The sequence below is a fragment of the Hevea brasiliensis genome, unplaced genomic scaffold, assembly GCF_030052815.1.
Source record: "Hevea brasiliensis isolate MT/VB/25A 57/8 unplaced genomic scaffold, ASM3005281v1 Scaf43, whole genome shotgun sequence".
Lineage (NCBI taxonomy): Eukaryota > Viridiplantae > Streptophyta > Magnoliopsida > Malpighiales > Euphorbiaceae > Hevea > Hevea brasiliensis.
Genome location: NW_026614951.1, coordinates 96,443 through 240,621, shown reverse-complemented (window position 1 = coordinate 240,621; position 144,179 = coordinate 96,443). Strand labels below are relative to the sequence as shown.

Here is a 144,179-nt window from a genome sequence, read left to right as displayed (position 1 = left end):
GACTAATAAAAGTCGTTGAACGAATGCCTAGCATTGCTTGTGGAAGCTTGATGTCTATCGTAATGTGAGGAAGAAGACGCATGAAAAGCTAGAAATGTAAATTGAACTGGCATTGCGTCATTGGAGTGAAATGAGTGGATGGTTACTGCTCTTCTTGAGTAAAATTAGATAGAAATGTAAAATAAGAGTGTAAATTCCACTCAGTAGGTGATGGACCTAGCATTGCCTGATCTACATGATACTCATAGGTGACGAGTGGAGGACTTGAAGTACATTCTCCCTTGGGGGCACATTAACGAGAGCACATCTTTCAGACATACCACATCTCTTTCTCCGTCGTTATTCCTATTGTGCTTGCACACGAGAAATTTCCATTGGCGGAGGGGGAAGTTGAAAAGAATAATTTGGTGTTGTGCGATGTTCCTCATTTAATGCTCCTAACATGCTAAAAATCCTCTGATGAACAGATGGACGAGCTCGAAATGATGATTCAGGCAAATTATACACATGTTGCAATCCATCCACCTGTATGAAGGAAAAAATAATTATTCTTTTAATAAAACATCATATAATTATAATTAAAAAAAATACCAAAATAATGAGTCAGGTATTTACCGTGACTCCAATTTAAGCACCTTCAAGAGATATCCAGTGTCTTATTTGTTGCACAAACCATTGTATATATTCTAAATGCGGTCCTAATGGTCGTTGCAATGGAGCACTAATAACAATACTATTATTCCCTTCATTCCAAGCATCTATATAAGGGGCATGTCGAATCGCCCAATTATGTTCTATTTATCCTCGTAAGCCAATGGCATGCAAGGTATGATCCTAGTGTGGGTGTAAAGGAATTGGTTGGTCCATACCAAACTAGTGAAGGCAGCAATCTGCTTGATGCCATTTGACAATGTGGAAGCATATTAATGGCACCAATAACCTCCATATATGCCTCCCATTTAAGCAAAAAAGTGGCAAAATATGCTCAACCTCCCTATATGGTTTCCAACACATCTACATACAACATAAAAATATCAATGTTCAATATCATGAATGGAAAAAATGTAATTAATTATAAAAAAAATTTATTTAAATATTTATATTACTTGATGTGGTCATTGTTGATCTAGTTGAACTCGCAATGATCACAATGCATGCATCGGCGTATGTGTTGTTCTTAATGGAGTTTTTCACTTATAAAGAAAAAGTTCAATGTTATTTAATATATTTACTTTAATTTTTATGGATAAAAAAATAAATATATATAAATTGATAAAGAAGAAAATTACCGAAACCCATATGGTCTACCTGAAGTAAAAGTTTGTGGGGTACAAATTTGAGGTGCAATTATAAGGAGCCGTTCCCATGCCCAAAGTTACAAAACTATAGTACAACCTCCAACTTGAGCTGTATTTGGATTAGTAACATGACACATTTCCCTATACAACCATACTAAACATGCACCCTCCCAACTATACGTGCCTGACTCATCTAAATCCTTTAAAAGGGGTAAAAACATTAAAGGAACCAAATTTGTTGACTTCCCAGGAAAAATAAGTCCACCAATGCTCCATAGTATAAAAGCAAGGGCGTAGCACTAGATTACAAGATCAGTTGCAACTTTTGGTAAATCTAAAAAGTTTTCTACAACCACAAAAGCGACAATTGGGAGCCACGAATGGCACCTTCCCCAATAATAAACCACATTAAACATCCTTGTCATAATCTATATCTCCTGTGACTGTAGCACTATCAATAGGCAAACCAATTATAATCTCAACATCTTTTAATGTTATAGATGCTTCACCAATTGTAAGGTGGAATGAATAGGTCTCTGGTCTCCATCGCTCAATAAGAGCAGTTATAAGGGTATGATCAACCTCTAAAAACCCTATAGTAACAATTCCAAAAAACCCTGATGATCTAAGATATGGAATCAATCTTTCATCTATGTTAGTGTACATCTGACCGATTGTTGCCCATCTAGCGCATAGTTGGTGGTCATCATCCTAAAAAATTAACTAAATTGGTCAGAATAATTTATCGTTAATTTTTTAAATTATATAATTGGCATAAAATAAAAATTGTTGAAATAATAAAGGATTACTGGATTATGCCAAACAGTTTCTAAATGATGAACATGTTACATTGTTAATAATTCTTAATTAAGGGGGCTAGGTTGCATAAAATGTTATTGACGATTATGATATTCCATGATACAGCCAATAGACCTGCTTTATAAAAAAAAAATTAGAAAATAATAAACAAGGCAGTAATTCAAAGTTTAAAAGCACAATACATATTCATTTGTGATATTAACTAATATTTATGTTGTGTGCAGGAGTTGAAATGGAATGAAGAAATGGAACATGGTTACTTCCTTAATTCAACGACAATTATAGGTATTATCGACATTCTGATAGAAAGGAGTATTATGCAGGCTTATGAAGTGAATGGCCATATCATGTCAATGAGGCTAAAATATTAGTTGAGGACTTACAAGCACCAGGTGGGCCTGTTGTACACCGTCGATCAATAATATGAGGAGACGTAACATAGCAGATTATGAATCAGTGATTACATGTATCAGAAAGGAAAATAATAGAATGCTCCTACATAGATCAAGGTTTTATACCTTGAAGTTAGCATGAGAGCAAGCACTATTCATTGGAAGGGAACTAACGTCTACTGAAAAGCGCAATGTTATGTCTCACATATACCAATCTGATGATGAAATGTCTGATGAAGAATAACTTACAAGTTTCTTTATTTTACTAGCTAAACAATGAACTAGATACTTTGATATTGCATGTACTAAACATGTTTAATTCTTATCGTCTGACATTTCAATGTCTGATAAACAATCTGGTTCTCTCAATAACCAAAAATATAGTGATGCTCTATTATTATCTCCATCTGCTTGAGCTTCTCTATTAACTTTAACCATTTCCATCCTCGTAAGTCTAATCTTAATACGATTGTTTTCTTCTCTAATTTGATATAGAGCTAAATATAATTCTTCAATGTTACTAAGCGGCATGTGGATCGACTTGAAGTGCAGTGTTCGAACACCAATCGCACGGGCATCCTCTTGTAATATTAACGTTTGACATTCTCAATATTTCCATTCTTATTGCATTAATGGAATCAAATTATGGTCATTATGCCATTTGGGGTCAAGGGGATATTGAAATTCATGATCAAGTACCCAATATCAACCCATAGCTCGAAAAATAACTCCTGGTGTGTAGTGTAAGGACATGTTATATATCTACTCAATAAAGAATTTTTCTAATAAAAATTGAACAGTGTATAAACATTATTAATAATAATAAAATGAAAATCTTAATTTTTTTAATCTTACATTAATATAAAGCATTAAAAGCTAAAACTTATGATAACTATCTAGCAACAAGGTGGCAAACATGAAGGTTAAAACTTTTGGAAATCATCTTCACTATCATCCAAAAAATTGGAGATTCTTGATCCATCCTACCATTAGGGTCTAAGTACTTATCTAATGTTACAACACCATGTTGTTTACTCTTACAGCTACTTGCCATCACATATGGTCTAATGTATATCAATTATATCCTGCAACAAAAGAATATATGATTCAATAATAAATATTTTAACTAATGATAGAAGTAAGTATAATTATATCCATATAGAATTACAAAAATCCACATCAATTATTTAACAACCCAACTAGGGGGCTAATATCTAAAATCAAAGCATGGTGGATATTAGATATTATAACTAAGTTTAGGAACCACTTCTGTGTGGACACTTTGTCTTGTTGTGGCCGGGTTACTTGTATATACTACAATGCTGACTACTCCTTGGTTCTCGAAAATCCATTTCATTCCTGATGCAAGTTGATTTTGGCCTTCCTTTTTTCCTTTGCATTTACATATTGGGAATAATTGCTGGACCATTAAACTATGCTCAGTATGATTCATGTGTTAATGATTGGAAAAAAAAAAGTTTAATAACATTTTAATGCTTCTTCCAATGTGTAGCATTATTCAACAAATTGCCAAAATCAATGTGCATATGTAGGCATGCAGCAATAGCATGTGTGCATGGCATTTTCGTCCCTTGAAATTTTCCACACTCACATTCTTTCATTACAAGATTGACAATTTGAGTATTATTACCTTTCCTTTGAACTAGATTGTATCTTGTCAAAATTGAACAAATGCTTATAAGACTATCAAATTTTGTCACTCTATGTCCATTTGCTTTCATCGCACGTGCCCTCATTTCATTGACACAAGATGGCATATATATTATCCCTTGATAGTTCTTTTTCATAAAATACCCTTCTTTCATCAAAATACTTAACTAGTCTAGCGAATGTGTGTTGAGCGATACATGTTATAGCCATTTGTCTTACACCTTTCATGTCACACCTTATCCCTCCGGAAGGCATAACATGATCTCGTAGTATACTTAATAAATTACCGAACCTCTCCTACCGATAACCCATTAAATACACTACAAGGGATTTTAAACAAATTTTTATTCCCTTTTTAAAGTGGTGAGCAATTTTAACAGGTATTAAAACCCTTTGATAGAAGTTAAAACAGATATTAAATATTTAACCAATTTAAAGTTTTTGCAAATTTTATAAAAATTTTGGCAAAGTGCCGTCTATAATTGGAAAAAACCAATTCTTCAAAACCTGTGAAAACACTTCCAATAAATTTTCAATCTCAACCCCAACTCCAATATAGTTCAATACAACTCAAATCAATTTTACAATCTCAATCAACTCATTATTTGACAATTACAAAAAGAAACTAATATAATTCATTAAATAAGAATAACATTTTTACAGTATAAAGATTTATACAGATAAAAAATAAATTTCTAAAATTATTTATACAACTGCTCATGTAAAAAGTACATTCATACAGTTACATACACATCAAAAATAAATTTACAAGGGTATAATCTATATACCCGGTGAAGATCCAAAATACTGGTCACTTCAACTCACAAGCAGCCTACTTCGCTACTTTATCTACCTCTTTACCCGCAATAAAATCGCTATCATTGAACCAAAGACTCAGTGGTACATAACATAAAGAAAAATGATAATTTGAACAACAAATAAATCACAATTAAATCAATTGAGGTGTTGATTCATAAAATCATGCTCAATTTCAAAAGGCAGAAAATTTCTTAAAGAAATCAAATTTCATTTCACAATTCACCAATTAATGATTTTAACAAATCACACAGCTTTATCATGACACCAATGTTCAGTTCATCCCAATAGCCTAAGGCTAATGAGGAATACCATAGCTAGCTAGCAAAATATATGAGTACTCATTCTATTCGTCCTCAACTGGCACACACCTCAACATTTCAGCCAGAGAGGGAATTAAAAATCAATTCATTCCACTAGACAAGCTAGTGAGGAATTCAATCACATAATCATAATTGTTGTGGTTTCAAACTACTTTATAATTTCCAAGTATCAAAGCATTCATCAATCTTGCATATAAATAAATTTCTCAACATTAAATCAAATTAAAATATCAATCAAAATTCAAAAAGAATTTAGTTATTATGCACAAACCTTGTATGAGTCACCTCTAGGCCTTGGCTCACTCTTCTTTATCGTCTTTCCCAGTCTCTTTTTCAACTGAAATACATAATTTATAGTGTTTCTGTGACACCCCTTACCCGTGTACAGTATACCCGAGTAAGTAATGCCACACGGTGTACTGGCACACTCTAATATTCCTCAATTCATTTATATCATGCTTTTGAAGTTAGTTTATGAAATATGATTTATTTTAACCATTTATCAAAAGCATTATTCATTTGAGGTTCCGAAGATTTTAAAGAAAATCCGTGAGTACTGCTAAAAATGGAGAAAGCAGTTCTTGAACTGTTAAAAACACTTCCAATATTTGTATTTCATCATCTCAAACTCCAATATCCAAAATCTCAACAATATTTCTCAATTTCAATTCTCAATAATCTTTTCATTTCTCAAACATCCATTTCTCATATACAAGCGATAAATACATGCTCAAATTTTTGCATTCATAGTCATAACTTTCATTATTTACATGAACATCAAAATATATTACATGAGTTCAAATACATATGAGAAAGTAAAAATCTGCTACAAAATATCAAAATGACAAAATGACACCTAGTGCCTACCAATGCTGCAGTAGTGAGGTGACACGGACAATGTGCGAGATCTACGGGATGAACTCACCCGATCTGCGGTCTATTGGGCTCACGATCGGGATCTCCAGTACCTACAGCGTGGCAAAACAGCGCTAAGCAATAATGCTTAGTGGTGCAATAATATAATAGAAGAAAATAGCAAGAAAATGAATGTGTATAGAATGTGTATGCTTTCTTTGTTTGTTATTGGTATATCCATTATTTCGTTAACGTCGTTCACTTTTATTCATTTGGTTGCCCCAAGTAACCTACACTAGATGACTGGACTGGATAACGGGTAAACTGGCACTGGGTACCTAGTACCTCTGGCCGTCACACCATCGGTCACATATGCATCTCCCGGTGTGCAATGAGCGGCTAACAATGTAAATAATATCGAGCACAAGGCCAAGTCTCAATATAAAGTCAGAATGGCTAAAAGCCATGAAATCACGGAATGGCATATTGCCATGTGCAGTACTGCTAACTGAACCCTATTGGCATGCCAAACTATCCAAACCAATCTTGTTAGGTATACTAGGGCATTTGAAACTTTTAAATTCTTCAATTTGTGAATTTCAAATTTTTGGTGTCACTATTCATCATTGATCAACAAAAATGTTGACTTTTAGAATAAAAATGTGTACATTGACTTTGGCACTCCCAACATACCACATTTGGTGTTTAAAACTTGTTGGCATTAAGTGTTAATACCATTTCAAAGTGTAACTCAACACAAGCAGAATTTTCAGTTTTGGTGAGTCAACTTCACTGTTCCATTGGACACTGTTACTATGGGAATTTGAAGAAATGTAAAACATAAAAGTTGTTCCTTATTTTGTCTAGTTGAATTTCCTTTTTTGAATCACTCCATTTGGAGTTTTGTAGCTCCAGATATGACCCAAAAACCTAGGCTGGCCGGATTTGCATTCTGCAGAAAATACCATATCTACAGTAGCATGAATAGTGAATGCCATAGCCATTTGGGTTAGGTTCTGACCATAATTTGGGGTAGGTTCCTTCATGAAAGTTGTTTTTCTATGTCTTAACTTGTTTCTGTAAAAATTTCAGGTCAATTGACCAAATTTACAGTGAGTTATGGCCAAATGAACAGTTACTGTTCATTTGGTCAATTCTGCAGAACCAGCTGCAGGGTATCCGGATTGGGGCCAAGTTTTGGTCCTCTTGCTTTGGTCTTTTGGGCATGGTTTCTTCAGCAAAAATGTGCCATTATAAGCCTAGTTTCATGTCCAATTGGCCAAACTTCAATTGGACTAACACAGCCCAAGTTATGGCAGTGCAAAGGGACTGAATTTTCAGTCCCTATGCTCTTGTCTAGGGCAGTTTATACCTTGACTTTGCCATACCATTTTTCAGTTCTAATTATGGTCAACATACCTAAAATGGTCACTAATTGACCATTAAAATGTGCTCTAATAATTTCCTAAGCCAAATCAATTTTTCACTCCCCAAAACCCTAATTTAAATTCATAATTTATGCCATTTACCTTAGCTAGCTACTAAGGCATTACTCATATGTTTATAACTTCAAATATGGTTTCTAATTCACTTCAAGCTCATCAAAAACATTCCTACATATTCTTTTACTAGGGCAGCCGAAATTCAAGTGTTCATACACATAGGTTTTTTGTTCATTTAAACTACAAATCTTACTAAGTTCAAGTCCAAAATCATGGAAATAAAGAGTTTAATGGGTATAAGTGCACTAACCTCAAGTGGCAGAATTTTCCAAGCCCTTAAACCTCACTTTCTTTCTCCTTCTTGGCTGCCAAAAGGTCATGCAAGGTGCTAGGATGAATTTTAATGAAAGTGACTTAGGGTTTTGAGGTAAAGCTTGAGAGTTTCTTAAGCTTGAATGAAGAGAAGAAATGGGGTTCTCCTTGGCTATGGTGCGGCTGGTTTTGGGGAAGAAGGAGCTGCTCACGTTTTTAATTCCTTTAGTCTTTATTTGTCCCTTTTATTACTTAATTAATTGGTTGTTTTATTATGATTGGAGAAGGCTTTTTAAATGACATCATAATAGGTCATATTTGGCATTTTATTTCATTTTTCTTTTCTTTCTTCTACTACTCATTTCCAATTTAATTTCTAGCAATATTTCTTCATATTTTATGTCATATTAATTATTTACTCAACTGGACAAGTCGGCCAAAAATCACCTCTGAAGGCGAAATGACCAAAATGCCCTCCGTTTGGCTTAACGGGTCAAAATTGTCTGTACCGATTGAAAATTTTTTTTAAGTATTTTCTTGGCATTCTAATGCCATGGGAACCTCAATAACCCTTCTCTGGAGTCCCAAAATTATTTTATAATTTTTCCCACAGTATAGGGCTCCTCGTTGCGAGAACCGCAACTTACCTCTGGTTACCCATCGCTTGGGCACCGGCTCGTTTGACTTGGTTGTATTTTATTTCTAAAATTTTTACTAAATTTTTCTTATTAATATTTGAGTTAATTATGGTCCCTCACTTAAATTTAATTATTTTTCCGGACGTTCTAGCTGTCCGGACTGACACCGGTCACCGGAACAGTAGAATGTACGGAATGATTACCGGGAGGGTGTTACAGTTTCAATATCATATCTCACAATTAATCCAACAATTAATGTCATGCATATTTAATTGTACTCCTAAATTTGCTTAAAATAGAATTCTTTGAATTTTGCATTTTGGGGTTACTATGCATTATACTATTCAAGTCAAAATGTTGATCCTAAATACACTCACATCCCAAATTTTGGGTGTCAAAATTGTTGGTATATGTTGCCATTGCAATTTCTAAACTCCCTAAGAGAAATTGTAAATTTTCAGTTTTGAGTCACCGTACTCTACTGTTCCATTGGTCTGATTAAAGTAAAAATTTGGCCAACTTTCCTTCATCAAAATTGTTCCTTATTGTCTTGGCTTTAATTTCCTTTTTGAATTACTCCATTTGGAGTTTCGTAGCTCAAGTTATGTTAATTTCAAGGCAGCTGGCCGAATTGGTTTTAACCCAGAATTCTGGTTCTAGCAGTTTTGATTTGCTGACTGTAGCTCACTTTTTGGATGGGTTATGGTCAGAATTTGAGTTTGTATTCTTCATAACAGTTGTAGTGCTATGTCTCAGCTTTCCATCGGTATAAAAATCAGGTCATTTGAACCTTCCTACACCAAGTTATGGCCAAATGAACAAATACTATTCATTTGGTCATTTTTGTACAGTGGCAGTGTGCCAATTTCGGGTTTGACCTAATTGTTCACTAACTTAGAGTCATTTTTAGTGCAGGGTTTCTGCATGAAAATTGTGGCATTATGTGTCTACTTTCATATCCAATTAGCCTCATACCAATTGGAGTTGCAAAATTATAGTTTTAGTCCCTGAAGTGGACCTAGGTCTGGCTGTCCAAAAGTACATCCTTACCAATCAGAATTTAAGGTTACTCCTCACCATTCCAACACACCCTAATTGGCCCCAATTGACCATTTCAAGTCTCAATTAGGTCCAATTGCATCAATTACCAAATTTCCCCAAAATTTCCCCTAATTTCAATGGTTCAAGAACCCTAATTTTCCCACTTGACTAAATTCTTGAAATTAAAGTGTTTAAACACCTTCTACACACTTATTTAAGCTTACATACATGTTTTATCTGTCACACCTTACCCCTCTATAAGGCATAACATGATCTCGTAGTATACTTAATGAATTATAAAACTTTGCATACCGATAACCCATTAAATACACTACAAGGGATTTTAAAAATCTTTTAAAGGTGGTGAGCAATTTTGACAGATATTAAAACTTTTAGTTGGAGTTTAAATACTAGGTGAAAATTTTGGTAAGTTTTATTTTGCCTCAAAATTTTTTTGAAAATTTCGACGGAGTGCCGTCTATATTTGGGGAAAACAGTTCTTCAAAAAAACTGTGAAAACACTTTCAATAAATTTTCAATCTCAACCCTAACCTCCAAATATATCTCAACATAACTCAATTTCACATTCACCATTCAAATTCAATTCATAAAAAAAATTCAAATAAAAAAAATAATTGAGCATTTCATAAATTAAAATAAAAGGTTTATATTACAACATTTTTACAAAACAAAATAATTTACAACATCACTGTACAAGTGCCCAAGACCAAATACAAAACATACATACAATCATATACATTAAAATAAAAATGTACATAGGGGTATAATTCAATTACCTGACAAAATCCGATAGCGTAGTACTTCTAGTCACAAGTAGCCTATTCTGCTGCTTTATCTGTCTCTCTACCTGCGACAGCAATGAAAAGCCATCGCTGTGTAAAAATACTTAGTGGTGCACAACATAACGAAAATACCAATTTATACCATAATAAATCATAATCTTTCCAAATGCAACAATTAAACTATTAAACAGGTACAAATCATATTTTAAAATTAAAGTCAAAGAAATTATCATAATTACATTAATTCTCACTTCATAAATCACAAAATAACTTTTGTAAAATCACACAATCATATCATGACACCAATATACATTTCATCCCAATAGCCAATGGCTAATGAGGAATGCCAAGGCTAGTTAGCACAATTATATGAGTACTCATCCAAATTCTCCCTCAACTGGCACACACCTCAACACTTCAACCAGAGAGGGAATATAAAACTATTTCTTCCCACTAGGCAAGCCAATGAGGAATTCAAACATCTGGTCATGACAACTATGGTTTCAAACTATTTTAACAATTTTCTAAACATTTAAAATGACCATCAATTCATATACAATTTAACTTCCCAAAAATTTGGGTCAATAGCACATATTTCTTTTCAATTAAATATTCAATACAATGAAAGTCAAATAAATTTTTACAATTCATTCAACACCATTTCAAAAGAAATTTCAAAGAGGAATTATTTGTTGTGCACAAACCTTTTATGAGTCACTGTTTGGCCTTCACTCACTGTTTCTTTCTCCTTCTCAGTGTCTTTTCTAACTAAAACACACGATTTCTAGTGTTTCAGTATTAAGTCACAATATTAATCCAACAAATAATTTCATGCCTACTTAATTACACCCCTAAAATTGCTTAAAATAGAATTCTTTAGACTTTGCATTTTGGGGTTACTATTCATTATACTATTCAAGTCAAAATGTTGAATTTTTCATGCTTAATAGGTATGTGAATTCCAATTACACTCACATACCACATTTTGAGTGTCAAATTGGTTGGCATTGGTTGTCATTTCAATTTCTGAGCTTCCTAAGAGAAATTTCAAATTTTCAGTTTTAGGTCACTATTTTCTACTGTTCCATTGATTTGGTTACAGTGGAAATTTGGCCAACTTTCCTTCATCAAAGTTGTTCCTTATTGTCTTAGCTTTAATTTCCTTTTTGAATCACTCTATTTGGAGTTTTTTAGCTCAAGTTATGTTAATTTCAAGATGGCTGGCCGGATTGGTTTTAACCCAGAATTCTGGATACCAATTCTGTTTTGGCAGTTTTGGTGTGCCGATTGCAACTCACTTTTCGGATAGGTTATGGTCAGAATTTGACTTTGTGTTCTTCATAACAGTTGTAGTGCTATGTCTCAGCTTTCCATCGGTATAAAATTCAGGTCATTTGGACCTTCCTACACCAAGTTATGGCCAAATGAACAAATACTTTTTATTTAGTCATTTCTGTACAGTGGTAGTGTGTATTACCCAGATTTAACCTAATTTTTCATTAACTTAAAGTCAGTTTCAGGGCACGGTTTCTGCATGAAAATTGTGAGATTATGTGTTTACTTTCATCTCCAATTTGCCTCACACCAATTAGAGTGGCATAATTACAATTGTGGTCCTTGAAGTGGACCTAGGTCTAGCTGTCCAGAATTGACTCTCACCAATCTGAATTTGATTTCAATTCTCATCACCCCAACACACTCCAGTTGGTCCCAATTGACCATTTTAAGTCTTCATTTGGCCAATTGGTCTCAATTTCAAAAACCCTTAATTTTTCCCTAAAATTTCCCTAAGCCAAGAACCTAATTTCTCTACTTAGTGCAATTGATACAATTAAAGTGTTTAAACATTATCTACACACTAAATCAAGTTTAATTACACTTTTAATTGCATCAAAATCAATCAAACCCTAATTTCCTCATATTAGCTGAAATTTATGAAGGTGTTGATGTGCATGATTTTGTTTCATTTTTCTTCAAATTCCAAGTTAACTATCTAAACATGAATTTAAAGAGGAAATCAAGTGATTCATGGCTAACCTTTTTGTTGAAATCTTGAACTCTACTTTTGTGACACCCCTTACCCGTCTACAGTATAGCCGAGCAAGTTATGCCACTCAGTGTGTCGGAACACCAATTCATGTTTCAATTTCAATTAATCCTTTTTAATTCATTTATTTATAATTTTTGATAAAACTAAATTTTTCTGCAAATTTTATAGAAAATCCGGCAGAGTGCCGGCTATAAATTGGAAAAACAGTTCTTCTGAACCTGTTAAAAACACTCCCGATAATATCATCACCTTATTCTCAATCAACCTCCAATATATTCTCAACAATTTCTCAATTCACTTCAATATCTCAAAATTTTCATTCATTTCATATCATACCAAATTCAATGAGAAACACTCATATTTATTTCTGAACACAGTTCATAGATAATTACAGCAAAAAATATGATTACATGAGTTTATAATGTACATAACAAAAGTTTACAAAATACAAAATGGCAAAATATCAAAATATCCCAGATGGCCTAATGTCCTACCAAATGCACTGCAATGTGAGGTGACTCTGAACTCTGAGTGCAGATATGATGGCTCACCCAGTATGCGGTCTGCTGGACTCCCTAGCTAAGTCTCCAGTACCTGCGCGTGGCAAAAGCGACGCGCTAAGTAATTCTGCTTAGTGGTGACAATATAAAATAAAATAAAATAAATTAAAATAAAATATGCAGAATGAATATTTACATTTCTGGGTAGACTTAGTTTCTAATATTTATTGCAGTGTTATTCGATTTAAGTTTGGTAAAATTTATTAACATTGCCCGAGTAGCCTAATTTAGTCAACTGGACTAGACAAACGGGTAAACTGGCACTGGGTAGTAAGTACCTCGGACCATCACACCATCGGTCACATTGTGTCTCCCGGTGTGCATCAGAACAGCTAATAAGCTATAATAATTATCGGGGATTAAACCCAAGTATAACAACTCAATATCATAGCCAAAGGCTATTATGTTACAGAATGGCATGGGAAGCCATGAAACACAGAATGGCATGAAGCCATACGCAGTACTGCTAACAGAACCCTAGTGGCATGCCAACCTATCCAATCCAATCACATTAGGCCTACTAGGGCATTTAGCACTTTTCATTTAAGTAATTCTTTGAAATTGTATTTTTATGATTACTATTCACTTCATTGGTCAACTAAAATGTTGACTTTTGCATTGGCAATAGGTAAATTAATTTAAATATCATCAACATACCACATTTTGCATTTTTAACTTGTTGGTATTGATTGCCAATACCATCCCTAAGCTTAATGATAATTAGACAAAAATTTCAGTTTTCATGCTTTGTCTTTACTGTTCCATTAGTCATCTTTGCAGTGGAATTTTGGAAAAGTAATCAACATGAAAGTTGTTCCTTATTTTGTCTAAATGAATTTATTTTTTTGAATCACTCCATTTGGAGTTTTGTAGCTCAAGTTATGGCCTAAATACCATACCTAGCCGGATTGGGCAGATTCCAAAATTCTGGGCAAAACTGATTCTGCCAGATTTGGTGACTCAAGTTTGGTTGGCAATTTGACTAGGTTATGATCATAATTTGGGTCAGGTTTCTTCATGAAAGTTGTTAGGCTATATGTCACCTTGTTGTTGGTAAAATTTCAAGTCAATTGGACCTTTCTACATTGAGTTATGGCCAAATGACTAAACACTGTTCATTTGGTCATTTTGCCCAGGCAGAGTGCAGGTCACCCGAATTAGGGCAAACTTTTGGTCAAGTTGGTTTGATTTTCTGGGCATGATTTCTTCATCAAAGTTGTGCCATTATGTGTCTAGTTTCATGTCCAATTGGCCAAACACCAATTGAACCTCTACAATTCAATTTATGGCTGTCCAAACAGGATGGATTCACAGCCAAACCTGCAGGTTACACAAGGCAGCCACTCCAACCTCAAATCCCACAACCCAATTCACTTTCATTTCTGGTTCAAACCAAACCAAATGGTCACTAATTGACCATTAAAACCTACTTCCATCATCACAAGATCAAAGTCTCATTTTCAACCCAAACCCTAACTCAACAATTTCAAACTCATGCATTTTCACTTTATTTCATCAATCTACTTAGCAAATACATATTGTGGGCAGCCCTAATACCCTTTTAACTTCATTAAATTCAACACCATCAAACCCTAACCATGGCTGCCAAAAATAAGGGATGGCATACCAATGTCTTTCATCAAGTTTCTTTGTCATTTAATCACCAATATAGTGCTTAAACATGAAATTGAATTGAAATTTAAGGTTTTGGTCACTAACCTCTTATGGAGTGAGATTTCTCACATGCTAGGGTTCCTCTTTTCCTTTTCTTTTTGCTCCCAAAAGACTTGCCAAGAGCTAAGAACACTTTTTTGTGTTGCTAGGTTAGGGTTTTGTTGGGTAGAAAGTGGTGGAATCAAGCTTTGAAAAGCTTGGTTTTGGTTAGCTATGGAGGAGGTGGTGACGCCAAGAAGAAGAAAGGAAAAGGTCTTCTGATTTTTTTTTCATTTTCTGCCCATTTAGCCTCTTTTAAATAAGATTATGCCATGTGTCAAGTTTTGATTGGTTGGGAGAATTTTAATGACATCATTATGATGTCCTTATTCCATTTTCTTTCAATTTCTCACCATTTCTTGTCTATTTAATTTCAATTAAATTTTTAACAACATTTATTCATATTTTATGTCATATAATTCATTTACATAAATGGACAAGTTGGTCAAAAATCATCTCTGAAGACGAAATGACCAAAATGCCCTCCGTTGGCTTATCGAGCCAAAATTGTGTGTACCGATAAAAAAATTTTTCTAAGTATTTTCTTGGCATTCTAATGCCATAAGAACCTTAATAACCCTTCTCCGGAGTCTCAATAATTATTTTATAATTTTTCCCCGGTCTAGGGTCGCTACTGGCCTTCACCGTCACTTCCCTTTCGGGTTACCCATCCTTGGTGTTTATTTCGTTTAACCTTAGTGTATTTGGTTTCTAAAATTTTTCTTTGATTTTTATGAGCATTATTTAGTTACTTAATAACTCCTCACTCTAGTCTATTTATAATTTCAAATATTCTAGCTGCCGGGACCGACATTAGTCACCGGAACAGTAGACTGTACGGACTAGCTAAAGTGAGGATGTTACAACTCTTCCCCTCTAAACAGTTCTCTCAACTGTTTGCATCAGGTAAATTTCGTCCTCGAAATTTACCTGATGCAAACAGTTGAGAGAACTGTTGCCTCATCATCTCTTCACTTTCCCAAGTTGCCTCCTCGGTGTTGTGGTGCCTCCAAAGCACTTTCACCAGTGGAATCTGCTTATTTCTCAACTCTTTTACTTCCCAAGCCAGGATCCCTATGGGTTCCTCTTCATATGTCAAATCTGGTTGTACTTCAATTTCTTCCATGGAGATGACATGTGAAGGATCTGAACGGTATCTTCTTAGCATAGACACGTGGAACACATTGTGGATCTTATCCACCTCTGGTGGTAAAGCTAGCCTGTAGGCTACTGGTCACACACGTTCAATAACTTCATATGGGCCAATGAACCTAGGGCTTAACTTACCCTTTCTTCCAAACCTCAGTATTTTCTTCCATGGTGAAACTTTAAGAAACACTTTATCACCAACTGTATATTCTATCTCTTTTCTCTTCAGGTCGGCATAAAACTTCTGTCTATCGGAGGCAATCTTCAGGTTAGCTTTAATTATTTTCACTTTTTCCTCAGTCTGTTTCACTAGGTCTGGCCCTACCAGCTTGTCTTCGCCCAATTCAGTCCAGCACACTGGAGTTCTACATTTCCTCCCATACAGTGCTTCATACGGGGCCATTTGGATGTTAGCTTGATAGCTATTGTTGTATGCGACTCGCGATGGAAGGTATCTATCCCAACTTCCTCAAACTCAATGACACAACTCCTCAAAGATATCCTCAAGGACGACATATATTTCATGTTATTATTATCATTTCAGTTCAATATTTGCATTAGTTCGATTGGTTTCAGTTGTTTACCTGGATTACTCTTTCTGATTGCCCATCCATCTGAGGATGGAAAGCTGTGCTGAAATGGAATTGTGTGCCCAAGGATTCATGCAACTTCTTCCAGAATCTTGATGTAAACCTTGGGTCTTGGTCAGATATGATAGAAAGTGGGATTCCATGCAGCCTAACTATCTCACTGATATACAATTCTGCTAGCTTCTCCAGTGAGTAGTCAGTCCTAACTGGCAGAAAATGTCGACTTTCAATCTATCCACTATCACCCACACTGCATCATGCTTCCTTTTGGTGAGAGGTAGACCACTAACAAAATCCATAGTGACCCGGTCCCATTTCCATTCAGGTATGGTTATAGGCTGTAACAAACCCGATGGAACTTGATGTTCTGCCTTAACTTGCTGACATGTTAAACACTTAGTCACATAGTCAGCTATATCCCTCTTCATACCAGGCCACCAATAATGAGGCTTCAAATCATTGTACATTTTTGTGCTCCCCGGGTGCATAGCATAAACACTAGTGTGTGCTTCTTTCAGAATATTAGTCTTCAGTTCCCCATCATCTGGTACGCGCACTCTTCCTTTGTAGTATAGACACCCATCTGCTTTCACCTCATATTCAGTTTCCTTCCCCTCAGGAATTTTAGCCATAATTGCCATTAGTTTTTCATCTACCCTCTGCCCATCTTATATCTGCCGTAGCAGGGTTGGCCTCACTTGCAACTCAACCAAAATAGCTCCATCTTGAGCTAAGGACAGATAGGCATTGAGTGATCTTAAAGTTGTGACGGACTTCCTGCTTAAAGCATCAGCAACTACATTTGCCTTCCCAGGATGATAATCAATCACACAGTCATAGTCCTTCAGGAACTCAATCCATCGCCTCTGCCTGAGGTTGAGCTCCTTTTGGGTTGGCAAGTATTTTAGGCTCTTGTGGTCCGTATAGATGTAGCATTTTTCACCATATAAGTAGTACCTCCATATCTTCAGTGCGAAGATAATTGCTGCTAACTCCAGGTCATGAGTAGGGTAATTCTGTTCACGTGGCCTTAACTACCTGGAAGCATAGGCGACCACTTTCCCCTCTTGCATCAATACACATCCTAGCCCATTATGCGAGGCATCACTATAGACCACAAAGTCTTTTCCGACCTTGGGCGTGTTAACTGCTGGTGCTTCAACATAGCCTTTAGCCTCTCAAAACTAGCTTGGCACTTGTCGCTCAGCCAAATTTCACATTCTTATGCAACAACTTGGTCATTGGAGCGGTATAAGAGAGAACCCTTCACAAATCTTACGTAATATCCAATTAGCCCCAAGAAACTTGACCTCGGTTGTATTTATAGGAGGCTTCCATTCCATCACTGCTTCTATCTTTTTGGGATCTACTCTAATCCCCTCAGCTGACACTATGTGTCCAAGAAAGGAGATCTCACTCATCCAAAAATCACAATTGGACAACTTAGCGTACAGCTTCTTTTCTTGCAGGGTTTGCAGAACAATCCTCAAATGTTCATCATGTTCTTCCCTGGTCTTGGAATACACCAGAATATCATCAATAAAGACCACTACAAACCGATCTAAGTATGGATGGAAGATACGGTTCATAAGGTCCATAAATGCTGCTGGTGCATTTGTTAACCCAAACGGCATCACTAGAAATTCATAGTGCCCATACCGGGTTCTGAATGCAGTTTTTGACAAATCTGCATCCTTTACCCTCAACTGATGATACCCTGATCTGAGATCAATTTTCGAAAATACACCAGCTCCCTTCAACTGATCAAACAGATCGTCAATTCTGGGCAATGGATATTTATTTTTTACAGTTACTTTATTCAACTACCGGTAATCAATACACAATCTCAAGGTTCCATCCTTCTTCTTCACAAATAGCACCGGAGCTCCCCATGGTGACACACTGGGGCGTATGAACCCCTTATCAAGCAACTCTTGCAACTGAATTTTCAACTCCCTCAATTTAGTGGGTACCATCCTATAAGGAGCAATAGAAATGGGTGTTGTACCTGGCATTACCTCAATAGCAAACTCGACTTCCCTTTCTGGTGGTAAACCAGGCAACTCCTCAGGAAACACATCTGGGAAGTCTCTTACTGTGGTTATATCACACAAGTTTGGCTTAGCTTGCCTAGTATCAACCACGTGTGCTAGGTAAGCTTCACAGCCTTTTCTCATCAATCTTCTTGCAACTGTGGCTGAGATAACATTGGATAGGAAATCTGTCCTTTCATCCACATCAGTGATCTCATTACCCTCAGAAGTTTTCAGAGAAATCCTCTTCAATTTGCAATCAACTATTGCCTGATGACGTGACAACCAGTCCATTCCCAAAATCACATCAAACTCGTGGAAGGGCAATTCAATTAGGTCTGCCGAGAATTCATGCCCCTGAATTCTCAACGGGCAACCTTTATACACCTTATTCACTACCACACTGTGGCCTAGTGGATTTGTGACCAGAATGTCTTGATCACTCTCCTCTCCGGAACTCCTCTCTATGGGTAGTTTGATGCAAATGTAGGAATGAGTGGATTGGATCCACCAATGCATGTCTGAAGTGTTGTAGAGGAAAACGTACCTCGATGACATCCGGCATCTTGCTCCTCTTGAGCTCGATGGCATAAGCCACGGCTGGTATTCTAGTGTCCGGCCTCTCGGTGGCTCGGATCACGAGGCCTCGGTGATGGACCAGTGCCTCGGGTTTACTGGTTTCCTACCCCTTTGTGGTGCAGAGCGGGCTGTCGGTTTGTGTTGGAGCAATGATAGTAGTCCTCTTGGACAATTCTTGATTTGATGTTCACGATTCACACCGTAAGTATGCACCGGTCACTCGCCAACACTCCTTATGCCACTTCGATAGTATTGACAAGCGTAAGATGCGGGGCTAGTCCCTAAACACCGCCCCGGAGAGCCGCCCATTGATGGTGTGGATGGCCTCTCCTAGGTGTAAAGCGTGGTGCAGGCCCCTAAGATCGACCACGACCTGTGGTGGTCTGAACTCGAGCAAGAGGACCTTTACTTTTCTTCTTTGGGAGCAGAGAATGCTGGATGACCGGACCTCTCTTCTTTGTCTTTCCCTTCTATTTTGCTCATTGATTCTAACCCTTTCCACTTTTGATGCAAAGATCCACGGTTTAGAAAAATCCGTAATCTCCATCTTTGTGATCATGACTTTGATGTTGTCAATGAGCCCTTCCTCAAATCGTCTACACCTCTACGCCTCGGTGGGACTATCTCCCTCCCATACCGCTCGGTCGACAAATTCACGCTCATACTCGACCATCGACAAGCTGTCTCTGTCTCGGTCGATAAACTCCCTTCTTCGCTCCTCTAAATACACCTTGCTAATATATTTCTTCCTGAACTCTGCAAGGAAGAATTCCCAGGTGATCCGTTCAGATTGCACCTCACTGGTTACTGTGTCCCACCACTGATATGCGTCATCTTGAAGTAGGGACATAGCACCCACCAGGTTCTGCTCAGGGGTGCAGTTTAGTTGTTTCAGTACTCTGATGGTTCTGTCCAACTAATTTTCTGCAGCCATGGGATCATCCTCCCTTTTTCCAAAGAAGTCTGACCCCATGTTTTCGTAATTTCTCCAAATGGGACTTACGTAATGGTGGAGGTTGTGGCTGTGGTTGTGGTGTGGAATTGCCCCCATCATTTGCCGATAGAACTCGGTCATTTGCTGGAATTTGGCAAACTGAGGTTGAGCAGGTGCCTCAGCTGCTGGTGGAGCAGATTCTCCCCTGCCCCCAGACTCAGCCCTTGGTGGAGCATGACTCTCCACCTCTTCATCAACTGCTCTTTGCGAAGCAGGATCCATGTCCTATTCAAAATAAGAAGACAAACAGACTGCATCAGTGTCACCTCAACATTTACAAATGCAATGCAATGGTATGTACTCTATCTAGGCCCAGAAACGCCTAAACTGAAGCTCTGATACCACTAAATGTGACACCCCTTACCCGTCTACAGTGTAGCCGAGCAAGTTATGCCACTCAGTGTATCGAAACACCAATTCATGTTTCAATTTCAATTAATCCTTTTTAATTCATTTATTTATAACTTTTGATAAAACTAAATTTTTCTGCAAATTTTATAGAAAATCCGGCAGAGTGCCGGCTATAAATTGGAAAAACAGTTCTTCTGAACCTGTTAAAAACACTCCCGATAATATCATCACCTTATTCTCAATCAACCTCCAATATATTCTCAACAATTTCTCAATTCACTTCAATATCTCAAAATTTTCATTCATTTCATATCATACCAAATTCAATGAGAAACACTCATATTTATTTCTGAACACAGTTCATAGATAATTACAGCAAAAAATATGATTACATGAGTTTATAATGTACATAACAAAAGTTTACAAAATACAAAATGGCAAAATATCAAAATATCCCAGATGGCCTAATGTCCTACCAAATGCACTGCAATGTGAGGTGACTCTGAACTCTGAGTGCAGATATGATGGCTCACCCAGTATGCGGTCTGCTGGACTCCCTAGCTAAGTCTCCAGTACCTGCGCGTGGCAAAAGCGACGCGCTAAGCAATTCTGCTTAGTGGTGACAATATAAAATAAAATAAAATAAATTAAAATAAAATATGCAGAATGAATATTTACATTTCTGGGTAGACTTAGTTTCTAATATTTATTGCAGTGTTATTCGATTTAAGTTTGGTAAAATTTATTAACATTGCCCGAGTAACCTAATTTAGTCAATCGGATCGACAAACGGGTAACCGCATCGGGTACTAAGTACCTTGGACCATCACACCATCGGTCATATTGTGTCTCCCGGTGTGCATCAGAACAGCTAATAAGCTGTAATAATTATCGGGGATTAAACCCAAGTATAACAACTCAATATCATAGCCAAAGGCTATTATGTTACAGAATGGCATGGGAAGCCATGAAACACAGAATGGCATGAAGCCATACGCAGTACTGCTAACAGAACCCTAGTGGCATGCCAACCTATCCAATCCAATCACATTAGGCCTACTAGGGCATTTAGCACTTTTCATTTAAGTAATTCCTTGAAATTGTATTTTTATGATTACTATTCACTTCATTGGTCAACTAAAATGTTGACTTTTGCATTGGCAATAGGTAAATTAATTTAAATATCATCAACATACCACATTTTGCATTTTTAACTTGTTGGTATTGATTGCCAATACCATCCCTAAGCTTAATGATAATTAGACAAAAATTTCAGTTTTCATGCTTTGTCTTTACTATTCCATTAGTCATCTTTGCAGTGGAATTTTGGAAAAGTGATCAACATGAAAGTTGTTCCTTATTTTGTCTAGATGAATTTATTTTTTTGAATAACTCCATTTGGAGTTTTGTAGCTCAAGTTATGGCCTAAATACCATAACTGGCCGGATTGGGCAGATTCCAAAATTCTGGGCAAAACTGATTCTGCCAGATTTGGTGACTCAAGTTTGGTTGGCAATTTGACTAGGTTATGGTCATAATTTGGGTCAGGTTTCTTCATGAAAGTTGTTAGTCTATATGTCACCTTGTTGCTGGTAAAATTTCAGGTCAATTGGACCTTTCTACATTGAGTTATGGCCAAATGACTAAACACTGTTCATTTAGTCATTTTGCCCAGGCAGAGTGCAGGTCACCCGAATTAGGGCAAACTTTTGGTCAAGTTGGTTTGATTTTCTGGGCATGATTTCTTCATCAAAGTTATGCCATTATGTGTCTAGTTTCATGTCCAATTGGCCAAACACCAATTGAACCTCTATAATTCAATTTATGGCTGTCCAAACAGGCTGGACTCACAGCCAAACCTGCAGGTTACACAAGGCAGCCACTCCAACCTCAAATCCCATAACCCAATTCACTTCATTTCTAGTTCAAACCAAACCAAATGGTCACTAATTGACCATTAAAACCTACTTCCATCATCACAAGATTAAAGTCTCATTTTCAACCCAAACCCTAACTCAACAATTTCAAACTCATGCATTTTCACTTTATTTCATCAATCTACTTAGCAAATACATATTGTGGGCAGCCCTAATACCCCTTTAACTTCATTAAATTCAACACCATCAAACCCTAACCATGGCTGCCAAAAATAAGGGATGGCATACCAATGTCTTTCATCAAGTTTCTTTGTCATTTAATCACCAATATAGTGCTTAAACATGAAATTGAATTGAAATTTAAGGTTTTGGTCACTAACCTCTTATGGAGTGAGATTTCTCACTTGCTAGGGTTCCTCTTTTCCTTTTCTTTTTGCTCCCAAAAGACTTTCCAAGAGCTAAGAACACTTTTTTGTGTTGCTAGGTTAGGGTTTTGTTGGGTAGAAAGTGGTGGAATCAAGCTTTGAAAAGCTTGGTTTTGGTTAGCTATGGAGGAGGTGGTGACGCCAAGAAGAAGAAAGGAGAAGGTCTTCTGATTTTTTTTTCATTTTCTGCCCATTTAGCCTCTTTTAAATAAGATTATGCCATGTGTCAAGTTTTGATTGGTTGGGAGAATTTTAATGACATCATTATGATGTCATTATTCCATTTTCTTTCAATTTCTCACCATTTCTTGTCTATTTAATTTCAATTAAATTTTTAACAACATTTATTCATATTTTATGTCATATAATTCATTTACATAAATGGACAAGTTGGTCAAAAATCATCTCTGAAGACGAAATGACCAAAATGCCCTCCGTTTGGCTTATCGAGCCAAAATTGTGTGTACCAATAGAAAACTTTTTCTAAGTATTTTCTTGGCATTCTAATGCCATAAGAACCTTAATAACCCTTCTCCGGAGCCTCAATAATTATTTTATAATTTTTCCCTCTAGTCTAGGGCTGCTAACGGCCTTCACCGTCACTTCCCTTTCGGGTTACCCATCCTTGGTGTTTCGGCTCGTTTAACCTTAGTGTATTTGGTTTCTAAAAATTTTCTTTGATTTTTATGAGCATTATTTAGTTACTTAATAACTCCTCACTCTAGTCTATTTATAATTTCAAACATTCTAGCTGCCCGGACCGACATTAGTCACCGAAACAGTAGACTGTACGGACTAGCTAAAGTGAGGATGTTACAACTTTTCTCCAAATTTTCTTCTACTTCTTGCTCTTCTTTTCTTTTCAAGATGCTAGGATAAAGTTTAAGTAAGGAATTTGGAGAATTTATGGAAATTTTTAGAGTTTTAAAAGCTTAAATTTAAGCTTTAATGGAGGACTTAGAGAGAGAATTGGGAGGGGAGAGTGGGACGACATGGGGAAGTTGAAGAAGACAAATAATAAATTTTTTTTTCTTTTGTTTATGTATATTTATCTCATATTTTGACTTAGTCAAATTATCAAATAAATGAAAATTATTTGTGACCTCATGTATGATGTCACCATGATGATGTCATAATCCTTAATTAATTTTCTTTTCTTTTTCTTTTGTTTTTTCATAACTTCTTCAATTTAATTATATATTTCAAAATTTTCAATTCTCAGATTTTATTAGACAGTTAGGTCATGATTCACCTCTAGGGGTGAATTAACCAATTTGCCCCTCGCCGGTCTGATCCGATTTGACAATAATTCAGTATTCCTTCTGGAACTCTGATATAATTATTTGACCTACTTATTAACTCTTTTCTATGATTTTCTCTTTTCAACTAGCTTCGCAATACTTCTTAGGACTGCGGTGTCACAATGTCCCATTCAAAATTAGGGTTGGAACTAATCTCTCAGTCACTTCCCGATAAGGTCACCCATCGCTGTGACTCCTGGCTCATTTAACCTTTTATATTTTGTTTTTCTTATTTATACTTGACCTTCTGGTAATTACTATTAATTTTCATTCAAGGCTTTTCTAGGTGTCTTAAACATGGTTCTAATTCTCTTAATTGTCCAGACTGACATCGGTTACCGGAACAGTAAAATACACAAACCTATGCATATAGGGGTATTACAATTCTCTCCCCCTTAAAATAAATTTCATCTCGAAATTTTACCTATCCTTAGTTTCTAAACAGTTGTGGATGCTGCCTCCTCATATCCTTTTCTCGTTCCCAAGTAGCTTCTTGGCCTAAATGATGGTTCCACAACACTTTTACTAGGGGTATCTGTTTGTTCCTCAGCTGCTTCACCTCATATGCCAGAATCTCAATAGGTTCTTCCTCATAAGTGAGGTCTAGATTTAACTCAATCTCTTCTACTAGTAGCACATGAGATGGGTCTGATCTATACCTCCTCAACATAGACACATGGAAGATATTATGTATCTTCACTAGCTCTGGAGATAATGCCACTCGATATGCCAGAGGACCCACTCTTTCCAGAACCTCATATGGTCCAATGAAACGAGGACTCGATTTCCCCTTTCTACCAAATCTCATAATTTTCTTCCAAGGGGAAACCTTGAGGAATACCTTATCACCTACTGCATATTCAATGTCTCTACTCTTTAAATCGATATAGGACTTCTGTCGGTCTAACGTAGTCTTGAGTCGATCTTTGATAAGTCTGATCTTCTCCTCTGTCTGCTGAACAATCTCTGGGCCAATCATTTTTCTTTCACCCACTTCATCCTAACATAGAGGAGTTCTACACTTTCTACCATACAAAGTTTCATATGGAGGCATCTCAATTCTCGATTGATAGCTGTTGTTATAAGCAAACTCAATCAAAGGCAAGTGTGTATCCCAACTACCTTCAAATTCAATCACACAAGCCCTTAGCATAACCTCCAATATCTGAATTACCCTCTCGGACTGGCCATCTGTCTGTGGGTGAAATATCATATGAAATTCAATCTAGTTCCTAGGGCTCTCTGAAGACTACCCCAGAATCTAGAAGTGAATCTAGGATCTCTGTCGGATACAATAGATACTGGCACTCCATGTAATCTCACAATTTCATCAATATACAGTTTAGTTAATCTCTCTAGGCTATGGTCCATCCAGACTGGCAGAAAATGAGCAGACCTGGTCAATCTATCCACTATGACCCATACTGCATCATGGCTCTTCTGTGTTCTTGGAAGTCCCATACAAATCCATAGTTATTATTTCCTATTTCCACTCAGGCACTGCCAAAGGATGTAGCAAATGTAATGGCCCGGCCCACTAGTGATATTGTCCGCTCTGGGCTAAAGCCCTCACGGTTTTAAAACACGTCACTAGGGGTTACAAACCACCAACTTATAAACCCAACATCTCTCCCGTGTTTTGCCGATGTGGGATTTGCCTAGGGTGTTACAATCCACCCCCCTTATGGGACTCAGCGTCCTCGCTGAGGTTTGCCCCACCATCGCTCAAGGTTGCACGCAGAGCGGCTCTGATACCACAAATGTAATGGCCCGGCCCACTAGTGATATTGTCCGCTCTAAGCCGAAGCCCTCACAGTTTTAAAAAGCGTCATTAGGGGTTACGAACTACCAACTTATAAACTCAGCATCTCTCCCGTGTTTTGCCAATGTGGGATTTGCCTAGGGTGTTACAGCAAACCAACTGGTACTTGATGCTCTGCCTTCACTTGCTGACAAGTTAGACATTTGGACACGTACTTAGCTATATCTCTTTTCATATCCATCCACTAATAATGTTCTTTTAACCCTCTATACATCGTAGTGCCACCAGGGTGCATAGCAAAAGGAGACTCATGTGCTTCCTTCATAATGATTTGTCTCAAGTCCACGTCATTAGGAATGCACATTCTGCCCTGATTTAGCTGTAAGCCATCATCTCTCACAGAGAATTTAGGTTTCTTGCCCTGCCGAACTTCTTCCAGTAGCTTCTGATATTTCTCATCATTCTGAGCAGCCATTCTAATATGATCAATCAACACTAGCTATATCTGCCATGCAACTAATGTCTGTCCCTCATTATCAACCTCTAAAATAGCCTGTAATGCCTTCAACTCATGTACCATGGACAAAGAAGAAATTCTTAGACTTGCCATAGTCTTACGACTTAAGGCATCAGCCACCACATTTGCTTTCTCTTGCTAGTAGTCTATTAAACAATCATAGTCTTTTATCAATTCTAACCATCTCCTTTATCTCAAATTCAACTCTTTCTGGGTGCCCAAGTACTTCAAACTCTTATGTTCTGTATAGATGTAACACTTTTCTCTATATAAGTAGTGTCTCTAGATCTTAAGAGCAAATACAATAGTAGAAAGCTCCAAGTCATGTGTAGGGTAATTTCTCTCATGTGGTTTCAGCTGCCGTGATGCATATGCAATGACATTTTGATCTTTCATCAGTACACAGCCTAACCCATTGTGAGAAGCATCATCAGAATTGTATACTTTACCCAAAGTGTAGGTAAAGTAAATCAAGCTTCACCAAACATCTCTTCAATTCATCAAAACTCTGCTGGCATTTATCCGTCCACTGAAATCTCACATCTTTTCGAAGCAGTTTGGTCAGTGGAGATGCCAATATGGAAAATCCCTTCACAAACCGATGGTAGTATCCAGCTAAACCCAGAAAACTGCGGACTTCTGTAACATTTCTGGGTGGCTTCCAATTAAGGATAGCGTCAATCTTACTAGGATCTACCTTGATACCCTCTACTGATACTATGTGCCCCAAGAAAGCAATTTCTTTCAGCCAAAATTCACACTTTGACAATTTAGCGTACAACTGTTTTTCTCTTAAAGTCTGTAGCATAATCCGCAAATGTTTATCATGCTCCTCTGCATTCCTCGAATACACTAAGATGTCATCAATGAATACCACCACAAACTGATCTAAGTATAGCCTGAAGATAGTGTTCATCAGGTCCATAAATGCAGCTGGAGCATTGGTTAACCCGAATGACAACCAGGAACTCATAATGGCCATATCGAGTTTTGAAAGCAGTTTTTGGAATACTTTGCTCTAGCACCCTCAGCTGATAATAACCTGATCTTAGTTCGATTTTGGAGAACACAGCTGCACCCTTCAATTGGTCAAACAAGTCATCAATGCGGGGTAATGGATATTTGTTCTTTATTGTCACCTTATTCAACTGCCGGTAGTCAAAACGCAAACGGAGAGTGCCATCTTTCTTCTTAACAAACAATACTGGCGCTCCCCAAGATGACACACTAGGGCGAATGAAGCCCTTGTCAAGCAACTCTTGTAACTGCACTTTCAATTCTTTTAGTTCTGCTTGTGCCATTCTATATGGTGTTATGGAGATTGGGTCCACACCAAGCATAACATCAATCTTAAACTACACTTCTCTTTTCGGAGGTAATCCTGGCAGCTCATTAGGAAACACATCCAAAAAATCACATACTATAGGGATGTCCCTCAATGCTAGACTCCCCACTTGGGTGTCTACCACATGAGCCAAGTATGCTTCACACCCATTTCTGATCATTTTTCCGCTAGTGCAAATTAAATGATGTTTGATGGCACAATCGCCTTCTCCCCATGTATTACCACATCAAGATAATCGAGGAGACCAAAAGTGACTGCTTTCGCCTACCAATCATGACGTGATGCCTGGCTAACCAATCCATGCCCAAGATGATATCATAATCTCTGAAGGGCATTTCTATCAGATCAGACAGAAAAGTATATCGTTGGATCACCAAAGGACAATCCCTATATAATTTGTTGACCTTAACCTCTTGTCCTAGTGGACTAGTTACTAGCACCTCAAAATCCATTTTCACACAAGGAACAGTAAGAGAACCAACGATGCTAGCACTAACATAGGAGTGGATAGAACCCGGATCAAATAGCATAAATACATCTTAATCAGAGATAAAGAATGTACCAGCCACAATGTCAGAAGTCTCGGCCTCTTCTCACTGTCTCATTGTGTAGACCCTAGCAGGAGCACTACCTTGTTCTGATTGATTTATCAGACTCGACTACCCGAGGTGCCGCCTACCTCCGCTTTGCCTCGCTCGCTCTGCTAGCTGGTTGTGAACCTCTAATGGTAGAACTCTGTATAGAACCTTCTACAGTAGTAGGAGGTGGCCCAACTCTACGCACTGCATGCCTTTAGTGAAATGCCTGTGGCCCCAAAGAATTAAAACAGGCTCCCGAAGCCCAGTAACATATCCCACCATGGGTTTTGCCACATGTCTCACAAGGGCAGGGAGGGTGAGAACTTTTGGTTGTCTGCTGACCAAATCGGGGGGGTCTCTGCCCTGAGAATTTTCCCCTTCCAGACTTTTTACCATGGCTTTGTCCCCTAAAGCTCTTTCTTTTTCTAGTATGGTCGCTAGAACTCTGATCCACTGACTTTCCACCTTTTTCTTTTTCATTCCTCTCTATTTTCTCTTTCACTGGTGCCCCTTCTGCTTCAATTCTTTCTAGCTCAAGTGCTTGGGAGATGAGTTCAGAGAAGTTATCATGTCGGAATCTGACCACTTGCATCCTCAAACTAGGCTTCAAACCAGTTTCGAATATTTTACATCTCTCACTACTCATAACAAGTAAGTTCCCGGCATAATGGCTTAGGCGAGAGAACTCCCTTTCATATTCCACCACTATTTTACTGCCCTGTTTCAGACTTAAAAACTCCTATAGCATCATGTCCACATAAGCATCTGGGACATATTTTTGTCTGAACTCTCTGAGGAAATTGTCTCATGTTAGTACTGGAGGTTCCACCAGACTATGGGGGATGGTTTTCCACTAATCATATGCATCCCCCTGGAGAAGTGACACTGAATACTCGAATTTGAGCTCATCAGGGCAGTGCAGCTTCTTGAAAACTCTTTCCATCCTCTCCAACCACTGCTCTGCCTCTAAAGGGTCTACTGTACCCTTAAATTCTGTAGTATCATACTTTATCAAATTATCATACTGCCTGGCTGGAGGTTATGGTTGCACTACAGGTGCCTAAATTAGAGCTTGGGTAAGCATGCTTCCAGCCATTTGTTGGAATATTGCAGCCATTTACTGGGCAAATTGAGTAGGGAACTGCAGCATTGGAGGAGCTGGTGCAACTGATCCACTCACATTTTGAAGGGCTGGGGCTTCCCCTTGTGCCTCAGCCTCTACTAATTGTTCTACAGAATGATCTCCTTCTTCCATAGTCTATCAAAGGGTATTTTATCTCCTAAACAAATAACACAAGGAGATTTCCCTCTGTTAATTCATATTTATAATGTAATACATTGTATGTATCAAATAATGACATTGAGTAGTTGTACTTAGCACGAAGAAAGTGTAAATTCACAGGTCAAAACATACTTTAAAAACTTGCTCTGATACCACTAAAACATGTCACACCTTACCCCTCTGTAAGGCATAACATGATCTCATAGTATACTTAATGAATTACCGAAATTTGCCTACCGATAACCCATAAATACACTACAAGGGATTTCAAAAATCTTTTAAAGGTGGTGAGCAATTTTGACGGGTATTAAAACTTTTAGTTGGAGTTTAAATACTAGGTGAAAATTTTGGTAACTTTTATTTTGCCTCAAATTTTTTTTGAAAAATTCAGCAGAGTGCCGTCTTTATTTGGGAAAAACAGTTCTTCAAAAAAAACTGTGAAAATACTTCAAATAAATTTTCAATATCAACCCCACCTCCAAATATATCTCAACACAACTCAATTTCACATTCACCATTCAAACTCAATTCATAAAAAAAATTCAAATAAAAAAAAATAATTGAGCATTTCATAAATTAAAATAAAAGGTTTATATTACAACATTTTTACTGAACAAAATAATTTACAACATCACTGTACAACTGCTCAAGACTAAATACAATACATACATACAGCCATATACATTAAAATAAAAATGTACGTAAGGGTATAATTTAAATACCCGATAAAATCCAACAGCGTAGTACTTCTAGTCACAAGCAGCATATTCTGCTGCTTTATCTGTCTCTCTACCTACGACAGTAATAAAAAGTCATCGCTGCGTAAAAATACTCAGTGATGCACAACATAACGAAAATACCAATTTATACCATAATAAATCACAATCTTTCCAAATGCAACTATTAAACTGTTAAACAGGTACAAATCATATTTTAAAATTAAAGTCAAAGAAATTCTCATAATTACATTAATTCTCACTTCATAAATCATAAAATAACTTTTGTAAAATCACACAGTCATATCATGACACCAATATACATTTCATCCCAATAGCCAATAGCTAATGAGAAATACCAAGGCTAGCTAACACAATTATATGAGTACTCATCCAAATTTCTCCTCTACTGGCACACACCTCAACACTTCAGCCAGAGAGGGAATACAAACTATTTTTTCCCACTAGGCAAGCTAGTGAGGAATTCAAACATCCAGTCATGACAACTGTGGTTTCAAACTATTTTAACAATTTTCTAAACATTTAAAATGACCATCAATTCATATACAATTTAACTTCCCAAAAATTTAGGTCAATAGCACATATTTCTTTTCAATTAAATATTCAATACAATGAAAGTCATAAATAATTTTTTACAATTCATTCAACACCATTTCAAAAGAAATTTCAAAGAGGAATTATATGTTGTGCACAAACCTTTTATGAGTCGAGTCTTGGCCTTGACTCACTGTTTCTTTTTCCTTCCTAGTGTCTTTTCTAACTGAAACACATAATTTCTAGTGTTTCAATATCAAGTCACAATATTAATCCAACAAATAATTTCATGCCTACTTAATTGCACCCCTAAAATTACTTAAAATAGAATTCTTTAGACTTTGCATTTCGGGGTTACTATTCATTATACTATTCAAGTCAAAATATTGACTTTTTCATGCTTAATAGGTATGTGAATTCCAATTACACCCACATACCACATTTTGAGTATCAAATTGGTTGGCATTGGTTGCCATTTCAATTTCTGAGCTTCATAAGAGAAATTTTAAATTTTCAGTTTTGGGTCACTATTTTCTACTATTCCATTGGTTTGGTTACAGTGGAAATTTGGCCAACATTCCTTTATCAAAGTTGTTCCTTATTGTCTTAGCTTTAATTCCCTTTTTGAATCACTCAATTTGGAGTTTTGTAGCTCAAGTTATGTTAATTTTAAGGTTGCTGGCCGGATTGGTTTTAACCCAGAATTCTGGGTACTAATTCTGTTCTGGCAGTTTTGGTGTGCCCATTGCAGCTCACTTTTCGGATGGGTTATAGTCAGAATTTGAGTTTATATTCTGCATAACAATTGTAGTGCTATGTCTCAGCTTTCCATCAGTGTAAAATTCAGGTCATTTGGACCTTCCTACACCAAGTTATGGCCAAATGAACAGACACTATTCATTTGGTCATTTCTGCACAATGGCAGTGTGCATTGCCCGAATTTGACCTAATTTTTCATTAACTTAAAGTCAGTTTTAGGGCATGGTTTCCGCATGAAAATTGTGGAATTAAGTGTCTACTTTCATCTCCAATTGGCCTCACACCAATTGGAGTGGCAGAATTACAATTTTGGTCCTTGAAGTGGACCTTGGTCTGGCTGTCCAGAATTGACTCTCACCAATCCAAATTTGATTTCAATTCTTATCACTCCAACACACTCCAATTGGTCCCAATTGATCATTTTGAGTCTCCATTTGGCCAATTGGTCTCAATTTCAAAACCTTTAATTCCCCAATTTCCCTAAGCCAAGAGCCCTAATTTCTCTACTTAGTGCAATTGATACAATTAAAGTGTTTAAACATTATCTACACAGTAAATCAAGTTTAATTACACTTTTAATTACATCAAAATCAATCAAACCCTAATTTCCTCATATTGGCCGAAATTCATGAAGGTGTTGATGTACATGATGTTGTTTCATTTTTCTTCAAACTCCAAGTTAACTTTACTGTCTAAACATGAATTTAAAGAGGAAATCAAGTGATTCATGGCTAACGTTTTTGTTGAAATCTTGAACTCCACTTTTCTCCTAATATTCTTCTACTTCTTGCTCTTCTCTTCTTTTCAAGATGCAAGGATAAAGTTTAAGTAAGGAATTTGAGGAATTTATGGAAATTTTTAGAGTTTTAAAAGCTTAAATTTAAGCTTTAATGGACGACTTAGAGAGAGAATTGGGAGAGGAGAGTGGGACGGCATAGGGAGGTTGAAGAAGACAAATAATAATTTTTTTTTCTTTTTTTTATGTATATTTATCTCATATTTTGACTTAGTCAAATTATCAAATAAATGAAAATTATTTGTGACCTCATGTATGATGTCACCTTGATGATGTCATAATCCTTAATTAATTTTCTTTTCTTTTTCTTTTGTTTTTTCATAACTTCTTCAATTTAATTATATATTTCAAAATTTTCAATTCTCAGATTTTATTAGACAGTTAGGTCATGATTCACCTCTAGGGGTGAATTGACTAATTTGCCCTTCGCCGGTCTGATTCGATTTGACAATAATTCAGTATTCCTTCTGGAACTCTAATATAATTATTTGACCTACTTATTAACTCTTTTCTATGATTTTCTCTTTTCCAATAGCTTCGCAATACTTCTTAGGACTACGGTGTCACAATGTTCCATTCAAAATTAGGGCTGGAACTGATCTCGCAGTCACTTCCCGATAAGGTCACCAATCGCTGTGACTCCCGGCTCATTTAATCTTTTATGTTTTGTTTTTCTTATGTAGACTTGACATTCTGGTAATTACTATTAATTTTCATTCAGGGCTTTTCTAGGTATCTTAAACATGGTTTCAATCTTCTTAATTGTTCGGACCAACACCGATCACTAGAACAGTAAAATACACAAACCTATGCATATAGGGGTGTTACATTATCAATCCAACATACATCAACTCCTACAACCCATCATGGTAGCTGAAATTCCTTAGTGGTCTAACATGCTTGATTTTGTTTCAATTCTTCAAATCCTAGTGTAATTCAACTAGTTCTTACAATTCAAACAATTAATTTGAAATTAAATTGCACTTACCTTGACTTGGCTTTTCCTTCTTCTTGTAAACTTCAATTTTTCTCTCTTCTTCCTTCTTCAATCTTCTTTTCAAGTAGCAAGGGTAAGGTTTATGTTGTCACACCTTAACCCTCTGTAAGGCATAACATAATCCCGTAGTATACTTAATGAATTACTGAACTTCGCCTACCGATAACCCATTAAATACACTACAAGGGATTTTAAAATAATTTTATCTTCTTTTGTAGGTGGTGAGCACTTTTAACAGGTCTTAAAAGCTTTTAATTGAAGTTTAAATGTTAGGTAAAAATTTTGCCAAATTTTATTTGTAACACCAGAAGTTCTAGAGTGCGTTCTCGTTTCCAGAACCGGTGTTGTCCGGACAGCTATAATGCCTAGAACTACACTTACATATTAATGAGGAGACATAAAATAATGAAATACAAGAAAAGAAAATACAAGAAAAACAAAGAAAAAATAATAGCAAAGAAATGTAACCAAGTTAAGCGAGCCGAGAATCCTAGCGATGGGTGACCGCACCGGGAAGTCACGGCGTGGACCGTTGACTAGCCCTGGACCGCGGGGAACCCTGAAAAATATTTTTAGGACTTAGATAGACACCTATTGAAGTATAAATACCATTATAAATATCAAATAAAAATTAATTAATTAGTACAAAGAATCGAAAAACGGACAAAACCTGGTGTTACCAAAAAATCGGGAATGCAACCCGAACAGGGGCATTGTGGTCATTTGACACCCTAAGTTGTATTTTGACCTAAATGTCCATTAAAAATAAATGATATTACACTTAGAAAATGTCATGAAAAATTAAATTAGTGGTACCTATTATAAATAGCAAAAATGGGAAGCTTAATGTGGAAAAATGAAATCTTATATTAAACTAATATTTAATTTTAGCTTAGTGCTCCACTCACCCATCAAAGTGGACCACTAACTCATCATCTTGGGCAGAATACACATCTTCATCTTCAACCTTAGAACCAGCAGAAATTTGTTCCCAAAAAACTCCATTGACGCATGGTTTGAAGCTCCATGCATGTGAGATTCAAGCTCCTTTCTTGGCACTTTCCTTCATTAAAGATTGTCCATACACCTTGGGCAGTAGATAGACAACAAGAAGAACAAGGTTTGGAGAGATTTTGAAGAGTTTCCAAAGTGGTAAGTTTGTGTTTTTGGGTTATGGCTTCATTAAAGTTAGTAAGAATGTTATGGGTACTTGAATTATGGAGAGATTTTTGAGGTTTGATGTTTAAAGGGAGAGGTGTATTTTTGGAAGCCATGGAAACTCCTTGAGGGCAGTTTATTTTTGCTTGTAAATGGTAGATTAAAGGGTTGATTAAATGTTTATGTGTGTAGGAATTAATTTGGGTGATGTATACTTAGTATATGTGAATGTGTACTTGAATTTGGAAGCTTGGAAATTAATGGACTGTAATGTATGAATCGGCAGTCTGGTTTGGTGAAACATAAAGATGTTATTTCATGTTTGGTTTATGGAATATTAATGTTGAATTTTGATAGTTGTTATGGCAACTTGGGTATATGTATGATGGTGTGAGGTTGGACATGTAAATGAGCTAGGTTAGGTGATTGAATTGTTGTAATTTGAGCTTGAAAAATTCTGTACTAAATGGTGCATGTTGAGTGTGATTATAAGCTGCCAAAATGACCAACAATATGTTGTGAAATGTATTTAGGTTAGGGTACAAACCAGAATTGGCATGAATGTTTAGTTTGGTAAATGTTAAAAGTGTCCTTTGATGAGTAATGAATAAAATGCAATAGGGCAGTTTATGTTATGGGCCTAGAACCTTAAGTGTGTGGCTCTAATTGGTATGAGACCAATTGGAGGTGAAACTAGGCACAAAATGTGCCAACTTTCATGAAGGAAGCTTACCAAAATTCTGCTTGTAAGGTAACTTGAAAAGTGACCAAATCTGGATTAGTGCATTTAAGGCCTGAAAATTGACCATTTGGGCAGCAGTTAGTATTTTAGCCATAACTCACTCAAAACAGGTCCAATTGACCTGAAATTTTGACCATGAATAGTTAAGACATATATCTACAAGTCTTATGAAGATACCAAAGCCCAGAAATGACCATAAGCAAGTCAAACAACTTGCACAAGTTCGGGTCCAAAAACTGGTCGAACCTAAAATGACCTAAAGTGACCAATTTTGGTACATTCTGACCAGCAATAGTAAAATGGCCATAACATGGTCTAGTAAACTCAGAATGACTTGAAATTTTGCCCCGCGTGCAATAAGACATAGATCTACAAGTTTGTAGTTTTGACCGAAACCCGAAAGCTGAGGGAACTAGGTCATCCGGCTAGGTCAAATTAGTATACTGGGATCCGACAAATTGCAATAAAACGCAATATACATGAAAATGAATTTGGTAACATGTACCAATACAAAAAGGCTATAAAATGTGACATATTGATAACATTAAAACCTAATTCACCTAGACTGCATCGAGGGTCAACATCTTAGGTTGAATAAGGAAATAATAGAATTCAATAAGTTAATTATTAAGCTTTATTCTTAGAGACAGTTTAAATGAGTACTGAAACACTTCAAATTGTGTTTCTCAGTTAGCAAAGACTTAAGGAAGGGGAAGGAAACACTGAGTCAGAGCCAAGAGACAGTTATCAGAGGTTTGTGCCCAACTAGTTTTTAACTGATTTTGTTTTGAATATTTCATATGATTAAATGACATATTTTTATTATGTATTATGTTTAACAAGCATTGGATTTAATTCAATGATTATTGAAATTGTTATAGTATGTATGACTTTAGCTTTGTGAAATGGTATTTTCACAAGTATTAAGCATTGTTATGGATTGAATAAATTATGTTTTGGAAAATTGTGATAGAACATATTTTGAATTGTGATGGTAATTTTTATGGAAAAATGCAAATTTATGATTTGAATTATGATGAGCATAAAAATTATTGGATATTGGAATTGAATTTGAATCGAATTATATTGTGATTTATGCTCACTAAAAGGATTGTGATATTGTTTTATATCTCACTATAGATGCTTGACTAGGTTATTACCCGTCTCTCTCATTTGTTGAGAAATCAATGGAGTTAGTTGTGTTTTGATTACCATGGTACGTGCACAGGCTTAGATTTTCCTCTGATTTGAGGTTACATCTAAGTTTTTTATCGTTATGGCCCTTGCGGAAGATTCATTATTGTGATGTGTACTGTGCACGATGATTCGACCTCCCCGACCATAGAGAGTTAGAATCTGATTCGACCTCCCCGCCCATAGGGAGTTAGAATCACTTCGAACATGGCCCTTTCGGATTAGTCTTGCATAGTTAGTGAGATAAAGAAAAATTTTTGAGATACAACATGATTTTTGAGATAAAGAATGATTTTTGAGATACAGCATGATTTTTGAGATAAAAAATGATTTTTGAGATACAACATGATTTTTGATATACAACATGGTTTTTGAGACAAAGAATGTTTTTGAATAGTAAAGAATTGTGATTTCAGTTATGATTTATGTATAATTGATTTTGTTGGAACTACCTTAAATGGTTAGTCATGATTTGATAAATTGAATTTCGTGATCAAAGTCATTTCATACAAATGATTTATATTATTGGCAATGAATATTTTGAGTTTTGGAATTTGATGAGTATTCAGATTTTCAAATTATTTGCTGTAAATTTTGTCAATGTATATTGTACTATGTTTTAAATTATAGTTGTGCACCACTGAGTTCACCACTCAGCGATAGCTTTGTATGCTATCGCAGGTAAGAAGAGCATAGAGCAGTGAGTAAGTTTCTTTGAAGACACGTTCAGATCAGCTCCAGGTATATCATAGGTATACCCATATACATAGGTTTTGATGTATGCATGTAATAATATGTATGTAAATTATTTGAGCAATTGTATAAAAACTCTTGTAAAATATTTTGGTATGTAATTAAATGTAAATTATTGTAAATATAAATTTGGGATTTCATTTATCTGAATAGTTTTGTAATATTAATTTTGAGTCTTGTAATCAATGAAATGTTTCTTTTATGAGGAGATTGATTTGATTATTGAGATTTGAATTATGGGTTCAAATGAAGTTATTAAAGTTGTATTTGAGAAAACATATTGGGAGTGTGTTCTTTGTAGGTTTTGAAGAACTGTTTTCTCAAAATACAACCGGCACTTTGCCGAAATTTTGAAAAAAATTTTATAACACCAGATTTTAATCAATGATTTAAATTTCATGAAAATTATTTTAAAATCTCTTGTAGTATATTTAATGGATTATCGGTAGGCGAAGTACGGTAATTCATTAGGTGTACTACGGGATCATGTTACATCTTACAGGGGAGCAGGGTGTGATATTATTTTTTCTCAAATTTTGTAAAAATTTTGGCAGAGCGCAGTCTATAATTGAGTAAAACCAAAAATTTTAAACCTATAAAAAGCACTTTCAATAATTTTTTAATCACAATCCCCCAACCTCCAATATATCAATACATTTCAAATCAACACAATTCAACTAAAATTTTCACAATTCACAATATTTCAAAACAATTAATTAAACTCATCCACATTGCATTTAAAATAATTAATTTACATTCACAAGGTTCATTTACAATCATCAAATCCAAAAATAATACTATTACAAATTTACTGTACAATTGCTCAAGACCCATTTACAAAACATACATCCAATCATATACATTAAAATAAATGTGTACAAAATGGTATAAATTAATACCCGATAAAAATCCAAAAGTGAAGTACTTTTGATTCTTAGCAGCTTACTCGGCTGCTTTACTAGTCTCTCCATCTGTGACAGCAACGAAAAGTCATCACTAAGTACAATTACTCAATGATGCATAACATAACAAAATACCAATTTATGCATATATTAAATCATGATTAGTCCAAATACAGTATTAGAATTGATAAATGATACAAAACACAATTTAGAATTTTAATCACAGAAATTTTCACTTCAGAAGCCATAAAATAATTTTTATAAAATCACACAGTCATATCATGCCATCAATATATTTTTCATCTCAATAGCCAAAGGCTTATGAGGAATACCAGTGCGAGCTAGCTCAAATCTATGGGTACCCATTCAAATTTCTTTCTCTACTGGCACACACCTCAACACTTCAGCCAGAAAGGGAATACAAAACTAATTCCTCCCACTAGTCAAGCTAGTAAGGCATTCAAACATTTGGTCATGACACTGTGGTTTCAAACTATTTTAACAATTTTCTAAACATTCAAATGCCAACTATTCACATATAATTTATTTTCTCAACATTTTGGGTGAATAACACATTTTTCCTTTCAATCACATTTTTCAGTATAAATAAAGTCACAATTTAATTTTCATAACTTATTCAACACAATTTGCAAAAGAATATTTAAAAAGAGATCATATGTAGTGTACAAACCTCTCACGAGTCGCCTCTTGGCCTTGACTCGGTGTTTTCTTTTCTTTCATAGTATCCTTTCCAACTGAAACACACAATTCACAGTGTTTTAGTATCACAACTTATAATAATTCTAATAATAAATTTTTATGTCTACTTAATTGCAACCCTAGATTTGCTTAAAATATCACTCCTTAAACTTTGTATTTTAGGGTTACTATTAATGGTACTATTCAAAGCAAAATATTGACTTTCTCATGCTTAATAGGTATTTGAATTCCAATTACACCCACATACTACATTTTGAGTAGGTAATTTGTTGGTCTTGGTTGCCATTTCAATTTCTAGGTCTCCTAAGAGAAATTTCAATTTTTCAATTTTGGTCCCTTGTTTTGCACTGTTCCATTAGTCTAGTTACTGTGGAAATTTAGTTAAGTGTTCTTCATCAAAGTTGTTCCTTATTATTTTTAGTTTATTTTCCTTTTTGAATCACTCCACTTAGAGTTTTTTAGCCCAAGATATGGCCATTTTCCTAAGGCTGGCCCGATTGGTTCAACTCAGAATTTCTGGGCACTTTATTTGTTCTGGCAGTTTTGGTGTGCTGACTGCAGCTCACTTTTTGGATGGGTTATGGTCAGAATTTGGGTTTGTGTTCTTTATAAAAGTTGTATTTCTATGTCTCATCTTTCCATCGGTATAAAATTCAGGTCATTTGGACCTTCCTACACCAAGTTACAGCTGTTTATTTGGTCATTTTTGTACAGTGGCAGTGCACACTACCCGGATTTGACCTAATTATTTACTACCTTAATGTCATTTTCTGGGCATGTTTCCACATAAAAATTGTGTCATTATGTGTCTACTTTCATATCCAATTGGCCTTATACCAATTAGGGCGGCATAATTATAGTTTTGATCCCTAAAAGGGACCTAGGTCATACTACCAAAAATGACCCTTCTCCAATCCGAATTACATTGCACTTCTAATCACTCCAACACATCTCATTTAGTCCCATTTGACCATTTTGAGTCTCCATTAGGTCCTATTACATCAATTACTAAATTTCTCATAATTTTCCCCCTAAATTTGTTGGCTCAAGAACCCTAATTTTGCAACTTATTCAATTTATGCAATTTAAGTGTCTAAACATTCTCTACACACTTAATTCAACTTAATTACACTTTTAATTGCATCAAAATCATGCAAACCCTAGTTCACTACATGTTGGCCGAAATTCCATTAGTGGTCTACATGCTTGATTTTGTTTCAATTTTTCACAATTTCTAATGTAATTCAACTACTTAATTATGAATTTAAACATAAAATTGAAAACTAACCACTAACCTCTTTTGTTTAATTTCTTCTTCTTCATATCTCCTTTCTTTCCTCTTCTTTTTATTGTCAATAATTTTACCAAGCTTCAAAAACAAGGTTTAATGAAGGAATTTATGGAATTTATGGTTAGTTTTGGGGTTTAAGAAGCTTGAGAGTAAGCTTCCATGGAGGTTTTAGTGAGAGAGATTTTGGGAGAGAGAGGGCCGGCCATATGGTGAAGAAGAAATGAAACTTTCTTTTATTTTTTTTTTTCGTTTTTATCCCTTTAATTGACTTAGTCAAATTGCATAATTAAATGGTAATTATTTATGAGGTAATGCTCAGGTCATGTAGGTGATGTCATTATTCTAATTTTCTTTTCTTTTTCTTTTTCCTTTATTTTTCCATAGCTTCTTAATTTAATTCTATATTTCAAAATTTTCATTTCTCATATTTTATTGGATAATTAGGTCATGAGTCACCTCTAGAGGTGAATTAACTAATTTGCCCCCTCTCCGGTCTGATCCGATTTGCAAATAATTCAATATTTCTTCCGGAGCCCTGACCTAATTATTTGACCTACTTATCAGCTCTTTTCTGTTATTTTTTCTTTTCTATTAGCTTCGCTATAGTCCTTAGGATCACAGTGTCACAATTTCTCGTTCAAAATTAGGGCTAAAACTAACCTCGTAGTTACTTCCCGGTAAGGTCACCCATCGCTGTGACCCCCGGCTCATTTAACTTTTTATACTTTGTTTTTCTTATTTATACCTTATCATCTGGTAATTACTATTTATTTTCATTCAAGGCTTTTCTAGGTGTCTTAAACATGATTCTATTTCTCTTAATTGCCCAAACCGACACCATTCATTGAAACAGTAAAATATACCAGGCTATGCATATAGGGGTGTTACATAAGTAAGAAATTTGAGGAATTTATGGCCAAATTAAGGGTTTTAAAAGCTTGAGTTTAAGCTTTCATGGAGGTTTTAGTGAGAGAGATTTGAGAGAGAGAGGTGACGGCCATTTAGTGAAGCAGAAGAGTGAAATTTGCTTTTTAATTTTTTGTTTTTATCCCCATTTTGACTTAGTCAATAATTAATTAATTTAATAATTAATTTTGTGTTCATGCTTATGTCATTTGGGGTGGTATCATAAATCCCATTTCATTTTCTTTTCTTTTTTTTTTTTGTTTTCTTCGTACTTCTTTAATTTAAATCTATATTTTAAATTTTAATTTCTCACATTTTATTGGACAGTTACACCATGAGTCACCTATAAGGGTGAATTAACCAATTTGCCCATCTCCGGTCTGATCTGATTTACCAATAATTCTGTGTTTCTTCTAGAACTCTAATCTAATTATTTGACCTGATTTTCAACTCTTTTCTGTGATTTTCTCTTTCCCACTAGCTTCGCAATAATTGTAACACCCCTATATGCATAGCCTGGTATATTTTACTGTTCCGGTGACCGGTGTCAGTCTGAACAATTAAGACGATTAGAACCATGTTAAGACACCTAGAAAAGCCCTAAATGAAAATAAATAGTGTTGACTAGAAGGTTCAGTAGAAATAAGAAAAAATAATGCATAAAAAGTTAAATGAGCCGATGGTCATAGCAATGGGTGACCTTACCGAGAAGTGACTACAAGGTCAGTCCTAACTCCAATTTTGAACGGGAAATTGTGACACTGTGGTCCTAAGGACTATTATGAACCTAGTGGAAAAGAGAAAATCATAGAAAAAGAGCTGATAAGTAGGTCAAATAATTAGGTCATGGCTCCGGAAGAAACGTCGAATTATCTGCAAACCGGATCAAACCGGTGAGAGGCAAATTGGTCAACTCACCCCTAGAGGTGACTCCTGACTTAGCTGTCCAATAAAATCTGAGAAATGAAAATTTTGAAGTATAGATTTAAATTGAAAAAGTATGAAGAAAATAAAGAAAAAGAAAAGGAAATTAAAATAAGAATTATAACATCACTAGTGTGATCTAAGCATGACTTAATAATTTTATATTTTCTAATTATGATAATTATGGAATAATGACATAAAATGACAAGAAAAGAAAAAAAAATTACATCTCCATTTCTTCTTCCTAGTGCTGTCTCCCACACCTCTCTCTTCTCTCCCATCTTTCTCTCACAAACCACCATTAAAGCTCATTTGGAGCTTGATTAAACACCAAACTTAACCCTAATTTCCCAACTTACTTAATTAAACCTTGCCCTTGCAACTTGAAAAGAAGATTGAAGAAGGAAAAGGAAGAAGAAATTGAAGAAATTAGAGCTTGAGAAATTGAAGAAAGAGGTTAGTAGTGAATTTCAATTTCTCTCCTTAAATTTATGCACATATAATTGAATTAACTTAGGAATTGTGTAAAAATCAAACAAAAATGTTGGGTTAAGGGACTAATGGAATTTTAGCCAACATTATAAGGGGCAGGGTTTGATGGATTTTGAGGGAATTAAAAGTGTAATTAAGCTTAATTTAGTGTTTAGATAGTTTTTATACACTTTAATTGCAAGAATTTAATCAAGTAGAAAAATTAGGGTTCTTGACCCTTAGGGTTTAGGGGGAAAATTGAGAATTTGGTAAATTGATTTACTTTGACTTAAGTGAGGTTTAAAATGGTTAAATGGTGTAATTTAGAATGTGTTGAATGGTGAGAAGTTAAGTCAAATTCGGATTGGTGAGGGGTCACTACTAGACAGCCTGACCTAGGTCCATTTCAGGGATCAAAACTGAAATTTTACCAACCCAATTGGTGTGAGGCTGATTGGGAATGAAATTAGACACATAAAGACACAATTTTCATTTGGAAACCATGCCTAGAAAATGACATTTAGATAGTGAACAATTAGGTCAAATCCGTGTAATGTGCACTACCACTGTATAAAAATAACCAAATAAACAGTGGCCATAACTTGGACTAGGCAAGTCCAAATGACCTGATTTTTGTGGCATTGGAAAGGTATGACATAACACTACAACTTTCATGAAGAACACCAACTCAAATTTTTCCCATAACCAAATAAAATTGCCACCTAAATTTAGTTTTCCAAAACTGCCAGAACCTAAACAAGCCCAGAAATTCTGGGTAACACCAATCTGGCTAGCCTTAGTAAAATGACCATACCATAGCCTAAAAAACTCCAAATAGAGTGATTCAAAAATGGAATTAAAGATAAGACAATAAGGAACAACTTTGATGAAGGACACTTAGCCAAATTTCTATAGTAACCAGACCAATGGAACAATGTAAAGCAGGGGATCAAAACTGAAAAATGGCAATTTCTCTTAGGAGAGTTAGAAATTGAAATAGCAACCAAGACCAACAAATTTTACACTAAAAATGTGGTATGTGGGTGTAATTGGAATTCACAAACCTGTTAAGCATGATAAAGTCAATATTTTGACTTGAATAGTGCCATGAATAATAACCCCGAAATGCAAATTTCAAAGAACGTTAATTTAAGCATATTAGGGCTAAAATCCAGTAGACATGAATTATTTATTAGATTTATTATAAGTTATAATACTGAAACACTGTAAATTGTGTGTTTCAGTTGAAAAAGAGACTGGAAAGGGATCTTCAAGAAAAAACTGAAATTTGGAGTAAACTAGTCAACAAAGAGGTTTGTGCACAACTAGTGTTTTTATTGGTTATGTTTCTTCATATGTCTTTTGGCTAAATAATTTCATTTCTTGTTGTATTATGTTTATCAAATATTGAATTTATCTCAACAATTATTGAAAGTGTTATGGTATAAATGAGTTTAGTTTTAGAAAATGAAATTAGTTATGATTTTATTTTGTCATGAATTGAAAAAAGTTAGCTTTGGAAAAATTTTGATTGAAACATACTTGACATGGGAATGGATAAAATTTGTTTTGAATTGTGATGAGCATAAAAATTTTTGGATATTGGAATTGACATTGAATTGAATTGTGTTGTGATTTATGCTCATAAAAAGGATAAAGAGATTCATGATATTGTTTTATATTTTACTATAGATGCTTGACTAGGTTATTAACTGTCTCTCTCATTTGTTGAGGAGACAATGGAGTTAGCTTTGTTTTGCTTTGAATACCATGGTATGTGCACATGCTTAGATTCTCCTCTTATTAGAGGTTAGATCTAAGTTTTTCATTGGCCCTTTTGGAAGTTGCATTATTGTAGTGTGTACTGTGCACAATGATTTGACCTCCCTGATCATAGGGAGTTAGAATCCCGATTCGACCTCCCTGACCATAGGGAGTTAGAATCGCCCCAAAGATGGCCCTTACGGATTAGTCTTGCATAGTTAGTGAGATAAAGAATGGGTTTTGAACAGTAAGAATTATGATTTCAAATGGGATTTATGCATAATTGATTTTATTGGAATTAAGATTTGTTTCCATAAATTACTGGAATTACTTTAAATGTTCAGTTATGATTTGATAAATTGAAATAACAAATGATTTATTTTATTGGCAATGAATATTTTGATTTTTGAAATTTTGATTGAATTTCAAGATTTCTAAATTTTTTGCTAAAATTTTGGTAAGTTATTGTATATTTTGTTTTAAATCATGGTCGTGCACCACTAAGTTCACCACTCAGTGATAGCTTTGTATGCTGTCGCAGGTGAAAGTAAAGATAGAGCAGTCGAGTGAGATTTTCAATAGCTGTGCCTTGAAGACTCATTGGGATTAACTTCGGGTATATTAAAGGTATACCCTTGTACATTAGATTTTGATATATGCATGTAATTATATGTATGTAAATTGGTAGAGCAGTTGTACAAGAACTTTTGTAATATTATTTTGGGTATATAATTAAAATGCAAATTATTGTAATATTCAAATTTATTTCTGAGTTTTGTAATCAATGTAAATAATTAAATTTTTGTATTTAGTGAATGAGAAATTATTCTTTTTTTGAAATGAGATGCTTCGAATTGCAGTTGATTTTGAGTTGAGCTTCTTGTATGAGATTGTGAGATGAAATGGATTTGTATTGGAGTTATGGTCGAGTAAAAATATTGGAATTGTGTTTCTTTTCAGGTTTTGAAGAACTGTTTTCTTAAAATACAGTCGATACTCCGCCGAAATTTTTGTAAAAATTACGGTAGTTTTAAATATCCAAAAACTTGATTTGTGACTTAATGTCAATTAAAAGTTTTAATATTTGTGAAAAAAATTTACCCACCAACTTAAAAATGTATAGAAATTGTTTTAAAATCCCTTAAAGTATATTTAATGGGTTGCTGGTAGGCGAAGTATGATAATTCATTATGTGTACTACGAGATCATGTTATGTCTTACAGAGGAGTAGGGTGTGACAATAATTCTTAGGACTGCGATGTCACAATGTCCCGCACGAATTTAGGGTTACAACTGACCTCACAGTCACTTCCTGGTATGGTCACCCATCGTTGTGACCCTCGACTCATTTAACCTTTATGCTTTATTTTTCTTATTTGTATTTAACCTTCTGGTAATCACTATTAATTTTTGTTTAGGGCTTTTCTAGATGACCTAAACATGATTCTAATCCTCTTAATTATCCAGACCAACAACAGTCACCGGAATAGCGAAATACACAGGACTATGCATGTAGGGGTGTTATAATTCTCCCCCCTTTAAATAAATTTCGTCTCAAAATTTTACCTGATTTTAGTCTCTGAATAGTTGTGGGTGTTGTCTCCTCATATCTTCCTCACGTTCCCAAGTAGCTTCCTGGCCCGAATGATGGTTCCACAGCACTTTCACTAATGGTATCTACTTGTTCCTTAGCTGTTTCACCTCATATGCCAAAATCTCAATAGGCTCTTCCTCATAAGTGAGGTCTGGATTTACCTCAATCTCTTCTACTGGTAGCACATGAGAGGGGTCTGATCGATACCTCCTCAACACAGACACATGGAAGACATTATGTATCTTCTCTAGCTCTGAAGGTAATGCCAATCGGTATGCCAAAGGACCCACTCTTTCTAGAACCTCATATGGTCCAATGAAGTGAGGACTTAGTTTCCTCTTTCTGCCGAATCTCATAATTTTCTTCTAAGGGGAAACCTTGAGGAATACCTTATCACCCACTGAGTACTCAATATCTCTCCTCTTCTGGTCAATATAGGACTTATGTTGGTCTGATGTAGCTCTTAATCTGTCTCTGATAAGTCTGATCTTTTCCTTTGTCTGCTGAACAATCTCTAGGCCAATCAGTTTTTTTTCACCCATGTCATCCCAACATAGAGGAGTTCTGCACTTCCTGCCATATAAAGCTTCATATGGACGCATGCCTATGCTTGATTGGTAGCTATTGTTGTAAGCAAACTCAATCAAAGGCAGGTGTGTGTCCCAACTACCTTCAAACTCAATTACACAAGCCCGTAGCATATCCTCCAATATCTGAATTACCCTCTTAGATTGGTCGTCTTTCTGTGGATGGAATGCCATACTGAAGTTCAATCTAGTTCCTAGGGCTTTTTACAAACTACCCCAGAATCTAAAAGTGAACCTTGGATCTCTGTCTGACACAATCGATACAGACACCCCATGAAGTCTCACAATCTCATCAAGATACAGTTTAGCCAATCTCTCTAGACTGTAGTCCATCCTCACTGGTAGAAAGTAAGCAGACTTGGTCAATCTGTCCACTATGACCCATACTGCATCATAGTTTTTTTGTGTCCTCGGAAGTCCCATTACATAATCCATTATTATTCTTTCCCATTTCCATTCAAGCACTGGCAATAGATGTAGCAACCCAGCTAGTACTTTATGTTCTGCCTTCACTTGCTGACAAGTTAGTCATTTGGAAACAAAATCAGCTATATCTCTTTTCATACCCATCCACCAGTAATGCTCCTTTAGCCCTCTGTACATCTTAGTGCCACCAGGGTGTATAGCAAAAGGAGACTTATGTGCTTCCTTCATAATAATTTATCTCAACTCAACATCATTAGGAACGCACATTCTGCCCTGATGTAACAATAAGCTGTCATCTCTCACAGAGAATTCAGGTTTCTTGCCATCCTGAACTTCATTTATCAATTTTTGATACTTCTCATCATTCTGTGCAGCCATTCTAATCTGATCAATCAATACTGGCTGTACATGCTATGCAACTACTGTCTGTCCCTCATCATTAACCTCCAAACTAGCCTGTAGTGCTTTCAACTCATGTACCATGGATAAAGGAAAAACTCTTAGGCTTGCCATAGTCTTACGACTTAAGGCATCAGCCACTACATTAGCTTTTCCTAGTTGATAGTCTATTAGACAACTATAGTCTTTAATCAGTTCTAATCATCTCCTTTGTCTCAAATTCAATTCTTTTTGGGTGCCCAAATACTTTAAGCTCTTGTGATCTATATAGATGTAACACTTCTCCCCATAAAAATAGTGTCTCCAGATCTTAAGAGCAAATACAATAGCAACAAGCTCCAAGTCATGTGTCGAGTAATTCCTCTCATGGGGTTTCAGCTGGTGTGATGCATAAGCAATGACATTTTGGTCTTGCATTAGTACACAGCCTAACCCATTGTGAGAAGCATCACTATAAACTGTATATTCTAAACCCGGTGTAGGTAAAGTTAGGACTGGAGCTTTAGTAAAACATCTCTTCAATTCATCAAAACTATGCTAACATTTATCAGTCCACTGAAATCTCACATCTTTCCAAAGCAGTTTGGTCAGTAGAGATGCCAACATAGAAAATCCCTTCACAAACCGATGTTAGTATCCAGCTAAACCCAAAAAACTACGGACTTCTATAACATTCGTTGGTGGCTTCTAATAAAGGATGGCTTTAATCTTACTGGGATCTACCTTAATACCCTCTGCTGATACTATGTGCCCCAAGAAAAAATTTTCTTTCAGCCAAAATTCATATTTCAATAATTTTGCATACAACTATTTTTCTTTTAAAGTCTGCAGCACACTTCTTAGGTGCCTATCATGCTCCTCTGCATTCCTCGAATACACTAAGATGTCATCAATGAATGCCACCACAAACTGATCTAAGTATGGCCTGAAGATAGTGTTCATCAGGTACATAAATGCAGCTTGTCACACCCTACCCCTCTGTAAGGCATAACATGATCCCGTAGTATACCTAATGAATTACCAACTTCGTCTACTGATAATCCATTAAATACACTACAAGGGATTTTAAAAACTTTTCTTACTTCTTTTACAGTGGTGAGCACTATTTACAGGTGTTAAAAACCTTTTTGAACTGAAGTGATAGAACTAACACATTTAAATTATTTGGAGTTTTTGTAAAAATTTTGGCAGAGTGCCATCTATATTTTGGATAAAACAGTTCTTCAGAAAACCTGTAAAAAGCACTTCAATAGATTTCCAAACCTCAACTCCAACATATTTCTCAACACAACACATTTCTCAACTCAAATCCACAGTGATTTTTCAAAGACTGAGATAAAAGAAATATAATATAATTTTTACAAGCCAAAATAACTCATAATTATTTTACAACTTCAATGTACAATTTTATTTACAATCGCTCAAAACCAACAATAATATGTACATACGGTGAACATACATTACATTACAAAATACAAAATATTGGTATACTCATTATACCGGTAGTCTCATTGGAGGTACTAGCGGCCTAGTCTGCCGCTCTGTCATCTGTCTACTGCGATAAAGCAATAAAGCTATCATTTGAGACAATGTCTCGCAGGTGCACAACATTAATCAAATACAATTTAAATCACAATTCATAAGTCATGTAAATAGTGGATACTTAAAACTATAGTTAAATTCAAGACAATAATGTCATAAGGAATTTAACACAATATTACAATAAATCTCAGTAATCAAAACATAGCTAAATTCAAAAGACAGTGAATGTCAATAAGAATTTAAACTCATTTTACAATCTTACGATATGCATTAATAAATCACACACAGCTTTAATCATGTTCCCAAGTTCAATTCATCCCAAAAGCCGATGGCTAATGAGGTATTCAATTCATCCCAAAAGTCAATGACTAATGAGGAATAACATAGCTAGCTAGCAAAAATATGAGTACTCATTCTATTCGTCCTCAACAGGCACACACCTCAACACTTGACGGAGAGGGAATTCAATTCATCCCACTAGACAAGCAAGCGAGGAATACAATCAATGTACATGATAGTTGTGGTTTCAAATCAATTCTGTTGCTTTTCAATCAATAAGTATCCATCAAATATCATTCAAACCATTTTTCACAATTTCACAACTTAAAACAATAATATGCAAATAGTCATGATTTATTTCAATTGAAAATAATTCAAAAGAAATAGTTGTTGTGCACAAACCTCGATAATCGTCTCTCGGTGCGGACTCGGTGTTTCCTTCCCTTTTCTCGAGTCTTTGGTAATCGAGAAACACAATTTGAAGTGTTTGATACTAAATTAAACTGTCTCTAACGATAATGTTCGATAAGTAATTCACTGAAGGCTATTATTTGCTCAATCACCTAATATACCGACGCTCGATGCGTTTTAGGTAAATTAGGTTTTAGTGTCATTAATATGTCACATTCGATAGGGTTTTAGGGTTGGTACGTTTTACCAAACTCATTTCCTTGTTTAGTGCATTTTAATGCAACTTCTCGGATTCCGGATACTAATTTGACCTAGCCGGACAACCTAGTTCCTCGGTTTCTGGTTTCGTTAAAACTACAAACTTGTAGATCTATGTCTTATGGAACGCGGGGCAAAATTTTAGGTCATTCTCAGTTAAGTAGACCAAGTTATGGTCATTATACTATTGCTGGTCAAATGGCATCAAATTAGGTCAATTTTAGGTCAATTTGGTCAACTCTGGTTCGGCCAGTTTTTGGACCCGAACTTGTGCAAGCTGTTTGACTTGCTTATGGTCATTTCTGGGCTTTGGTGTCTTCATAAGACTTGTAGGTATGGATCTTAACTATTCATGGTTAAAATTTCAGGTCAATTGGACTTGTTTTGAGTGAGCTATGGCCTAAATACTAACTGCTGCCCAATTGGTCAATTTTCAGGACTCAATTGTACTCAATCCGAATTGGTCATTTTTCATGTCACCTTGCAAGCAGAATTTTGGTATGCTTTCTCAATGAAAGTTGGCACATTTTGTGCCTAGTTTCACCTCCAATTGGTCTCATACCAATTGAGGTTACACATTTAAAGTTATAGGCTAAAATGCATAATGCCCTTAATTACCTTGCTTAAACATACATCAATGACACATTTACCTTACTATATGTCCACTTCCCTTACCAATTCTGTTTTGGTACATTACCAAAACCATATACCACTTCACTTTAAAGTCACTTTGGGCAGATTACACACATCCTCAATGCACCAAATAAACTCAAATTTATAAAGTCTAAGTACAATCACATATACACCTAAACATTACTCATTCTTACATACACTTTACACAACCAATCTATATACATATCCATCAATCCTCAATGTCAATATTCTGCCAATACCTTCATGAACTCATACGTTTATCAAAGTGTCCCAAGGCTGCCGAAATGTTCTACAATGCCAAAGTGTCCCACAATTCGTCAATCTCCAATTTAAGTGCACAATCACCACATTTTCGTGGAAATAACTTACTAGGATATTAAATCCCTCTACTCAACATGAATTTACATCAAATATATGTAATAATAAATCATTAAATACATAAATTCATGGCTGTCCAAAATGGACATATCAATAACTCCTCAAACTTGAAAATTTTCTTCACAAATCCAACACCCATAACATGTACACAAAGTTTAACAAAGCAATATTCAAAAATGTAAACTTACCTATGGTTGGAACTTGCTAAACCTTGATTAAACTTCTTGATTTTGGTATCAAGCTCTTCCTTATGATGTGTAGACAATCTTTAATGAAGAGCCCTAAATGATTGGAAGTGAAATGAGGAGGTTAGGTGAGCTTGAGAGAAAACGGCAATGGAGGTCTTTTAATTATTCATTTCGGCAAGGTTTGGTGATTTGGAGAAGATGAAGTTTATGATGGTGTAATGGAATTACAGCTGCCCCATTTTGCTTTTAATTTATTCATTAGTGGCCCACTCACACAATTTAATCATTTAATAAGTTAAATTCCCACTTATTCCACATTAAACCCTTAATTCTTGCTATTCACTTTAGGTACCACCAAATTAATTTTTCATTTTATTTTCTAAGTGTAATATTATTTATTTTTAATGGACATTTAGGTCAAAATACAATTCGGGATGTCGATTGACCATAATGCCTCGTCGGGTTGCATTCAGATTTTTCTAGAACAGGATTTTATCTGTTTTTCGATTTCTCACTTTTCTTTGTACTAATTATTTAATTTTTATTTGATATTTCTAATTATATTTATTCTTCAATAAGGGTCTATTTAAGTCCTAAAAATATTTTCTCGGGTTCCCCGCAGTCCAGGGCTAGTCAACGGTCCACGCCGTGACTTCCCGGTGCGGTCACCCATCGCTAGGGTTCTCGACTCGCTTAACTTGGTTACATTTCTTTGCTATTATTTTTCCTTTGTTTTTCTTGTGTTTCCTTTTCTTGTATTTCATTATTTTATGTCTCCTCGCTCATATCGAAGTGTAGTTCTAGGCATCCTAGCTGTCCGGACAACACTGGTCATCGGAACAGTGGAACGCACTACCGAACATAGGGGTGTTACACAGCTGGAGCATTGGTTAACCTGAATGGCATAACCAAAAACTCATAATGGCCATATCGAGTTTTAAAAGCAATTTTAGGAATGCTTTGCTCTTGCACCCTCAATTGATAACAGCCCGATCTCAAGTCAATTTTGGAGAACACAGCTGCACCCTTCAATTGGTCAAACAGGTCATCTATGGGGGCAATGGATATCTGTTCTTTATTGTCACCTTATTCAACTATCGGTAATTAATACACAAGCGGAGAGTGTCATCTTTCTTCTTTACAAATAACACTAGCGCTCCCCAAGGTGACACACTAGGGCGAATGAAGCCCTTGTCAAGCAATTCTTGCAACTGCACTTTCAACTCCTTTAATTCAGCAGGTTCCATTCTATAAGGTGTAATGGAGATTGGGTCCACACCAAGCATAACATCTATCTCAAACTGCACCTCCCTTTCCAGAGGTAATCCTGGCAACTCATCAGGAAATACATCCAGAAAATCACATACTGTAGGGAAGTCCCTCAATGCTGGCCTCCTCACTTGGGTGTCTACCACATGTACTAAATAAGCTTCACACCCCTTTCTGATCATTTTTCTAGCTAGTGCAGCTGAAATAATGTTTGATTGCAATAACTGCCTCTCCCCATATATTACCACATCACCATACTGAGGAAGACCAAAAGTGACTGTCTTCAGTCTACAATCAATTATTGCATGATGCTTGGCTAACTAATCCATGCCCAAGATGATATCATAATCTCTGAAGGGCATTCTATCAAGTCAGATAAAAAGGTGTGTCCTTGGATCACCAAAGGACAATCTTTATACATTTTGTTGACCCTAACCTCTTATCCTAGAGGACTAGTTACTAGCACCTCAAAATCTATTTTGACACAAGGAACAGCAAGATACCTAACGATGCTAGCACTAACATAAGAGTGGGTGAATCCCGGATCAAATAACACAAACACATCTTGATCAAACATTGAGAAGGTACCAGCCACAATATCAGATGTCTCAGCCTCTTCTCTCTGTCTCATCGTGTAGACTCTAGCTGGAGCACTACCTTGCTCTAACTGATTCACTATGCCCTGACTGCCTGAAGTACTGCCCCTACCTCTGCCTCTGCCTCTGCTAGCTGGTTGTGAACCTCTAGTGGCAGAACTCTGAACAGATCCCTCTGCTGTGGTAGTGGGTGGCCCGGATCTGCGAGGACTGGTGTAATCCTTAGCAAAGTGTCCCGTGCCCCAGCAGTTATAACAGGCTCCCATGGCCTTATAGCATATCCCACCATGATTTCTACCACATGTTTCACATGGACGGGGAGGGAAGGAACTTCTGGTCATCTGCTGACCAGATCGAGAGGGTCTTTGTCCCGAGAATCTTCCCCTACCAAACTTTTTACCACTGTTTTGTACCTCAAAGTTCTTTCTCTTTCCAGTATTACCGCTGGAACCCTGATCCACTGACTTCCTACATTTCTCTTTTTTTGTCTTCTCTATTTTCTCTTTCTCTGGTGCCCCTTCTGCTTTAATCCTTCAATCATTTCTAGCTCAAGTGCTTAGAAGATAAGTTCAGAAAAGTTATCATGTTTGAATCTGACCACTTGTATACTTAGGCTGGACTTCAAGCCAGTCTCAAACCTCTTACATCTTTCTCTACTGGTAGAAAGTAGATTCCCAGCATAGTGACTCAGGCGTGAGAATTCTCTTTCATACTCTGCCACTATTTTGTTTCTTTGTTTCAAACTTAGAAACTCCTGCAACTTCATATCCACATAAGCATCTAGGATATATTTCTGTCTAAACACTCTGAGGAAGTCATCCCAAGTTAGCATTAGAGGTTCCACCAGACTATGGGGGATGGTTTTCCACCAATCATATGAATCCCCCCAAAGAAGTGACACTGAGTACTCAAATTTTAGCTCATCCGTGTAGTGCAGCTTCTTGAACACTCTTTCCATTCTTTGCCACACCTTACCCCTCTGTAAGGCATAACATGATCCCGTAGAATACCTAATGAACTACCGCACTTCACCTACCGATAACTCATTAAGTACCCTATAAGGGATTTTAAAGCAATTTTCTTACTTTTTATAAGTGTTGAGCATTTTCTAATTGGTATTAAAACATTTAATTAAAGTTGAAAACCAGTTAAAATTTTTGGCCCATTTTATTTTTCCATAAATTTTATAAAAATTTCGGCAGAGTACCGTCTGTATTTTGAGAAAACATTTCTTCAAATACCTGTAAAAAGCACTTCCAATTATTTATCTCAACCACTTTCAACATCTCCACAACAATCCCAACCAATTTCTCAAGTTTCAAAATTCAATAGTCAACATTTCTCAATTTCCAAAAATTCAGTAATCATTAAAATACTAGCAATCAATCTCATTCAAATTAAATAAAATAGTTCCATTCATATTTTATTAAAGACAAAACAATTTATATACATCATTACAAAATTTACACTAAGAGAAATTCAAAATAAAATTTATTACAATTTTTATACAAACTTCGTACAAGCTGCTCAAGACCCATTTTCACATGTCCATACATTTACGTACATTACATTTATCAAAATAAATTTTTACAGTCAGGGTATAAATTATACCCGATATAACTTCAAGGTAAGTCGCTCCACAATCCTCAGCAGCTCAGTCTGCTGCTCCAAATCTGCCACAACAATAACAGTCATCGCTGAGTTCTAGGACTCAGTGGTGCACAACATACTAAAATACTCTTTATGCAGAATTTAAATCACATTTATTCAAAGATTAGACTAAACATGAGGATTAAATATAAAACATGAATTATGAGATTTTAATCCAAAAAATTTCATTTCGAAGTATCAAAACACATTTCATAAAACCCACAGTTATATCATGTCATTCGAAACAAATATAATCTCAATAGCCAGAGGCTAAGGAAAAGTCACATCACAAGGCTAGCTAGCTCAAATATATGGATATTTATTCAAATTCTTCTTCTGCTGACACACACCTCAACACTTCAGCCAGAGAAGGAATCAAAATTCAAAACTGATTACCCCCACTAGTCATGCTAGTGAGGTGTTCAAATATATGGTCATGACACTATGGCTTCAAAACTTATCTTAACAATTTACTAAACATTGCCATTTCAAATATACACAATAACTTTCAACAATTTAAATCAAAACATCATAAATAATGTCACAATTCACTATTTTAAATTATTCAAAACAATATGCAGAAAATAATTTACAGAAATTAGACGTTGTGCACAAACCTTAAGCGAGTCGCCTCTTGGCCTTGACTCGATTCCTCGGGTTCTTTCCCGGTGTTCTTTTCCACTAAAACATATAGTTTCACAGTGTTTTAGTATCATAACTTAGCATAATTCCAAAAATAAATTTAAATTCACTTTTACCTAGCTTTAATGTGCTAAACTCGACGTTCTTTAAATTTTGTGTTTCGGGGTTACTATTCACTATACTATTCAAGTCAATTTGTTGACTTTCTAAGGCTTAATAGGTATGGGAATTCCAAATTCACCCACATAACACATTTTGGTCACTAAATTTGTTGGTTTTGGTTGTTTGCTCAAATTCTAAGTCTTTTAGGCAAATTTACAAATTTTCAGTTTTGGTGTCTTAAGTTGCACTATTCCATTGGCTATTTTACTGTTAGAATTTGGCAAAACTTTCTTCATAGACAATGTTCCCTATTGTCTTAAGTTTATTCTCCTTTTTGAATCACTCCAATTGGAGTTTTGTAGCTCAAGTTATAGCCATTTGAACCATGGCTGCAGGATTGGACTTAACCCAGATTTTCTGGGTCCCAAACTTGTTCTAGCAGTTTTAGGTCACCAGTTTTGAGTGGCCAAATGACTTGGTTAATGGCATAATTTGGGTTTGTGTTCTTCATGAAAGTTTTAGGTATATATCTCAACTATCCATTGGTTAAATTTCAGGTCATTTAGACATGCCTAGCTCAAGTTATGGCCGAATGAACAAATACTGTTCATTTTGTCAGTTTGTACAGGGCAGACTGAGAATTTCCGGATTTGGTCAATTTGTTCACTAGGTTTTGTTCACTTTTTAGGCATGATTCCCGAAAGAAAATTGTGTCATTTTGTGTCTATTTTCATTCCCAATTGGTCTCATACCAATTGGACTTGTAAATTTTCAGTTTTGGTCCCTCAAAGGGACCTTGGTCCTGCTGCCAACAGCATGACCACATTGAATCTGAATTTAAACTCAACTCCAACACCTCCAACACACTTCATTTGGTCACAAATGACCATTTTTCACCTCAAACTAAGTCAAACACATCATTTCACCATTCCTCACACTTTTGACTCTTAAACCCTAAGTGTCCAAAATCCTAACTCACTAAATTATTGCATTTAACCTAATCTAAGCATGTCAATCTCACTTCCACATTCATACAAGCTTGCCTAACATATTAAATTCAATCAAAACACAAGCATATGCATAGCAACCCTAGCTGGCCGAATTTTTAGCTTGGTCCTTTATAAATTAATTTCATTTTATTTTAAGTTTATTTCTAAGTGAGTTAAGCTCTAAACACAACTAATAAACTAATTTTGCAACTTAAATCACTAACCTCAACTTGGATGCTAATTCTTCAATTTCCTTCTTCTTTTCTTCTTTCTTTTGTGATCAATCTTCTTCTCAAAGCCCAAACACAAGGTTTTATGAAGTAATTATGGGAGAAATTGGGGTTTAATAGGGGTTTAAAAGCTTGAAGCAAGCTTTAATGGAGTTTCCTTCATGGTGAGATGAGGAAGAGGAGCCGGCTGTTTTTAGGGAGGAAGATAAAAGTGATTTTCTTTTTTTTTATGTTATTTTTGTCTTACCTTATAGATTTTTAACTTAGTCAAATTTGGTAGGAAAAATAATTTTAATTATGACATCATCATTGATGTCACACATGATGTAATAACCTTTTTCTTTTCCTTTCCTTTTTTTTTATTTTTCCATTAGTTCTTTAATTTAATTCCCGACTCCGAGATTTTCTTTTCTCTGATTTTATTTGACAGTTAGGTCAGGAGTCAGCTCTCGGGGTCAATTAACCAAATTGCCCCTCGCCGGTTTAACCCGGTTTACAAATAATTCAATATTTCTTCTGGCTCTCTGACCTAATTATTTGATTGGCTTAACAACCTTTTTCCGTGATTTTCTCTTTTCCACTGTGTTTGTAATAGTCCTAAGGACCACGGCATCACATTTTACAGTTCGAAATTTGAGTTTAAATTGACTTCGCAGTCCTTCCCAAAAAGGTCACCCATCGCTGTGACTCTCAGCTCGTTTAACTTCTTATGTTCTGTTTTTCTTATTTATACTTAACTAATTGACAATTACTAATTATTTGTGTTTATGGCTTATCTAGTTGTCTTAAGTGTGGTTCTAATCCTCTTAATTGTCCGGACCGACTTCGGTCACCATAATAGTGAAATAGACCAGGCTATACAAATAGGGGTGTTACAATTCTCCCCCCCTTAAAATAAATTTCGTCTCGAAATTTTACCTGATATCAATCTCTGAATAGCTGTGGGTGCTGTCTCCTCATGTCCTCCTCTCATTCCCAAGTAGCCTTCTGGCCCAAATGATGGTTCCACAGCACTTTTACTAACGGGATCTGCTTGTTCCGTAGCTGCTTCACCTCATAAGCCAGAATCTCTATGGGTTCTTCTTCATATGTGGGGTCTGGATTCACTTCAATTTCTTCTACTGGTAGTATATGAGATGGGTCTGATCGATACCTCCTCAACATAGACACATGGAAGACATTATGTATCTTCTCCAACTCTGGAGGTAATGCCAAACGATATGCCAAAGGACCCACTCTTTCCAGAACCTCATATGGCCCAATGAAACGAGGACTCAGTTTCCCCTTTTTGCCGAATCTCATAATTCTCTTCTAAGGGGAAACCTTGAAGAATACTTTCTCACCCACTGCTTACTCAATATCTCTTTTCTTTAAATCAATGTAGGACTTCTGACGGTCTTATGTAGTCTTAAGTCCATCTCTGATCACCCTGATTTTCTCTTCAGTCTGCTGAACAATTTCGAGCCCAATCAACTTCCTTTCACCTACCTCATCCCAATATAGGGGAGTTCTGCATCTTCTGCCATACAAAGCTTCATATGGAGGCATCCCAATGCTTGATTGGTAGCTGTTGTTGTAAGTAAACTCAATCAAAGGCAAGTGTGTGTCCCAACTGCCCTCAAACTCAATCACACAAGCTCGTAGCATGTCCTCCAAGATCTGAATTACCCTCTTAGATTGGCCATCTATCTGTGGGTGGAATGCAGTACTGAAGTTTAATCTAGTTCCTAGGGCTCTCTGAAGACTACCCCAGAATCTAAAAGTGAACTTAGAATCTCTGTCTGATACAATGGATACTGGCACTCCATGCAGTCTCACAATCTCATCGATGTACAACTTGGCCAATCTTTCTAAACTGTAGTCCATCCGGACTAGCAGAAAATGAGCAGGCTTGGTTAGTCTGTCAACTATAACCCATCTCGCATCATGACTCTTCTCGTGCTCTAAGTCCCATCACAAAATCCATTGTTATTCTCTCCCATTTCCATTCGCATCGGTAATGGATGTAACAACCCAGCGAGTACTTGATGCTCTGCCTTCACTTACTGACAAGTTAGGCATTTAGAAACAAACTCTGCCACATCTCTTTTCATACCCATCCACCAGTAATGCTCCTTTATCCCTCTATACATTTTTGTGCCACCAGGGTGCATGGCAAAAGGAGACTCATGTGCTTCCTTCAAAATGATCTGTCTCAAATCAACATCATTAGGAACACATATTCTGCCCTGGTGTAGCAGTAGACCATCATCTCTTACTGAGAATTCTGGTTTCTTGCCCAGCCAGACTTCTTCCAACGGCTTCTGATACTTTTCATCATTCTGAGCAGCCATTCTGATCTGATCAATCAACACTGACTGTACATGCCATGCAACTGCTGTCTGCCCATCATCATTAATCTCTAAGCTGGCATGCAATGATCTTAACTCATGTACCATAGACAAAGGAGTAACCCATAGACTTGCCATAGTCTTGCGACTTAAGGCGTCAGCCACAACATTAGCTTTCCCTGGCTGATAGTCTATCAGACAATTATAGTCTTTTATTAACTCTAACCATCTCCTCTGTCTCAAATTCAACTCTTTCTGGGTGCCCAAATACTTCAAACTCTTATGATCTATGTAGATGTAGCATTTCTCCCTATACAAATAGTGTCTCCAGATCTTAAGAGCAAACACAATAGCTGCAAGCTCCAAATCATATGTCGGATAATTCCTCTCATGCGGTTTTAGCTAGCGTGATGCATAGGCAATGACATTTCGATCTTGCATCAATACACAACCTAACCCATTGTGAGAAAATCACTGTAAACTGTGTATTCTTTACCCGTGGTAGGTAAAGTAAGGACTGGAGCTTTAGTCAAACATTTCTTCAATTCATCAAAACTCTGTTGGCATTTATCCATCCACTGAAATTTTATATCTTTTCTAAGTAGCTTGGTCAATGGAGATGCCAACATGGAGAATCCCTTCACAAATCTATGGTAGTATCCAGCTAAACCCAGAAAACTACGAATCTCTGTGATATTTCTAGGTGGCCTCTAATTAAGGACAGCTTCAATCTTACTTGGATCTACCTTGATGCCCCCTTCTGACACTACATACCCCAAGAAAGATATTTCCTTTAGCCAAAATTCACACTTCGACAATTTGGCATATAGCTGTTTCTCCCTCAAAGTCTGTAGTACAATCCGCAGATGTCTATCATGCTCTTCTGCATTCCTCGAATAGACCAATATATCATCTATGAATACCACAACAAACTGATTAAGGTATGGTCTGAAGATAGTGTTCATCAGATCCATAAAAGTAGCCGGAGCATTAACCCGAATGGCATGACCAAGAACTCATAATGGCTATAGCGGGTTCTGAAGGCAGTTTTAGGAATACTCTGCTCTTGTACTTTTAGCTGATAATAACCTGATCTCAGGTCAATTTTGGAGAACACAGCTGCACCCCTCAACTGATCAAACAAGTCATCAATGCGGGGCAATGGATATCTATTCTTTATTGTCACCTTATTTAACTGGCGATAGTCAATGCATAACCGGAGAGTGCCATCTTTCTTCTTTACAAATAACATGGGCGCTCCCCAAGATGACACACTAGGGCGGATAAAGCCCTTGTCAAGTAGCTCTTGTAATTGCACTTTCAATTCTTTCAATGCTGCAGGTGCTATTCTATATGGTGTTATGGAGATTGGGTCCACACCAGGCATAACATCAATCTCAAACTGCACCTCTCTTTCTAGAGGTAATCCTGGCAATTCATCAGGAAACACATCCGAAAAGTCACATACAGTAGGGATGTCCCTCAGTGCTGGACTCCCCACTTGGGTGTCTATCACATGTGCCAAGTATGCTTCACACCCCTTTCTGATCATCCTTCTGGCTAGTGCAGCCGAAATGATGTTTGATGGCAATAAATGCCTCTCCCCATGTATTACCACATCATCGTATAGAGGGAGACTAAAAGCGACTTTCTTCAGTCTACAGTCAATCATGGCATGATGCCTGGCTAACCAATCCATGCCTAAGGTAATATTATAATCTCTGAAGGGCATTTCAATCAAATTTGATAGGAAAACATGTCCTTGGATCACCAAAGGACAGTCTCTATAAATTTTGTTGACCCGAACCTCTTGTCCTAACAGACTAGTTACTAGCACTTCAAAACCCATTTGGACATGGAATAGCAAGTGAACTGACTATGCTAGCACTAACATATGAGTGGGTTGAACCCGGATCAAATAGCACAAATACATCTTGATCAGAGATAGAAAATGTACCAGCTACAACATCAGAAGTCTCAGCCTTTTCTCGTTGTCTCATCGTGTAAACTCTGGCTGAAGCACTTCCTTGTCTTGTGACCAATCTACCTGCACGCGAAGCAGTGCCTCTACCTCTGCCTCTTCCTCTGCCAACAGGTTGTGAACCTCTGGGAGCAGGACTCTGAATAGATCCTTCTACGATCGTAGGAGCTGGACCATATCTAGGAGCACTAGTGTAGTCTTTTGCTAAATGGCCCTTGCCTCCACAGTTAAAGCAGGCTCCCGTAGCCCAATAGCATTCTCCCCCATGCATCTTGCCACAAGTCTCACAGGGGCGGGTAGGATATAAACCCCTGCTCGACTGCTGACCAGACCTAGGGGGTCTCTGTCCAGAGAATCAGCCCCTTCCAAATCTTCCACCTCGACCTCTGCTAGGTCCACCAAATTTCTTTCTCTTCCCAGAAGTACCACCAGAACTTTGTTCAACTGATTTTTCCCCCTTGTCTTTCTCTGATTTTTCAACTTTTTCTGATTTTTCTTTTGTTGGGGTCGCTTCTGATTCAATCCTTTCTAACTTGAGTGCTTGAGACATGAGTTCTGAAAAATTGCTGTGTCTGAATCCCACTACTTGCATTCTCAAACTGGGCTTCAAACCAGTCTCAAATCTCTTGCACCTTGCCTTACTGGTAGAAAGGAGACTCCCAGCATAATGACTTAAGCGGGAGAACTCCCTCTCATACTCTGCCACTGATCTGTTTCCTTGTTTCAAACTCAAAAATTCTTGCAATTTCTGATCAACATATGCATCTGGGATGTATTTCTATCTGAATTCTCTGATGAAGTCATCCCAGTCGATCGTGGTTCACTAAGGCGTGGGGATGGTCTTCCACCAATCATATGCATCCCCTTGCAATAGTGACACAGAATATTCAAACTTCATTTCATCTTGGCAGTGCAGCTTCTTAAATACTCTATCCATCCTTTCAAGCCATTGCTCTGCCTCTAAAGGGTCCACTGTACCCTTAAATTCTAGCCCCATACTTCAATAACTTATCATCTTTATGCAGGTGGAGGCGGTGGTTGTGCCTCAGTGTGCGGGGTGGAGCTTGAGCAGCTTACTGACCATTTGTTGAAATATCATAGCCATCTGTTGTGCGAACTGTGCAGGAAACTACGGAATTTGTGGGGCTGGTGCAACTGATCCACTGACGTTTTGTAGTGCTGGGGCTTCCCCTTATGCCTCAGCTTCAACAGATTACTCGACTGAGCAATCCCCTTCTTCCATTTTAGTTTGAAGTTAGGGTATCTCCTGAACAAATAACATAAGGAGATTTCCCTCCGTTAGTTCATATTTTTGATGTAATGCATTGTATGTAACAAATATGAACATTGACCAGTTGTACTTAACAAGGAAAGACACAAATTCACAAGTTAAAACATACTTCAAAAATTTTCTCTGATACCACTAAAATATGTCACACCTTACCCCTCTGTAAGGCATAATATGATCCCGTAGAATACCTAATGAACTACAGTACTTTACCTACTGATAACTCATTAAGTACCCTACAAGAGATTTTAAAGCAATTTTCTTACTTTTTATAAGTGGTGAGCATTTTCTAATAGATATTAAAACATTTAGTTAAAGTTGAAAACCAGTTAAAATTTTTGGCCCATTTTATATTTCCGCAAATTTTATAAAAATTTCGGCAGAGTGCCGTCTGTATTTTGAGAAAACAGTTCTTCAAATACTTGTAAAAAGCACTTCCAATTATTTATCTCAACCACTTTCAACATCTCCACAACAATCCCAGCCATTTTCTCAAGTTTCAAAATTCAACAGTCAACATTTCTCAATTTCTAAAAATTCAGTAATCATTACTAGCAATCAATTTCATTCAAATTAAATAAAATAGTTCCATTCATATTTTATTAAAGATAAAATAATTTATATACATCATTACAAAATTTACACTAAGAGAAATTCAAACTAAAATTTATTACAATTTTTATACAAACTTCGTGCAAGCTGCTAAAGACCCATTTTCACATGTCCATACATTTATGTACATTACATACATCAAAATAAATTTTTACAGTCAGGGTATAAATTATACCCGATATAACTTCAAGGTAAGTCGCTCCACAATCCTCAGCAGCTCAGTCTGCTGCTCCTCTAGTCTCTAAATCTACGACAGCAATAACAGCCATCGCTGAGTTCTAGGACTCAGTGGTGCACAACATACTAAAATACTCTTTATGCAGAATTTAAATCACATTTATTCAAAGATTAGACTGAACATGAGTATTAAATATAAAATATGAATTATGAGATTTTAATCTAAAAAATTTCATTTCGAAGTATCAAAACACATTTCATAAAACCCGCAGTTATATCATGCCATTCAAAACAAATATAATCTCAATAGCCAGAGGCTAAGGGGAAGTCACATCACAAGGCTAGCTAGCTCAAATATATGGATATCCATTCAAATTCTTCTTCTGCTGGCACACACCTCAACACTTCAGCCAGAAAAGGAATCAAAATTCGAAACTGATTAAGCCTACTAGTCATGCTAGTGAGGTGTTCAAATACATAGTCATGACATTGTAGTTTCAAAACTTATCTTAACAATTTACTAAACATTACCATTTCAAATATACACAATAACTTTCAATAATTTAAATCAAAACATCATAAATAATGTCACAATTCACTATTTTAAATTATTCAAAACAATATGCAGAAAATAATTTACAGAAATTAGACGTTGTGCACAAACCTTAAGCGAGTCACCTCTTGGCCTTGACTCGATTCCTCTGGTTCTTTCCCGGTGTTCTTTTCCACTGAAACACATAGTTTCACAGTGTTTCAGTATCATAACTTAGCATAAGTCCAAAAATAAATTTAAATTCACTTTTACCTAGCTCTAATGTGCTAAACTCGACGTTCTTTAAATTTTGTGTTTCGGGGTTACTATTCAAGTCAATTTGTTGACTTTCTAAGACTTAATAGGTATGGGAATTCCAACTTCACCCACATACCACATTTTGGTCACTAAATTTGTTGGTTTTGGTTGTTTACTCAAATTCTAAGTCTTTTAGGCAAATTTGCAAATTTTCAGTTTTGGTGTCTTAAGTTGCACTGTTCCATTGGTCATTTTACTGTTAGAATTTGGCAAAACTTTCTTCATAGAAAATGTTCCCTATTGTCTTAAGTTTATTCTCCTTTTTGAATCACTCTAATTGGAGTTTTGTAGCTCAAGTTATAGTCATTTGAACCATGGCTGCAGGATTGGACTTAACCCAGATTTTCTGGGTACCAAACTGGTTCTTGCAGTTTTAGGTCACCAAATTTGGGTGGCCAAATGACTTGGTTAATGGCATAATTTTTTCATGAAAGTTTTAGGTCTATATCTCAACTATCCACTGATAAAATTTCAGGTCATTTAGACCTGGGTAGCTCAAGTTATAGCCAAATAAACAAACATTGTTCATTTAGTCAGTTTGTACAAGGCAGACTGAGAATTTCCGGATTTGGTCATTTTGTTCACTAGGTTTTGTTCACTTTTTGGGCATGATTCCTAAATGAAAATTGTGTCATTTTGTGTCTATTTTCATGTTCAATTGGTCTCGTACCAATTGGACTTGTAAATTTTCAGTTTTGGTCCCTTAAAGGGACCTTGGTTATGCTGCCAGCAGTATGACCACATTGAATCCGAATTTAAACTCAACTCCAACACCTCCAACACACTTCATTTGGTCACAAATGACCATTTTTCACCTCAAACTAAGTCAAACACATCATTTCACCATTCCTCACACTTTTGACTCTTAAAACCTAACTGTCCAAAACCCTAACTCACTAAATTATTGCATTTAACCAAATCTAAGCATGTCAATCTCACTTCCACATTCATACAAGCTTGCCTAACATATAAAATTCAATCAAAACACAAGCATATGCATAGCAACCCTAGCTGGCCGAATTTTTAGCTTGGTCCTTCAACAATTAATTTCATTTTATTTTAAGTTTATTTCTAAGTGAGTTAAGCTCTAAACACAATTAATAAACTAATTTTGCAACTTAAATCACTAACCTCAACTTGGATGCTAATTCTTCAATTTCCTTCTTCTTTTCTTCTTTCTTCGGTGATCAATCTTCTTCTCAAAGCCCAAACACAAGGTTTTATGAAGTAATTATGGGAGAAATTGGAGTTTAATAGGGGTTTAAAAGCTTGAAGCAAGCTTTAATAGAGTTTCCTTCATGGTGAGATGAGGAAGAGGAGCCAGCTGTTTTTAGGGAAGAAGATAAAAGTGATTTTCTTTTTTTTTTTTATGTTATTTTTGTCTTACCTTATAGATTTTTAACTTAGTCAAATTTGGTAGGAAAAATAATTTTAATTATGACATCATTATTAATGTCACACATGTTGTAATAACCTTTTTCTTTTCCTTTCCTTTTTTTTTTATTTTCCCATTAGTTCTTTAATTTAATTCCCAACTTCAAAATTTTCTTTTCTTTGATTTTATTTGACAGTTAGGTCAGGAGTCAGCTCTCGGGGTCAATTGACCAAATTGCCCCTCGCCGGTTCAACCCAGTTTGCAAATAATTCAATATTTTTTTTGGCTTCCTGACCTAATTATTTGACTGGCTTAACAACCTTTTTTTGTGATTTTCTCTTTTCCACTGTGTTTGTAATGGTCCTAAGAACTGCGATGTCACATTTTACGATTCGAAATTTGAGTTTAAATCGACTTCGCAGTCCTTCCCGAGAAGGTCACCCATCGCTGTGACTCTCGGCTCGTTTAACTTCTTATGTTCTGTTTTTCTTATTTATGCTTAACTAATTGATAATTACTAATTATTTATGTTTATGGCTTATCTAGTTGTCTTAAGTGTAGTTCTAATCCCCTTAATTATCCGGACAGACTCCGGTCACCAGAACAGTGAAATATACCAGGCTATACAAATAGGGGTGTTACATTCTTTCTAACCACTACTTTGCCTCTAACGGATCAACTATCCCCCTGAATTCAGTAGCCCCATATTTAATCAACTTGTCATACTGCCTGGCTGGAGGCTGTGGTTGTGCTGCTGGGGTTTGAATTGGGGCTTGGGTAGGTATACCTCCAATCATTTGCTGAAACAGTGCAGCCATCTGCTGAGCAAACTGAGCAGGAAACTGTGGCATTTGAGGAGCTGGAGCTGCTAAACCACTCACATTTTGGAGAGCTGGGGCTTCCCTTTGTGCCTCAGCTTCCACTAATTGCTCAACTGAGCGATCTCCTTCCTCCATATTCAAGTAGAGGCTATTCTATCTCCTGAACAAACAACACAAGGAGATTTCCCTCCGTTAGTTCATATTTATAATGTAATGCACTGTATGTATCAAACAATGACATTGAACAATTGAACTATCAAAAAAAATATTCAAATTCACAGGTCAAAACATAATTTAAAAAAAAAACTTGCTCTGACACGACTAAAATATGTCATACCTTGCCCTTCCGTAAGGCATAACATGATTCCGTAATATACTTAATGAATTACTGAACTTCGCCTACCAATAACCCATTAAATACACTACAAGGGATTTTAAACAAATTTTTATTCCCATTTTAAAGTGGTGAGCAATTTTGACAGGTATTAAAACCTTTTGATAGAAGTTAAAACGGATATTAAATATTTAGCCAATTTAAAGTTTCCGCAAATTTTATAAAAATTTTGGCAGAGTGCCATCTATAATTGAAAAAATCAGTTCTTCAAAACCTGTTAAAACACTTCCAATAAATTTTCAATCTCAACCCAACTTCAATATAGTTCAATACAACTCAAATAAATTTTATAATCTCAATCAACTCATTATTTGACAATTACAAAAAGAAACTTACATAATTCATTAAATAAGAATAACATTTTTACAGTACAAAGATTTATACATATCAAAAATAAATTTCTAAAATTATTTATAAAACTGCTCAAATAAAAAGTACATTCATACAGTTACATACATATCAAAAATAAATTTACAAGGGTATAATCTATATACTCGGTGAAGATCCAAAATACTAGTCACTTCAACTTACAAGCAGCCTGTCGATACCATATTTTGGCCGATCCCCAAAATCAATAAATTTCGAAACTAATCCCTAGCACTAAGTCTCTCTTTACCGAACAATCACATTTCCGATCTCTCCTCAAAAGGAATCAAATCAATACTAAGTCCCCATGTCATTTAAAGCCTTGCCGATCTCTCAAACCAATTGTCAAATCTCCTGAATAGTCAATTACATTCCCGATCTCTCTCGTCAGACGAAACTGAACCAGAACTAGATCTTCATTTTAAAAGTTTAGGAATAATCAAGTTAAAGTTCCAATCCGGTTTAATGGCGATCCCGATCTTAAGTGCTCAAGCCAAATTTCCAGTTTTAATCAAGTCTCGTTTAGCGTCGGTTCCCTGCCGATCTCATGCTTATTGCGTTTTCCGACCTCTTACACTTAGATTAATAATCACCTTTAGTTGCTTTAATATGCTCAGACAATCAAGTGCATAAGTAATTTAGAGATTTTCCGATCACATCAATTCACTGAACAAAAAGGGAATTTCATTTCATATTAAAGTTTGTACAAGTCATCCGGCTGGAGGATCACCCCCAGCCTGATCTACATTTTGCTCACTTCCTCTCTCATCCTCAGCCTCCTCCTCACTATCCTCATCCTCGTCCTGGGGAGCCAGATCTACCATCCAAGAGAAGTCCTCCTCGGGTACCGTTTCCTGAGCTCGGCCAGGAGATCCCTGTGAGCATTCACATAAGCACCGGCCTCCCTTGTCACCGCCTCTTCTTCTTTCGCTTTGAGCTCCTCAGTGAGCTGAGCAATTTCACCGGTCCAGAGTGCCTGAATCTCTTCAAGAACACGATCTCGCTCGGCCAGAACACGAGCTTGCTCGGCCAGCTTGTCCTCGTAGAACTTTATCCGCCCCTCAATTTCAGATATGTAGTTCTGAGCGGATGAGAGTTGGGATCGGAGGGAAGCCACTTCATGACCCATCTTCTCGACCTCCTTACCCAGGCGGTGAGCCTTCTCCCGGACGATATGCTGATTCACTAAGCACTCCACGTTCAGGCTCATGGATCGGGTCTGGATGTCATCAAGATTGTCCAGAGACAGCCTTTCCTGATCCTCCCGAAGACAGATAGAAGCCCCCAGAACTTTAGCAAAACCTAGATTCTCCCGAACAGTTCGGTTCTTCTCCAAGGAATGGATCAGCACTTGAGCACCGTGGGAGAGGGTCCTTGTGGTAAGTTGAGAAGGACCCCCTTCCGCACTCGAAGCGACTGGAGGAGGTGGAGGTGGCTCTTCTTGGCGAGGAGGAGATCGAATCACTTCTATCTCGGGGATCAGCTGCCTCGAAGGTTGAGATGGGCCCCCTTGTATTTCCCCGGGCTCATGGCTGGGTGTCCGCAGGGCTTCAGCTCGCTTCATTTCCCGTACCTTCCGGAAGATCTCTCTCTTTCGCTTTCGGCTCTCCTTGGAGGCTTTGCCGCTTGCCATACCTGAACAAAGAAGAGGTCAGTGAGATCGCTAAGGTCCAAAGATCTGAGATATAGAAAAATATCGATGCCGAGGTCAGAGAGCTGAAGCCCGCGATCTTCGCCAGTGATCAATTCCATTGTCTAGTGATGCAGTTCCGCAGTCACTGCGTCCAAACAAGAGAACTTCTCTCTACCCGCCTGATCTTTCAGCTCCATCACCATCAGGCCTTCCTCCCTATTTAAGGTTATATGCTTCGAAAGTACGGGGCCCTGGTACAGCCAGCTGCGAGGGAAACCCTCAAAGCAGTTCGGGATTTTACTCCTCAGGATAAAGAAGCGGTTCTTCCAATTCTTTAGGGAGGAGGGCAGATCGGTAAAGAGCCCACAATGTGGCTTTGCCTGGAAGAACCAATACTCGTCATCCTTTTGACGAGTCAGCCTGTGCAGTTCAGCGAACACCTTAGCTGTAGGACGGAGTCCCTTAGCTCGGCAGAGGCCTCGGAAGGCTACTAGGATCCGCCACGAGTTCGGGTGAACTTGGGCGATGCACACTTGGTGATATTTTAAAACTTCCTTGAAAAAGTCGTCCAAAGGGAACCGTAGACCGGCCTTTAATTGTTCTTCGTAGACCATGATCATATCGTTCTCCTCGAAGAAGTGATCGGCACGAAGATCGCCGTGACACTTAATCAACTCATAGGAATCAGGCCGAATGTTATACTCTTGGCTGAACGACTGCAGATCGGTTTCTTGAAGGACTGATGACAGCTCGTCCATGGGAAGATTCTCTCTTCCTGATGAAGGTATATGCCTTGATGGTGGTGCTTGTCCCTGAGCTGGAATAGAAACCCTAGAAGGTTCAGGTTGCACGCTTGGTCCGACCACCTCCACTTCATCAGATGACCACGAGATCTGAACGGAAGGGGGGCTTGCCGCTCTCTGACCCTCAGCGCCGCTCATTTTCGAAGGAAATAAGGATTTTAAACTAAAAGAAGGATCAAAACCCTTACCGGAGTCTGATCGGTGTCGGAGGAATTTGAGAAAATGAGAGAATTCTGGATTTGCTCGTGGGATGCTGAAAATGACATAAGAGAGCAACTGGCTAACCCATCCCCTATTTATACCCGTCTGAGCATTTAATGCTCACAGTGTTCCAGGCAGTGCATCAGTTAGCAGGAATCGCCAGCTTTACTGACACGTCTCATAAATATTCCAGAAACTCCATAAAAGAGATCGGCTAGTTAGGGATCGGCTAATTAAGGCGAATGTTTGGAAGTGCGGATCAGTTAAGGGTTGTTCAGTTAGGAACTAGATCGGATAAACACATCAGAGATCGGAAAATAATCAATGCAATAATAATAAAATGACAGTTGTCAAAATAAAATTTTATTTCATAAAAAGTCAAATTACATCATTTGGGCGATCTCTAGAGATCAGATTGCATAAAAAGTCAAATTACATCATTTGGGCGATCTCTAGAGGTCGGATTACATTAAAGGTCTGATTACATCATAAGGGCGATCTTTAGAGATCGGTGGAACATCCCACCTAAAAGGCCTATGTCAAAGCCTAGTCTCGTGGCTGAGTCAAAAGATGTGTTTGACCAGGAGACCGGCTGTTGACATCGGATAGATGTACAGCTTAGATGGGGGGACTATGACTCTCATGAGAATGAGAGAGGTCGTTATCAAAGTTACTGACTCGAAACCAGGCATTGCCGGAACACCAGTGTGGTAAGAAGCGGATGAACGCCAAGGAGCGATCCACCGGTGTTAAGGGAATATTAGCGATCTTCTACTTGAAATCGGTTCGCCGATTATGTCGGACGAACGATTCGAGATATAATTTCCACTCCTGTTGTCCAAGCTCAACTTCATTCATACTCGGTTATAATTTTGATCGGACTGCATTTTAGAAAGATATTCTTCATTTCAAGACGAACCTTAGTCTTCAAGTTACCAGCCCGCGGCCTCACTACATTCTGTGATCCCGTAGTTAGTTCAATAGATCTGACTCCCCACAGGTGAGTGCTCATATTGCTGCTTTATTAAGTGCTCATTCTTATTTTACATTTTCCCTTTGTTCTTTATATATATAATTTTCTCCAAGTTTATATTGCGCTAAAGAACACGAAGAAGGTTATTCTCGAGTTTACTTCCTTGTTGACCAGTCCATTCTCTTTGTTAATCTTTCTTATTCCTGAATGTAAGTCCTCTAGTCCCGAGTAGTGTATAAGTGGTTGGATAAAATATAGGTAACTGTATCTTAAGGGTCTCTTCAAAATATCGAGAGGTCCGAATAATAAGTCAGGAAAATAGTAAGGCCGAAACACTAGAATAACACAAAAGACAATTAGGTAAGACGTCACAAGGCAGAATAACACCGAACCTTAGATAAATAAATGGAATAAATTGGGCATCAAAAGGTACTGGTAAGGCGACTACATAGGAAGGTCGAAGAATTCAGTTTGGTATCCCCTGTCTAGTCACAAGGTACCGATGAGTTAAAAGAAGCCTTGTTCCGAGCCCTGGCATCTTTGAATGCCAGAACCCTTAGTTCTAGGCTTTCATGACGGGTAGCTGTAATCAAATTTCGAGAGATCGGAAAAGTCCTTATCCGACTCCTATTAATATAAAAGAGATCGGAGGAGAGTTCTTATCCGGTTCTCCATCTAAAATTTTAATAAATATTTAAAGGAGATCGGAGGAGAGTTCTTATCCGGTTCTCCATCTAAAAATTTTAATAAATATTTAAAAGGAGATCGGAGGAGAGTTCTTATCCGGTTCTCCATCTAAAATTTTAATAAATATTTAAAAGAGATCGGAGGAGAGTTCTTATCCGATTCTCAATTTAAAATTTAAATAAATATTTAAAAAGAGATCGGAGGAGAGTTCTTATCTGATTCTCAATCAAATTTTTTTTTAATCTAAAAGAGATCGGAGGAGAGTTCTTATCCGGTTCTCCATCTAAAAATTTTAATAAATATTTAAAAGGAGATCGGAGGAGAGTTCTTATCCGATTCTCCATCTAAAATTTTAATAAATATTTAAAAGAGATCGGAGGAGAGTTCTTATCCGATTCTCAATTTAAAATTTAAATAAATCTTTAAAAAGATATCGGAGGAGAGTTCTTATCCGATTCTCAATCAAGATCTTTAATGAATATATGAAAGAGGTCGGAGGAGAGTTCTTATCCGATTCTCAAATTGAATTATTTATACGAACAATAATCCCTAAAATAAAACCAATACGCAACAGCCACTCACTAAGGTAGTCTCATTTACTTATGTATCTGGGTAATCCGGACTAGTGAAAGATCAAATATTCCTTTTGTCAAAAGGATTAACATTTCCATTCAAACCCTCCTAATTATCAATTCAAATTTACAAAGGACGTGAAGTTAAATCTGCTTACCCTCATTGAGGGACGAAGTGGGGTGCCTAACACCTTCCCCACCCGTTTACGGACCCCGAACCTAGAATCTCTGTTTTTGAAGTGGTTTTATTTTAATTTACTTTCACAAATGGTTTTCTTTAATTTCCCTCAAAATTAAAGTGGCGACTCCTCACTTTTCCCACTTCGGTGAGTGTTCGTCCAGGCGACCGCAAAACACCTTGCGACAGCTTGGCGACTCCACTGGGGATTAGTTTTTTAGACTTAACCCCGATCCAGAGGTCCAAAAGTAGATTTAATTTTGTAATCACATCATAGTTAGGTGGGCTCACTTCCCAAAATTCTATACGTTAATTATTGTTATTCCTGCTAACTGTTTTGCTTGTCTTGTTTGTTTTACTTCCTACAGCGCTCTTCGTTTAAAAGAAAAAAAGAGAAAATTTCCCCCTGTATTGGGAAGAGGTAAAGGTGTCCCTTCACACACTGAACACTCACACGATGCCCTCACACACTTCAGCCCTATACCCGGGCTTTCTTACCCTTTTAAGAAGTAGGAGGGGGTCATATAGCGGTACCCGTGGGTTTTACCCCGTTAGTATCCGTGAAGGCTTCTGCTCAAATTGAAACTCGTTCTATTCACTATGATACCCATGGAACTTTCCCAACAGTATCATGGGGGATAGAATGGGGCTTTACTGTTCACAGTAGGGGCAATTTGGGAACCTGTGGCTTTTAGAAAATTAGACCTTGAGCTAAACTGTCACGATAATTAAAAGCCGTAGCAAGCTACCTTATAAGATAGAACTATCCAATTAGGTAGTACCTAGCCGGTACTAGGACTCTCCTTATTTTAAGACAAAAGGGGCATACTTACTCTTACCCTATTCTATTTGTGTTTTATTTAGTCTTTATTTTTAAGGGTAATCTTGGATCATACTATTAAAGAAAACCTACACACTTTCCTACCTTGATAAATGTGTAGGTGTCACTCTGCCAACAGTATAATTTAAGATTACCTGAATTTATCCTGCTAACAAGTTTTTCCTGCAGGCATCACCAAAATAAGGTCTGTAAAAGGATAAACATTATTTTTAATATGGCATCCTCGAGTCAGTCGGCAGAAGAAGTTCTTAGACCAGAACAGAATGCTAAACCATTGTTGAACCTATGAGGCAGTTCGGGCCATGGTTTAGCAAAATTGTGAATGAATAGTATGACTCTCGTAGGAACCCCCTCGCTAGGGTTATGCAAAAAATTGAATGCGCCATATGGACAAGTACCATAGATGCGCATTCAATCCAGTCATTCACCGTCGGACTATCGAACGATGCCATAATAAAAGTGACGCAATTATCCTTCTGCAGATTTCGTCTTGGCTCTCAGATGCCACCGTATCCTTTGTCCACACCAGGACCTTTTTAATTATTAATTCAAATTCATTGAAAATTTTCCTTTTTTACTCCCTACAGAAAATCAACATTGCTTCAAACAAAGCAAGTCTGACCAGGCACACGGTTCAACCCAAACGAGTGTACTTAACGAGATCCCGAACAAAGAAGATAATGGAAGACCAGGAACAAGTACAGAACTTACAAGGGCAAGTATCCGAGCTGAAAGACCAGGTCTCAGAACTCATGAGACTAATGAGGGAGATGTTACGAAATAAACCAGCTTCAGAACCTAACCTACCACTACCTCCTCCATCACCTACAACAATGGATCCTCATCAGGCTTCAACCTCTTTCACCTTTCAGTCACCTATCCCGGATCCGACAATCACTGTCAACTCGGCTACCATAAATAATGACCTACCTTTCTCCCATTACCCAGTCGTCTCAAATGCCGACCCATACCCTTCAATACTAATTCCTCCAGTTCACTCCGCCCCTCATCTCCCAACTAGGGAAGCATTTCATGCAGTAGGAGGAGAAAGTAAGACCAGGAAAGCGAGAAGTCATGCGCTCTGGAGGAAAGGTTGAGAGCAATAGAGGGGTTGAACATGTATGGTTTAGTCGATGTGGCGTCACTTAGATTGGTGCCAGATGTGGTGGTGCCACCCAAATTCAAAGTCCCGGATTTCGACAAGTACACCGGGAACTCAGATCCCCGCATTCACCTGGCAACCTACATTGCTAAAATGTCTACCTTGACAGAAGATGACAGACTTCTCGTCCACTTCTTTCACGAGAGCCTCTCTGGAGCAGCCCTGAGATGGTGCATATAGTTGGATAAGAGCAAATTGCGCTCCTGGAAGGATTTAGCTGATGCCTTCTTGAAGTAGTATAAATTTAACTGCGATGTAGCCCCCCACAAGGAGAGACCTCCAAAACCTGGTGCAGAGAGACAGGGAAAGCTTCAAGGAATATGCCCAAAGATGGAGGGGAAAAGGCTGCAGAAGTATATCCTCCAATGACCGATAATGAACTATGCTCCCTGTTCATCGAGACATTAAAGGCTCCTTACTTCAATTTGATGATTGGAAACACTTCCAACAGCTTCTCGGATATTATCCAAGTGGGCGAGAGAATTGAGGCCAACTTAAGGATGGGGCGACTGCAGGAGTTGGCTGAAAACCCTGCAAAGAAGACTGCCAGTTTTGGTAAGAAAAAGGAGGGTGATGTGCATTCCATCACCCGGCAGAATAATTATTCCCCACTTCCCCAAAATAACTACCGGCCATATCCTCCCCCTCATGGCCAAACCATTGCAAACATCCCACCTCCTTTCCCAAATTATCCACACCCGCGCCCACAGTACCCACCACCTATAAATTACCAACCCAGACCACCTCCTCCTCCTGCTCAACCTAGACCACCCCCAAATAACCTGAGACCACCAAGAAATCCTGATCCACCCCTTCCCCTCCCACTCAGCGAAATATACCGATACCTCGTCGGTATAAATCAGATAGTACCAGTTCCCCTTGACCCGATTCAGCCACCATACCCCAGGTAGTATGATGCCACTGCCCGTTGTGAATATCATGGAGGGGCACAAGGGCATTCAACAGATAACTGTGGGGCACTCAGAGGGAGAGTGCATGCCCTAATCAGGAATGGGTGGTTGAAGATTGAAGGGAATGGTTCTCTCCCCAATGTTACCTCAAATCCATTTCCCACTCATGGTACAGGCAATGGCGTGAATATGATAGAACCTGGGGATGAAAGCAAAGAATCTCCTCTAGAACCATCCATTGATGTCATCCATCTCGATTCCTTGTATGAAGCTCTAATCTTGCCAATGGCTAAAGGGCAAGAACTGGACAACTGGACAGCAGAGGACATCCCTGTACTTAATTTCTAGTAAAGTACCTTTGGTTATCTACACTTGATCATTTTATCCATGATGGCAAGTGTAACATTGTAAATGGACCCTTTTCTTATGTCATAAATCTTAATGAATTAATAGCGCATTTTATATCCGATTCTCTTTTTCTTTCCATTTGAATTCCATCCTTATAATATATTCTATTTTCGTTCATTCAGGACCATTCATCAATTAACACCTAATAATTCAATAGACTCAGAAATTCCTCTGGTTAATTTTGAAATCTCCATAACTGCCATTACTTCAAGTGATTCTGAGGGGGAGCTCACAGAAGAAAGGGATGAAAAGGATGAACCTTCCCTAGTGCCTTGTGGGGATGAAACGCGCACCATAAACTTAGGCACCGAGGAAGTAAAAAAGGAACTTAAGGTTGTGGAGAGCAAAGAATTGGGAGATATGATCAGTTTGCTCAAAGAATTCCTGGACATGTTTTCCTGGAGCTATGACGACATGATTGGTTTGGACCCCCAGATAGTGACGCACAAAATTCCCCTAATTCCGGGGACAATCCCGGTAAAGCAGAAGTTAAGAAGAATGAATCCTGACACACTGCTCAAAGTTAGGGATGAGGTCAAGAAACGGTATGATGCTGGGTTCCTGGAAGTAGTCAAGTACCCCAATGGATAGCTAACGTTGTCCCAGTAACGAAGAAGGATGGGAGAGTCAGGGTATGCGTTGACTACAGGGATCTTAATAAAGTGAGCTTGAAAGATGATTTCCCACTCCCACACATTGATGTGTTAGTAGACAATGCTGCGGGATTGGGCAGGTGTTTGTGTATCGATGGGGCGTCGGGATACAATCAAATCCCAATGGACGAGGGAGACAAGGAGAAAACTACTTTTATCACTCAATGGGGGGTATTTTGCTATCGGGTCATGCCTTTCGGGTTAAAGAATGCTGGAGCCACCTACCAACGCGCTATGGTCACATTATTCCACGACATGATGCATAAAGAAGTGGAGGTATACGTGGATGATATGATCATCAAATCCAGGGGAGAAGAGAGCCATGTGCAGGTGATGAGGAAAGTATTTGAGAGACTCAGGAAATATCAGCTAAAACTAAACCTTGCCAAATGCATATTCGGAGCTAGATCTGGGAAATTGTTGGGATTCATAGTGAGCGAGAATCGAATAGAAGTTGATCCGGACAAAGTCCGAGCCATTCAAGAGATGCCATCCCCAAAAACAGAAAGGGAGGTGCGCAGTTTCTTGGGGAAGTTGAACTACATATCAAGGTTTATTTCCAATCTCACCGCTAAAGCTGAGCCTATTTTTAGACTACTCCGAAAGAACGACACCACACAATGGGATTCAGTTTGTCAAGAGGCTTTCGAGAAAATCAAGAAGTACCTCTCCAACCTACCAGTATTGGCTCCGCCGGTGGCAGGAAGGCCTCTGATTCTGTATATGGCAGTCCAACAAAGCTCAATGGGATGTGTTTTGGGGCAACATGATGATACCGGCCGGAAGGAAAGGGCTATTTATTATCTGAGCAAGAAGTTCAATGATTGTGAGTCGAGGTACTCTTTCCTAGAGAAAACTTGCTGCGCACTAGCCTGGACAGCAAATTGCCTCAAGCACTACATGTTGAATCACAAGACATGGCTCATCTCCAGGATGGATCCTATTAAGTATGTATTTGAAAGCCCATTCGTGCCAGGAAGGATAGCCAAATGGCAAGTCATTCTCTCCCAATATGACATTGTCTATGTAACTCGGAAAGCAGTGAAAGGTAGCGTGATCGCCGATCTCCTAGCTGAAAACCCTATCCAGGATTATGAAGCTCTGGATTTTGAGTTCCCTGATGAGCATATTAATGAAGTAGATTGTGGAAAAGAAGAGCCAGCTGATGTATGGGAAATGTATTTCGACGGAGCTGTCAATTTGTCTGGTAATGGAATCGGAGCCGTATTGGTATCCCCGGATGGGAAACATTTTCCAATAGCTATCAAGTTGAGATTCGACTGCACCAACAACGTCACAGAATACGAAGCTTGTATAATGGGTCTACAAGCTGCTGTCGAAATGAAGGTCAGGAAATTGGAGGTATATGGAGACTCAGCCCTGATCATTTATCAAGTTAAGGGAGAATGGCAAACCAAGGATCTGAAGCTAATCCCATATCAGAAGTACTTGCTGGAACTGACTAAGAAATTTGAGGAAATCTCTTTCACTCACCTTAGTCGAGATAAGAATCAATTTGCAGACGCCTTAGCCACCCTGGCTGTTATGGCCCAAATGGAAGAAGGGCAAATGACTCAGGTGTTAAAGATTAAAGCGAGGAGTGAGCCGGCTTATTGCTTCATGATTGAAGAAGAACCTGATGGTAAGCCTTAGTACCATGACATCTTGCTCTACATCAAAACCAGAGAATTCCCTCCAGGGGCAAGCAAAAACGAAAAGAGGATGATTCGGAGATTAGCATTGGGATACTTCCCCAGTGGGGAAATTCTATACAAAAGGAGCTCCAACGGCGAATTGTTGAGATGTGTGGATGCGAAGGAGGCAAAGAGAATCCTTTTCGAGACTCATGAGGGAAATTGTGCAACCCATGCCAACAGGCATATGATGGCTAAGCAAATCATGCGACGGGGATATTTTTGGACTACCATGGAAAAGGATTGCATCGAGTATTTCCGAAAGTGCCATAAGTGTCAAATCTACGTGGATCCGATAAATGTCCTGCCTCACCAATTGTTCAACCTCATCTCACCTTGGCCTTTCGCAATGTGGGGCATCGATGTGATTGGTCCCATCAACCCTAAGGCATCCAACGGGCATAGATTTATCCTGGTAGCTATCGACTATTTTTCTAAATGGGTCGAAGCGACATCATATACCCATATTACATAGAACACATTTCTCAAATTCCTCAGAAACAATATCATCTGCCGGCACGGCCTCCCTAATGAAATCGTCATAGACAACGCCAAGAATTTGAATAGTCCAAAGATTCAGAAATTATGTGATCAATACAAAATCTAACATCTCAATTCCTCCCCATACTGTCCCCAGATGAATGGAGCGGTGGAAGCCGCAAACAAAAATCTCAAGAGAATAATCCAGAAAATGACGATCACCTATAGGGATTGGCATGATATGCTCCCTTACGCTCTTCACGCATACCGAACTTCCGTTAGGACATCAACTGGGGCAACTCCTTATTCGCTGGTTTATGGGATGGAGGTTGTATTACCTATCGAAGTTGAAATTCCTTCCCTAAGGATTCTGAAGGAATCAGGGATTGATGAGTCGGAATGGATCTAGTCAAGGTTGGACCAATTAAACTTGCTGGATGAGAAGAGATTAGCAGCAGCATGTCATGGGCAGTTATACCAAAGAAGAATGGCTAGGGCATTTGACAAAAGTATTCGCCCTCACGAATTTCAACTCGGGGATCTAGTTCTGAATAAAGTTCTCCCAAATCAAAATGATCATCGGGGTAAATGGTCACCAACCTATGAAGGACCCTATGTGGTTAAAAAGGCATTTTCTGGTGGGGCCTTGATCTTGACTCATATGGACGGTGAAGAATTTCCAAGACCTGTGAACGCCGACACCATCAAGAGATACTATGCCTAAAAAAAAAAAAAAAAAAAGAGGTAAGGGTGAAAACCCGAAAGAGCGCTCCTAGCAAAATGTGTAAAAGAAGGCGAAAACCCTCAAAGGGCGCTTTCTGTAAAATGAGTGAGGGGCGAAAACCCGAAAGGGCATCCTAAAAAAAAATTAAAAAAAAATTAAAAAAAAATCTAGGGGTGAAAACCCGAAAGGGCATCCCAAGAACCAAAAGGGAGAAATAAGGAACGGGGCATAAAACTGAGGATGAAAATAAACCGTCATGGCATAAGGTTTCAGAGTACTTGAAATAATGGCAGTTAAGAGACTTCAAAGCTAACTACAAGGAATATGTGAGATCTATCCCTGTACCCTTTTTCTTTGAAACTGTACCTTTTATTTCTTAAAACCATAATAAAGTCATACTTTATTTGTGTTCATCTCTTTACTTTTAACTTCCCTATACTCACTCTTTAATATTATCCTTCTTCAATCTCTTTATCTAATGCGCTATTAATCATTTAAAATTTTTCCATAAGATTAGGATTTGAAATTGATAACCTCACGTACTTTACTATGAGATTTGCAGGGAATGAAAAAAAAAAAAAAAAAAAAAAAAACTAGAGGTGAAAACCTAGAAGGGCGCTTCTAGTCAAATGGACGAAAGGAAAGTGAAAACCCGCGAGGACGCTTTTCATAAAGTAAGAAGAAAGTCAAGAACAGAAAAGGGGCATCCGAAGAAAAGAGATCGTAGGTCGAGTCTTGTAACTCGTCCTCCATTAATCATCGACCTTCAGGATCCTATTAAGTACACTTCATCGGGGAAGAACTTCTCGTGTCGGGATTAGACTTGCTTTATAAGTTGATTTTAATTTTCAGCATTTTAAATTTCCTGTTATCAACCTCTGGTTCCTTGATCTAAGTTGATTTTAATTTCAGCATTTTAAATTTCACGTTATCAACCTCTGGTTCCTTGATCTAAGTTGATTTTAATTTTCAGCATTTTAAATTTCCTGTTATCAACCTCTGGTTCCTTGATCTAAGTTGATTTTAATTTCAGTATTTTAAATTTCCTGTTATCAACCTCTGGTTCCTTAATCTAAGTTGATTTTAATTTCAGCATTTTAAATTTCCCGTTATCAACCTCTGGTTCCTTGATCTAAGTTGATTTTAATTCTCAGCATTTTAAATTTCCTGTTATCAACCTCTGGTTCCTTGATCTAAGTTGATTTTAATTTCAGCATTTTAAATTTCCTGTTATCAACCTCTGGTTCCTTGATCTAAGTTGATTTTAATTTTCAGCATTTTAAATTTCTTGTTATCAACCTCTGGTTCCTTGATCTAAGTTGATTTTAATTTTCCTACATTTTAAATTTCCTATTAATCAACCTCTGGTTCCTTAATCTAAGTTGATTTTAATTTTCAGCATTTTAAATTTCCTATTATCAACCTCTGGTTCCTTGATCCAAGTTGATTTTAACTTTCTAGCATTTTAACTCCTGTTACCAATCTCTAGGTCACTAATTTAAGTAGGCTTCAGTTTCCTAACCTTGAACACCTAATCGCCCAAAATATGGGTCCAAATCTTTACATAATCCCTACCCGAAAATTTTTCCAGTAGGAATTATGTAAAGAGGGGCAGCTGTCGACACCATATTTTGGCCGATCCCCAAAATCAATAAATTTTGAAACTAATCCCCAGGACTAAGTCTCTCTTTACCGAACAATCACATTTCTGATCTCTCCTCAAAAGGAATCAAATCAATACTAAGTCCCCATATCATTTAAAGCCTTGCCGATCTCTCAAACCAATTGTCAAATCTCCTGAATAGTCAATTACATTCCCGATCTCTCTCGTCAGACGAAACTGAACCAGCACTAGATCTTCATTTTAAAAGTTTAGGAATAATCAAGTTAAGGTTCCAATCCACTTTAATGGCGATCCCGATCTTAAGTGCTCAAGCCAAATTTCCAATTTTAATCAAGTCCCGTTTAGCGTCGGTTCCCTGCCGATCTCATGCTTATTACGTTTTCCGACCTCTTACACTTAGATTAATAATCACCTTTAGTTGCTTTAATATGCTCAAACAATCAAGTGCATAAGTAATTTAGAGATTTTCTGATCACATCCATTCACTGAACAAAAAGGGAATTTCATTTCATATTAAAGTTTGTACAAGTCATTCGGCTGGAGGATCACCCCCAGCCTGATCTACATTTTGCTCACTTCCTCTCTCATCCTCAGCCTCCTCCTCACTATCCTCATCCTCGTCCTGGGGAGCCAGATCTACCATCCAAGAGAAGTCCTCCTCGGGGTATCGTTTCTTGAGCTCGGCCAGGAGATCCCTGTGAGCATTCACATAAGCACCGGCCTCCCTTATCACCGCCTCTTCCTCTTTCGCTTTGAGCTCCTCAGTGAGCTGAGCAATTTCACCGGTCCGGAGCGCCTGAATCTCTTCAAGAACACGATCTCGCTCGGCCAGAACACGAGCTTGCTCGGCCAGCTTGTCCTCGTAGAACTTCATCCGCCCCTCAATTTCAGATATGTAGTTCTGAGCGGATGAGAGTTGGGATTGGAGGGAAGCCACTTCATGACCCATCTTCTCGACCTCCTTACCCAGGCGGTGAGCCTTCTCCCGGATGATATGCTGATTCACTAAGCACTCCACGTTCAGGCTCATGGATCGGGTCTGGATGTCATCAAGATTGTCCGGAGACAGCCTGTCCCGATCCTCCCGAAGACAAATAGAAGCCCCCAGAACTTTAGCCAAACCCGGATTCTCCCGAACAGTTCGGTTCTTCTCCAAGGAATGGATCAGCACTTGAGCACCGCGGGAGAGGGTCCTTGTGGTAGGTTGAGAAGGACCCCCTTCCGCACCCGAAGCGACTGGAGGAGGTGGAGGCGGCTCTTCTTGGCGAGGAGGAGATCGGATCACTTCTATCTCGGGGATCGGCTACCCCGAAGGTTGAGATGGGCCCCCTTGTATTTCCCTGGGCTCATGGCTGGGTGTCTGCAGGGCTTCAGCTTGCTTCATTTCCCGTACCTTCCGGGAGATCTCTCTCTTTCGCTTCTGGCTCTCCTTTGAGGCTTCGCCGCTTGCCATACCTGCACAAAGAAGAGGTCAGTGAGATCGCTAAGGTCCAAAGATCTGAGATATAGATAAATACCTATACCGAGGTCAGAAAGCTGAAGCCCGAGATCTTCGCCAGTGATCAATTCCATTGTCCAGTGATGCAGTTCTGCAGTCACTGCATCCAAACAAGAGAACTTCTCTCTGCCCGCCTGATCTTTCAGCTCCATCACCATAAGGCCTTCCTCCCTATTTAAGGTGATACGCTTCAGAAGTACGGGGCCCTAGTGCAGCCAGCTGCGAGGGAAACCCTCAAAGCAGTTCGGGATTTTACTCCTCAGGATAAAGAAGCGGTTCTTCCAATTCTTCAGGAAGGAGGGTAGATCGGTAAAGAGCCCACAATGTGGCTTCGCCTGGAAGAACCAAAACTCGTCATCCTTTCGACGAGTCAGCCTGTGCAGTTCAGTGAACACCTTAGCTGTAGGAAGGAGTCCCTTAGCTTGGCAGAGGCCTCGGAAGGCTACTAGGATCCGCCACGAGTTCGGGTGAACTTGGGCGATGCACACTTGGTGATATTTTAAAACTTCCTTGAAGAAGTCGTCCAAAGGGAACCATAGACCGGCCTTTAATTGTTCTTCGTAGACCATGATCATATCTTTCTCCTCGAAGAAATGATCGGCACGAAGATCGCCGTGACACTTAATCAACTCATAGGAATCAGGCCGAATGTTATACTCTTGGCTGAACGACTGCAGATCGGTTTCTTGAAGGACTGATGACAGCTCGTCCATAGGAAGATTCTCTCTCCCTGAAGAAGGTACATGCCTTGATGGTGCTGCTTGTCCCTGAGCTGGAATAGAAACCCTAGAAGGTTCAGGTCGCACGCTTGGTCCGACCACCTCCACTTCATCAGATGACCACGAGATCTGAACGGAAGGGGGGCTTGCCACTCTCTGACCCTCGGCGCCGCTCATTTTCAAAGGAAACAAGGATTTTAAACTAAAAGAAGGATCAAAACCCTTACCGGAGTCTGATCGGTGTCGGAGGAATTTGAGAAAATGAGAGAATTTTGGATTTGCTCGCGGGATGCTGAAAATGACATAAGAGAGCAACTGGCTGACCCATCCCCTATTTATACCTGTCTGAGCATTTAATGCTCACAGTGTTCCAGGCAGTGCATCGGTTAGCGGGAATCGCCAGCTTTACTGACACGTCTCACAAATATTCTAGAAACTCCATAAAAGAGATCGGCTAGTTAGGGATCGACTAATTAAGGCGATTGTTTGGAAGTGCGGATCAGTTAAGGGTTATTCAGTTAGGAACTAGATCGGATAAACACATCAAAGATCGGAAAATAATCAATGCAATAATAATAAAATGACAGTTGTCAAAATAAAATTTTATTTCATAAAAAGTCAAATTACATCATTTGGCCGATCTCTAGAGATCGGATTACATAAAAAGTCAAATTACATCATTTGGGCGATCTCTAGAGATCGGATTACATTAAAGGTCTGATTACATCATAAGGGCGATCTTTAGAGATCGGTGGAACATCCTACCTAAAAGGCCTATGTCAAAGCCTAGTCTCATGACTGAGTCAAAAGATGTGTTTGACCAGGAGACCTGCTGTTGACATCAGATAGATGTACAGCTTAGATGGGGGGACTATGACTCTCATGAGAATGAGAGAGGTCGTCATCAAAGTTACCGCTCGAAACCGAGCCGCTGTCGGAACACCCAGTGTGGTGAGAAGCGGATGAACGCCATGAGGCGATCCACGGTGTTAAGGGGAATATTAGCAGTCTTCTCTCCCGAAATCGGCTCGCCGATTATGTCGGACGAACGATTCGAGATCGGTACGATCGAGGTCCTCATCCAGATCGGTTAATTAGTCCGGTTCTCTCACTGTCATCAGATAGGGTTATCATGATTCTCCGATCACCGGGATCATAAATTTTCAGACAAGGGATAAAAAGGATAATCGGGAAAAGATCAAAAGTGGCCATCATGGCCGGAATTATTGCCGAAGCAGCTAGAACAAGAAAAGTGAGAAGGAAAGAAAAATCAAATGGGGAAGGGTTTCCTGCTGAAGGTATATATATTGGGGATGGTCTAAGCATTTATTACTAAGCAGAAAACGAAGCGGATGCCTCGGAAATTGAGGGAATAAATGCTTTGACTGGACCGGACCTGATAAAGAGAAGACCAGAGTAGGAGAGGTCGGAAGAAGGGAGGCCGGCATGTAAGATCGAAAAAGGAGCGTGTTAGGAAGATCGAAAAGGAGAGGAGGTCGGATAGCAAAGAGAATAAGACAACTTTCGCTAACTGTCATCATAATCAGAGCCGAGGTAGTTAAAGCGTGGCAGACGAGATTCCCATCGCACGCCTCAGAATCACCCGCATTATTGACAAATGCCAGAGTATGTTACGACAGTGCTGTACATCTCAATCTCCACCGTTGATCTCATTTGTAAGGACAAGCCCGGAGCCCTTGGATCAAAGAAGAAGACGACAAGACCCGCGCCTTTTATTCCCAGCCCTAGGATCGCCCCGGACAAGAGAATTTGGGACCGTCAGATTAGAAAAGGAAAAGGACAAATATTCTGAAGGGGATCTCGACCGTCCATTCTGATTCTCTTTAATTCCTGAGCCTCAGATCATGTCCTTTGAAATCCTGACCCTCCATCTCCCTCAAAATAGATCATGACCCTTCAAGGGAAGCACCCGGTTCCTATAAATACCTGCATGAAAACTGTTCAAAGAGAGGGACGAATAGTGAATATAGCAGAAGGACTCTGAAACTTAATTCAGCTCGTTACTCTACTATTTTTGAGCTTTCTTAAGAAAAAATTTTGAAACCAGTTTTCTGAAGTATTTTCTTGCAAAAGGGATTTCTAAATACTGAAATTCTCCATTTTCAGTTCGTTCATTATCCTGTAACACTCTCACTTTTTGTCTTTGTTATCTTTATTTCCACTCCTGTTGTCCAAGCTCAACTTCATTCATACTCGGTTATAATTTTGATCGGACTGCATTTTAGAAAGATATTCTTCATTTCAAGACGAACCTTAGTCTTCAGGTTACCAGCCCGCGGCCTCACTACATTCTGTGATCCCGTAGTTAGTTCAATAGATCCGACTCCCCACAAGTGAGTGCTCATATTGCTGCTTTATTAAGTGCTCGTTCTTATTTTACGTATTCCCTTTGTTCTTTATATATATAATTTTCTCCAAGTTTATATTGCGCTAAAGAACACGAAGAAGGTTATTCTTGAGTTTACTTCCTTGTTGACCAGTCCATTCTCTTTGTTAATCTTTCTTATTCCTGAATGTAAGTCCTCTAGTCCCGAGTAGTGTATAAGTGGTTGGATAAAATGTAGGTAACTGTATCTTAAGGGTCTCTTCAAAATAATGAGAGGTCCGAATAATAAGTCAGGAAAATAGTAAGGCCGAATCACTAGAATAACACAAAAGACAATTAGGTAAGACGTCACAAGGCAGAATAAAACCGAACCTTAGATAAATAAATGGAATAGATTGGGCATCAAAAGGTACTGGTAAGGCGACTACATAGGAAGGTCGAAGAATTCAGTTTGGTATCCCCTGTCTAGTCACAAGGTACCGATGAGTTAAAAGAAGCCTTGTTCCGAGCCCCGGCATCTTTGAATGCCAGAACCCTTAGTTCTAGGCTTTCGTGACGGGTAGCTGTAATCAAATTTCGAGAGATCGGAAAAGTCCTTATCTGACTCCTATTAAAATAAAAGAGATCGGAGGAGAGTTCTTATCCGGTTCTCTATCTAAAATTTTAATAAATATTTAAAGGAGATCGAAGGAGAGTTCTTATCCAGTTCTCCATCTAAAAATTTTAATAAATATTTAAAAGGAGATCGGAGGAGAGTTCTTATCCGGTTCTCCATCTAAAATTTTAATAAATATTTAAAAGAGATCGGAGGAGAGTTCTTATCCGATTCTCAATTTAAAATTTAAATAAATATTTAAAAAGAGATCGGAGGAGAGTTCTTATCTGATTCTCAATCAAATTTTTTTTTAATCTAAAAGAGATCGGAGGAGAGTTCTTATCCGGTTCCCCATCTAAAAATTTTAATAAATATTTAAAAGGAGATCGGAGGAGAGTTCTTATCCGATTCTCCATCTAAAATTTTAATAAATATTTAAAAGAGATCGGAGGAGAGTTCTTATCCGATTCTCAATTTAAAATTTAAATAAATATTTAAAAAGAGATCAGAGGAGAGTTCTTATCTAATTCTCAATCAAAATTTTTTTTAATCTCAAAGAGATCGGAGGAGAGTTCTTATCCGATTCTCAATCAATATCTTTAATGAATATATGAAAGAGGTCGGAGGAGAGTTCTTATCCGATTCTCAAATTGAATTATTTATACGAACAATAATCCCTAAAATAAAACCAATACGCAACAGCCACTCACTAAGGTAGTCTCATTTACTTATGTATCTGGGTAATCCGGACTAGTGAAAGATCAAATATTCCTTTTGTCAAAAGGATTAACATTTCCATTCAAACCCTCCTAATTATCAATTCAAATTTACAAAGGACGTGAAGTTAAATCTGCTTACCCTCATTGAGGGACGAGGTGGGGTGCCTAACACCTTCCCCACCCGTTTACGGATCCCGAACCTAGAATCTCTGTTTTTGAAGTGGTTTTATTTTAATTTACTTTCACAAATGGTTTTCTTTAATTTCCCTCAAAATTAAAGTGGCGACTCCTCACTTTTCCCACTTCGGTGAGTGTTCGTCCAGGTGACCGCAAAACACCTTGCGACACAGCCTACTCCGCTACTTTATCTACCTCTTTATCTGCAACAGCAATAAACAGCTATCGCTGAGCCAAAGACTCAGTGGTGCACAACATAAAGAAAAATGTAAATTTAAACAATAAATAAATCACAATTAAATCAATTGAGGTGTTGATTCATAAAATCATGCTCAATTTCAAAAGGCAGAAAAGTTCTTAAAGAAATCCAATTTTATTTCACAATTCACCAATTAACGATTTTAACAAATCACACAGCTTTATCATGACACCAATGTTCAATTCATTCCAATAGCCTAAGACTAATGAGGAATACCATAGCTAGCTAGAAAAATATATGAGTACTCATTCTATTCATCCTCAACTGGCACACACCTCAGCACTTCAGCCAGAGAGGGAATTCAAAATCAATTCATCTCACTAGGCAAGCTAGTGAGGAATTCAATCACATAATCATGATTGCTATGGTTTCAAACTATTTTACAATTTCCAAGTATCAAAGCATTCATCAATCTTGCATATAAATAAATTTCTCAACATTGAATCAAATTAAAATATCAATCAAAATTCAACAAGAATTTAGTTATTGTGCACAAGCCTTGTATGAGTCGCCTCTTGGCCTTGACTCACTTTTCCTTATCGTCTTTCCCAATCTCTTTTTCAACTGAAACACACAATTTATAGTGTTTCAGTATCATATCTCACAATTAATCCAACAATTAATGTCATGCCTATTTAATTGTACTTCTAAATTTGCTCAAAATAGAATTCTTTGAATTTTGTATTTTGGGGTTACTATTTATTATACTATTTAAGTCAAAATGTTGACTTTTTTATGCTTAATAGATATGTTAATCCTAAATACACTCACATCCTACGTTTTGGGTGTCAAATTTGTTGGTATTTGTTGCCATTATAATTTCTAAGCTCCCTAAGAGAAATTGTAAATTTTCAGTTTTAGGTCACTATTTTCTACTGTTCTATTGGTCTAGTTACAGTGGGAATTTGGCCAACTTTCCTCATCAAAGTTATTCCTTATTATCTTAGCTTTAATTTCCTTTTTGAATCACTCCATTTGGAGTTTTGTAGCTCATGTTATGTTAATTTCAAGGTGGCTGACTGGATTGGTTTTAACCTAGAATTCCGAGTACCAATTCTGTTCTGGCAGTTTTAGTGTGCTTACTGCAGCTCACTTTTTAGATAGGTTATGGTCAGAATTTGGATTTGTGTTCTTCATAACAGTTGTAGTGCTATGTCTCAGCTTTCCATCGGTATAAAATTCAGGTCATTTGGACTTTCCTACAACAAGTTATGGCCAAATGACTGTTCATTTGGTCATTTCTGTAAAGTGGCAGTGTGCCAATTCTTGGTTTGACCTAATTGTTCACTATCTTAAAGTCATTTTTAGGACAGGGTTTCTACATGGAAATTGTGTCATTATGTGTCTACTTTCATATCCAATTGGCCTCACACCAATTGGAGTGGCAGAATTATAGTTTTGGTCCTTGAAGTGGACCTAGGTCTGGCTGTCCAGAAGCACACCCTTACCAATCCAAATTTAAGGTTACTCCTCACCATTCCAACACACCCTAATTGGCCTCAATTGACCATTTAAAGTCTCAATTAGGTCCTATTGCATCAAATACCAATTTTTCCCAAATTTTTCCCCAATTTCAATGGTTCAAGAACTCTAATTTTCCCACTTGATTAAATTCTTGAAATTAAAGTGTTTAAACACCTTTTACACACTTATTTAAGCTTACATACATGTTTTATCGAACAAACACATATTAACTCCTACAACCCATCATGGCAGCTAAAATTCCTTAGTGGTCTAACATGCTTGATTTTCTTTCAATTCTTCAAATCCTAGTGTAATTTAACTTATTCTTACAATTCAAACAATTAATTTAAAATTAAATTGCACTTACCTTGACTTGGCTTTTCCTTCTTCTTATAAACTTCAATTTTTCTCTCTTCTTCCTTCTTCAATATTCTTTTCAAGTAGCAAGGGTAAGGTTTAAGTAAGAAATTTGGGAAATTTATGGCCAAATTGAGGGTTTTAAAAGCTTGAGTTTAAGCTTTCATGGAGGTTTTAGTGAGAGAGATTTGAGAGAGAGAGGTGTCGACCATTTAGTGAAGAAGAAGAGTGAAATTTGCTTTTTAATTTTTTTTTTTATCCCCATTTTGACTTAGTCAATAATTAATTAATTTGATAATTAATTTTGTGGTCATGCTTATGTCATTTGGGGTGATGTCATAAATCCTATTTCATTTTTTTTTCTTTTTCTTTTGTTTTCTTCATACTTCTATAATTTAAATCAATATTTCAAAATTTTAATTTCTCACATTTTATTGGACAGTTAGGCCATGAGTCACCTCTAGGGTGAATTGACCAATTTGCCCCTCGTCGGTCTGATGCGGTTTACCAATAATTCTGTATTTCTTCTGGAACCCTACTCTAATTATTTGACCTGATTTTCAACTCTTTTCTATGATTTTCTCTTTCCCACTAGCTTTGCAATAATTCTTAGGACTATGGTGTCACAATGTTCCGCATTTAATTCAGGAGTTATAAGCGATTTGTGATCAATTATCGATACGATTTACCATCATTTGTGACCCGGCTCATTTAACCTTTATGCTTTATTTTTCTCATCTGTATTTAACCTTCTAGTAATCACTATTAATTTTTGTTCAGGGCTTTTCTAGATGACTTAAACATGGTTCTAATCCTCTTAATTATCCAGACCGACACTGGTCATCGGAACAGTGAAATATGCAGGACTATACATGTAGGGGTGTTACATTTCAATATACCGTTAAGACATTCGGCAACATTAGTAGTTAAGTTACCATATCTCCCACCACCATCGTGTGATAGTCTCCATTGCTCAATTAAACCTATAATCGCCCAATTGAAAGATTTCCATCCTTCTAAAGAATATCTCTCATTCTTGATTTGAACTTTCGTGGTTGATATGTATCACCTTCAATGAAAAGGATACACAATATAAGCCTTTAACTCATAATAATTATAATTATAAAGGCGAACGTATGCTTGAAATAAATCATACCAGCTTTGTATAACAAATCTTTTATCTTTTTATTTCTGTGAGCATAATTGTAATTGCTAACAAAGTACCGAAGATAGTATCGATGATATGCGAGTGGTTTTTTCCAACCCATTGTTTCGTGCTTCATCACAGATATAATCCCAATATGTCGATCTGAGATAACACAAATTTCAAGTTTCTGCGTGACATGCTTTCTTATGCAGCACATGAACCAACTCCAACTAGACTTATTTTCCCCTTTAATAATTACAAATGCCAAAGGGAATAACTTATTATTACCATCAACAGAACTCGCAATCATCAATGTATGTTGGAATTTCCCATACAAGAATGTTCCATCAATAAGTAATATGGGTTTACAATGATTAAACCCATTAATACATAGCTTGAAAGACCAAAATACGCTCTTAAACATCTTAAATGAGGGATTGATTAAATCATCGACCATAATCTTTGTAATTGTGCCTGGATTATAAACTTAAAGAGCATTTAAATACGAAGGCAATTTACGGTATGACTCTTCCCAATTACCAAAAACATGAGCCAACGCCATCTTCTTAGCATACCAAGCTTTTTTGTATGAAATCTCAAAATTAAATCAATTCCTTATAGCTTCAATAATGACCTTGACTTTTAACTTCGGAACTTTGCTGACAATTTCCATAATGCACCAACTGATCATTTGTGAATCTAATTGCCTATGGTCCTGTGACAACATAGGTGCACAGCAAATATGCACACCATTATAGATACTAATTACCCAGCATAGGCTTGATTTTTTCTTCATTGCCAGCAACTTCTATTCACAACCTTCATTAAATCGAATACACTTAACAACCCAAAAAGTAAGTTGTGATTCAACCACTAAATATGCAACATTATTTTGAATGGAGAATTTTTTTCACAGCATGTTGAGCAGCTTCTTTTGAGTTAAATAGCACACCCTTACTTAACTCAGAAGAGTCACTCTGACTCCTATGCTCTTATGCTTGAAGATCAGTGGATTTTAAAGCATCCAAATTTATGGTGCTATAATGTGACGATGGAAAGATAAATTCCCTACCTTCATTATCACCAACATTTAAATCAATTAACTCATTACTCACATGCTTGCCTTCATTCTGACCAACATTCCCATTGCAACCAGTGCTTTCATTATCATTATGATCATCATAATCATTATCATCATTATCAAGTGAGGCATTCTCATTATTGACCCCTAAATCTTCTAACCTATACTAATCATCACAATCATTATCGCCTAAATCCATGTCATGCTGTCTTGCATCTACATTTAAACAGATGCATAGTTAGAAGGACTAACATTTCCATGTTGTTGACTACCAATCCTAATTATAGATTCACTAGGACCGGCTCCTTCACTATTGTAAACAATTATTGGCAATGGGCATTCTACTTGACTAAAACCACCAAATTGGGTAAAGTCCCTATCCTGATAATCATTCAATGTTGTACATCCATAATCTGTAACGTCCTGAACTTCTGAGCTCTGAACAGTACTACTTTCAGTCCTTGAATAGTACTATTCAAAGCCAGTTTGAGGATTAAAAATGAAATGAAAATAAATTGAAATAAATAGTATAAAAATTAAAGTGACCATCGGGTTATGGATTTAAATGTCATTATCGAAAAAAATTGACTATAACCCAATGAGGGGTATTTTGGTTAATTGACACCAGAGTTGACTTTTGACCTAAATGTCCACTAAAATGAGTGACATTAAAATGTTGAAAATAAATTAAAAGTATGCCTAAGTGTATGAAATATAAAAGGGGATACATAAGGAATTATTGAAATTGTTATAATAATTATAATTATAATTATAATTATAATTATAATTTAAAACTAATAAAACTAAGACACATATGCACATATGAGACAAATTTAATAAATCCTTTCATATCATTAAAAGCCATCATCTTCCTCCTTTGCAAGTGTTGGCCGAACCTCACTCTCTCTCCCTCCTCCATTTTTATTCCTTTTTCCAGCTTGATTTTTCTACAAATCTCCCATAAATCACCTAGTTCCCAAAACAAAAGCTTGATATTTGCCTATGGTAAGAAGGTTGGAAGTGAAAGATTGAAGACAAGTTGAAGTTAGCAAGGTTAAAAATTTATCAAGTGAAGGTACATGCAATTTTAGTTTAGATTCTTATTTAATTCTTGAAATTTAGCTTGATTGTGTAAACATTTGCAAAGAAAATGATGTCAATTATGTGTTAATGAAAGGATGAATTTTCAACCAACTTGGCAGGAAAGGGGGTTTCGATGAATTGATGCAATTAACTTTGCCTACTAATGTTATTGGATGTGTATACATGAATTATAGTTGAAGTTGTATGAGTTTGCATGAGATGTGAATTGTGGAGGTTAGGGTTTCAAGGAAATTTGTGGGTTTTGTGATATGATACAAAATTGAAGTGTTTGAGGTCAAATATTGACCAATTGATGTATGTTGGTTGCAAATTGAAGTTGGTTGTTGAGTTGAATTGATGAATTGGAAGTGTGAACTTTGTGCAGGAATTCTAAACTCTTGAGTCCAGTGTGTTCATGTGGCTATAAGTAGAGCTACACAGCTCCAATTGGTGTGAAGCCAATTGCATATTAAACCTAAGATATAATGCTAGAAATTTTATGAAGGAAGCTTGCTCAAAAACTGACCATAGGTTGCCCTAAATTAGGCTTGAATTCGGAAATGGCATTTTGGACCTGAACAGAATGACCATAGGAACAGTGTTTAGTAAAATGAGCATAACTCACTCTAGGATGATCCAATTGACCTGATTTTTGAACCAATAGAATTCTGAGACATAGAAGAACATTTCTTATGTAGAACTCAGAGACTAGTTTTGAACCAAACTCACCTAATTTGCTAGACAAAATTAGTCCAGCAAACCTGCCTGGACCAAACCTGACCTGGAAATCCTAAACTTCAGGGTACCTGACCAGTTATGGCAAAAATGCCATAATTCAGTCTACAAAACTGCAAATACAGTGATTCAAAAAGTCAAAATTTCCATAAGACCTAAAAATACAACTTTGATATTTTGACCAGAACCTAGATCTTAATACAACTTAGGAAAATTGTTAGGACAAATTAGGAACTCCAATCCTGGAATTTCTGTACCTGGAGCAAATTGCTACAGCTAGATACTAATCAGACCATAACTTTCACTACAAAGCTCTAATTGGAGTGAATCAAGATGATCTGGAAACTTAAAAAAGAGAGCTACAACTTTTGTTCAGGAACTTTACTCAAATTCTAGATGTAAAATCCTTAAATGTTAAATACAAAAGTTGACCTGAACTTGAAATACTGAATGTATAGGGTTTATGAGTCCAGGTTGGTTAAATTGCCATAACTCACCCTATACAGCCTCAAATTTAGAAATTCTTGAAGTTGTGTAACCATGAGACATAGGGAAACAACTCATATGAAGAACAGTAAGCCAAATTATGGCTGTAACTTGATCAAATGGCTTGACAAATTTGAGTTCTAAAATCTGCCATGTTCTAGAAACAGTATTAGCTAGTGGACCAGTACTTGGAAGATTGACTATAACTTGAGCTACAAATCTTCAAATTGAATGATTCAAAATGGAAATTAAAGCTAAGACATAAAGGAATAATTTTCATGAAAAATGTGTGACCAAATTATCACTTTAGCTTGACCTAATATAAGAGTAAAATTACAATACAAATGCTGGAACTTATATGATATTCATGAAATGACTAGAAATGTGAGTGGTAATTAACATTAATGACTTGATAAACATAACAAACATGTGAAAATGTGGTTGGGCCTTATGTTCCCAACATGATTGGAACAAAAATGTTATGAAGTATGAATACAACATATGATGAAATAATATGGCTAATGGATGCTTAAGAACACTAATGTGCCCATGTATGCCTAAACTTTATGTATGGGTTAGATAGATTGGCATGCCAAGAAGGGTTGTGTTTTGCAGTACTGCTTATGGCTTTATGCCATTCTATGACTATGGCTTTTGTGCCATTCTGTTATCATGGCTTTTATGCCATTCTATGATTATGGCTTCTAGCCATTCTATTGCATTATGATGTATATGGCTTTATGTCCGAATGCTATTATGGCCTTTTAGCCATTTTGTTGCATACCTAGTTGACATTATGTGTCACATGGTATGACGGCCCGAGGCACAAGTGTGTTCAGTGCTAGTGATACCCGCTTATCCAATCCAGTCAGTCTGTTATAGGTTACTTAGGCATTGAAAAGTATTAATGAGATTAAATATGTGTTGTAATGAAGTAAGGAAATTGAGTATCAAATTAAAGAAAAAGAAAGATCCCAATAAAATAAATGTCCCCAAAGATTAGAAAAATGAAGAATGATATTCAAAATCTTTATATGACTAAGCAATAATGTGCTAGAAAGAGTTGATATCCTAATTCTTGTTTAGCTTTAAACTAATCCATACTTCGTTAAATATGCATTTTCCTTATAATTACTACAACTATGAAATTATTACTTTTATTTGTATATTATATCTTCATTGTATTATTGCACCACTAAACAAAAATGCTTAGCGCGTTGGTTTTTCCACGCATAGGTACAGGAGATAAAGCCTAGTAAACATTAGACTGGAACTTGGGAGGTTGGATCTGCATAGTATTCTGTTGTGTCACCTCACTCCTGCAGTGCATTTTGGTAGGGTCTTCCAAGCCATATGAGTCTATTTGTACATTGTAAATATTCATTAATTTTGTATTGTAAATTATGAGATCGTATAAGAGTTTGTGTATGATGTACATTAATAAATTTGATCATTTCATGTATAATATAAGTTTGAAATTTGATATGAGCTAATATAAGGAATTTATTGAGATTATGAAATGAAAACGATTGTATGATTTGAATTAGAAAATGTTGATGAGATTTTAAACAGGTGAAGATATTTACCAAGTCAAATGTTAATAAAATAGGGGAAACTCCATCAGTTTATCACTTTAAATATTGTGTTTTAAAAACAAAATGGTATTAAATTAATAATGAATAAAGTAAGACAAGATAAGGTGCTCCGGCACAGAATGTAGCATTCCTTGCTTGGCTACACTATAGATCGAGTAAGAGGTGTTATATAATCAGAGATGTTGCCTAGATTGATTGGCCCGTATGGTTCACATAGATCATTATTCATCATCATGCCACCATCATTCATCAATTGACTATCTATGCTGTTAAATTGATCATTTGACTCCATTCCAACTTTTTCCACCTTAACCATTAGTTCAACATGATTGTAACCTTGGATTTAACTTAGATTATCAAAAATTACCTCAATATGATCATCATCCCTAATAACCAAAGATGACTAATACATTGTTCCATGCCCCACTATTGGATTCTTATAAATAACTCTAAAAACCTTCTTATCAATCCCTAAACCTATTGCAACTGTTATCCTATGAATCAACTCATTAACAGTTAGCCTACTTTTAAACTTAATTCGCCTTGTCATTGCACTTGCATTTACAACGTCATATTCAAAAGTAGATAGCCCAAAATTTATTCAACCTCCCTAATGAACAATGAACGATATAAATGATGACATTTTGTAGAACCTATAAATAGACATTCAGTTAAAATTTTGAACCCACATTCATTTTGCATATAAATTGTACTCCCTACATAAATAATATTTTAAAATACTAATATTTATTACATAACATTCTACATCATATAGGAATACATTTTTGCCCTTTTGCCATTCTCTCGCTTACAATAAATCACTTGGGACACAAGTAGATTTTCTTGGACTTTCATTAAAGTGTCTATTAATATCGCCTACTACTTCAAGTAAAGTTAACACTAATTCATCATAGGTGTTAACATTTCGTTGAGCCCAAATTTGTATTGCTACATTGAAGTAATGTAAAGGTACAATTTCACTTAAGACATTCACTTTCTCTGCTTCAGTTATTTTATAACCAGTGTTTATAATTTCTTGTAATAAATTGTTAAGATGATTGACGTGCTCCACCAATCCTTACGACGTATTCATTCTAACTTCATATGTTTTTTCCCACATTTTTTTAATTATCGTATCAGTAAATGTGCCTCTCAAAACCTTAGGAGTCATATATGTCACAACTATCTACACACATAAAAAAAGATACAGTTAAGTTATTCATAGTGATCATACATTATTTTTCTCCATTAATAACATATAAATTCCATGCAAATATAATGCATATTTAAATAGTAAATTATTTTATCTAAATTATCCATAACGATCACACATTTTTTTTCTTCATTATATTTAGCGCAATAATTAAATTATTTTCATTTATATTAAATGCAATAACTAAATTATTTTTTTTATATATTCTAATTATAAATACATTTTAATGTACTTGTAACTATAACTACTTATTTATGAAATATGTTTTATTTTCAATATATGAAATAAAAAAAAAATATGCACAATAATTTAATAAACATAACACGTAAATTATAATTAAAATTTTGCATTTATAGTTTTTATGTCCCAATATTTAAAAAGAAATATTATATTTATATTTTTTAAAAAAATTTTATCAAAACTTAAAATGCATAACGCTAAAATTTTCAAATTTTAATTTTAATAAAGTCACACTACATATTAATAAAAACATCTATTTCGTGTCTTTCTAATTTTTATTTTGCAAAATTTTTTAAAAATTGACATTTTTATCAAAAGCATGGTTATGTTTATTTCATTTTTTTGCACTTATCGCAAACTTATTATTTCACATCATATAATCATACTAATTTAATTTTTAACTAATAACAATTATGTTATATACACTAAATTTATCACAGAAATTGACATGTATATAACAAAATTATCATAATTAAAATATTAAATAAATATTTTATATAATAATCACAATAATATTTTATATTGAAGTTGAAAATGTACTTTAATTATAATATTTTTACTTCTTAATGTGAAAATTCAAGCAGCAACATAACTTGAAAATATTGTATATAACATATAAAAAAAATTATATTGGATATTAAAAAAATTACTTGATACAAAGAGAAAAAATAAATGATGAAGATGAAAGAAGAAAGTGTACCTTAATTATAATATTTTTGCTTTATTAATGTGAAAATCTAAGCAGCAACACAACTTCAAAATATTGTATATAACATATAAAAAAAATTATGTTGGATATAAAAAAAAATTACTTGATACAAAGAGGAAAAAATTAAATGAAGAAGATGAAAGAAGAAAAAAAAAAACTAATGCTTTCAAAGACTAGTTTTACTTGATACAGAGGAAGTCTTCAATTTTTGAAAACTAGTTTATGGCTTTTAAAGCCTGCAAAATAATTCACGGGCATGAATAATTCATGTGAAGCCAATAATTCAACATTCTATACAAGAGTAGAGGGAATAAATTCCCCGCAATATTTCTGCAACATGTCATTCCTACATGCTATATATATTGTACTTGAAACCACCATTCCATTTAGTCGTTTTAGTGTAACAAAAAAGTCAAATTCTATTAATATGACAAGCAATGGGACAAGACACAAAATTGCCAGTTTGACTGGCAGTTTTTAGAGCAATATTTTTGTTACAAAATAATGAAAACTTTATTTTAAATAGCAATTTCTTATTCAAGTGTTGAAATATAAAATCACCTTTTCAAGTGGCGATTTCTATTACACTACATTATTTTAGTAAATAGTTTAAAATTCACATTATTTTGGTAAAATATTTTTAAAATCATATTATTTTAGTCTTTGTCCCAAGAAAAAGATGAAGAATAAAATATATGAGGAAAAAGAATGATGAAGTAAATAAATGAGAAAGAAAAAATGATGAAAAAATATGCTAAAAAAGAAAACATGATAAATAAAAAAGATGAAAATGAAAAAGAAGATGAAGAAAATGAGAGAAAATGAAAGAAATAGAGAAAAAATGAGTAGTGGAAAAGAAAATGAGTAGCAGTTTACATGAGCAAATTAGCAACCGATTTTAGCAACTGAATGACAATTGCTAATTATTTTTAAAAATTGAGCAGAAATTATGGGGAGGAAATTTTGAAACCGATTTGAAATTAATTATAAAATCGATTATTAATAACAACTAATTTCAATCGATTATTGTTATTAAATTATTTGTAAATCAGTTACAAATCAAAAGTGAAAAAATAAAAAATGAGCAAAAATTTTTGGGGTTAAAAAATTCGATTGCAAAATCGGTTACTAATAGCAACTGATTTTAATAGGTTTCAAAAAATAATTACTGTTAGCAACCAATTCGCAAATCGGTTACAATAAAAGAAAAAACAAAAAATTGGGAGGGAATTTTTGGATAAAAAAATCGATTACAAAATTAGTTGTAAGAATCAGCAACCGATGCCCAAATTGGTTACAAATCAAAAAAAGAAAATATAAAATCAAGCAGGAATTTTTGGGTTGCAAAATCGGTTATTGTTAACAACAGATTCACAAATCAGTTGTAAATTAAAAAAAAAATTTGGACTAAAATTTTTTGGAGGAAAAATTTAGCAACCGATTTACAATGGATTGCAAAAATTGGTTGCTATTAGCAGCCGACAAGGAATCAGTTATAAATAATAATTGATTTTAGTAACTAATTGCAAATCGGTTACTAATTTTTGCAATCGATTGCAAATTAATTACTAACTTTAAAACCAATTAAAATAATTCTTTAATTTAGCAATTGATTCTCTAAATCGATTGTTGTTAGCAACTAATTTTAAAATCAGTTTCTATTAATAATAAATTTTAACAACCGATTTCTTAATCGGTTGCTAATAGTAACATATTTTAAAATCGGTTACTAATTCTATATTTTAAAATTTTCTAATATCGATTAGTAACCGATTTAGTAACCAATTATAACTTTGTTGCTATTAGAAACCGATTTTAGTAACTAATAATAAATTGGTTGCTAATGATAACCAATTTAGCATCCAATTCTTAAATCATTGCTAAATTTTTTTAAAATTAATTATTTTACTAAAATAAAAACTAAAATCACAAATCGATTGTAAAATTAGTTGCTATTTGCTAATAGCAATCCATTTTAGTTAGTTGCAATAATCGATTGCAAAACTGATTATTTTTTTGTAGTATATTATGTATTTAAAATTATTACATTAATGTTTTTCAAAAATATATATATTAGGACAGTGCCTCATGACATAAATATGTCAATAAATAATTTTTATTTAAAAATATTAAAAATTATTTTTAAAATTATAAAATTTCAAATTTAAAATTTTGCAAAAATTATAAGTAACTTTATAATTACAATCTTATATAATTCACTAAAAAATTTTGCGTGTAGTCTATTGAAAAATTTTTAAATGAAAAGTGTCAAACATTTATAATTTTATCGATTATGAATTATCATAATTCCTTATTCAAGCAAAACTATAGTATAAAAAATTTAAGTTATAATCACTTGGAATCTTAGTAAAATCGAAAGGTATTCTAAAGGAATGGTAGCACTACGATCCACCTAGAAGCCGCTGTCATCAATTAGGGATAATAATAGGAAGCTTATCGTACAAGTTATCTTACCTAAATCTCAATTTAATTAATATTTTTAAAATTTAAATCTATTTCACATTAGATTAAAATTTATTCTCAACTTATAAACATATTTCAAATATAATTATTATTATCTAAAAGATATCTGAATTTATTTAATTTTATATATTTAATTAATAATTTACATAAAAATATTTTTTATTAATAATTTATATTTTAAAATTTAATAATTTCATAAATATTTAAATTTTATTTTATTTAAAATAAAAATATAAAATTTATAAATATTATTAGAAAAAATATATAATTTATATTTAATTAAGTATTTAAATAAATAAATTTAGGTAACGAACACCCACACATAAAATTCAAACCCAACTTGTACCCATCACTCGAGTATTATTCTTCAAATGCAAACTCATTCTAAACTCGATTATATATTATCTAAATCTATCTTTTTAAAATTCAGTTGAATTGTTAACTAAATCCATCCTATTAGAGTTCACTCAAATTAGGTACCTGTAAAAATGACCAATTTTCATCCCTATCATAAATGGTTTATGTGACGTGGGCAAAGGCATATCTTCAAACTCTAATACCCATAGATTTTTTCCAACACTTTCACAATTTGTCAAAATAGCTAGGTAATATTTATGTATATTAGTTTATTTAAATTTGAACATGTCAACAAATAAATTAAAAAAAAAAAACTTTTCTAGTCTATGTCTTCGTTTTGCAATTGCAATAGAAACTGAAATCAAACCATTAAAACTGGTGATATATATAGTTGGAAAAGTAAAAGATTTGGTTATATATCGTAAAAGCTACGCTATCATTGTTTAAACTTTAAAGACCTAACATTTTACGTTCCCACAATGCTAAGGAATAAGTTTGGTGAAAAATTAACAAGTCTTTAAATACTCTCTCCTTACAAATCAATTTTTAAGATAAATTCTATCTAGATGGCATATTCTTCACATGATTTGACCTCTACAACTCATAGTATACAACAGTTCATATCAATTGATATCGGTTGATATATTGCAATTAGCTCAATAAATCTAAATGAATAAATTTTGGTCAATTATTAAAAAAAAAGACTAATTAACAATGAATTTTGACTCGGTGATTTTGAAATTATTTTTAAAATTATGAGATATCGATTTCGAGTGTCAATTCAAATCAATTAAAAAAAAGTTGACTTATAATTTAAGAAAAATAATAAAATGAAACTAAAAAGTTCATGGCAGATAATAAAATTAAAATTTAATAACCAAATTATAATAAAATTTAGTCACTGTTGATGCAATTGACCTACAAAAGATGAAACATCATCTTACAAGTTGAATGCAAAAGGATTTGATTGGGACGTGCGTGTTGCAACGAGACGAGAGCACGTTGCTTGTTAGAGCGAAAAACAAGTAATGTCGCAACAAGCTTGAACAATTCTGGTCATTGCCTCTAGAAACTAGGAACTTTAATTTTCCATCTTTCTTGTCTAAGCAGCAACAAAACAGATGAATTGTCATTTCTCATTTTGCGTGCTCTACATAAAATATTACTGTGCCTAAGCTCTTTCACTTTCCATGTACAATTCGAATAAGATAATTCCCATCAACATTTCTTTAATAAATAATTAAAAAAAAGAGTTTTTTTTATTGTAATTGCCCCTTAAGTTTAGGCGTTTAGATAGTTTTATTTCCCCTGATTTAATCCATCCCATAAAAAGAGAATTATCATTAAACTCGAGATAAGTTTTAAAGTGTCGAGTGGGCATAATCGGAGCTGATCAACATCCCCATGCTTTGCAGAGACAATATTTAGTCTCAACACTGCTGTGGGGATTGAACTCTAGTTAAAACCCTCCAACACCAAAGGCCTACCATCAAGCCACCATATTCAATAGTCCCACCAACAATAAAAGGCTAGGCTTATTAAAATATAATTGGAACGTGTATGGGCTAGATTTTTAAATTTTGTAAAAAATTTATTAGGTATTTCAAAAATTTGGAAAAATAGTTGTAATTTTATCTAATATAATTTCACTTTATTTTCTAGCTGATTCAATTTTATCACAATCATCAATCACTTTTAAACTTTATTTTTGATATTTACGGTGCTTTAAAATTTTTAGCCATTTGTTCAAAATAAATGATTTTAGTCATTCTTCCTCCTCACTATTACTAAATGTCATTACTTCTCATTACTATGCTCAGTATTTATAAAAATGAGATTATAAAAGAAGCAATGAATATGATAAGGTTGAATTTTCGACAGTAACTATAAACAAGATAAAAGATAGAATTCAAAAATTAATTAATAAAAATTGAATAAAATTCTAATACCTTTTAAAAATTTCACACGTCCGAATTATATTGTCATTAAAATGTTTAATTTTTTTTTTATAATTAGGCTTATATTATATCATTAAGCGTCAAAATCCAACTTGTGCCTTGATATTCCAGCTTTCTTTCACATAGTCAATAATTAGGTGTGTTTGGTGGGTGACACCTCAGGCGCCATCTTAATTTGTCATTTTACCGTTCTTTCCCACTTGAATTCTCATCATGCACAAACAAGTTTTCCCATACACATGACTTTTCTTGATCATGATTTGTCTTTGAAAATGTCATATTTGATTGGTGGTTATTTTTCTTAAAGGATCAAAAAAAAAAAGTCATTGCTTCCATTCCTAAATGAAAATTACTTATATGCATGGGGAGATCCACCAACTTTGTATTACATGAATCCAATACAAATAAATTTTTATTAGGATAAATTATAAGTTACTTCATCAATTTTATCAAAACTCATAGCTTTATTGTAACACCCCTAATTTTTAAATTTATTATTTTATGGGTAAATATTAATATTTTATTTTATTTAAATTTTGGGAATTATTTGAAATTTTTTAAATTTTAAAAATCGAGTTTGATTTTTCGAAAATATGAAACTTTGATTATTTTTAAAAATTAATTTAAAGACCATGTGGCAAAACTAAAAATATATTTATACGCTATGAATTTTTTAGAGTTTTCTATAATTTTTTTAAAATTTTTGGGCATCGTTTTTTATCCCAGGGCAGAGTAAAAATCTAATTTCGAGTATTCTGAATCGGATAGGCCAAATCGAACCGAATCGGGTTTGACCGATCAAATCGGAACGGCCCTCTTCTTTTTCTTTTCCCTTTCACTCGCGTGCCCCGGCACTCTCTCTCTCTTCCATTTTCTCTCTCCTCCCTCCTTCCCACCATCGGCCAGCCACTCCCCTCCCTCCCGCTCACACCAACGACCACCCTGGCAGCCTCCTTCTTGTCGGCCGCCTCCTGAAACGCTAGAAAAATGCACCCGAAGACCCTTACACGCGCAGCGCGCTATTTCGTCTTCTCAGCAAAAATCCAATTGATCCAGCCATTGATTGGACCGGGTCTTATCCCAAAACCCATCTACACCTCGAGAGCTTTCCGTAGACACTAAGAACACAAAAATTCATAAAGCGGTTTGTCCAATTTTTGTCTGAAAAGTTTTAGCCCATTTCGAATTTTAGGCCAGATTTCTCGCAAACTGTGAACCCCACGAAAAATCCGAGAGTATCAGAGTGCTCCCCTAGATGAGAGCTTCACAGCAATACCCATTTCAAAATTTTCTAACACTGTTTTTCGATAGATCCCATAAAACCTCACAGTATTTTTTCGAGCATCAAATGAACTTAATAAATTCTGTAAAAATTATGTGCTAGCCCCCGTGTTGCGGGCTTCGAATAGGTATGCTCATTTCGTGAAAATTCAACAGTTGCTCGGGTCTGCAATTTTGGACCGAGCAGGCAGGCTATCGGGAAAGCTTCAGAATCGGGTCAAGGTTATAGGCTACCCACCATTTTCAGATGTCCCGGATGCATCCCAAGGGTCAGAATTGGCACAGGTAAACCCAAACCATCATTTTTCTTAATTATCTAGTGCCTGATTTCGATTAAAAATCTATAAAATATTTGTGATAGGTTAGAAAATTATAATTCCTTTTGCATTAGCTTAATAATATTGCTAAGGACCGCGATGCAAAATTTTAGAATTTTTAGAGATCATTTGTGTAGTTTTTGCAAAAGGGTTAGTTGTAGGGACTAAATGGTAATTTTTCAAATTATGGTGGTTGACTCTTTTGATGGGCCCAGGAGGGGCCATGTGATGTGATTGAGTTGTGGATGTGTGACTTATGGATATAAAAGTGCATTTTGAGCCCTTTTACAGGTTGGGTAGGTCTTAGGTATAGGGGAGACTCTGTCGGATTTTCAGTAGGACTTAGGGTGTCTTTGGTCCTTTTTAAACTTATATTGAGTCAAATACATTAAATAATTACAATGAAATTATCAAGTGAGCTGGGACAGCCTTCCTCCTTCGCCCAGCCGCCGTAGTGACCTCGGTTCAAGTCTGTGAGTAGAATATTGATTTTAATTATAATTTCAATATTATTATATATCAAGGGCATGCCCATGCATCGTCTATAAATATATTTATGTAGTTAAATACTAGGCACATTTTATGTTGCATCTTTGGTTGATGAAATGTTTATGGATGTTGTTTTATGGTAATTTGGAGTAGTGTGCGTGTGTTGGCGTGCAAGTGGTGTGTGGTATTGGTTATGGACAGGACCAGTAGACGTGGCTAGAGCTTGACTCATTGGGACCTGATCCTTTATGGATAAGTCGGGGTAGGAAGGGCTTGAGAGGATCTCGCTAGCCCCCGCATTTAGTTTATTAAGTGAAAGTCTAGCCTGAGAGATACTCGCTGGCAGAGGTTGAATTAAGAGAGCTGTATAGGGGATCAGCTCCCATATGTGCATTGTTTAAACATTATTAGGTGTGTGAGTGCTCCAAATTACCTTTTTGCTGTTATGATGTGATTTATATAAAAATTTTGATGGTGTTGCATTTCACTCTTCAGGATACATTAGCTTTAGATAGCTATAGAAATTATGGTTAAAATCGGTATTTTACTCTCTGAGTCAAACGTTCACTCCTGTTCACCTTATTTTTCTATGATACAGGAGATTTCTTGTTGAGTTCTAATCTGTCTCTCTCCTTCACAGGCAATCTATTAATATCTGTTATGCTTGTATAATTTTACTAAATTCTAGACTCCGCATGTGTTAGGAGTATTTTAATTAATTTGGGATTGTAATATAACATTATGTTGAATTTGTAAGAACATTAAATGCATGTATGTGTGCATGTGATTGGATTGGATGAGGGAGCTGAGCTCCCATTTGATTTTATGACACGATGAATATATGGAGGGTAAGCTGAGCTCCCCAATTTGTTATATATTATGCTTATAGTTCGGGTGAGTCAAAAACTCCTCGCTGTATGGTCCATGTTATGGCCAGTCTCTATCCGGTTGAATTCTTGAAATTGGGCTTAAAATGGGCATTAGGATTAGGTTAAGGAATAGTTAGACTTACTACGAGCCTCGAGGGCTTTAGACTGGCCTAGGTCCTAGTGCCGGTCCTGCTCATAGGTTGGTTCGTGACAAATGTGGTATCAGAGCTTAGGCTCCAAATTCATAGGGAATATATGTTTAAAGTTTTGGGAAGAGTCTAGTAGGAGTCACATGTGGAGAATAGGTTCCACATTTGTCCTTGCATTGTCATCCTTGCTTCTAGTTTCTGCTTCATATAATTGTGTGTAAATATGAGTCTATAGAGCTGTATAACATGCCGTTTTGAATTTTTGTGGGCTAATGCTGCTGAATTTCAGGAAAATGAGTAGAAGCAGGAGAGCTGCCACTACACCAGAGTGGGATGTGCTAGAAGAGGTGTTAGCACAAGATGAGACGCTTGCCTCAAGGAGGCGGGGTAGGAGACCTAGAGTTGCTCAAGTAGAAGAGCAGCCGCCACCAGTTCAGGAACAGTCTTTTGTGGCTCAAGCCTCTATGGACCCAATGGTAACTACCCTAGCTGGATTGCAGAGAACAATCTATGATGGCACAATATATGGTCCACAATCTACAACAGCAACAGCCCACCGCATCAAGAGGGGAATCTTATAAATAATTAATTAATTTTAAGAAGTTGGTGCCTGGTATCTATGATATAACTGATGATGCTTATCGATTTTTAGACTCCTGCAAACAGGCAGGGGTGGAACTATAGTTAGCTGACTGGAGATTGGTAAAGTGTGTGCAGCATGTATTGGGGTTAGTGCCAAGGCAGTAGATGACAGACTACGTACTACCTCGTATTGAGGGATTATCTTGGATCCAGTTTATGGAACTGTTCGTCAACAAGTTTGTGCTAGAAAGCTTTAGAGACCAAAAGTAGTGGGCCTTTGAGGCCTTAAGGCAAAATGGCAGATCTATAGATAAATATGCTATAGAATTTTTGGAACTGAGTAGGTATGCCCCCACAGTAGTGGCTACAGAAAGTACAAAGGTAAAGAGGTTTCTAAAGGGGCTGGACAGGAAGTATGAAAACTTGGCCATGATGTCTGATCAGTCTTTCGATGTGCTAGTTGATCGAGCCCGACAGATTGAAATCAGCTACACAGGAGATGACAGTGGAAGGGCAAAGAAGAATAGAGCAGAGGGTTTTTCAGGTATTCCCTACATGGGTACTACGAATAATGGAGGCCAAAGTCATTACAGAGGAAGAAGTAGAAACAACAAGAAGGATGGTTTTAAACACAGATCTCGAGGATTCAAACCAGGGTACGAATCCAGCAGTGGTCACAGTTCGGGGTACAACAATTCTGGGTCTAGTTTAGGATCCTCCTTAGCACCCTGCACACAGTATGGAAGAGGACATTCAGGACATTGTATGATGGGTTCAAGAGTATATTTCCGATGTGGCCAGTAGGGTCACTTTGCTAGAGAATGTCCCATGTTCAGCGAGCCACAGATGGGATCACAGGGTTCTATTGCAAATATTCCTCGTCAATGGTATCCTGATGCTTCCAGGATAGCAGGTAGTCAGTTCAGTGGCTAACAGGGCTGAGGACAAGGAGGACGTGGATTTGGAGGCAGGTCAGGAGGTAAAAGTCAATTTTGGGATTCTGCAATGCAAGTGTCACACCTTACTCCTCTGTAAGGCATAACATGATCCCGTAGAATACCTAATGAACTACCGAACTTCACCTATCGATAATTCATTAAGTACACTGCAAGGAATTTTAAAACCATTTTCTTACATTTTGGAAGTGGTGAGCATTTGGGTAGGGATTAAAATCATTTAATTGAAGTTTCAAAACTAGTTAAAACTTTTGCCCATTTTAATTTTTTCGCAAATTTTACAAAAATTTCGGCAGAGTGCCGTCTGTATTTTGAGAAAATAGTTCTTCAAATACTTGAGAAAAACACTTCCAATAAATTTTTTCATAACTCCCAACCTCCAAATCAACTCAAAATTCTCAAATCAAACTACTTCAAAATAATTCCACAATTTAATCCAAGTTTGTCATCTCAAAATATTTCATCATTTCATTCAATAAAGCTAATTTACATTCACAAGTTTAATTTACAGATATAACATACAAAAATAATATTATTACAATTTATTATACAACTGCTCAACTTTACATTCATACATAAAACATTACAATATTTACATCAAATAATTACAAGGGTATAAATAAATACCCGTACAAAAAGGATCAGTGAAGTCTACTATCTCAGTAGCAGCTCACTCTGCTATTTTCTCTTTGCCCTTATCTGCGACAGCAAAATAAGCTATCGTTGAGTATAAAAATACTCAGTGGTACACAATAAAAATTGAAATGCAGTACATAAAATATTCCTTGACAAATTCACAATTTGAATATTTCATAATCACAATTCACAATTTATCAAAACTCATTATAGCGCAATTTTGGTCAAATAATTTAATAAACACAGTGTTGCTAATTCATGTACAACTTAAGCCATGACCTAAAATTTCAGATCAATGTCGTGTTGTACACCATGACAAAGCAATCTACAACCCCACTAATCGAAATCAATGAGGGAGGTAGCTAGCTAGCTAATGAGTACTCATCCGATCTACAACCTCAACTGGTAAACTTGAGAGGGAGGAAAATAATCGATCTCAACCCCATAAATGGAGGAGGAATAATAAGGCACTGTCATGCTAAGTGTGAATCAGAAATCCATTTCAAACATTTTATTCAAATATTGCATACAAAAATTAAATCAATTTCCAAAGTTACAATTTCATCACAAAGTGGCAACACAAAAGTTCTTAAACTCATAATGCATACTAAATCAATTTTTCAAGGATAAAATACTGAAATAGGGTTTATTGTGCACAAACCTAACATGAGTCGCCTCTAGGTCTTGACTCAGTCTCTCAGACTTTCTGAGTCTTTTTCAACTGAAACACAAAATTTATAGTGTCTCAGTATCTTTACTTCATAACAATTTCAATAACTAATTCCAATATGTTTAAACTTACATTCTTGCAATTTCATGTTGAGGTTACTGCTCATGGTACTATTCAAGTCAATTTGTTGACTTTCTAAGGCTTAATAGGTATGGGAACTCCAACTTCACTCACATACCACATTTTGGTCACCAATTTTGTTGGTTTTGGTTGTTTTCTCAAAACTTAAGTCTTTTAGGCAAAATTGCAAATTTTTAGTTTTGGTGTCTTATGTTGCACTGTTCTATTGGTCAATTTGCTGTTAGAATTTGGCAAAATTTTCTTCATAGAAAATGTTCCCTATTGTCTTAACTTTATTCTCCTTTTTGAACCACTCCAATTGGAGTTTTTTAGCTCAAGTTATAGCCATTTGAATCATAGCTGCCGGATTGAACTTAACCCAGATTTCTAGGCACCAAACTGGTTCTGGCAGTTTTAGGTCACCAATTTTGGGTGGCTAAATGACTCGGTTAAGGGCATAATTTGGATTTGTGTTCTTAATGAAAGTTTTAGGTCTATATCTCAGATTTCCACTGGTAAAATTTCAGGTCATTTAGACCTGCCTAACCCAAGTTATGGCCAAATGAACAGACACTGTTCATTTGGTCATTTTTGTACAGGTCAGATTGCCAATTTCGGATTTGGTCAATTTGTTCACTAGGTTTTGGTCGCTTTTTGGGCATGATTCCTAAATAAAAAATGTTCCATTTTGTGTCTATTTTCATTCCCAATTGGCCTCACACCAATTGGACTTGTAAATTTTTTGTTTTGGTCCCTGAAAGGGACCTTGGTCCTACTACCTGCAGCATGACCCTAAGCAATCCGAATTTGCATTTGGTTCCAACACTTCTAACATACTCCAATTGGTTACAAATGACCATTTCTCACCCCAAACCAAGTCCAACACACCATTTAACATATTCTCACATTTTAGTCTTCCAAAACCCTAGATGCCAAAATCCTAGTTCATGCAATTTGTTACATTTAACCAATTCAACACCTATAACATACTTCCTCAACTCAATCAAGCTTAGATATAATTTTAATTCCATCAAAATACATGTATATTCATATCAAACCCTAGCTGGCCAAAATTACTTCTAGTCCTCTAATAATTATTTTCATTTCATTTTAAGCATAATTCTAAGTTAGTTAAGCTATAAATATAATAATTAAACTATAAATTCCAAGTTTAGCTACTAACCTTGAATGAAGGCTTTCAATCTTCAATTCCCTCAACTTTTTCTTCTTTCTTTCTCCTTTAACCTTCTTTCCAAGGTTTGGTTATAATTTTTCTTCAAGAAAATTAAAGGATTTATGGTGAAATTTAGTGTTTAGAAAGCTTAAGAATAAGCTTTCATGGAGGAAATTTTGACAGAGAGACAAAGGAGAGATGAGAGATGGCAATTGATAAAGATGAAAACCCAAAATGATTTTCTTTCTCTTTTTTTTTCATTTATGTATATTTATCCATAATTTAACTTAGTCAATTGAAGTAATTACATTAAAATGAATTTTGACATCATGATGATGTCATAAGGGTGATGTAATAAACTTTTCCTTTTTCTTTTTCTTTTTCATTTATTTTTCTATTAGTTCTTTAATTTAATTCTTGATTCTGAAATTTTCTATTCTCTAATTTTATATGACAGTTAGGTCAGGAGTCAGCTCTCGGGGTCAATTGACCAAATTGCCCCTCGCCGGTTCAACCCGGTTTGCAAATAATTCAATATTTCTTCTGGCTCCCTGACCTAATTATTTGACTGGCTTAACAGTTCTTTTTCATGATTTTCTCTTTTTCACTATGTTCGCAATAGTCCTAAGGACCGCAGCGTCATATTTTACGGTTCGAAATTTGAGTTTAAATGGACTTCGTAATCCTTCCCAAGAAGGTCACCCATCGCTGTGACTATCAGCTCATTTAACTTCTTATGTTCTGTTTTTCTTATTTATACTTAACTAATTGGCAATTACTAATTATTTGTGTTCAGGGCTTATCTAGTTTTCTTAAGTATGGTTCTAATCCCCTTAGTTGTCCAGACCGACACTGGTCACAGGAATAGTGAAATATACTAGGCCATGCAAATAGGGGTGTTACAATTCTCTCCCCCTTAAAATAAATTTCGTCTCGAAATTTTACCTGATATCAATCTCTGAACAGCTGTGAGTGCTGTCTCCTCATGTCCTCCTCTCGTTCCCAAGTAGCCTCCTGGCCCAAATGATGGTTCCGCAATACTTTTACTAACGGGATCTGCTTATTCCGTAGCTGCTTCACCTCATAAGCCAGAATTTCTATGGGTTCTTCTTCATATGTGAGGTCTGGATTCACTTTAATTTCTTCTACTGGTAGTACATGAGATGGGTCTGATCGATACCTCCTCAATATAGACACATGGAAAACATTATGTATCTTCTCTAACTCTGGAGGTAGTGCCAACCGATATGCCAATGGACCCACTCTTTCCAGAACCTCGTATGGCCCAATGAAGCGAGGACTCAGTTTCCCCTTCCTGTCAAATCTCATAATCCTCCTCCAAGGGAAAACCTTGAGGAATACTTTGTCACCCACTGCATATTCAATATCCCTTCTCTTCAAATCAACATAGGACTTCTGACGGTCTGATGCAGTCTTAAGTCGATCTCTAATCACCCTGATCTTCTCCTCAGTCTGCTGAACAATTCCGGGCCCAATTATCTTCCTTTCACCCATGTCATCCCAACACAATGGGGTTCTACATTTTCTGCCATACAAAGCTTCATATGGAGGTATCCCAATGCTTGATTGGTAGCTATTGTTGTAAGCAAACTCAATCAAAGGCAAGTGTGTGTCCCAACTGCCCTCAAACTTAATCACACAAGCCCGTAGCATGTCCTCCAAGATCTGAATTACCCTCTCAGATTGGCCATCTGTCTATGGATGGAATGCTGTACTGAAGTTCAATCTAGTTCCTAGGGCTCTCTGAAGGCTACCCCAGAATCTAGAAGTGAACCTAGGATCTCTGTCAAATACGATGGATACTGGCACTCCATACAGTCTCACAATCTCATCAATGTACAACTTGGCCAATCTTTCTAAACTGTAATCCATCCAAACTGGTAGAAAATGAGCAGACTTGATCAGTCTGTCTACAATGACCCATACTGCATCATGACTCTTTTGTGTCCTCAGAAGTCCCATAACAAAATCCATAGTTATTCTCTCCCATTTCCATTATGGTACTGGTAGTGGATGTAACAACCCAGTTGGTACTTGGTGCTCTGCCTTCACTTGCTGACAAGTTAGGCATTTGGAAATAAATTCGGCCACATCTCTTTTCATACCCATCCACCAGCAATGCTCCTTTAGCCCTCTATACATTTTTGTGCCACCATGGTTGTAACACCCCCGTTTGCAAAGCCTGGTATATTTCACTGTTCCGGTGACCGGTGTCGGTCCGGACAATTAAGGGGATTAGAACCACACTTAAGACAACTAGAGAAGCTATAAACACAAATAATTAGTAATGTCCAATTAGTTAAGTATAAACAAGAAAAATAGAACATAAGAAGTTAAATGAGCCGAGAGTCACAGCGATGGGTGACCTTCTCGAGAATGACTGCGAAGTCGATTTAAACCCAAACTTCGAACCGTAAAAAGTGATGCCGCGGTCCTTAGGACCCTTATAAACACAGTGGAAAAGAGAAAATCACGAAAAAGAACTATTAAGCCAGTCAAATAATTAGGTCAGGGAGCCGGAAGAAATATGGAATTAATTGCAAACCGGGTTGAACCGGCGAAGGGCAATTCGGTCAATTGACCCCGAGAGCTGACTCCTGACCTAACTGTCAAATAAAATCGGAGAAAAGAAAATTTTGGAATCAAGAATTAAATTAAAGAACTAATAGGGAAAAAAAAAGAAGAGAAAATGAAAAAGTTAAAAAGGTGTAGGAAGATGACATCATGCATGATATCATGCATGATGCCATAAGTCATATAATTAATAAATTAATTAAATGGATTTTTGAGCCTTCCATAAGGATAAAAACAAAAGAAAAGAAAAGAAAATAAAAAGTAAGAAGCCTCATCTTTCTCACCATTCACATTTCTCTCTCCCTCACCATTGTAAACCTCCATTAAAGCTTGCTTCAAGCTTTAAAACCACCACTAAACCCCAAATCCTCCCACACTTGCTTCACAAAAACTTGATTTAATCACTTGAGAGGAAGATTGGTCATCAAAGAATTCAAGAAAATTGAGAGGAAGTGAAAGTTCAAAGACACCTAACAAGGTAAGTAATGCAAACTTCAAGTTTTTAGTTTAATTAGTGTATGTATAGCATCAAGAGCATGGAAATAAAATTAAAATAAAAAAAAAATGTGTGAGGGACTAAACTGAAATTCGTCCAGCAGGGAGGGGAGAGTGATTTGCATGAGTTTCATTGAGTTAAACATGTTAAAATGCTTGAATGAGTTGAAAGATTGTGTTTATATGCTTTGAATTAGTTAATTGCAATGGATTAGAGTGGTTAGGGTTTGAGACCTAGGGTTTTAAGGCAAAACTTTGGAGAAATTTGTAAATGGTGTCTTTGACCTAATGTGAAGTGAAAAATGGTCATTTGTGACGAAATGAGGTGTGTTAGAAGTGTTGGAATTAAAAGCAAATTCGGATTGGATAAGGTCATGTGCTGGCAGTATGACTAAAATTTCCTTTGAGGGACCAAAAATGAAATTTTACAAGTCCAATGGATATGGGACCAATTGGGGATGAAAATAGGCACTAAATGACACAATTTTCATTTAGGAAGCCTGCCCAAAAAGTGACTAAAACCTAGTGAACAAAGTGACCGAAGTTGAGAAATAGCAGGCTGCCCTACACAACCTGACCAAATGAACAGTGTTTGTTCATTTGGTTATAACTTGAGCTAGGCAGGTCAAAATGACCTGAAATTTTATCAGTGGTTAGATGAGATATAGACCTAAAACTTTCATGAGGAACACCAACCCAAATTATGCCATTACCCAATCAAATTACTGAGCAAATTTGGTGACCTGAATCTGTAGAACTGCAAATTGCCATATGAATAGTAAAGTTTCAATGGCTATAACTCTCTCTAGAAAACTCTGATTTAGGTGATTCTTGAACCGATGGAAACCTAAGGCATAGTAGAACATTTCATATGAAGAAAATTAGACCAAATTATGGACCTAACTTGATCAAATTGCTAAACGAAGTTGGAATCAATAATCTGCCAGAATAAAATTCTGCAGCATGAACAGTAAAAATAATTTGCTTATAACTTGAGTTACAAAACTCCAATTGGGGTGATTCAAAAAGGAGAATAAACTTAAGACAATAAGAAACATTTTCTATGGAGAAAGTTTTGCCAAATTCCAACAGTAAACTGACCAATGAAACAGTATAATTAAGGACACCAAAATTAAAAATTTGGCAATTTTGCCTAAAAGACCTAAGTTTTGAGAAAATGACCAAAACCAACAAGTTTGGTGACCAAAATGTGGTATGTGGGTAAAGTTGGAACTCCCATACCTATTAAGCCTTAGAAAGTCAATAATTTGACTTGAATAGTGCAGTAAATAGTAACCCGAAACACAAAATTTCAAGAACGTCGAATTTAGCACGTTAGAGCTAGGTAAAAGTGAAGTTAAATTTATTATTGGATTTATGCTAAGTTATGGTACTGAAACACTGTAAAATTGTGTGTTTCAGTTGAAAAGAATACCGGAAAAGAACCCGAGAAGTCGAGTCAAGGCCAACAGGCGACTCGTTTGAGGCTTGTGCACGACATATACTTTTTATAATCATCTTCTGCATACTGTTTTGAATAATGTGAAATATTGAATTATGGCATTCTTATGATGTTTGATTTATATTTTGAAAGTTATTGTGTATATTTGAAATGACAATGTTTAGCAAATTGTTAAGATAAGTTTTGAAACCACAGTGTCATCACCATATATTTGAACACCTCACTAGCACGACTAGTGGGGGTAATTAGTTTCGAATTTTGATTTCTTCTCTGGAGAAGTATTGAGGTGTGCCAGTAGAAGAGGATGTGAATGGATATCCATATATTTGAGCTAGCTAGCCTCGTTTGTGATTTCTCTTTAGCCTCTGGCTATTGAGATTCTATTTGTTTCGAATGGCATGATCTAACTGTGGGTTTTATGAAATGTGATTTGATACTTCAAAATGAAATTGTTTGGGATTAAAATCTCATAATGCATGATTTGTACTTAATTCTCATGTTCAGCCAAATTTTTGAATAAATGTGATTTAAGTTTTGCATAAAAATTATTTTAGTATGTTGTGCACCACTGAGTCCTAGTACTCAGCGATAGCTTTATTCTTTATCATGATTTAGAGACTAGAGGAGCAAGATGGAAGTTCTTGAAGATTGAGGATCATTCAGCTTGAAGTCTTAGGGTATTATTTATACCCTAACTATAAATATTTCTTTTGATGTATATATTGCACATAAATGTATGGACATGTAAAAATGGGTCTTGAGCAGTTTGTATAAATTTTGTATAAAGTTGTAATATATATTGTAGTTTGAAATTCTCTTAATGTAAATTTTGTAGTGATGTATCTAAATTGTTTTGTTATTAATGAAATATGAATGGAACTATTTTATTTAATTTGAATGAAATGGATTGCTCGTATTTTGATGATCATTGGATAGTGGATTTGAAATTTAAAAGTTGATAAATGTGATGAGAAATTAATTGAGATTGAGTATGAAATTGAAGCAGTTGTTGAGAAAAATTTTTAGAACTGCTTTTTACAGGTATTTGAAGAACTGTTTTCTCAAAATACAGAGGGAACTCTGTCAAAATTTTTATAAAATTTACGAAAAAATAAAATGGGCCAAAAGTTTTAACTAGTTCTTAACTTCAATTAAATATTTTAAATACCTATTAGAAAATGCTCATCACTTATCAAAAGTAAGAAAATTGTTTAAAAATCCCTCGCAGGGTACTTAATGAGTTATCGGTAGGTGAAGTTCGGTAGTTCATTAGGTATTCTACGGAATCATGTTATGCCTTACAGAGGGGTAAGGTGTGACATGTTTTAGTGGTATCAGAACAAAATTTTTAAAGTATGTTTTAACTTGAGAATTTGTGTCTTTCTTTGTTAAGTACAACTGTTCAATGTCCATAATTGTTACATACAGTGCATTACATCATGAATATAAACTAACGGGGGGAAATCTCCTTGTGTTACTTGTTCAGGAGATACCCTACTTCAGACTGAAATGGAAGAAGGGGATCGCTCAGTTGAGCAGTCTGTTGAAGCTGAGGCACAAGGGGAAGCCCCAGCTTTACCGAATGTCAGTGGATCCGTAGCACCATCGCAAATGCCGCAATTTCTGCCTGATTCGCCTGACAAATGGCGGCAATGTTTCAACAAATGGCTGGGGGTATGCCTGTTCAAGCTCCACCCCAACCACCTGTGGCACAACCACTGCCTCCAGCCAGACAGTATGACAAGTTATTGAAGTATGGGGCTACTGAATTTATGGGTACAGTGGACCCTTTAGAGGCAGAGCAATGACTTGAAAGAATGGACAGAGTATTTAAAAAGCTGCACTGCCAAGATGAGTTGAAGTTTGAGTATTCTGTGTCGCTACTGCAAGGGGATGCATATGATTGGTGGAAGACCATCCCCCACAGCTTAGCTGAACCACGATCTTGACTGAGATGACTTTATCGAGAGTTCGCATGCAAATACATCCCAGATGCATATGTTGATCAGAAGTTACAAGAGTTTCTTAGTCTAAAACAAGGGAACCGATCAGTGGCAGAGTATGAGAGGGAGTTCTCCCGCTTAAGTCATTATGCTAGGAGTCTCCTTACTACTAGCAAGGCAAGATGCAAGAGATTTGAGACGGGTTTGAAGCCCAGTATAAGGATGCAAGTTGTGGGATTTCGACACAACAACTTCTCAGAGCTTATGTCTCAAGCACTTGAACTGGAGAGAATTGAATCAGAAGCAATCCCAGTGAAAGAAAAATCAGAGAAAGCTGAGAAATCAGAGAAACACAAGGGGGAAAAATCAGTTGAACAGAGTTCTGGTGCTACCTCTGGAAAGAAGAAGAAGTTTAGTGGACCCAGCAGGGGTCAAGGTGGAAGATTTGGTAGGGGCCGATTCTCTAGACAGAGACCCCCTAGGTCTGGTCAGCAGTCGAGCAGGGGTTCACATTCTGCCCGCCCCTGTGAGACTTGTGGCAAGATTCATAGGGGGGAGTGTTATTGGGCCACTGGAGCCTGCTTTAACTGCGGAGGCAAGGGTCATTTAGCAAGAGATTGCACTAGTGCTCCATCTCCGAGATATGGTCCAGCTCCTACTACTGCCGAAGGATCTATTCAGAGTCCTGCTCTCAGAGGTTCACAGTCTGTTGGCAGAGGAAGATGCAGAGGTAGAGGCACTACTTCAGGCAGTCAAGGCACAGTTGGTCAGTCGACACAAGGGAGTGCTTCAGTCAGGGTTTATTCAATGAGACAGCGAGAAGAGGCTGAGACTTCTGATGTTGTAGTCGGTACATTCTCTATCTCTGAGCAAGATGTATTTGTGTTGTTTGATCCGGGTTCAACCCATTCATATATTAGTGCTAGCATAGTCAGTTCACTTGCTGTTTCATGTGTGCAAATGGGTTTTGAAGTGCTAGTAGCTAGTCCGTTAGGACAAGAGGTCTAGGTCAACAAAATCTATAGAGACTGTCCTTTAGTGATCCAAGGACATATTTTCCTGTCAGATTTGATTGAAATGCCCTTCAAAGATTATGATATTATCTTAGGCATGGATTGGTTAGCCAGGCATCACGCCATGATTGACTATAGACTGAAGACAGTCATTTTTGGTCTCCCTTTGTACAGTGATGTGGTAATACATAGGGAGAGGCATTTACTACCATCAAACATCATTTCGGCTGCACTAGCCAGAAGAATGATCAGAAAGGGGTGTGAAGCATACTTGGCACATGTGATAGACACCCAAGTGGGGAGTCCAGCACTGAGAGACATCCCTACGGTATGTGACTTTCCGGATGTGTTTCCTGATGAATTGCCAGGATTACCTCCAGAAAGAGAGGTGCAGTTTGAAATTGATTTTATGCCTGGTGTGGACCCAATCTCTATAACACCATATAGAATGGCACCAGCAGAACTAAAAGAATTGAAAGTGCAGTTGCAAGAGCTGCTTGACAAGGGCTTTATCCGCCCTAGTGTGTCACCTTGGGGAGCGCCAATGTTGTTTGTTAAGAAGAAGGATGGCACTCTCCGTTTGTGTATTGATTATCGACAGTTGAATAAGGTGACAATAAAGAATAGATATCCATTGCCCCGCATTGATGACTTATTTGATCGATTAAAGTGCGGTATGTGTTCTCCAAAATTGACCTGAGATCAGGGTATTATCAGCTGAAAGTACAAGAGCAGAGTATTCCTAAAACTGCCTTTAGAACCCGCTATAGCCATTATGAGTTTTTGGTCATGCCATTCGAGTTAACTAATGCTCCGGCTGCTTTTATGGATCTGATGAACACTATCTTCAGACCATACCTCAACCAGTTTATTGTGGTATTTATAAATGATATATTGGTCTATTCGAGGAATGCAGAAGAGCATAATAGACATCTGCGGATGTAATGCAGACTTTGAGAGAGAAACAGCTATATGTCAAATTGTCGAAGTGTGAATTTTGGCTGAAGGAAATATCTTTCTTGGGGCATGTAGTATCAAAAGAGGGCATTAAGGTAGATCCAAGTAAGATTGAAGTGCCCCATTGGAGGCCACCCAGAAATGTCACAGAGATTCGTAGTTTTCTGGGTTTAGCTGGATACTATCGTAGATTTGTGAAGGGATTCTCCATGTTGGCATCTCCATTGACCAAGCTGCTTAGAAAAGATGTAAAATTTCAGTAGACGGATAAATGCCAACAGAGTTTTGATGAATTGAAGAGATGTTTGACTGAAGCTTCAGTCTTCACTTTACCTATTCCGGGTAAAGAATACACAGTTTATAGTGATGCTTCCCACAATGGGTTAGGCTGTGTATTGATGCAAGATCGAAATGTCATTGCCTATGCATCACGCCAGCTAAAACCGCATGAGAGGAATTATCCGACACATAACTTGGAGCTTGCAGCCATTGTGTTTGCTCTTAAGATCTGAAGACACTATTTGTATGGGGAAAAGTGTTACATCTACACAGATCATAAGAGTTTGAAGTATTTGGGTACCCAGAAAGAGTTGAATTTGAGACAGAGGAGATGGTTAGAGTTGATAAAAGACTATGACTGTCTGATAGACTATCAGCCAGGGAAAGTTAATGTTGTGGCTGACGCCTTAAGTCGCAAGACTATGGCAAGTCTACGGGTTACTCCTTTGTTTTTGGTACATGAGTTAAGATCATTGCATGCCAGCTTAGAGATTAATGATGAGGGGCAGACAGCAGTTGCATGGCATATACAGCCAGTGTTGATTGATCAGATCAGAATGGCTACCCAGAATGATGAAAGGTATCAGAAGCTGTTAGAAGAAGTCAGGCAGGGCAAGAAACCAAAATTCTCAATCAGAGATGATGGTCTATTGCTACACCAGGGCAGAATTTGTGTTCTTAATGATGTTAAATTGAGGAAGATCATTTTGAAGGAAGCACATGAGTCTCCTTTTACCATGCACCCTAGTGGCACAAAAATGTATAGAGGGCTAAAGGAGCATTACTGGTGGATGGGTATGAAAAGGGATGTGGCAGAGTTTGTATCCAAATGCCTAACTTGTCAACAAGTAAAGGCAGAGCAACAAGTACCCGCGGGGTTGTTACATCCACTACCAGTACCAGAGTGGAAATGGGAGAGAATAACAATGGATTTTGTGATGGGAGTTCCGAGGACACAGAAGAGTCATGATGCAGTTTGGGTCATTGTTGATAGACTGACTAAATCTGCTCATTTTCTGTCAGTTCGGATGGACTACATTTTAGAAAGATTGGCCAAATTGTACATTGATGAGATTGTGAGACTTCATGGAGTGCCAGTATCCATTGTATCAGACAGAGATCCTAGGTTCACTTCTAGATTCTGGGGTAGTCTTCAGAGAGCCCTAGGAACTAGATTGAACTTCAGTACTGCATTCCACCCACAGATAGATGGCCAGTCCGAGAGGGTAATTCAGACCTTGGAGGACATGCTACGGGCTTGTGTGATTGAATTTGAGGGCAGTTGGGATACATACTTGCCTTTGATTGAGTTTGCTTACAATAACAGCTACCAATATAGTATTGGGATGCCTCCATATGAAGCTTTGTATGGCAGAAAATGTAGAACCCCGTTGTGTTGGGATGATGTGGGTGAAAGAAAGATGATTGGACCCGAAATTGTTCAGCAAACTGAGGAGAAAATCAGGGTGATCCGAGATCGACTTAAGACTGCATCAGATCGTCAGAAGTTCTACATTGATTTGAAGAGAAGAGATATTGAGTATGCAGTGGGTGAGAAAGTTTTCCTCAAGGTTTCTCCTTGGAAGAGAATTATGAGATTCGGCAGAAAGGGGAAACTGAGTCCTCGCTTCGTTGGGCCTTATGAGGTTCTGGAAAGAGTGGGTCTTTTGGCATATCGTTTGGCACTACCTCCAGAGTTGGAGAAGATACATAATGTCTTCCATGTGTCTATGTTGAGGAGTTATCGATCAGACCCATCTCATGTACTACCAGTAGAATAAATTGAAGTGAATCCAGACCTCACCTATGAAGAAGAACCAATAGAGATTCTGGCTTATGAGATGAAGCAGCTACGAAACAAGCAAATACCATTGGTAAAAGTGCTGCGGAACCATCATTCGGGCCAGGAGGCTACTTGGGAACGAGAAGAGGACATGAGGAGATAGCACCCACAGCTGTTCAGAGATACCAGGTAAAATTTCGAGACGAAATTTATTTAAGGGGGGGAGAATTGTAACACCCCTGTTTGCATAGCCTGGTATATTTCACTATTCCGGTGACCAGTGTCGGTCTGGACAATTAAGGGGATTAGAACCACACTTAAGACAACTAGAGAAGCTATAAACACAAATAATTAGTAATGTCCAATTAGTTAAGTATAAATAAGAAAAATAGAACATAAGAAGTTAAACAAGCCGAGAGTCACAGCGATGGGTGACCTTCTCGGGAACGACTGCGAAGTCGATTTAAACCCAAATTTCAAACCATAAAAAGTGACGCCGCGGTCCTTAGGACCCTTATAAACACAGTGAAAAAGAGAAAATCATGAAAAAGAACTGTTAAGCCAGTCAAATAATTAGGTCAGGGAGCCGGAAGAAATATGGAATTAATTGCAAACCGGGTTAAACCGACGAAAGGCAATTTGGTCAATTGACCCCGAGAGCTGACTCCTGACCTAACTGTCAAATAAAATCGGAGAAAAGAAAATTTCGGAATCAAGAATTAAATTAAAGAACTAATAGAAGAAAAAAAAAAGAAGAGAAAATGAAAAAGTTAAAAAGGTGTAGGAAAATGACATCATGCATGATATCATGCATGATACCATAAGTCATATAATTAATAAATTAATTAAATAGATTTTTTAGTCTTCCATAAGGATAAAAACAAAAGAAAAGAAAAGAAAAAAAAAAAGTAAAAAGCCTCATCTTCCTCACCATTTACATTTCTCTCTCCCTCACCATTGTAAACCTCCATTAAAGCTTGCTTCAAGCTTTGAAACCACCATTAAACCCCAAATCCTCCCATACTTGCTTCACAAAAACTTGATTTAATCACTTGAGAGGAAGATTGGTCATCAAAGAATTGAAGAAAATTGAGAGGAAGTGAAAGTTCAAAGACACCTAACAAGGTAAGTAATGCAAACTTCAAGTTTTTAGTTTAATTAGTGTATGTATAGCATCAAGAGCATCGAAATAAACTTAAAATTAAAAAAAACATGTGTGAGGGACTAAACTAAAATTCGTCCAGCAGGGAGGGGAGAGTGATTTGCTTGAGTTTGATTGAGTTAAACATGTTAAAATGCTTGAATGAGTTGAAAGATTGTGTTTATATGCTTTGAATTAGTTAATTACAATGGATTAGAGTGGTTAGGGTTTGAGGCATAGGGTTTTGAGGCAAAATTTTGGAGAAATTTGTAAATGGTGTCTTTGACCTAATGTGAAGTGAAAAATGGTCATTTGTGATGAAATGAGGTGTGTTAGAAGTATTGGAATTAAAAGCCAATTCAGATTGGATAAGGTCATGTGCTGGCAGCATGACTAAAATTTCCTTTGAGGGACCAAAAATAAAATTTTACAAGTCCAATGGATATGGGACCAATTGGGGATGAAATTAGGCACTAAATGGCACAATTTTCATTTAGGAAGCCTGCCCAAAAAGTGACTAAAACCTAGTGAACAAAGTGATCGAAGTTGAGAAATCGCAGGCTGCCCTGCACAACCTGACCAAATGAATAGTGTTTGTTTATTTGGTTATAACTTGAGCTAGGTAGGTCAAAATGACCTGAAATTTTACCAGTGATTAGATGAGATATAGACCTAAAACTTTCATGAAGAACACTAACCCAAATTATGCCATTAACCCAATCAAATTACTGAGCAAATTTGGTGACCTGAATCTGCAGAACTGCAGATTGCCATATGAACAGTAAAGCTTCAATGTCTATAACTCTCTCTAGAAAACTCCGATTTAGGTGATTCTTAAACCGATGGAAACCTAAGGCATAGTAGAACATTTCATATGAAGAAAATTAGACCAAATTATGGACCTAACTTGATCAAATTGCTGAACGAAGTTGGAATCAATAATCTGCCATAATAAAGTTCTGCAGCATGAACAGTAAACATAATTTGCTTATAACTTGAGCTAAAAAACTCCAATTGGGGTGATTCAAAAAGGAGAATAAACTTAAGACAATAAGGAACATTTTCTATGAAGAAAGTTTTGCCAAATTCTAACAGTAAACTGACCAATGAAACAGTACAATTAGGGACACCAAAATTAAAAATTTGGCAATTTTGCCTAAAAGACCTAAGTTTTGAGAAAATGACTAAAACCAACAAGTTTGGTGACCAAAATGTGGTATGTGGGTAAAGTTGGAACTCCCATACCTATTAAGCCTTAGAAATTCAATAATTTGACTTGAATAGTGTAGTGAATAGTAACCCGAAACACAAAATTTCAAGAACGTCGAATTTAGCACGTTAGAGCTAGGTAAAAGTGAAGTTAAATTTATTATTGGATTTATGCTAAGTTATGGTACTGAAATACTGTAAAATTGTGTGTTTCAGTTGAAAAGAATATTGGGAAAGAACCCGAGGAGTCGAGTCAAGGCCAACAGGCGACTCGTTTGAGGCTTGTGCATGACATATACTTTTTATAATCATCTTCTGCATATTGTTTTGAATAATGTGAAATATTGAATTATGGCATTCTTATGATGTTTGATTTAAATTTTGAAAGTTATTGTGTATATTTGAAATGAAAATGTTTAGCAAATTGTTAAGATAAGTTTTGAAACCACAGTGTCATGACCATATATTTGAACACCTCACTAGCACGATTGGTGGGGGTAATTAGTTTTGAATTTTGATTTCTTCTCTGGAGAAGTATTGAGGTGTGCCAGTAGAAGAGGATGTGAATGTGTATTCATATATTTGAGCTAGCTAGCCTTGTGTGTGATTTCTCTTTAGCCTCTGGCTATTGAGATTCTATTTGTTTCGAATGGCATGATCTAACTGTGGGTTTTATGAAATGTGATTTGATACTTCAAAATGAAATTGTTTGGGATTAAAATCTCATAATGCATGATTTGTACTTAATTCTCATGTTCAGCCAAATTTTTGAATAAATGTGATTTAAGTTTTGCATAAAAATTATTTTAGTATGTTGTGCACCACTGAGTCCTAGTACTCAGCGATAGCTTTTATTGCTGTCGCAGATTTAGAGACTAGAGGAGCAAGAGATCTTGAAGATTGATGATCATTCAGCTTGAAGTCTTTGGGTATAATTTATACCCTAACTATAAATATTTCTTTTGATATATATATATTGCACATAAATGTATGGACATGTAAAAATGTGTCTTGAGCAGTTTGTATAAAATTTGTATAAAGTTGTAATATATGTTGTAGTTTGAAATTCTCTTAATGTAAATTTTGTAATGATGTATCTAAATTGTTTTGTTTCTAATGAAATATGAATGGAACTATTTTATTTAATTTGAATGAAATGGATTGCTCGTATTTTGATGATCATTGGATAGTGGATTTGAAATTTGAAATTTAATAAATGTATTGAGAAATTGATTGAGATTGAGTATGAAATTGAAGCAGTTGTTGAGAAAAATTTTTAAAAGTGCTTTTTACAGGTATTTGAAGAACTGTTTTCTCAAAATACAGAGGGAACTCTGTCAAAATTTTTATAAAATTTACAGAAAAATAAAAGGGGCCAAAAGTTTTAACTAGTTCTTAACTTCAATTAAATGTTTTAAATACCTATTAGAAAATGCTTATCACTTATCAAAAGTAAGAAAATTGTTTAAAAATCCCTCGTAGGGTACTTAATGAGTTATCGATAGGTGAAGTTCGGTAGTTCATTAGGTATTCTACGGGATCATGTTATGCCTTACAGAGGGGTAAGGTGTGACAAGGGTGCATGGTAAAAGGAGACTCATGTGCTTCCTTTAAAATGATTTGCCTCAAATCAACATCATTAGGAGCACACATTCTGCCCTGGTGTAGCAATAGACCATCATCTATTATTGAGAATTCTGGTTTCTTACCCTGCTAGACTTCTTCCAACGACCTCGATACTTGATCATTACGGCGACCATTCTGATCTGATCAATCAACACTGGCTGTACATGTCATGCAACTGCTGTCTGCCCCTTATTATTAATCTCTAAGCTGGCATGTAATAACCTCAACTCATGTACCATAGACAAAGGAGCAACCCGTAGACTTGCCATAGTCTTGCAACTTAAGGCGTCAGGCACAACATTAGCTTTACCTGGCTGATAGTCTATCAGACAATCATAGTCTTTTATCAACTCTGACCATCTCCTCTGTCTCAAATTCAACTCTTTCTGACTGCCCAGATACTTCAAGCTCTTATGATCTGTGTAGATATAGCACTTCTCCCCATACAAATAGTGTCTCCAGATCTTAAGAGCAAACACGATAGCTGCAAGCTCCAAGTCATGTGTCAGATAGTTCCTCTCATACGGTTTTAGCTGGCGTGATGCATAGACAATGACATTTCGATCTTGCATCAACACACAGCCTAACCCATTGTGAGAAGCATCACTGTAAACTGTATATTCTTTACCGGAGTAGGTAAAGTCAGGACTGGAGCCTCAGTCAAATACCTCTTTAACTTATCAAAACTCTATTGGCATTTATCTATCCACTGGAATTTCACATCTTTCCTAAGCAGTTTGGTCAATAGAGATGCCAACATGGAGAATCCCTTCACAAATCGACGGTAGTATCCAGCTAAACCTAAGCGTGAATCTGTGATATTTCGGGTGGCTTCCAATGGGACGACTTCTATCTTACTATGATCCACCTTAATACCCTCTACCGATACTCATGCCCCAAGAAAGATATTTCTTTCAGCCAAAATTCACACTTCGACAATTTGGCGTATAGCTGTTTCTCCCTCAAAGGTTGCAGTACAATGCGCAGATGTCTATCGTGCTCTTCTGCATTCCTCGAATAAACCAATATATCATCTATAAATACCACAACAAACTAGTCGAGGTATGGCCTGAAGATAGTATTCATCAGATCCATAAAAGCAGCCGGAGCATTAATTAACCCAAATGGCATGACCAATAACTCATAATAGCCATAGCGGGTTCTAAAGGCAGTTTTAGAAATACTCTGCTCTTATAATTTTAGCTGATAATAACCTGATCTCAATTTAATTTTGGAGAACACAGCTGCACCCCTCAACTAATCAAATAAGTCATCAATGCGGGGCAATGGGTATCTATTCTTTATTGTCACCTTATTCAACTGCCGATAGTCAATGCATAACCGGAGAGTGCAATCCTTCTTCTTTACAAACAACACTGGCGCTCTCCAAGGTGACACACTAGGGCGAATAAAGCCCTTGTCAAGCAGCTCTTACAACTGCACTTTCAATTCTTTTAGTTCTGTTGGTGCCATTCTGTATGGCATTATGGAGATTGGATCCACGCTAGGCATAACATCAATTTCAAACTGCACTTCCCTTTCTAGAGGTAATCCTAGCAATTCATCAGGAAATACATCCAGAAAGTCACATACCATAGGGATGTCCCTCAATGCTGGACTACCCACTTGGGTGTCTATCACATGTGCCAAGTACGCTTCACACCCCTTCCTAATCATTTTTCAGGTCAGTGCAGCTAAAATGATGTTTGAAGGCAATAACTGCCTCTCCCCATGTATTACTACATCACCATACTGAGGAAGACCAAAAGTGACTGTCTTCAATTTATAGTCAATCATCGCATGATGCCTGGCTAAACAATCCATGCCCAAGATAATGTCATAATCTTTGAAGGGAATTTCAATCAAATTAGACAGAAAAGTGTGTCCTTAGATCACCAAAGGACAATCCCTATATAGTCTATTTACCCTGACCTCCTGGCCTAATGGACTAGTTACTAGCACATCATAGTCCATTGGTACACACTGAATAGCAGTAGAACACATCACACTAGCACTAACATATGAATGTGTGGAGCCAGGATCAAACAACACATACACATCTTCGTTAAGGATAGAGAAAATACCAGCTACTACGTCTGATGTTTCAGCCTCCTCCCTCTGACGCATTGTATACACTCTGACTGGTGCGCCACTGGGTACGGTTGGTTAACAGTACTTTGACTTCCAGGAGTGTTACCAGGACCCCTACCTCTGCCTCTATCTCTAGCAGCTGACTGTGACCCTCTAGGTGCAGAGACTTGGGCTAATCCCTCAGATGTAGCAGAAGGTCCAGATCGGCACAGACTAGTACAATCCTTAGTAAAATGTCTGCTCCCTCCATAGTTATAGCATGCACCTATGGCCTTGAAACACACCCCACCATGTGTTCTACCATAGGTTTCACACTGCCGGACTGATAACGATCGTCGAGAAGCTTGTTGGGTCTGCTGACCAGATCGGGGTGGTCTTTGGCTAGAAAATCTGCCTCTGCCAGATCTACGAGAGCTGGATCCCCCAAACTGTTTTCTTTTCCCTGAACCACTTTCAGGTGCTTGACCAGTAGTCTTTTCAGTCTTCTATTTCTCTTATGTACCCTTCTTCACTGCCCCTTCTGATTCAATCCTTTCCAGTTCCAGGGCTTGTGAGATTAACTCAAAAAAATTCTGGTGTCTGAATCTCACAACTTGAATCCTCAAATTCGGCCTTAACCCGGACTCAAACCTCTTACATCTGTCTCTGGGGGTGGAGACTAAGCTTCCAGCATAGTGGCTTAGCCTTGAAAAGTCCCATTCATACTCTGCTATTGTTCTATCCCCTTGTTTCAAACTCAGGAATTCTTGCAATTTCATATCCACATAAGCATCGGGGACCCATACGCCGAAACTCCTGAAAAACTCGACTGTGTCAACACAGTGGCTCAACCAGTCGTGGGGATGGTCTTCCACCATTCATATGCATCCCCTTGTAACAGAGAAACAGAGTACTCGAACCTCAGCTCTTCTGCACACTGCAACTTTCTGAAAACTCGTTCCATTCGCTCAAACCACTGTTCTGCCTCCAGTGGATCCACAGTGACCTTAAACTTGGTGGCCCCAAATTTCATCAATTTTTGATATTGCCAAGCCGAGGGCTGTGGTTGTGCTGTGGGTGCTTGCATCTGAGCTTGAGGTGGCACATTTCTCGCCATTTGTTGGAAAAACACAGCCATCTGCTGTGCAAACTGAGCTAGAAACTGCGGTGCTAGAATAGGAGCTGGAGTGGCTGACCCACTCATGTTCTGGAGTGCTGGGGCTTCCCCTTGGACCTCAACCTCAACAGATTGTTCCACGGAATGATCTCCCTCTTCCATTCCATTTCTCAAAAATTTCTACTTCCTGAGATCAAACACAAGGAGGTTGACCACCATTAGTGTATACTCATGATGTAAATATGTCATATTTATCAATTAAAGACACTTGAGCAGTTGTACTTATCAACGAAATATTCACACACATAGTCAAAATTTATTGAAAACCATGCTCTGATACCACTAAAACATGTAACATCTTACCCCTCTGTAAGGCATAACATGATCCCGTAGAATACCTAATGAACTACCGAACTTCACCTACCGATAATTCATTAAGTACACTACAAGGGATTTTAAAACCATTTTCTTACATTTTAGAAGTGGTGAGCATTTTAGTAGGGATTAAAATCATTTAATTGAAGTTTCAAAACTAGTTAAAACTTTTGCCCATTTTAATTTTTTTGTAAATTTTATAAAAATTTCGGCAGAGTACCGTCTGTATTTTGAGAAAATAGTTCTTCAAATACCTGAGAAAAACACTTCCAATAAATTTTTCCACAACTCCCAACCTCTCAATCAACTCAAAATTCTCAAATCAAACTACTTCAAAATAATTCCACAATTTAATCTAAGTTTGTCATCTCAAAATATTTCATCATTTCAGTCAATAAAGCTAATTTACATTCACAAGTTTAATTTACAGATATAAAATACAAAAATAATATTATTACAATTTATTATACAACTGCTCAACTTTACATTCATACATAAAATATTACAATATTTACATCAAATAATTACAAGGGTATAAATAAATACCCGTACAAAAAGGATCAGTGAAGTCCACTATCTCAGTATCAGCGAAGTCCACTATCTCAGTATCAGCTCACTCTGCTGTTTTCTCCTTGCCCTTATCTGCGACAGCAAAATAAGCTATCGCTAAGTATAAAAATACTCAGTGGTACACAATAAAAATTGAAATGCAGAACATAAAACATTCCTTGACAAATTCACAATTTGAATATTTCATAATCACAATTCACAATTTATCAAAACTCATTATAGCGCAATTTTGGTCAAATAATTTAATAAACATAGTGTTGCCAATTCATACACAACATAAGCCATGACACAAAATTTTCGATCAATGCCGTGTTGTACACCACGACAAAACAATCTACAACCCCACTAATCGAAATCAATGAGGGAGATGGCTAGCTAGCTAATGAGTACTCATCCGATCTACAACCTCAACTGATAAATCTGAGAGGGAGAAAAATAATCGATCTCAACCCCATAAATGGAGGAGGAATAATAAGACACTGTCATGCTAAGTGTGAATCAGAAATCCATTTCAAACATTTTATTCAAATGTTGCATATAAAAATCAAATCAATTTCCAAAGTTACAGTTTCCTCACAAAGTGGCAACACAAAAGTTCTTAAACTCATAATGCGTACTAAATCAATTTTTCAAGGATAAAATACTGAAATAGGGTTTATTGTGCACAAACCTGACGTGAGTCGCCTCTAGGCCTTGACTCAGTCTCTCAGACTTTCCTAGTCTTTTTCAGCTGAAACACAAAATTTATAGTGTCTTGGTATCTTTACTTCATAACAATTCCAATAACTAATTCCAATAAGTTTAAATTTACATTCTTACAATTTCATGTTGAGGTTACTATTCATAGTACTATTCAAGTCTTGACTTTCTAAGGCTTAATAGGTATGGGAGCTCCAAGTTCACCCACATGCCACATTTTGGTCACCAATTTTGTTGGTTTTGGTTGTTTTCTCAAAAATTAGGTCTTTTAGGTAAAATTGCAAATTTTCAGTTTTGGTATCTTATATTGCACTATTCCATTGGTCAATTTTTTGTTAGAATTTGGCAAAATTTTCTTCATAGGAAATGTTCCATATTGTCTTAACTTTATTTTCCTTTTTGAATCACTCCAATTTGAGTTTTTTAGCTCAAGTTATAGCCATTTGAATCATGGCTGCTGGATTGAACTTAACCCAGATTTCTGGGCACCAAACTGGTTCTGGCAATTTTAGGTCACCAATTTTGGGTGGCTAAATGACTTAGTTAAGGGCATAATTTGGGTTTGTGTTCCTCATGAAAGTTTTAGTTCTATATCTCAGCTTTCCACTGGTAAAATTTCAGGTCATTTAGACCTACCTAGCCCGTGTTATGGCCAAATGAACAAATAATGTTCATTTGGTCATTTTTGTACAGGTCAGATTGCCAATTCCAGATTTAGTAAATTTGTTCACTAGGTTTTGGTCACTTTTTGGGCATAATTCCTAAACGAAAAATTGTGTCTATTTTCATTCCTAATTGACCTCACACCGATTGGACTTGTAAAGTTGTAGTTTTGGTCCCTGAAAGGGACCTTGGTCTTGCTGCTTGCCGCATGACCCTAAGCAATCCGAATTTGCATTTGGTTCCAACACTTCTAACATACTCCAATTGGTCACAAATGATCATTTCTCACCTCAAAACAAGTCCAACACACCATTTAACACATTCTCACATTTTAGTCTTCCAAAACCCTAAATGCCAAAACCCTAGTTCATGTAATTTGTTACATTTAACCAATTCAACACCTATAACATACTCCCTCAACTCAATCAAGCTTAGATACAATTTTAATTCCATCAAAATACATGTATATTCATATCAAACCCTAGCTGGCCAAAATTACTTCTAGTCCTCCAACAATTATTTTCATTTCATTTTAAGCATAATTCTAAGTTAGTTAAGCTATAAATACGATAATTAAACTATAAATTCCAAGTTCAGCTACTAACCTTGAATGAAGCTTTTCAATCTTCAATTCTCTCAACTTTTTCTTCTTTCTTTCTCCTTTAACCTTCTTTCCAAGGTTTGCTTATAATTTTTCTTCAAGAAAATTAAAGGATTTATGGTGAAATTTAATGTTTAGAAAGCTTAAGAGTAAGCTTTCATGGAGGAAATTTTGAGAGAGAGACAAGGGAGAGATGAGAGACGGAAATTGATAAAGATGAAGACCCAAAATGATTTTCTTTCTCTTTTTTTTTTCATTTATGTATATTTATCCATAATTTGACTTAGTCCATTGAAGTAATTAAATTAAAATGAATTTTGTCATCATGATGATGTCATAAGGGTGATGTAATAAACTTTTCCTTTTTCTTTTTCTTTTTCATTTATTTTTCTATTAGTTCTTTAATTTAATTTTCGATTCTGAAATTTTCTTTTCTCTGATTTTATTTGACAGTTAGGTCAGGAGTCAGCTCTCGGGGTCAATTGACCAAATTGCCCCTCGCCGGTTTAACCCGGTTTACAAATAATTTAATATTTCTTCCGGCTCTCTGACCTAATTATTTGACTGGCTTAACAGTTCTTTTTCGTGATTTTCTCTTTTCCACTATGTTCGCAATAGTCCTAAGGACCGCAGCGTCACATTTTAATATTCGAAATTTGAGTTTAAATCAACTTCGCAATTCTTCCTAAGAAGGTTACCCATCGCTGTGACTCTCAACTCATTTAACTTCTTATGTTCTGTTTTTGTTATTTATACTTAACTAATTGGCAATTACTAATTATTTTTGTTCAGGGCTTATCTAGTTGTCTTAAATATAGTTCTAATCCCCTTAATTGTCCGGACCGACACCGGTTACCGGAATAGTGAAATATACCAGGCCATGTAAATAGGGGTGTTACAGCAAGGTAAGGGTCAAGCTCAAGTTTTCACCTTAACCCACCAGGATGCTCAGGCTTCCAATGCAGTTGTGGCAGGTATTCTTCTAGTCTATTCCTATGAGGCTCGTGTTTTGATAAATCCGGGTGCTATGCACTCATTTGTCTTCCCCGTTTTTGCCATAAGATTGGGTAGGAACCCTACAACTTTAGAATGCCTCTTGTCTGTAGCTACCCCTCTTACTGATAATATAGATGTGGATATAGTTTTTTCGGGTAGCCTAGTGGTAGTGGATGGAAGGATCCTCGCAACGGACTTAGTTCCTCTACCAGTAATGGATTTTGATGTAATTTTAGGAATGGATTGGCTGGCAACTCATTAGACCACTTTAGACTGCAGGAACAAAAGGGTGTACTTTCATATACCTGGTGTGGAAGAGTTTAGCTTTGATGGTGAGAGGAGCGTGGCTCCATATAACTTGGTGTCAATAATTAGTGCTAGAAAGATGTTGAGGCATGGGTGTTAGGGGTGTTTGGCATTAGTGAGAGATACATCTATAGAAGGTGTTGACATGGAGAATGTTCCTGTTGTCAGAGAATTTATGGATGTCTTTCTTGAGGAGCTTCCAGGGTTAGAGTTCTGCATTGACATTGTGCCAGGTACAAACCCCATATCAATGCTACCTTACAGGATGGCCCCAGCAGAATTGAAGAAACTGAAAGAGCAACTGCAAGAGCTTCTGAACAAGGGTTTTATCCATCCAAGTACCTCCCCTTGAGGCGCTCCTATTCTATTTGTGAGAAAGAAATATGGGTCCTTAAGGTTGTGTATTGATTATAGACAGCTGAACAAGGTGACTGTGAAGAACAAGTACCCACTTCCTCGAATCGATGATCTATTTGATCAGCTCCAAGGGGCTAGATTCTTTTTCAAAATAGATCTACAGTCAAGCTACTATCAATTGAGAATCAGGAATGAGGATGTACCAAAAATAGCGTTCAGGACTAGATATGGTCATTATGAGTTCCTGGTGATGTCGTTTGGACTCACCAATACACCAGCAGCCTTTATGGACTTGATGAACAGGGTGTTCAGGCCATTCCTGGATTGTTTTGTCATCATATTCATAGATGACATTTTGGTATACTCTCGGATCGAGAAAGAACATGTGTGGCATTTAAGGATGGTGTTGCAGATTTTGAGGGAGCACCAGTTATATGCTAAATTTTCAAAATGTGAATTTTGGCTAAAAAGCATCTCATTCTTGGGACACGTGGTTTCTAGTGAAGGCATTCAAGTGGATCTTTAAAAAATTGAGGCGGTAACTGATTGGCTTAGGCCTACAACAGTCACTGAGGTGCGAAGTTTTCTGGGCTTAGCTGGCTACTATAGGCCTTTTGTACAGAATTTCTCCAGGATAGCAGCTCCCCTAACTAAGTTAACTCGGAAGAATATTTCATTCATTTGGATAGATGATTGTGAGGAAAGCTTCCAAAAGCTTAAGGAAAGTCTAACTACAGCCCCTGTGTTGACATTACTGATGAGTGGTGAAGGATATACTATATACTGTGATGCCTCCAGAGTTGGTTTAGAGTGTGTTTTGATGCAGCATGGGAAAGTAGTGGCTTATGCTTCAAGGCAGCTAAAGAGGCATGAGTAGAACTACCCCACCCATGATTTGAAAATGGCGACTATAGTTTTTGCATTAAAGATCTGGAAACACTACATGTATGGTGAAGTGTGTGAGATATACACCGACCACAAGAGTTTGAAGTACATCTTCTAATAGAGGGATTTAAACTTGAGGCAAAAGAGATGGATAGAACTTCTGAAGGACTATGACTGTACCATATAGTATCATTCTGAGAAGGCTAATGTAGTAGCAGATGCTCTAAGCAGAAAATCTTCTGGCAGCTTAGCGCACATATCAGCGGAGAGGAGACCGTTGCTACAGAAAATACATGGGTTGATGGATTAAGGTTTGATCTTGGATATTTCAGATCAGAGGGTATTATTGGCCCATTTTTCAGTAAGGCCAGACCTGCGAGACAGAATCAGAGTTTCCCAGCACAGGAACCCATAATTAATGAAGATTATAGAAAGAGTACAGTTAATGATGGCACTCTTATGCAAGGTTCTAGGATATGTGCGCTTGATGTGGACAGCCTTGGGAATGAGATCATGCAAGAAGCACACTATACACCCTATAATGTCCACCCAAGCTCCACCAAGATGTACCATGCTGTGAAAGATAGCTACTGGTGGAATGGCATGAAGAGAGACAAAGCAGACTTTGTGTCCAAGTGCTTGACTTGTGAGAAGGTGAAGTTTGAACACCAAAGGCCATTAGGGAAGCTACAAGAGCTCCCTATCCCGGAATGAAAGTGGGAAATGATCACGATGGATTTTGTAATTGGATTGCCTCATACCACGTAGGAATATGATTCAATATGGGTAATTATAGATTGTCTAACTAAATCAGCTCATTTCTTACCTATGCGAACCAACTATTCTGTTGCATAATATGCCAAGCTCTATATTCGAGAAATAGTTAGATTGCATGGAGTTCCTGCTTCCATAATATCTGACAGAGGGCCCCAGTTCACTTCTTGATTTTGGAGAAAGCTATAGGAGGCACTTGACACATGGTTAAACTTCAGTACCGCCTTCCACCCCCAGACAGATGAGCAGTCTGAAAGGATAATTCAGACATTAGAAGATATGCTTCGTATGTGTGTCCTGGATTGTAGAGGTTAATGGGATGATAAGCTACCATTGGTGGAGTTTGCCTACAACAACAGTTATCATTGCAGTATCGGGATGGCACCCTATGAGGCGCTGTATGGCAGAAAGTGTAGGTCTCCTCTGTGTTGGACGGATATGGGAGAAGCAAAGGTGCATGATGTAGACCTAGTGCAATATACTTCTGAGATGGTTTCTTTAATCAGAAAACGATTGAAAACGGCTTTAAGCAGGCATAAGAGTTATGTAGATCCCAGGGGGAGGGATGTAGAGTTTGTAGTAAGCGATTACGTATTCCTAAAGGTTTCTCCGATGAAGGAAGTTATGATATTTGGAAAGAAGGGCAAGTTGGCACCTTGGTATATTAAACCTTTTGAAATTACTGATAAAGTCGGAGTAGTTGCCTATCGGTTGGAGTTACCACCCAGCTTTTCTCATGTTCACCCTATGTTTCACATCTCCATGCTTAGGAAATACATACCTGATCATTCTCATTTGCTGCAACCTGATACAATAGAGCTAAAAGAAGACTTGACGTTTAAAGAACAGCCAGTAGCCATAGTGGACAACCAAGTGAGGCAACTAAGATCAAAACAGATCCTTATGGTTAAGGTTTTGTAGAGGAGTCAGTCAGTAGAAGAATGCACTTGGGAGTCAGAGTGAGATATGCGTAGCAAGTACCCTTATTTGTTCAATGTGTAATTCTATTCTTTTATTCTGTAAAGGGGGAAGAATGTAACACCCCTAATTTTTAAATTTATTATTTTATGGGTAAATATTAATATTTTATTTTATTTAAATTTTGGGAATTATTTGAAATTTTTTGAATTTTAGAAATCGGGTTTGATTTTCTAAAATGTGAAACTTTGATGATTTTTAAAAATTAATTTAAAGACCACATGACAAAACTAAAAATTTATTTAGACTCTACGAATTTTTCTGAGTTTTTTGGAATATTTTCGAAATTTTTGGGTCTCGTTTTTTATCCCAAGACAGAGTAAAAATTCAATTTCGAGTATCCTGAATCGGACCGATTAAATCGAACTAGATCGGATCGGACCGATTGAATCATATCGATCTTCTTCTTTTTCTTTTCCCTTTTCCTTGCGCACCCTGACACACTCTCTCTCTCTCTTCTATTTTCTCTCTCCTCCCTCCTTCCCACCATCGGCCAACCACTCCCCTCCCTCCCTCACACACCTGCGACCACCCTGGCAGCCTCCCCCTCGCCGGCCACCTCCTGAAATGCCAAAAAAATGCGCCCAAAGACCCTTACGCGTGTAGCATGCCGTTTCGTCTTCCCAACCAAAATTCAATCGATCTGGCCACCGATTGGATTGGGTCTTGTACCAAAACCCATCTACACCTCAAGAGCTTTCCATAGACACCAAGAACACAAAAATCTATCGAGCGATTTGTGTAAGTTTTGTCCAGGAAGTTTTAGCCCATTTTGATTTTTGGGCTAGATTTCTCTCAAACCATGAACCCCACGAAAAATCCGAGAGTACCGAAGTGCTCCCTTAGACGAGAGCTTCGCAGCAATACCCATTTCAAAATTTTCCAACACCGTTTTCTAGTGGGTCTCAGGGAACTTCACAGTATTTTTTCGGGCATTAAATGAGCTTAATAAATTTCATAAAAATTATGTACTAACCCCCGTGTTGTGGGCTTCGCGTAGGTATGCTCATTTCGCAGAAATTCAATAGTTGCTCGGGTTTGCAATTTCGAGTCTGGGCAGGCAGACTACTGAGAAAGGTAAACCCGAACGTGTTGACGTTATAGGCTACCCTATCATTTTCAGATGTCCCGGACGTGTCCTAAGGGTCAGAATTGGCACAGATAAACCAGAACCCTCATTTTTCTTAATTATCTAGTGCTTGATTTTGATTAAAAATCTATAAAATATTCGTGATAGGTTAGAAAATTATAATTCCTTTTGCATTAGCTTAATAATATTGCTAAGGACCACAGGGCAAAATTTTAGAATTTTTAGAGCTTATTTGTGCAGTTTTTGCAAAAGGGTTAGTTGTAGGGACTAAATAGTAATTTTTCAAATTATGGTGGTTGACTGTTTGGATGGGCCCAGGAGGGTGTGATGTGATTAAGTTGTGGATGTGTGACTTGTGGATATAGAAGTGCATTTTGAGCCCTTTTGCAGGTTGGGTAGATCCTAAGTATAGGGGAGACTGCCGGATTTTCGGCATGACTTAGGGTGTCTTTAGTCCTTTTTAAACTTGTATTGAGTCAAATATATTAAATAATTGCAATGAATTGTCAGGTGAGCCGGGACAGCCTTCCTCCTTCGCCCAGCCGCTGTAGTGACCTCGGTTCAAGTCTGTGAGTAGAATATTGATTTTAATTATAAGTTCAATATTATTATATATTCAAGGCATGCCCATGTATCGTCTATAAATATATTTATGTAGTTAAATACTAGGCACATTTTATGTTGCATCTTTGGTTTATGAAATATTTATGGATGTTGTTTTATGGTAATTTGGAGCAGTGTGCGTGTGTTGGCGTGCATGTGGTGTGTGGTATTGGTTATGGACAGGACTGGTAGGTGCGGCTGGAGCTTGACTCGCTGGGACCTGATCCTTTATGGATAAGTCGGGGTAGGCACAGCTTGAGAGGATTTCGCTGGCCCTCGCATTTGGTTTATTAAGTAAAAGTTTGGCTTGAGAGATACTCGCTGGCAGAGGTTGGATTAAGAGAGCTGTATAGGGGATAAGCTCCCATATGTGTACTGTTTGAACATTATTGGGTGTATGAGTGCTTCAAATTACCTTTTTGCTGTTATGATGTGATTTATATGAAAATTTTGATGGTGTTGCATTCCACTCTTTAGGATGCATTAGCTTTAGAAATTATGGTTAAAATCGGTATTTTACTCTCTGAATCGAAACCTCACTCCTATTCACCTTATTTTCTAGAATACAGGAGATTTCTTGTTGAGTTCTAACCTGCCTCTCTCCTTCGCAGGCAATCTATTAATATCTGTTATGCTTGTATAATTTTACTAAATTCTAGACTCTGCATGTGTTAGGAGTATTTTAATCAATTTGAGACTGTAATATAATATTTTATTGAATTTGTAAGAACATTAAATGCATGTATGTATGCGTGTGATTGGATTGGATGAGGGAGCAGAGCTCCCCAATTTGTTATATATTGTGCTTACAGGACGGGTGAGTAAAAAACTCCCTGTTGTATGGTACATGTTATGGCCGGACTCTGTCCGGTTGAATTCTTGAAATTGGGCTTAAAATGGGCCTTAGGATTAGGTTAAGGAATAGTTAGGCTTATTACGAGCCACGTGGGCTTAAAGCTGACCCAGGTCCTAGTGCCGATCTGGCCCATAAGTTGGGTCGTGACATTTATCCTTTTATTTTTAATTTGAAGTAATTTAGTTTTTCAATTTTGTTATGCAATAGCAATGTTATTAAATTCGGTTCAGAAATTGACCCAGTAAAAGGACCGGGTGAATGGGTCAGTAATTCAATAAATGGGTCAATGATTTAATTAGTGTGTCATTAAAAATTAATTAAATATATATAAATTAACTAAAAATTAATTAAATATAACACATATTAATATAAATAAATAAAATTAATTAAATTTTAATTATTTAAAATAAAACTTTAACATTTTATTAAATTATATTTTAATAGTATTTTTAAATTTTATATAAAAATATTAAGTAATATAATGCATAAAAATGTTTGTAAACGTATTATTCTCTTTTTAATATTTATAAAATATTAAATACATATTAAAAAATAAATATATTGAAATAAAAAAAATAACTACCAATCTAGTCCAATTGATTTTTATTTTAAAAGACTTTTTATAAGGTTTTGAGTTTAATTCTCTAATTAATACTAAATAAAAAAAATTATATATTGAACTAACCAAGTCAATCGAGTCACACTGATTCAATCATCCGGTCGACTGGGTCACGCCGAGATTCAATTACAAACAAACCAGTTAAAGGGCCGATTCACTAGTTTATTGGTTCAATTGGTCAATTCGGTTCGGGTTTAATAACTATGGTCAACAAATTAGTGGCTCCATCTAAATTTAAATCAATATACTATTAATTATAAATTAAATTACTAAAACACCCTTAATTTTAATTTTTTTTTATTCAATGGAGGCATTAATGAGTCGTTGATGGGTTACACATGGTGAGAGGTAATCCACTTTTTTTCTCACATAAAGGAAAATAATTTTAAAATAATTAGATGGAAAGACTCGAATTTAAGACCTTCCTATTTCCTACACACTTTAAAAATGTAAAAATAAATAATCAGACTACCTCCTAATTGGCCCTTAATTTTTAATTTAAAACAATTAAGTATACAAGATTTTATTTTATTAACAAAACGTTCTTGGCATCTAAACTTCATATTTAAATGGTTAATATACTTATATTTAAATAATTATATATTATTTAATAAATAATATACACATATAATATGACAAATATAATAATTTTTATTAAAATGTCTCCAATTATGCTGTGCATTGTGTATCACATTTATAATTGATAAATTACATTAAATACATGTGGGTGTGACAAAATTAATTTCAAAGTAGGATGATTAAAATAATTTTATTGTAATTTTTCATAAGTTAAAGTAAAATCTTACGAGTAGATATTATATTATATTGATTAAATTAATAAATTTCATAATATAATAATTTTTATTTACATAATTTTATAAGAAAAAATCTAATCACATTAGTCTTTTTGAATGTAAATCACATTAATTTTATTTATTAATTAAGAAATAAATGTTTAGGAGTTATTTCTGAGATCTGAAGATGGTCTATAACCTGCTTAGCTCTCCTCTTTGGGAAGGATGGGATCATACCTACTGAAGAAGGCTCTGTAAAATTATTTGTCAATTTAATTACTTTTTTTATCAATTATTATATTTAAAATTAAAAGAATTCAATTTTTTTAATTTTAAATTTTTTTTAAAAAATAAAATTCATATATAATTGTCCAAGAATTCAATTAAATTTTTTTCTCACAAATAATTTATTTCAAACAAAATTTTAAAAATTTCTAAAAGAAAAGCAAACTATTAGTAGAACCAAACTTAAGTTAGAATTTCTATTATCAAATATTGGCCTATAAATTTTTTTATAAAAATAATTATTTAATGCTTATAAATTTTTAAAATTTATTTTATATATATATATAATTTACGTAAATTATTTTACAAGAAATAACCGATATTGCAGACCCTGTCGAGTTCACCATTATTTTTTTTTTTAACTGACTTATCCACCATTTCTATTAGAGCAAAAATTATTTATTACATTTCTAAGTATCAAGGGAGTTTTGCTTCAACCGACAAAGCTCACTGTAAAATTTTGAATTAATTAATTGTTAATTATTTCACGCAAGCAGCTTTTAATTGAATGCATATCTGCATGATATCAACTCTTCATCCCAACTGAATTTAATTCCAAAACCTATAATAATTATTCATGCATTTTTTTTAAATTTAGTTTTAATTTAAAATTGCTTAATTTTAAAAATAATTTCAATATTATTAATTCAAAATTCATTGATATGTTTTACATTTTAATTGCGTCAATTACAATTCAATTTTAATAAAATTATAAAATATATTTCTAAACTCTTTTTAATATATAGTATAATTTATTTTATGTTTTAAAAACTAATATTTTGATATTTCATAACCAAAAATATTTTATTACTTAGCTTTATAATTATTGATCCATTAAAAATCTAATAAAAAAATTTAAAAGTTTTGAATTTTATAAATTTTAAATAATTAAATTTAAATAAAATTCTATTAAAAACAGTATATAAGATGAGAAATTTACCGGAATTCACCATTTTCTTAACGGGAAAGAGAAGAGGGAAAAGAAAAAAAAAAAAAAAAGCTCGTCTCTCTCTAGTCCATCATCTTGGCTCTCTCTCTCTCTGTCTCATGGCTTCTCTTTTGAGAGACCTCTCATTAGGCCATTCCAAGAGAGAGTAAACTCCACCGCTGCTACAACCGCCACCAACAATGTCTTCTAAACTAATCGCCTCCGATCTCGACTCTCCACTCGGCCAACTCTCTACCCAGCTCAACGATTCCGACCTCCGAGCCACCGCCTACGAGATCTTCGTCGCCGTATCCCGTACCTCGGCTGGCAAGCCTCTCACCTACATCTCCAACTCATCCAGCTCCGACTTGTCGACTCACCATCACTCGCCTAACTCGCCAGCGTTGCAGCGCTCGCTCAATTCCGCCGCTGCCAGTAAAATGAAAAAGGCCTTTGGTTTGAAATCGCCAGGCTCCGGTTCCAAGAAGAGCCCCGGTTCGGGTCCGGGCTCGGGCCAGGGGAAGTCCCGGCGGTCTTTGACTGTTGGAGAGTTGATGAGGAGCCAAATGCGGGTGTTGGAAACTACAGATTCGAGGATTAGGAAAGCTCTTGTGAGGATTGCTGCTGGTCAGGTTAGCTCAATTTAGAGTTCATTTCGCGCGCGCGCGCGCGCATTTAACTCGATTTTTGGAATTTTTAGTTTGTTTTTCAATAACGGTGCTATTGTTGCAATAGTATGTTGATTTTAGTAAACACTCAATTGTTTTCTGAATATTGCAGATTGATATGTGGATCATGATTCGTCAATTTGTGTCGGGGGAAACCATAATTCTATTAATGCAAATTTCTGCCTTTTTTACCATTTTTAATTTACACTGAATCTTTCTACTGACCAATTTCGAAATTTTGAATTTTGTGGAAGCTGAATGATCAGAATGTTTTTTTTGTCAATTTATTGAAATGGGATTTTTCGTTTGTCTTTGCTTTGAAGTTGGTTTATGCATTTACTTTGGAGAATCTTTTTTTTCATATTCTCTGCGTGGTCTCTATATATTGTTTTGGGCTATTTATTTATTCCATGGTCTATTCTCTGTTCGTCTGAATTTAATGGTCTGGCATACAGTTTTTGGAGTGGCCTTTGAATTTTATCCTACCACAATATTCCAACTTAAACTTCCATTACTTATAAAATTAAACTATCCTTTTAACTATTATATATTGGCCCGGGATGCTGATGGGTTTTACTGTCTCTCTGGGTTGTGGTGGTTTCCTTTCAAACTGTTATCCTCCTACTAACATGCTCATCGCAGGTTGGAAGGCGAATAGAGTCGGTTGTTCTCCCGCTAGAGCTATTACAGCAGCTTAAGCTTTCAGATTTTACTGATCAACTAGAATATGAGACATGGCAGAAGAGAACTGTGAAAGTTCTTGAGGCTGGACTTCTTATGCATCCACGCGTGCCACTTGAAAAATCAAATCCTACTTCACAGCGGCTACGGCAAATTATTAATGGAGCTTTGGACAGGCCTATAGAAACTGGAAAGAACAGTGAATCAATGCAAGTGCTTCGTAGTGCTGTTATGTCTGTTGCTAGTAGATCTGATGGCTCTTTTTCTGAGATATGCCACTGGGCTGATGGTATTCCATTGAACCTCCGCCTCTATGAAATGCTTTTAGAAGCATGCTTTGATGTTAATGATGAAACATCTATAATAGAGGAAGTTGACGAACTTATGGAGCACATAAAGAAAACTTGGACTGTCCTTGGAATGAATCAAATGCTCCACAACATCTGCTTTACATGGGTTTTATTTCACCGGTTTGTTGCAACTGGCCAAGTGGAAACAGGCCTACTTGATGCTGCTGATGGTCAGCTGGCTGAAGTTGCTAAAGATGCTAAGACGACAAAGGATCCACAATACTCCAAGGTTTTGAGTTCTACATTGAGTTGTATATTGGGTTGGTCAGAGAAAAGGCTCCTTGCATATCACGAAACATTTGATAGTGGAAATATTGAGGCCATGCAGAGCATTGTTTCTCTTGGGGTGTCAGCAGCCAAGATTTTGGTTGAGGATATATCTAATGAGTATCGCAGAAAGAGGAAAGGTGAAGTTGATGTAGCTCGAAGTACGATTGACACCTACATCAGGTCATCACTGCGCAGTGTTTTTGCTCAGGCAAGTCTTTCCTATCAACATGATGATCTAATAGATTTGACTTCTGACAGCAATTATTCTCAGTGGCACTGGCATCTAACATGATACCTCCTGCTGTCTTTTTTGGCATTTGTGTGTTAAGAGTGGGGCTCATAATATACAATGTGCATTCAAATTGTTGTGTACTTGGTCCATACACCAATATTATTTGGTGTATGAAGAGAGGAGATATCTGTTACAGCACTGTGGTTTCGTTTTGTCTTTTATCTATTTTGCAGCCCATGTTTCATTATTTGTGTGAGACTGTGAGGTGTTGCTTTAGAAACATAAAAATAAAATGAACATCATATATATATATATATATATATATATATATATATATAGTAAACCCAAACTCATATCATCTACCAATTTTTAGGAGATTTCTTTTGAGGGCTGTGGAATCTAATCTTGTCTTTCAATTTTGGATGTCCCCATTCATGTCCAAATGTGGAAGCATGCTTTCTTAATATGGGTATCTGAGCCGTGAGGAGGCCGCCCTAGTACAGCATTTCAAAAGCCCAGTTCAAGTTTGAACCAAGTGAAACCTCATATAGCTGGAACTAAGCCTTTAGTAGATTGATGATTAATTTACTTCACTATGTCCTAGTTTTGACACTGATGAGATGCATCCAAGATCAGCCTAAGTTACTTAAAAGTCCTACCCTTGCAATGACTATTATCATTATGCGAATGCACATGTACACATGCACACACGCATATGCAAAGTGGTGGGTTATAAAATTAATCAATGAATGCCTATTTCTTCATAACAATTTGTGGTTGGTTACAACTGTTGTTTGATTTGTTGTGAAATAGACACTGGAGAAAGCAGACTCAAGCAGAAGAGCATCAAAAAATCAGCCCAATCCTCTTCCTGTTCTCGCAATCCTTGCAAAGGATGTTGGTGAGCTGGCACTTAATGAGAAGCAACTCTTTAGTCCAATACTAAAGAGATGGCACCCTTTTGCAGCTAGTGTGGCTGTGGCCACACTGCATGCTTGCTATGGAAATGAACTAAAACATTTCATATGTGGCATAATGGAATTAACACCAGATGCTGTGCAAGTGCTGAGAGCTGCAGATAAACTGGAGAAAGATCTTGTGCAAATTGCTGTCGAAGATTCAGTGGATAGTGATGATGGTGGAAAGGCAATAATACGTGAAATGCCTCCATTTGAAGCTGAAGCTGCAATTGCCAATCAAGTAAAAGCATGGATCAAAGCAAGAGTAGATAGACTTAAGGACTGGGTCGATAGAAATTTGCAACAAGAGGTATGCACCTTCTATGCAGTTTTGGATTCATTGGTTCTTTTGATAGATTATGGTTTGATTTGCTATTAAAATCAATAATTTCATTATTTTGTAAGTTTTATTGTTGAATTTGATATTGATTATTGATATTGTTAACATTTCTAGTGATGTTACTAGATTTCCCTCATGAAAGTTAAATCCATTATGCTATTGCAAAGTTAGCCTGTCAAAATACAAATTCTGAACTTATGTATAAGGAGAGCTGAAAAAAATGGGAACTACAACTCCATATTGTATTTGATTGGATGATTCAGTTGGAATTCTGTGATGACATTAATGGGACTTGGTTTCAACATTAAAATAGATTCATGCAAACATTTGCCCATGTGTTCATGTTTCACAAGCCCTAATTGTTATATTTCTTCTAAGGAGCCATCTGGATATTACTTCCTCCAATTTCTTAGATGCTTTTCTCATAAGATTTTATTATTTGCTTTTCTTGAGCTAACTGGCTTGGCACAATATTTATAGGTCTGGAATCCACAAGCAAATCAAGAAGGATTTGCTCCATCTGCTGTTGAAGTCCTAAGAATTATTGATGAAACTTTGGATGCATATTTTCAGCTACCAATACCAATGCATCCAGCATTGCTACCTGATTTGATGGCTGGCTTGGATAGATGTCTTCAATATTATGCAACTAAGGCAAAATCTGGCTGTGGTAAATCTTTGGAAAGCTCAATTAATTAATCCCTGGCTTCAGATTTTTGGGTTTCTAATAGTTGAATTCTTTCAATCTAATTTATAGGATCGCGGAACACATATGTACCAATGATGCCAGCGTTAACCAGATGCACAACAGGATCAAAGTTTCAAGGTGTGTGGAAAAAGAAAGAGAAGTCACCAAATCTTCAGAATAAGAGTTCGCAGGTTGCAACAATGAATGGGCATAATTCTCTTGGGATGCTCCAGCTGTGTATGCGTATAAACACATTGCATCGAATCCGAATGGAGTTGGATGTTTTGGAGAAGAAGATAATAACTCATCTAAGGAACTCTGAATCAGCTCATGCAGAAGACTTTTCAAATGGGTTGGCAAGGAAGTTTGAACTCACAACTTCTGCTTGCGTGGAAGGAGTTCAACAACTTAGTGAGGCACTGGCTTATAAAATTGTTTTTCATGATTCGAGTCATGTTTTGTGGAATGGTTTGTATGCTGGGGAGCCATCATCTTCTGGAATTAATCCTTTTCTTCAGGAGCTTGAGCGGAACTTGATCATTATATCAGATACCATGCATGAAAGAGTTCGAACTCAGGTTGTTACTGACATAATGAGAGCTTCTTTCGATGGATTCTTGCTTGTTTTGCTTGCCGGAGGCCCCTCCCGTGCTTTCACCCGTCAGGATTCTGAAATAATAGAGGATGATTTCAAATCCCTCAAAGATCTATTCTGGGCCAATGGGGATGGCTTGCCTGCTGAGTTGATAGATAAGTTCTCGGTTACAGCAAGAGGCATTCTTCCTCTTTATCGAACTGATACAGAGAGCCTCATCGAGCGATTCAGACGTGTAACATTGGAGGCATATGGCTCTTCTGCCAGGTCTAGACTTCCATTGCCTCCAACTTCGGGAGAGTGGAACCCTACTGAGCCAAACACACTCCTTCGTGTGTTGTGTTACCGGAATGATGAAGTAGCAACAAAGTTCCTCAAGAAAACTTATAATTTGCCTAAGAAACTGTAACAAATTTGAGGCACTGTGCATACTACTGAGGCAAGCCACTTCTTGCATGGGAACTGCATATGCAGAAAACTCCCATAGTTGTAGCCATATTTAGCAATGATGATCCAGAGGTTGGTTGGGCCGGTGGGTTCCTTGGGGGTAGTAGCAGTGAATGTGTATGGTACATTACAAGTGTCTTGGCTAACAAGATTCAGAATTGGATTGCAGGAAAAACAAAGAGGTGGGCGTGAGACCTCCCAAGCTTTACTTGTTGAAGAACGTAGGTGAAGATCCAATATTATTTATTCAATTTTTAGAGTTCACCAGATTTCCATTTTATTTTATTTATTATTATTTTTTTTTTTTTTTTGTCTATT

General features: G+C 36.6%; 1 protein-coding gene across 1 annotated transcript in view; it reads left to right on the top strand.

Moving 5' to 3' along the window:
• Positions 1–138,701: 138,701 nt before the first annotated feature.
• Positions 138,702–144,179, top strand: part of LOC110639788 (protein unc-13 homolog) — a 5,502-nt gene continuing 24 nt past the window's right edge. The window contains exons 1-5 of the mRNA XM_058142341.1: positions 138,702–139,263; positions 139,942–140,808; positions 141,646–142,101; positions 142,612–142,801; positions 142,889–144,179. The exon at positions 142,889–144,179 is cut by the window's right edge and continues 24 nt beyond it. Of these exons, the coding sequence (XP_057998324.1) occupies positions 138,832–139,263; positions 139,942–140,808; positions 141,646–142,101; positions 142,612–142,801; positions 142,889–143,823 (2,880 nt within the window). The 5' untranslated portion in view covers positions 138,702–138,831 and the 3' untranslated portion in view covers positions 143,824–144,179. The remainder of the gene's footprint in view (positions 139,264–139,941; positions 140,809–141,645; positions 142,102–142,611; positions 142,802–142,888) is intronic.